Here is a 142,309-nt window from a genome sequence, read left to right on the forward strand (position 1 = left end):
ACAGGCCCCAATAGTTGGTTCCTGTGTAGCTACTGTTAAGGCATGGTTTTATGTGGAATAGCTGAGCTCACTTGAGGTATTTTGACTTTGTACATTTCAAATTCACAACTATAACTGCATTGATCAGTCTTTTTGTGTTTGAATTGTCTTCTCTTCAGAAAGTGAGAGCATTTGGTGGTTTTCAACATGAAATTCAGTTAAAGGTGCCCTTGTACTTACTTGAGTGGGTAGCCATTAGATCGTGGGGTCTTATCAGATTGTGTGCTCTGGGGTTTATACATCCCAGAGTGAAGTCATGCACACAATAATGGAATCAATGAGTAAGCCTCTTTGTACTCAAGTTAAAGCCCACTGGCTGACTTGCAGGTTCAGTTTCAAGTGCACACCCAACATTAACTGGTCCAGCCATCAACTTAAGGAGCTCTTAACTCTTCTGGAGTGCCGTGGGGTAAGGTGAGCCTCAGATCTGGTGTGGGGCAAGCTTGCCCATGAGCGTGGTGTTCTCAGCATGGCAGTCATCTCTGGATTCTCTTCTGCAACCACTGTTCTCAGTGGTACCAGATGACAGAACGAGGAGTAATGGTCTCAAGTTGCAGTGGGGGAGGTTTAGGTTGGCTATTAAGAAAAACTTTTTCACTAGGAGGGTGGTGAAGCACTGGAATGGATTACCTAGGGAGGTGGTGGAATCTCCTTCCTTAGAGATTTTTAAGGTCAGGCTTGACAAAGCCCTGGCTGGGATGATTTAGTTGGGGATTGGTCCTGCTTTGAGCAGGGGGTTGGACTAGATGACCTCCTGAGGTCCCTTCCAACCCTGATAGTCTATGATTCTCTTCTGGTCTCAATACTTTGTCGCTCAAGAAGAGAGGTAGCCAAGACCGACAGGAAAACACTAGGAATAGACCCTGTCAAGTGTAACCAGGGTCTTCTGTGCTTTTCTGATATGGTTACAGCTAACATGAGGCTCAGTTTGTCCACACAGTAGCTCTTTTCTTAGCGTGGCCATATTGGCGTCTCATGCTTTACAGTTATGGCTAGCTTGGTAGCATCCCATTTTGCCTCAGGTGCTGGTGCCAGAGGCAGAGAATTGTGGGTTCATTTCACATGGTGCAGTACCACTCCTTTATCATCCATCCTGTATCTGGACATGAACTCCGTGGAATCAACTATGTTAATGCTCAACACAAATCAATAGCATGGCTAGAGTCTTAAAGGGGCAGCATGCTTCTCTGCTCTCCTTGCGAGATCTGCAGGCTTTCCGTTGTGCGCGATCTGAGATGCATTGAGCAGGTGCAGGAGAGAGACAACTTACTCTTAATGCTCTGGTGACTCAAATGGCTGAACTAACTCTTGCCACATTTTATTAAAAAAAACAAACAAAACAGGCAAAATAATCCACCCTCATGTTGCTTGAAAATAAGAAGGGAACCGTTTCAGTTTGGAAAGAGTGGTTTCAAATGAAATGTCCTCTCCAGTCATAACTATAGTGGAACTACAACAGCACTAGAACATACACCGAACCCCTCTGTTTTCACCGAGAGTTTGACAAAACTGGAAACCACAGAACTGAGGCTAGAGTGGTTAGTAAATTCGCAGCCCTATTATTATGCACACTTTGAGTAAAGGGTACGTAGCCCAAAGGATATATGCAACTCTCAATCAAAAACGCTTCCTGTGGATGTTCCCCATGTAATTGTAGGCGGAGTGCAGCTGTAAGCTGGAGGTTTTCCTTCCTGGTGAATCCAGACAAGCCCTCTCTTTTCATATACCAAGGCAGATACATGAGTAAGTCAATATTGTGGCTGCTTCTACCATTTCAAAACTGTGTGTCCATTAAAAACTGATATTTTCCCAATGAGATGCAGCCTTTGGTCTCCTGGGGAGTTGTGAAAGTGGCCTTTGCTGTTTCACAGGCTAAAAGCTCCTCTGAACTAGTAAAGCTTGCCATGGGCCCAGTGCTGTATTCAAAAGTAGATGAAAGCTGATGAAGAGGTTGATTGTCTCTGACAGCCCCTCTCTGTTTCACTTAGTCTGGCTGAAAACAAAATAATACAGTTAGTTATAGACTGGATAGGAATAGCAGATTCTCACCCTAACTGATGATACAGGCAGACTTGTACATTCTTAAGGCACAAGCTACACTTGCTTTGCAGCGTGGAATCCCCCGGTGTTTCATACACAGGCTAGAAAGCCTGTTAGCCTGGGTCCAGCACTTCCCCCAGTTCAGTCTTCGTTCCTCAGGTGTTTCCAGGAGTCGTCTTGTGTGGGGAGTGAAGAACCCCAATGATGTCACTCCCTGACTTGTATAGCTTTAGCATATGGCGGGAACCCTTTGTTCCCAGACCGGATTGTGGAAAAATACTGACATCCCAAGATGGAGTCCAGAGACATGTGGTCTGGTCACATGTCATTATAGAGTCATAACAGCCATTACTTACAGGCTGTCTGTAGTGTTCTCCAGACGGCTCACCAAGTGGGGGATAAGCTTCTCCTAAGGCCTATTGTTTTTACTAATGACCCATTGCCCTGAATAGGCCCTTCCCCACCCACTATCTAGACCGAAAGCATCTTGTCTAGTGGGCGATACCCAGGTGTAACTACATTTGAAGTACAGATGGTCAATATTCATAACTTCAGATACAAAAATGATACATGCACACAAATCATAGTCAGCAAATCATAACTTTTCCAATGACATTTCACATGACCCATCTTGCATAAAATGTGTTATTATTATGCTATAACCATATCAGAATAATCTCACTATGAAGAATCAGGTGCAGTGTCACAATTACCTCATGGTTTATGCATCCTATGAAGTGGGCTGTAGCCCACAAAAGCTTATGCTCTAATAAATTTGTTAGTCTCTAAGGTGCCACAAGGACTCCTGTTCTTTTTGCGGATACAGACTAACACGGCTGCTACTCTGAAACCTCATGGCTTATGTAGAAAAAAGAGGGTGTAATTGGACAGATGTGCCGAGGTCTGTCATGCCGTCTATTCGATGTTTCCTCCTGGGGTGGGTCTTGGTAACTTTGGCTTTCTTTGAACTAGGATTTAAAGTTGTATTGTTTGTGTTAGGTAGCTCCCTCTAACATCTTCAAAAATGCTAGTCAAGTGAAGGCAAATTGTACGTTAGTGTGTGCTAAACACTAGGCCCCTGTAGGCTTTAACTTGACCAGTTTAGCACACACTGAAGTACAGCTTGCCTTGGCTTGACTAGCATTTTGGAAGGTTTTAATTAGAACAAGCTAGCAAACATGATCTAACATCTCATCTTTAACTCCCAGTCTAGGGGCTTGTCTACATGGGGAAATTGACCAGCATAGCTATTCTGGAATAGCACCCTATGTGTGGATACTCCTATTCCGCAATAGCTCTAGCACTTTGAATTCACACCTGACCTTACTCCTGAATAACTTGCCCGTGTAGACCAGGCCTAGACAAAGCCTTTGGCAGCATTGTCTGGTTCAGTCTCATAAGTCACAAATGTGATGTCACACCCATGAATTACACATCAACCCACGTACTGACGTCTTATAAACAGGCAGCAATAGATGTATTGTATATAAAATGCTTCCATGATACTTGGTGCTGTGATATGATTAGGCCAGACTATACACTAAACGGGGCAGGCTAGGTCAGTGATTTGATGTGGGACCTAACAGAAACAGGTAGGTGCTACAGGAAGTAATGTGGTATCTTACTAGGTGATGTTCTTCCTTTTGAATTGTGCACCAGTGATGCCAGGGGTCTGTACAGCTGTAGCTGCTATCTTTCAGAGGAGATACAAAATCAAAGGTCTGACCGCTTGTCAATGAAGATCCAGTATCCTGACTAAATTTTGCTTACTTAAAATCCCCCTGAAGTCTGAATTAGAGATGGCATTTCATGTTCACTACCTGTGGTGCTGTTTTATGCTTTTACAGGACTATTTATTCCACTCACCTTAGAGGTAGCAGCAGACTGTGGTGTGATGGGTTTGTAAACCACTTTAAAATTCTCCAAAAGGTGTGGCAAAAGGACAAATTATTATATAGGCAATTGAATATTTAAAATATGGAATTTTAACTTCAAGAAAATTCTTACAAATCTTGTGCTGTTTGACTGAAATCTGCATTGTTTGTGCATGAAAATTGGGTTGTTGTTGTTATTATTAATGGAAAATGACATACAAAAACCAGTATGTTAGCTGGCTGGATAATGATGTTCAGGTTTGAATCTGAAATGTTACAATCTTCATGTTGTGGCTCACCTTTGTAAATAAATGTCTTTAAAAACCCACAAACAACTACTTTCTAGACACAACTGGGTTTTTTGAATTTTCATAGAACAGAAGAATGGGGACAGTTAGTAACTTTTCCCTTGTACCGATTTATGAACGTGAATTGAGTTCTAGGTATTTACTGCTTGTTTGCCATGCTCCTTCATGATTACTATTCCTGCATTAATTAATATATACAAACCATTGTCTGGTGCAGAGCTGGGTTCTTGCCTTTCAGAGGTGGAGCCCAGGTTAAGAAAAATAGCTGTTCATAACTGCACTCCTGAGACTTGCTAACTTAACACGCCATTTCCCAGAGGCACCTCCTAAGCAACAATGATGTGATTTCTGGTTTCAGACTCCCTTGACCTCTAGAGAGGGCTGTGTGAATTCATGCTCTTTGGAAGAGGGGAGGCATGGAAGAGACAACTTAGATTTCAGGAAAATAAGCTTCACTGAAATATTTATTTCCTGGTGTTAGAGTACAACCAGGCAGTCACTGGCAATCAGAAGTGGCTGGTTCATTTCACTGAGTGCCACAGCGCAGAAGAGAGAGGATGACAAGATAACTGGGCTTCTAAATGGAATCATTATGTAAAAACTATACAGTTTCTTTCTCTTTCCCTTCCCTTTGGCATACCATAAGCTTTCAGGATGTACATGAAACCAATGAAATACCTTGCTTCAGAACACTAGAAATGCATCCGACGAAGTGGGCATTCACCCACGAAAGCTTATGCTCCAATACATCTGTTAGTCTTAAAGGTGCCACAGGACTCTCAGTTGCATAATATACTGGGGTAGTAGTTGTTCACGTGTTCTACAAGGCCTAACAGATTAGTTTATTGTGTAGGAGTTTTATGGTCACAGACAGAACTCATCAAATAGTAGACTGCATCTTAAATAAACCTTAATATATTAATTAACCAGGTTTTCTTCTGCTGCTTCAGGCTGCGGCCCAGTTTGGGTTCTTAATCGCTGATCCTTGCTGTCAGGCTACCAGTTTGTTCATTCCAGCTGTTTTATGTTCCTCTAATTTATGGAATTATTTTGCAAAACATTTTGTGGTGTAAAGGGCTTTGTTTGAGTATTGTGGCTTATGTGTTTCCATTGTTCATATAGTTTTAAGCTCTCCGCTGAGGAAGCTAAAATCTAGTCCATTGTGAAATATTTTTCCTTCCTAAAAATTTCTGCTTACTGACCATTTGTCTTCTCACCACTTAAAGTAGTACTTTAAGAATGTGGTCTTAATGCCATCTTTATTCTTGGACATGTAATAACCTGCTAACTGCAGGTACTTCTACAGCAATCTTTTAGGGAAAGCAGTAGGAGGTCAGGTGACTTGAAAATTTGTTTGTGTGGTTGTCCTGAAGTTTCTTGTAGACAATCAGAGAAGGACACCAGAAAACACTTTTCTCCGTGACTTAAATGATCCTTTTACCGCAGGTTAAAAAACAGTTTCAAACATATTGGTTGGAAAGGATGTGTTGGTTCTGGATTGTCAAGGATTTATAAAAGCCTTTCATGTCTACATCACTAGTTCAAATGTAATCCAGGTTGGTGTCTGTCTTTCAAAAGCTACATGTGCAGATCTGCGATGCTGTCCAAATGGATCCCTCACCACTGGCCGCTCTTAGAAGTCTCTGAGACGTGAAGTGGGGTATCAGGCCATTTCTCTTGTGCAGGTGTCTGCATTGTACAATTACCACAGCAATTGGAGACTTATAAGCAGAGAGACAAAGGGGTAAATGAGTTCGGAGACTAAAGTACCTCTTGCTCCTGGACATGGTCGCTCCTAGAAGAGATTTAAATAGCAGCGTGGGTGGAAACTTGCACTATTGTCCATGCTGCATCTGTGTTGTGGGTAAATGCAGGACTTCCACTTCCTGGGTGGTTAGTCTGTCACAGGTCACAGCACCAAATTCTTAAACACACTTCAAAAAGTACTTAAAAACTAACTAACAAAACTCCCAACAGCAGAACTAGCTAAGAGACACAAAACTGCCCATAAATCCTGCAACACTGAAAGCAAAATAAAATAGTCTAGAGTTAAGATTACTTAGTTTGGTGATGAGAAGCTTAAGGTTTAATTCTGTGCCATACTTGCCCTTTGACTGTGTTGACTGCTTTTTATGTTGAGGCTTTGTTAAATATAGCTTGTTCAGTGAACTGGAATACCTGGCCTTTTAAACTACTGCATACTGCAGATGTTTCTTACAAAAAAACACCACATGCAAATCCAAAAGGTCATATTTTTGGCAGGAAGGAGGGGAATCTGATTTTTGTTTGTAATGGAATTGTATGTGAGAATGTGCATGCGGTGTGTATGTGGCTTATTCAGTTAATATACCATCCAGCACTGCTGAGCAACAGTATGTTGAGAGAGAGTCCTGCACAACTTATCTCCTAGTGAAAGGCTGTTAACTAGTTTCTCTAAGGCCTGTCTTGGCTGTATAGTGAAAATAAGGCTTTGTCTACACCTCACTTTTGTCGGTAAAACTTTTGTCGTTCAGGGGTGTGAACCCCCTGTTCCACGGAACGACAAGAGTTTTACGGACAAAAAGTGTCGGTGTGAACAGCGCTTTGTCTGTGGGAGAACTCTCCTTCCAACAAAGCTTCCGCCTCTCGTTGGGGGTGGATTATTTTGTCGGTGGGAGAGCTCTCCCCTGCCGACAAAGAGCGGCTACACTGCGTGCCTTTTAGCACAGGTGAAACCGCACAGCTGTGTCGCTAAAAGGTGCAAAGTGTAGACATAGCCTAAGGCTAACAAAATGCAAACAGTGGCAACAATTTAGATTGTAAACCCCTTCCACTTTATAATCTGTCTTCATTACTTTACTCTTCTGCGCCACACCCACTGGTAGCTATGCTGCTGGTGTAAAGTGATATTTATTATACTATTTGCATGGGGAGCCAATGATCAGAATGTTAAATCTGTATGGAAACTAGTGGCTTAACGTGTATTATATTGGCCTTTCAAGCTATACCCCTCTATACCAATATTCCAGTCGTGAGACTTATCCCACAAAGTGTCTGTGATGCCAATTAAATCATTATTTAGCTTGTGTAGTAATACTTTCAGTTCTTCCTTTTTATTCCCCATACTCCTTGCTTGAAGTATACAAAATAATGAATGATATAGGTAAGGAAGACAGCACATCTGTTTCCCCGTCTCATAACACGACAAGGGACTTCCGATAAAATTGGAAGATGGTGTATTCAGAACTGATAAAAGGAAACTCCTTAAACACAATTCACCTTGTGAAATCCATTGCCCCAGAATGTCATTGAGGCCTGTAACAGGATTCTAAAAAGGCCTTTAACGTTTATGTGGATAACAAGAATATCCAGAGTCCTTCTGAGGGCTACAGATCCTGTGGCAGGTTTCAGAGTGGTGGCCCTGTTAGTCTGTATCAGCAAAAACAACAAGGAGTCCTTATGGCACCTTAGAGACTAACAAATGTATTTGGGCATAAGCTTTCATGGGCTAAAACCCACTTCATCAGATGCATGGAGTGGAAAAAATCCTGTGGCATCAGAGCATAAACCAACCTTCAACTATTGGGGGTAGGATAGGGTGACCAGACAGCAAATGTGAAAAATTGGGATGGGGGTGGGGGGTAATAGGAGCCTGTATAAGAAAAAGACCCAAAAATTGGGACTGTCCCTATAAAATGGGGACATCTGGTCACCCTAGGGTAGGAGGAAACTTTCACGGGGGAGAGGGGAGCAGATTATCCCATGTTTACTTATTGCAGAAGCAAACTGTCTGAAGTAGCTAGTATTGGCCACTGTTGGAAACAGGACACAGAACTAGCTGGACCACTGTTCTGATCCCATTTAGGAACACAAATTGCCACAAGGAAGCATAGATGTGAAAGCCCCGTAGTGTAGTGGTTATCCCGTTCACCTAACACGCGAAACATCCCCGGTTCGAAACCGGGCGGAAACAGGTCACTGTTCCTTTAAATTGGGGGGAGGGATAGCTCAGTGGTTTGAGCATTGGCCTGCTAAACCCAGGGTTGTGAGTTCAATCCTTGAGTGGGCCATTTAGGGATCTGGGGCAAAAATCTGTGTGGGGATTGGTCCTGCTTTGAGCAGGGGGTTGGACTAGATGACCTCCTGAGGTCCCTTCCAACCCTGATATTCTATGATTCTGTGGACCTCTTCCAGCTCATGCAGTTGAGTGACAGAGCCAGGAATAGACTCTAGGAATCCTGACTCCACTGCTTCTTGCTCTTAGATCACATTCCATTTCCCTAATATGACTGTTTTCATTATACCTGTTCTGTAATAACTAGAAGAATTTGGCTTTAGAGCTACACTAGGGAGAATCCCAGTGCTCTGTCAGGCTTTGAGACAGATGTTCTTGGCGCATCCAGCCGGAGCAGGGGACTGAAAGGATTAATATTCCAAGCACAAATATGCACCTTGGAGTAAGCAACGCTCAGTGAGCGCAGCCTGTGGCGAACATCCTTGAAAAGGAAATGAAACTGAAATCCCTGGGTGGTTGGAGGGTTGCTATAATCTGACTGTGCTGTGGTGAAAGTAGCATTGAAGTGTCTGTTTCCATTCCTCTCCTGACTTCCCTTTTCTATAAGGCTTACTGAGACAGCAGGTACGGTGACTTGACCTACAAATGCCTCCACCATCCAGCCCTTGCTAGCTGAAGATTTGCACTCTGAGGTGAAAGTGCTGGATCGGTTTTTTTGGTTAAGGAGTTTGTAAAGCAGCTAAAATGACCTCTGATAGGTAGAAGTGTGTAGCATTCATTCTAGTCCTTGCGGATGGTATTATAGTGAAGCTGTCTTCAGAAGTTCCAGGACAGCCGTATGACATGGAGCTAGGGGTTTGTTATAAATTTTAATGCGAATGGACTCCGTTGGCTGGAAGTGCCTAGAGGTTTTAAACAAAGAAGTTTAATATGGCCTGCTGCACCCGGGGTCTGTGCGTGCTGACTGGTGGGCTTGGGACAGGCACTATCCACACTATGGTGAGAACAGTTTAAACGTGGTTGTGCAAACGAAGTTCTGGCACGGTTTCCCTGGTCATTGTGGACAAGTTTTTTCTTTTTCCTTTTCTTTCCTGTCTAAACAGTGCTGGAATGGAATGCTTTAAGTATTGGTAGCCTAGGGCATGATTCTCTGACCAGAGAGAGTTCTGGCTATATAGTTCAGCCAAGTTTAAAGCTCCGCTAGCAACTGCTTGTTCAAACACAGTTCCAACCCTGCTGTGGGTAAGAGTATAGTCTCCCCTACCTTGGGATAGTAGCACAGACTGAATACACATTCTAAAATTGAGGAATTTGTCAAGGTGGGGAAACTCACAGCGTTCCTGGCCTGGCCAACAGCACTTCTTGGCTGCCAGAGACAAAGGTGAACTGAAGAGTTGTTTCAGGCTGCTAGGTGCTAAGGCATAGATTGAATTGATGAAGTGAGCGTGGGAAGTGGTGATGAGGAGGAGGAGTACTTGTGGCACCTTAGGCCTTGGCTACACTGGCAATTCACAGCGCTGCACTTGCTGCGCTCAGGGGTGTGAAAAAACACCCCCCCCCCCGAGCGCAGCGAGTGCAGTGCTGTAAAGCGCCAGTGTAATCAGCGCTGCACGCTCGCTCGCAGTGCTGCAAGCTATTCCCCTCAGAGAGGTGGAGTACTTACGGCACTGCTAGAGAGCTCTCGCAGCGCTGGCGGCGCGACTACACTCGCGCTTCACAGCGCTGCCGCGGCAGTGCTGTGAATCCGCAAGTGTAGCCAACAAATTTATTTGAGCATAACCTTTCGTGGGCTAAAACCCACTTCGTCGGATGCGTGCAGTGGACAATACAGTAGGAAGATATATATACACAGAGGACATGAAAAATGGGTGTAGCTATACTAACTATAAAGAGAGTAATCAGTTAAGGTGGGATATTATCAGCAGGAGAAAAAAAACATTTGTAGTGATAATCAGGATGGCCCATTTCCAACAGGTGTGAGTAACAGTAGGGGGGAAAATAGCATGGGGAAATAGGTTTTACTTTGTGTAATGACCCATCCAGTCCCAGTCTTTATTCAAGCCTAATTTAATGGTGTCCAGTTTGCAAATTAATTCCAATTCTGCAGTTTCTCCTTGGAGTCTGTTTTTGAAGTGGTGATGCAGCTTGCAAGGTTAAAAAGCTCTGCCTTTAAGAAGTCACTTGTGTAAGTGGAGACCTTAAACTCACCAGGTAACCCTCCAGGCATATATCACTAATAGCATCCTTCCTCAATCCCTCCCTGTTTTCATCAGCTTCTGTTGCGCTTAGCAACTGCAAGCTCTTCTGCACAGGGACTCAGCATTGTTTTAAAACAGCAAGAGAGACAAGGTGGGTGAGGTAATAGTTTTTATTGTACCAACATGGCTACAACAAAACTGCACTAAAGCACCAAGCACATTTATGATTCTGTATAAGTATACTTCAGTGAAGGTGCACTGTTTAGTTCCTCTGCCGTTCAGAACTTAGAGAATCTCGGTAAGAAAGCTGTTTTCCAGCATAGTGCCACTATTTCTTTTAATTCTTAAGACATTTTACCATAAATTCAGACTTGAGAGACAAGGTAGATGAGGTAATATCTTTTATTGGACCAACTTCTCTTGTGAGAGACACAAGTGTTCGAGCTGACACAGAGCTCTTCTTCAGGTCTGGGAAACATACTCAGTGTCACAGCTAAATATACCACCCTGTGGTTTCTAAAAGCTTCCTATGAACATGACCTATTTCCATTCTCTCTAGGTAAGCATTGAAATGTTCTCATTTTTGTAGGCATGGTGGATTGATTTAAGTCAAAGTGATTTAAATTGCTAACTTTAATCGTGACTTAAATCAGCAAGCAGAAAACCTTGATTTAAAGAATCAGTTTTAATTATATTTTGCGCTTGTACTTTTTAGTTTTTTTCCTAAAGAAAGGTTGAGTCTGGTTGGTTGGTAACCACTAAAATATGTTGATTTGCAACTAAAAATTGCCCTTGCACTAAATTTGGTGCTTCTTTCTGATAAACAGGAGGACACGCTGTATCTTTACACAGTTATTTAAACAATTATATAGCTTAATTTACATTTATTTAGATTCTTAATTTTTCCATTTTTATTGTATTAGAAGGTGGTAAATGATGCATTTCTTCTTTACTGGATTACAGTAACTTTTTACTTGTGATTTGTGTCAAGCGCTATTTGGGTGGAAATTCAAATACAATTAAAAATGCAAAAAAATAGGATATTTTTTTTTAATTAAATACAACACCCTTAATTGTGCTGGGTACATAAGAAAAAATTAACAAAGATAATCCCTTGTTTTGCATTTAAATCATTCAAGGTTTTAGAACTTGTAGATCTCATCATCTCATGCCTAGTTTTTATTCCTCGATTAGAAGAGGAAAACAAGCTTTCCTGCTTTTTCAATTCCGTATTTGTTCCTTAACTTTGAATGAACTAGTCATTGAACTGAACTAGTTGAATAAACTGAAATGAAGAAAATATTCTCTCTCCCCCTGCAGAAGAGGCTACTTCTGTCAAAATCTGGTCTAGCACGCCAACAAACTCTGGTTTCAGATGCTTAGCCAGTGCCTTCCACTAGTTCAGTGGTTGACTTTCTTCAAAACTTGGCAGCAAACACATACTGCTTAATATTATTTTTTGTATTTCATTTAAATTATTTTAATAGATTATACTTTTAGGCCTTAACATAAATTGTCAATTTCACATTTAATTTTATAGATTTGTTTAAAAAGGCAGTTTAAATAGATCCAATTTTAATCTTTTACATCATCCGTTTTTATCCATCCTGTTTATAGGTTAAGGCACACGGCCTTGGGGATGCAGCTATGATTTATCCATGGAAGAAGTATTTGACGCTTTGTTAATGAAGTTGTAGTTTTAGATTTGCCTGTCCACGGCATAAGTAGTTTCCATACGCAGAACACACACCACATGCATGGCACTTGGAGGTTAAAGTGGTGTTAATAACTTTCATTTTTATCTTGCAAATATATTCTTGTGTATGGGACGGCTAGTGCTCCAGCATTAGTGCTGAAAGGGGGAGGTTTCCCAGACTTGCGCTCTCCTGGGGGCAGATTTAGAACCTGCCAGTACGGCTGACTCCTCTTTTGACTTGCAATATTTGAGGTGGGTAGCAGAGATGATGCATTTGCATTTGCATGGAACAGCGACAAAAGAGAATGTTCAAACCCAAAGTATTCTGAAATCTGAAGCTCCCTGGAATTAGTTCACCATGATAGGACTTGTCACGCTTTTGTGCTAAGGGGGTGGATATTAGTGTCTTTCCATCTTGTTCCAAAATTGCCAGATAGGATTCCCTAACCTGGAGCTCAGTTACCTGCCTGCTGGTTAAAGACTTGGTTAGCCATTATTGAAATGGAAGCTAAAGTAGACTAAGGCTTTGGTAAAACTCAGGATTTTTCTGCTATCAACTTGCACTTACATTTTGTTTTTTTCTCTCTGCAGGAATTTTTCAGAAAGCTAGCGTACCACAGGAATGGAAGAAAACACTGGTAAGTACTCTCCTGGATCCCCATACCACAGTTTGTTGGTCTTTTTTCCTTCAGCCTTGGTTCTCCTACATTTTCATAACGAAATGGTACTTCCTTAATTTCTGGGTCTTGAATCATAAATGTCCAAATGGTGGATAAAAGACAACCAGAAAGATCAGAACTAATGCCGTATAGCACCTATGCAGCACTTCAAAGACCGGATTCTGATCAGTTAAAATCTTGTACACCTGGACTATCTTTATCAAAGGGTACGTCCAGACTACCCGCCGAATCGGCGGGTAGCAATCGATCTATCGGGGATCGATATATCGCGTCTCGTCTAGACGCGATATATCGATCCCCGAACGCGCTCCCGTCGATTCCTGAACTCCACTGGAGGGAGCGGCGGTAGCGGAGTCGACGGGGAAGCCGTGGCCGTCGATCCCGCTCCGTGAGGACCCGAGGTAAATCGAAATAAGATACGTCGACTTCAGCGACGCTATTCCCATAGCTGAAGTTGCGTATCTTACATCGACCCCACCTTCTCATCCCCCCACCCCGGTGTAGACCAGCCCAAAGATACTCTGGATCTCATAGGTGAGAGGGATCAGAATTGATTCTGCAATCCTCAAAGCACTTTACAGGCAAGTAGCCATTACTGTTTTACAAATGGTGAAACTGAAGCTTGCCCAAAGCCACACTCTGCAGTTCTGTGGAAAGACAGGGCTTAGAAAACAGTAGCTGTAGTTCAAGTTCCATATTTATTCCCCTAGACCGTGCTGCCATGTGAAAGATGTAGGGTTCTTTAATTTAAAAAAGCTGATTTTAGAGTAATTGCCTTAGGCACTGCATGACTTGCTCTGAGGCAAACTGATCAATGTGTTAGTTAAACCTAATCTGTGATGCAAACTGGATTTGGCCTCAGTTCAAGTGGTAGAGATCTGCATAGAATAAGGGCTTTTTCTGAATGGCTACAAATATTGTCAATAGGCAATAGAAAAAGGCAGCCACCTGGCTAGAAACTGCTTTTTTTGCAAACATTTCATCTTCCCTTCATCAGAAGGAGTCGATCTCTTTTTCTCTCTCACACCCACCCACCCACCAATACAAATTTGGGTGCATTTCACCTTACATCCCATTGAAGTATGGTGTTAATTCATTCCATGGCTGCAGGCTTAAGATGAAGTCATAGCAAAGATTATCCTCAGCTTGGCGTTGGATATACAAGGGCCCCTTTTTAAAAAGTCTCTATAATTAAATTACATTTAAATGCCAGCCATTTATTGGATCACTTGCAGTTTGTAATGAGCTGTGACATAAGCGAAGTAATAAAGTTGCGTGACCACAAATCTTGCCCGTGGGGCGTCCTCACAGAGACAAATTATATCACCCTTAACTAGGGAATTGAGCGATGTTCAACAGTGGCATTGTCTTCGTGCAACAATGTCAGCACCTTTGTGTGAAGGCCAAGTTAGGACTTTGTGGAAAACTGATCTCCTGGACCCTAATGGGTCAGCTAGAACAGTTCTTCTTTCTGTGCCAAAGTGAATATGCATAGAAACTGCTCGTGGTGAAATTCCTGGTAACAAGTTACTGCTGTGCACTGTGATAGCCTATAACGTGAATGCTTTTTTCATGCTATTCCCCTTTTCCTCCAAAAAAAAGTTGCTTTGGGACACGTTAAACTAACTTGCAACTGACAACTTTTTAAGTAAATGACTTCAGTGCTGGTAATAGATGCTGGAGCGATGGCCATGGGGATGGAATCTTTCCGTTTATCCACAGAACAGACAACAGCAGCGCAAGTTTCTGTCACCCCTCCAGTATGCCTCAGTTGGCACTGAAGGGACTCTTCTGGGGGTGGCTGCAATGCAGATTGTGTTATCTAGTTAATCCTGAGCCTCTCTGCTGAGACTGCCAGCAACCAGTTTGTGTCCGTGTCACAAAAGCCATCATCTGTCCACTGGCAATTGACTTAGACCTCAAATTCATTTTACAGAGGCCAGCAAGCAGCCATCAGATTACAACCAATCTAGCTCACTCTTGACCTTGACTGCTCTAGTGACCTAGAGGTGGAAAGCTCTAAATCTCATTACCGTTCTCCTGAGCCATGCAGAATCACCCACCTCCCCCCATTTGAACACTCAGCTATACAAGTGCGAGAACGGTTATATTTTGCACTTCTACTCAAAAGGGCCGTGGCTATATTTTATTTCAGCCTGTTGTGACTCTTTAAACCTACTGGTTTATATTGTTAACATGGCTGGAAACAATAAGAGGTAGAATAAACAGATGGGTCATTGAGTATTATTATTATTTTTTTTAAATTACTTTGCTTTTAAGGAGGTTCATTCTCCAAGTGCTACTAAATTCAGGATTCCTGGGTTCTATTCCCGGCACTGACTGGAGAGGAGGTAAGGCTGAGCTTTTAACTGGAGGAGCTGTGTGACTAGCTGAGCTGAGACTGGCTCCCTTTGTTTTTTCAAAACCTAATGACTTGATCGATTCCTGTCCTTAACCAGTTGTATATTAACCACCTTCACAATACTGCATGGCTGGCTTTTGTTTTGACTTTATTGGCACATGTTCAGAGGTGGTGTGCTCTGAATAGCATTGCAATGCACCCAAATGGCCACTGGGACTGTACGATTAATCATCTTTCCTTTCAGTCACCCGGCTTCACTAGCCGCGCATGGGTAGGGACGGAAGCTCCTTTTGGCTGGCTGCCTTGGTTAATCAAAAATGACAGATTTGCTGCTGCCTTCAGATTTTAATTTATGATCATCAGTGAAGGCTAGTGCGAGCATTCCTTGTAGACAATTATAGTGGCGTTTTAGCATAGTATTGAGCTCAGCTCCTCCACTGAGGTCTAGAGGGAAAGGAATATACAGGCCTCCTGGTACTCTTACTAACTGGTGATGTGAAACCCATCAAAGAGGAAGAAAAATCTGCCAAGATGGAAATAACATGGTTTTGGGTAGGTGCTGAGGCACCAACATGACTAGTGTGGTGTTAAATCCTCGTCAGACTCATACTTGCATTCATTTTCCATGTGTCAGAGCTGGGGGAAGCTTGCTAGTTTCCAGGTTTAACTCCATGAGTGAGGCAGGAGAAGGGGTGCTGACAAGTGATGCACCCAGGAAATGGTGGGCCAAGGCTTCTTTGCGAGGCCTTGACGAGATCCCACTTACGCAAGTGATCTGTTGAGGAAAATATTGTTGGAATACTCAGTCAGCTAATTTACTTTTTCCCTTCTCAGGTCTTTCCTGTCAACACATTGGGAGTGAAGTTTTGCTAAAGGCCATATTCTATTTTTAGAGTATATTTCTGCTGTTCCATTCCCAACCCACACTCCATCAGCATCCAAAAAATAACATTGTTTCTTGGATGCTCTTAAAATAGCTGGTCTGGGATCCTGTGTTGTTTTTTTTTTTGAAATGTAGGAATCTTTTCTAGTATTGAGATCTAGCATTTTACCTGGATAGTTCCATGATGTGATCTTAAGAAGCAAATAGTTTAAGCATCTGATTCTCTTTTTGGCAGTAGAAATCTCCCCTTAAGCCCATGGCTATTTGGAAACTCTGCTGTGGCGCTGGGATGAAATAATGCGGAAACAAACCTCTAGTTCGCTTTCCAGTAGCACTTGAACGAACCATTTTTGAACACTTGCACCGAGCTTATTTGCTCTTTTTTTCACGGGGAAGTGTTTGTGGGCGGCATCATCGTATCCTTTCAGCTGCCTGTGAAAACCTTTGGTTTTCTGATGTCAGAATTTTTGCTTCTTTCTGAGTCTAGGAATCTATTTGGCAATTATTGGGAGGACCTTTTTGTAGCTCTCCTGTCTTGAGAGCAGAGGACGCTGATGGAATTACTGTGCTTGGAAATTTTACTAGAACTCGATTTAGGATTTTATTGCTACCAGCCATCCAGGCTATAATCTTGTGTTCGGGATCGGTGAGGCATGCTAGGAACCTGTCATGTTGTGCTGTTAGTCAAGCAGAAATTCATGCTGGGGTAGGGTAGACTCTTCTATACCCACAAGCTTCTTCCAAGAAGTCTTCTTGCTTTCTCAGAGGTGGCACTGAAGATATTGCTGAGGAAACTTCTGTCCTATTTCTTTAATCAGGATTGACATCCCCCCCACTTCAGTTCCTGCCATGCCACTCTTTCCAACTGCTCCCATCTTTTAAGATGTGCTTGGAACAGCCACAATATTCAATGGCCCTCACTCTCCTCCGTGAAAGCCAGTGGGTCATTTGTTTGAGACTCCATTGTAGCTGCTGGGCTAAATGTCTATTGCTTTTCAGAGTTTAAACTCTCTGGGAGGCACTATAATCTGGTGAGAGGAGGAAGCTAGTAGTCAGGATACCCACATCTAGTTCCTAGTTCTGCCACTGGTTTCCTTTGTGGCGTTGGGCAAGTTACTTCATTCCTGTTGTCGGATCTCTGCTTCCACACTGTCTTCACCTGCACAAATGGGGATAATACTTTGAAGTGCCTTGAGAGCTTCATGTAAAAAGCAGCATGTAAGTAAGGTATATAATTATTCCATATATATGGATGATGGTATTTTTAAATCATCTGTTTAAGGTGTGTTTGGAGAAGCTATACTCCTCTAAATACACAACCACTGGTCCCTGCTGTCTAATAACTGTCCTATCTGCAGGGAAGCCGAGATCAAAGGAGTATTTTGAGGTTTTTCAGTACTAGATTGCCAGGAGGACTGTTTTTAGTCACTGTTTTTATCCAGAGATTATTTAGCTGAAAGACAGGGTGGGTGCTGTAACAAAGAGACTGTGGTGGCCAGAATGATGTGACTCCATGCTTCAGTCGTGTTCCAGCGGCCTCTGCTGCAGATAGCTAAAAATAACATTTACTTCAATATGCTCTAGTCCCTGGTTGCGAGGTGGGGTGTATGTGTATGGATTTTATCTTCCCGCTGGGATTTCTCACTGCTTCTTATTTTAAACATCACCTGCCAGGCTTGATGTTTCCAGGTAAGGCAGGTGGTTGGTAGGATAGAACAGAACACTCTGGACAGGTAAAGTCTGTTATGAAAAAAACAAAACCGGTTAACATAGCAAATAGGAATATGTTTTCTGCCCCCACTTTAAATGGAGCTGCCAATGTTTTTCTTGCTGTTCCTTTGTGTATATACCTTCACATAACAAAGGAAAATTCAGATGGGTTTATAAAGCCATTTGAGTTAGCAGCTGTTAAAAAAAAAAAAAAAAAAAAAAAAAAAGAGGAAGTGGTTTATAGGATATAGCACTTGAATGATAGTTTGCCAGTGTGAATCCAGCCCAGGTCAGTAGTGACTACAGGTTACTACCTGGTGACTGAGGTCTTCTGTGAAATGAGGTGGACATGTCAATCCAGTATTTGGCAGGGAGAGGAGTCCACAAGAATCACAGAGAAAAGTGGCACTCACTGGTACCTTCTTGGGCAGAAGGTCTAAGGATTTAATTGGGCATGTAGACGGTATTCTCCTCTGCTCTAGTGATGGTCTCTGCAGGTTCAGGGTTGAAGCACTTCGAGCAGGACATTGTGCTAGGGATATACTTGCCCTTCTGCTGCTTGTTGTCACCTGATCTCCAGAAAAATTGAGGACCTCCATCTCCAGGGCTATCCATCTGGCTCCTTTCACCACCCACGCTTATTTTCACATGAACATATTACGCTTTAAAATGGAAAGAAATGGTGGGGAGGGGGAAGCATTGTGCATCGATCTCCACCCTCTGCGTTTGCCGGGGGACTCGGATGAATGGACTGCTTCTGATTTGGAAACCAAAGGTTTCTTGAACTTGCTTTAGTGTTACTACTGTATTAGACAACATCCAAGTGGGGAATCCCCTTCTGATGATTAAAAGTCTAACTAGAAGTCAGCTTGCCTATAGGTTGATGTAAGAATAGACCTTTACTAATTGTGCATGGACATCTAGAGGAAACCTGTCTGAAAGCTTTTGCATGCTTCTGTGCGAAAGAGCTGAAGATGCACTTCTGAGTTTGAGACTAAAGCTCTGGAGATGTCCTGCCACTGTTGTGAATGATCTCCTGTTTTGATCTGTAAAGCAAATTAACTGACAAACCATGAGAATGCTGGAATACTTCAGTGGTAAGGCTCACAGCTGTTACCCACTTTCCCCACCGATCCCCTTAAGAATGTGTTATGCAGACAAAACTACACAGGATCGTTTTAGGGGGCAAGACAAAGATGCCACATTTATTATGATAACACAATTTGATTTATGACCAATAACTAATACCTATGTATATACATACACACACAGAGACACACATCAAATGTTCTGCAGCTGCTAGATAGTTACCAGTCCTGAATGTAGCTTGAGTTTGTGGCTTGGGTTCGTAGCTTGTGGCGGCTAACTGGCCAGGAAAGCCGGGCACAAGGAAGGGCTGGGTCTCTTTTGGGCATGCACCCATGCCCTTCCATGTTGGCAGCAAAATGTTACCCTCCAAAGTCTTCCATCTCACCCATCCTTTTTATAAGCTTTAGTTTGAATCCAGAGTCTATAGGTCTTGCTGTGTCGCACTGCCTCTGGGTTTGGTGATTGATCACCCGTCAATTGCAGACCTAACTTTCAGCCTGGGACCTGGCTTTGATCTTCCTTCTATTGTACCTTTTGTTTTTTTCTTTTTAGGATGGACTTTTCTTACTTTGTTAGGGCTGTTGTCTGCATCTTCAGCTGTTGGTGTTTGAACTCTGTTTTATCAGGACTGGCTGGCGCTGGAGGTTGATTCAGTCATCCATACATACCTCATTCACACATCTAAACTAAACTAATAAGATTACAGCAGGGTTTGCAAAGGCAGCAAGCTTTTACAAAATGGAGTAAGCGTTTTAAAATGGGGTTTGAATTACAATATGGCAAACAGTGAACAGAAGTGACAATATAGACAAGTGTCGTGGATGGCAAACAGTGAACAGAAGTGACAATGTTGAAATAGTGCAAGTCTCAGTGATTTAAGCAGGAAAAGGATTGACAGTGAAACTTACAAGAGCAACTGGCTGAACAGCTATGGCTCTTAACAAGCATCTTAATTGTCAATTAGCCAGTTATTGGGGTAACCGGTTTCATGAATGAATGTTGTTTCATTCATAAAACTTTACTCATGAAGTTACATTAATAGAGTGAACAATTAAAAACAATTTCATTCATCAGTTCTACAAATGGCAAGCAGCCAATGAGAAGAATATCATTGTAATCTATTCCACAATGCAAAGGATGGGTTCCTCCCCCTCCCCCCAAGTCATACCACGTGATTCCATCATGGCGTTATGGGGCTTTGTAAATTGCGAGTAATGTAAACGGTGTATATGATACAAGAGCTAGCTAAGTGCCTGAGATTAAGCATATTTTAATTTCAGTGGAAGTTTGCTAATTTACAGGCACACTCAAAAAGGCAGGATTTCATCATTAGTAAAACTTACAGGAAATTGAAGTGATTTCATAATACCTCACGACCTTTTAACAAAATACAGTACAGAACACTTGGAAGCGTTATCATAAATAATTAAATTGACTACACTTGTCAAGTTAACAAAGTACCATGGGATGTATTAACCTGGTGGCTTTTTGTTTGTATTCTTAAATTTGCAATGGATATTCCAGTTCTTAGTGAAATTGTTTACTGAGTGTTGGCTGTGTGCTCCGGGCAGCTAGATGAGAAACAGTAAAGGCATCACTACTTGCCACATTTGCAAATATATCAGATCAGTCGTGCAACAGTCAGTTGATCCGGCAATAAAAGGAATCCCAAGCTGCTGTATGGACTCTGACTTCTTTTCTTTCCAGGTCTGGAATTGCAAAGTTATGTGTCGAGTCTTTAGAGACTTGGTAACTTTGCAGTACCCCCTGTCCAGTGACTGATAAAGTGGTTAGAGCACATAGCCAAGTCTGCAAATAGCAGTGTGTACAGATGGTTCTGTGTTGGAGAAAGTGCAAGTTAAACTTGCTATTTCATGGTTTAGAGGCTAAGCTGTGGACATACTGGCACTGACCTTTAGTTTTGCTTGAACAAGGTATACGGTAGCAAAGGTCATTGTGGGTGTCAGAAGATTTGGATTCTATTTTGAAGTCTGCCTTTTTCCTTGGATGGCTTCCAGTTCTACTGCCTCCCTGTCTGGAGGGTTTAGATGGGGGAAGTTAACTAGGTTAGGCGAGTCATATGTGGGGGAGTAACCTCTGTTTGGATGCAGCCAGGGTAAGTGGGAGCTTTGGATAAGTGGAATTGTCTTGTACCCCATTTTAAAAAAAATAGTCTTCTTCCCTGATTTCCTAAAGGCTGTTTTGCACAACAACTCTGTGCTTAAATGGCCCACAACAGTGGCTGCGGCGAAACTCATGCAGACCTAGTTGTTTTCTTTTTAAGTAAACTGAACTTTGTGTCTCCTTAGTGTTACTGCCCTGGTGCTTTGTGAAGAGCATTGGCTGAACAAGGCTGCATTATGGGCGCCAGCATGCTGCGGAGTTAGTGCCGATTCAGAGTGAGGAACTCCGCTTGGTTTCTAACTGTTCTTAGTTATATCCAGGGCCGTCCTTACCCAGACGCAAAGTACGCAGCTGCGTAGGGCACCAGGAAATTTCGGGCACCAAATTTCCTGCTGCCCTGCGCAGCTGCGTGCTGCTCCAGCCCCTGTTCCGGCTCTTCCCCGTCCCGACTCCCCTGAGGACTCCAGAAGTGGTCGGGCCTGCACTCACCAGTAAGTAGAGCAACCTGGCCCCAGCCTGCTCTGCTCCCCTGGCTGCCAGCGAGTGCTAGGGGGCGGTTCCCTCCAAGCCTGGGAGCCAGGGGAGCAGAGCAGGCTGGGGCCAGGTCATTCCACTTCCTGCAGGAAGTGGCCAGACCCCTCCCCCCGCCCCCACAGAGGCCTGGGGCAGGGCCCCCCACAGCTCCCCTGCGGTGGCCTGGGGCGGGGCTGCGTAGGGCACCAAAATAGCTAGGGATGGCCCTGGTTGTTTCACCCCTGTTGTCATCTCCTTATCACCGATTCTTGAGAGCACGTTAAAATATAACCCTGGTCCTGACTTCTGAAGCTGGTTTGAGCCCCCTAAAGGCTTTTCAGCGTAACAAGAAACCTGCAGAAGGCACCTGGCACTCTCCTTGGAGCTGTAAAACTCTTGCTGGTCTGTCTGTGCCTACAGAAGAATAATCAATGTTCATGACACTGACAGATTTTAAAATCATTGATCGCCGCTCGGGGTAGGGAGTACTTTTGTCTGCCTTGCTTCAGAAAGCAGGTCCTCTAAGCTACCTTGGAAATGGGAGGCGACACTTTTGTTGCTGAACTACAATAAAGGGTTTCTTATTGATCTCTCTCTAAAAAGCAATTATATACTATTTTGAGTGATTAAATTCAACTTTATTAAATGACCTTTTGGCCTGGCTCAAGACTGAAGCTTCAGATATTAGGCTTCAAAGTCTATTACAAAAGAGGGTCCTGGATCTCTTGTGGTCTCCTATCTAGGTATTTATCTGACCCTCCTCCATAGAGGGCCTTTGTCATGAATAGATTTCATCCTTGCAACACTCCTGTGAGATACTGAAAATTACAGAAAGGGAGCTGAGGTATAAGGTAGGTTAATGATTACTGAGGCTTTTACATTCCTCTCATCTAAACTCGAGGGCTGCGATTTGTGTGTTGTCTTAGCTGAGGACTGCACAGGGCTCCCCTTAGAGGGTATCTTTAGTTGATTGGGTTTGTTCACTTCTCCCCTCTCCCTGAATCTGAATGCGCTATCTTGGCAGCATTTCACGTTTACCCTGGAAGTTGTCCTGTCTTGTGTGGGTATGTCTTCACTGCAGCGAGGACCCTAAGTGATCAGCACCACGGTTAGCCTAGCTCGGTTGTAAGTGGACACGGGAAAACAAGACTCAAGTCACTCTGTCCTCACTGGTGCTGCTCTCTCCAGTGTGTTGCTAGAACTTCTTGGGTCAGATCTCATGGTTCTTAGTGATACAGGTAAGCGGAATCCCTCTGATTCTTTCCCAATGAATTGTGGGAGGACTTGTATGTCCTTTTAGGTACGTGGGAGATTGTGGGAAGGCATTGGAGGACTATCAGCACTCAAGTGGTATAGGCCGTGTCCTCTCTGCAAAGGGGGCTGTAATCTATACCTCAGCTGGTCTGGATTGAAAGCACCACCATGTTTGGGTGAGAGGGTTTTAAGTTTGAACGGGAGCCGGGATAGGGGCAACACCCAAGTAAGAGCCTGAGTTAGCGCTGCAGTGGAGACGAGCCCTGTGTCACGATGAAGAGCACTGTTCTGTAAGTCTGGGATTGTCAAACTTTCTTGGGAGCACTTGCTGGTGGTTGGCCCATGCAAAGTGAGCCAGTCCTGTGGGGCTGGCTTTGACGCTTCAGACAGCCGAGCTGCCTCTCTGAGGAGACGCTACGAGCTACTCTGTGATCAGCGCAGCCTCATCCTTCTGCTTCCTACCCTGCTCTTTGTTATCGCCTCCTGTTTGGTCTGGATTGTTACCTTAGACTGCTAGGTCTCTAGCTGCACTGTAAAGCATTCATGCACATTCATAGCGCTAGCTGAATAGTAAACAGTGTCCCAGAGGAGCAGGAGACCAGACAGCCTGTGCAAGGGGGTAGGGGGAGGACAAATAGGAACCTGGACAGCATGTTCCAGGGGAGAAGGGAATTCAGCAGCTGGGCTGCATGTGCAGGAAAGAGGACAAGTTGGGGGGAAGCGGGGAAGGGACCAGCAACAGGCATTATTCGACATACCTGCTTTTCCATGGCACTCCTCACAGTAATAGCAGCACATCTGAAGCATTACTGAATGGATTCTTGCAGTACCCCATGAGGTAAATCATTACTGCTATCCTCATCTTGTAGAGGAGAAACCGAGGCACGGAGATTAAGTGACTTGCCCAGGGGAGTCTGATAGAGCTAGGAACAGAATTCAGATGTCCTAAGTCCTAGGCCAGTGCCTTAATCACAAGACCTTCCCCATCCACTCCAGGGAAGGGTGAATTACAAGAAGGAGGGAGAAATGAACTGAAGAGCAAAAGGAGACTGATCAGTCCTTTCTGAAATAGCGCTTCCCAAACTTTGCCTGCATGATCCCATTTTCAGACTTACTGATCCCCTCAACCTCCTTATTATATCACTACACTCGCTGCTGGAGGCAGTGCTGTGCGAGCCCTAACAGGAATACGTGCCGGACAAAACGGCACCCTCCCTGCGACATGACCTTGCGTGCATTGTGTGCCAGGTTGCACATACAGAGGATGCCATAGTGTAGAGCAAGTCCTGACGTGTTTGTAGTTGGTTTGTATCTTCAGTCAGGTTTGTGACCCCATCTGTTGATGGCATGATCACACTTGCGGTCATAACCCATAGTATGGGAACTGCTGAGTTAAACACTTACCTCATTCACAAATACTCTTTTCTACCTAAGCGATTGCTGTCACTGCCACGTAGTGGTCGTGTTCCTGTGAGTGGGAGAGGAAGTGGCTAACTGGACTCAAGATGTAATCTACACTATGAAAGAATTTAAGAATCCTTGTTTCTGGTCACCTGGCCATCCCCTTAATACTTACACCGCTGCGCTATTAAGTGTGACACATTATGATCTAGTTTACTTGAGCATCTTGTGTTGCCTGTTTGCTTTCCTTTCATTCTTGTAATCTAGTTTTCGTACATGACTTGGCTCTGACGTGTGTGTAATGACATCTGTGCAGTTACAGTAAAGCCTGCAACATCCATTCAGCGGTTGTCTCTACAAATATGCTCAAGGCTAACTTGCTAGGTGTACAGAAATTTTCTGTTGTGTATTTGAGTGCATTTTATAGCCTACTATTGGACCACTAGAGGGCAGACATTACTTAGTTTGCAGTTTGTAGGCTGTAGAAATGGCATGGTTATATTTAATTGGGGGGGAACACTGATTTCTTGCCTGATTTTTTTCTTATGAGCTCTCCAGTTGTAATGAAAGGTTTTACTTTTACCCTTAGTGGCCTATCAGTGAGTCAGACTCGTCTCTTTGCTTTGTAAAATAGCTGCTGAATGAGGTGAAGGTTTGCCTAATATCTGCCTCCGAAATCTGTTTTTCTGATTGTGTTCCTTGTCATGAGAAGTAAAGTCACGGACAGTCTCTGTTTACCAAAAGACTATAGCAATTCCTGCAAAACCAGGGATTTAGTATAGAAAAGCTGGTAACTTTGGCCCCAGTTCTGGAGTTTGATCCATGCAGGTATACCCTGACCCTGCATAGCATCCACTGATTTCATTGGAATGATGCATTTATCTGCCTGTATGGACCAGACTACAGGATCAGGGCCCTTACTTGTAGATCTGCCTGTTTGCATCTTCCATGAACAAGTAGTTTAGCTGAAACTGGAGCATGATTTAAAAAAATAAATCCAAACCAACAAAACCTGCAGTCAAGTTGTAGCCAAACAATGGTGGCAACGGATGCTGAATTTTACCGGCTACAAGCCAGTTTTATATCTTGAGTCTGGCTTGAAAGCAGGTTATAATTGCTTGAGGATAGGGACGAAAGAGCAAGGGAGGCATAATCCATGTTGTGCTCCACAACAAAAGCCTTCTCCCCCTGCACTTTGAAATGCGGAATTTAATAATTTCTGCACATTCTGAAAGGAATCTTACAGAAAGAAAACAAGGCTTAGTCCTTTATATTTCTACTGTGGTTACCCCCCTCTGACTAGGAAACAGCCCCATGAACTGTTTGCTTTGTTTGTTGTTTTTTTTCCCCTCTCCTTCTATGGCGTGGCTGCAATAAGGGATTAATTTACAAGGCTCGCCTTCCAGTGAGTCATCAACTGGCAAGGAGAATGGGTTTGGAAGCTTAGGGAGTGATTCCCATTAGATGAGTTTGCAGTAATCTGATTCACAAAGGGCAGGTTACTTTCCACCGAGGGAGCTTGGGATGTGTTTATTATTTTCTCTGAAGGATACTCTACTTTGATAAATGTTTTAATAGCAGCAATAAACGTTACCTTGTGTGTTTATTTCAAGGTGTTCATATAAAAGTGAAAGAGACTTCCTCCATGCCATCTGCCTTAGGAGTGGCTTAAAGGAAGAGTAAACACAAAAGAGTAAATCCTTTTTTTTGACTACTTGTTGAACAAGACAGTGGGATCAGAACTGAGAGCTTGTCTGCTGTACAATGCTGCATGCTGTTGCACTTTAGTGAAGACGCTACTTCACCGACAGGAAAGTTCCTCCCATCTGCATAGTTAAGTACCTCTCACGGAGGGGTATTATGTTGACAGGGCAGTCTAATGGAAACCTCAGCCAATGCAGTGTCTGATTTTCAGACACGTCAATAACAAGGGCTCGTTCTACAGTGCGTTTCTAAGAATTTTAAAGTGCAAGAAGATAAACCTTACTTTATGGGCATTAGAAGCATGGAAATGAGCTCTTTGTTCCATTTGCTTTGTGCTAGGGCAGAGTGTTTCCTGTCATTCACTGTTTTTTCTTTCCAGATGCATTAATACACGAAGCAAGGTTAGTGGAATCATAGAAGTTACAGATGGATAAGACCCAATTAGATCAGCTACTACCTGCAAATGTGGGATCGTTCTTATTCGTGGGTTGTCCAATTTAGGTTTTAAATTCCAAGCAATGGGGTGGGTTCAGCTCCCCTTGAGAGTCTGTTTCAGGGATGTCAGGAAGCTTTTCTTGATATTCAGGTTCTGAGACTAAATTTGAATTCCAGGGGGCTTCTTCAGATTTGCAAAGTTTGTCCTTTTAAATCCTTCAGAAACTGCATAGCTGGGGGAGGTTACCGGGTAACTTTGCTTGTGGCAAGCCTTTTCCCCCTTCTGGGGGTATCCATAAAGATCCAATGAAGCCACAATTATTGACATTCAGTGAACCCCATAACTGCATTCCTCTGGAAACTGTGTAAAATCAGTTTGAAGACATAACTTTTGTCAGTCTTCTCTCTCCTCCTTCTGTCCATACCATGGTACCAAATACAAAATGAAGAAACTCACTAAAATCTTACCTATAAAGGACTCTACTTTCCACTACTTTTAATGATCTAGTTAGAATTTTTTTTTAATTATGTGGACCTGATCCTTCATTGCCCTGCACCTGTGCAGAATGCACAGAATGTTCTTCTCTCTGCGCTTATCTAAATAGCTGCTTATCTAAGGTGCTGGGCAGTGGAAAAATCACAGTATGGGAAGTGATTGTTCTTCCCTTCTAACTGAGGGAATGCTAAAGTATGGGGGGATTTAGACTCCCATTAGTGCTAATTAAGCAAGTAGATACTCAGTCCCTTGGTGCAGGAAATACAGACACTATATTGGGTTGAAGTACTAGTGCATTGCAGGGACTAGGTAATATTTTGCTTTGGGGAGGAAAGGAAAATATCTCTCTGAATTTAATTAAGTGGAAAATGCTGACACTAATTAATTACACAAGCTTCATGTTGGGTGGGGGGAATCTCCCGCCGAATCAATGACATGAGGGCTTTGGGAGTGAAATTCTGCAATTAGCAGGATCAAATGATGCTGACCATGAAGTTAATCCCATTATCTCTCTGAAATATTGAGCAATCTGCTTGTGCCCTCTGTAATGGGATTGTTCCACCGAGTCTGGTGCGTGCGCTGGTCTCCATTTGTATTTTCTTATCTCTACTACCCCCCCGAGCCTGACGTTAAGTTTGTCTAATCCTCACAGAGAGGCTTATTCTCCCAATGGGTTGTATAGCCTAGTTCTTCACTGATTTTTGAATTGAGAAAATGTATCTGCTGGAAATGGACATGCTGCTGTCAGGAACAGGGAAGACCCAAGGAGCTATGTTATGTTCACAACATGCAAACCAAAATTAGATAAATACTCTTTCTGGAAGATTGCAATGGAACACGACTTTATTTCTTAAAATCCAGAGCCCTAACATACCAGAACCAAAAACACACACACAGAGAAAACAGACTCTGTAAGGCAGAGAGGCATAACTCATCCCACCTTGCTCTAGGCTGGCTCTTGCAGACTGACTGACTGAAGACCCAGATCATAGACTTTCTTAGGGCTTGGCTACACTCAAAACTCCAAAGCGCTGCTGCGGGAGCGCTCTCGCGGCAGCGCTTTGAAGAGCGCTCTCCCAGCGCCGCAGGTACTCCACCTCCCCGAGGGGATTAGCTTACAGCGCTGGGGCAATGTTTACACTGGCGCTTTACAGCACTGTAACTTCTGCGCTCAGGGGGGTGTTTTTTCACACCCCTGAGCGAGAAAGTTGCAGCGCTGGAAAGCGCCAGTGTAGCCAAGGGCTTAAATTCCTTACCCTTAAAGTGAGAGCTCGAAATTTTAACACCGCTTTGCAATAGTCCACAAACTCAAATTGCAATTCTACCCTAATGAATGACTAAAAATACCCCCTTCTTATGCAACATCCTCCCTGGGTCTCTTCACGTATTTCCTTTGGCACTAAATGCATTACTTATAATTACTTAATGGAATTCTAGATTCATGGCCAAATTATGCCCTCCATTAGGACAACCCCAACTGACTTTCTGGTTCTGGTCTTAGTTACAAAGATGTAACTGTAGACAGAACTTGGTCAGCAAAATATCTTACAGGCAGTGAAGAAGCAGAATTCAGAAAGAACCAGACCCTAGATTGACTTTGGAAGTTGGGGGGGGGGGGGAAGACAACCTTTTTTTCCTTCTTCTAAATTGAGCTGGTTCTCTTGTGATGCAATAAAATGGAACCCCCCGTGCAAGGCTATTTTTTAGTGACGTTCGAGTAGAATGGCACTGTCACGCTGTCTGGAGTGGCTAATGACTGTGCGGGCCTTCTTCAGGGCAGACACCCCTAACTGGTGGTGTGTTCTATAATTAGATTTCACCATGCCAGTGACAAATGTGAACTCCTGGATCACACTATACCAGTCTCATCATGGAGTCACAGACTGTCCCCACTAGACCCTCCAGACTATTTTGCCATCCAGACAAACTGGACTTTGTGATAAAAGGTCACTTATACCAGTAATCACATCACGTTGACGTTGCTTCCAGTCCCAAGAGACCAGTCACTTGCCTCCGCAATTCATACTCTAGATCTTACATCAAAGATGCTGTAGCCAATTCTATAGTAAACTAATGAAAGGTTTATTAGCTAAGAAAAGGAAATGAGAGTTATTGAGAAGTTAAAGCAGGTAAAATCTATGTACAGGTGAGTCATTATTTTAATTCCAAATGGTGGCAGTGATGTAATAAACTGCCAGTTTCCCAAAAGTCTTTCCAGGGTTCCCAGAATCTCTGGGGATCTCCGCTTTGCATCTGGTACACTTCCCTGTAAGAGTCCAAACAGTTCAGAGATGCAGGATCTTTTCTTGAATCCCTCTTTCTAGCTTCTTCTCACAGAAAACAAGCTGACAGTGTCACGACCCACGTGGGCTTTTCCTTTGATGACAGAGTGAGGAATGCATTTTGAGTCTTGACCTCTGATCATCACACACAATGACCATTTTTGCTTTGAAATTAGCTTTTTTTCTGTTCTTCATTGGCATTCCACCAGGCTTCTTTCTTGTTTGATGGGTTATTTAGTTACAGGGGTATACACAATACAAATATTTGCTACTACATTATAATGCAGTATACTACATTATTATACTACAGATAAATGAGAACAATGCAAATAACATCCCGCTAGTTTTCACGACGGTTAAACACCAAATACACTCTTATACACTTAACAGTGACTTTGATCTATACTCATACACAGGTGAATTGGCCTGGGGCTCTGGCGTGAGCTGGCACCTGGTCTGCCAGCGTCATGGGCACTTTACATGAATACCCAGTAAGTGAGCACATATTTTCTGTGGCAACCAAAAATATCCCCAAATGCAGGAAAGTCCTTATAAAGGGCTGCTTGCTTTTAGTGCCAACGTTTTTGATTTTACAATAGAGATTTTATAAACATTTCAGTGAAAATGATTTTTTGTTTCAAGTACGGCTGTACCCTGCCTTTCCCCAGGCTCTGTAAGAACACGAGGGCCAGCATCAATAACTGCCCAGCGTGTGCTCAGCTGCCGATGCCCTGGGACATATGGACTCCTGGCAACAGTTTATGCTTGAGGAACATTGGAGCTGCACCTCTGCTCCTCCTAGCTTCACCAAGAGAGCACCCTCAGCTGATGTAACAAGGGGTGCGGCCTGTTTAATTGGGAACCTAATAAGACTAAACTCTAGCATACCAAATGTAAACCGCATTAGAGACCTGGCCGATTCCTGTGTGTATGTACCCCTATTAAATACATTCTGTGCCGCAGATGAAATATAACACAGCCATAGCAAACAAATGACCTTAAGAGTAAGCCTGTTTGACTGTGCCAAAGTTATATTCCTCTATCAATTTATCGTGGATCTCCAATACAGAAATTCCTTGGGGGAGGGGGGGAGCAGCGGCAGCAGAGCGAGGAGCATAATGTTGCTTTATACAATATATATTAGCGTGGAACATATTGACCTCTTCCTGTCCTCCCTCGCCAAGCAAGTCCATTGTGGACCTATCTGAAGGTGGGGAACCTATCTGCAGTACAGTCAAATGTATTTCATATTAAAGTGTCATGCGAAGCTCCCCAGGAGATTAATCACTACATGCAAATGCAAGTGATCTCTGTGTGAGTTGCGGTATCACACAGACATGTAGCAGCAAAGTGTAAAATCTACAAAGGGTGCATTGGGCAGAGACAAAGGGATTCAAACACCACTGCTTTGACCAGTCCAGTGTCTTAGAAGTATGTTCACAGCCGGAAGACTAGCACTGCCGTTTCTGTGTTTCAAATCTTTTCTTCTGTTGGCCAGCAGGATCTGTGAGCAGCCCTGAAATTGTCCTCAGCCTCATGCAACCTTTGCCAAGTCTGCTCTCTTCAGGAGTGACTCTTGATTGTGACTGGAAGGATTGCACTATTCCCATTAATCCTTTTTGGCTAATATTTTGGTCTGATGCCATTGGTACCCAATATTGTGGTGGTTGGTGCTAGTTTCCACTGTGAGGGGGCAAGGAAAGGCTTATGTGGAAGGAAGGGAAGGATACTGGACGGTACTGGGAAAACCTGTATGGTGACATCTGGAGAATGGGCAACTTTGTAGCCCGCTGTTACTTTCGCAAGGATCTCCTGATCTCAGTCAGTGTTATCTCATCTCTTGACTGTTTCCTTTAATTATGTAGAATGGCCTTGACAGTGTAAACAATTGCCATTGCATTGTCTCAGAAGCGATATGAGTCAAACACAATGCATAAGCAATACTGGCTGTGGAAGCCAGGCCTGCATCATATTTGGCATTTGTAGTGTTCTTCCATCTCCGAGGTGCTTGACACACGTTGATCCTCCTCACTCTGAGATAGGTACATTTTCTCCCAGGGGTAACCTTAGGCTACGTGACTTGTCAAAGGACATAGAAGATTTGGTGTCAGGTGGTGTTGAACTCAGCAGCTGTTGACTTCCACTGCTGTGTGCAGGTCACTAAACACTGCCTCTGTCAGTTTAAAATCCATGGGGAAGTTCTGAGCCGAAGCCAGGAAATGATGGCAATAGTATTATTTGTTATCCTTGACAGTTGTCTCCATTGGTCAGAATTCAGCCCACTCTGAAACCAAATGTAATGTCCTGGAATAAATAACCTGTCTGGTTATAACTCCCATGTTGTCTAGATCTGCCTTGGGACAGAGTTAGATGGTGGCATCCACCAGCGCCTTGTTTACACTAAAGGTTTGTCTTCACGTACAGTGTGACAGCGGCGTCGCTGTAGCGCTTTAGTGAAGATGTTACTATGCCAACGGGAGTGTGTCTCCTGTTGGCGTAGTTAATCCGCCTCCCCGAGAGGCGGTAGTTAGGTCTTTGGGAGAAGCTCTCCCAGTGACATAGCACTGTCTACACTGGGGGTTAGGTCGGGATAACTACGTTGCTCAGGGGGGTGGATTTTTCAGGGACTGATCAGTTATACTGATATAGGCCGGTAGTGTAGACCTGGCCTAAGGCTCCCACTGTTACTGCCAGCAGTAGGAAATTGTAAGAGACGTGTATTGTGGACAGAGGCTGTGATTTTCAAGGGGACTGAAGGGGGTCAGGCACCCAACTCACATAAGACTTTCACTCTTTTAGGTCTATTTGGAAATCCCAACCCCAGGGGATATAGAGAGTGGGGATATCAGAAGCTGTGAGATTAAGCAGCGAGATTAAGCAGCACTTTAATCAAATTAGTGAGGCATTTGGCTGCACGCTTATCCCTCACACTACTGGGCAGGAGTGACTGGTGGCTGTGCAGCAGTGTTCTCAGTGAGGGTCCCTCGTGCTCTCTTACTAATCACTCTTACGCTTGTATGTGTGGTGCTCTGGACACTCATCATCCAAGTTAGTCCTTAATCGTTTCATAAACTGTATTAATTTGAGTGGCTAGATCATCTCCTTAAGTGTTATCTAGTTCCTCAGGTAAATATAGAGTGGGACCTGTATTAACTTGAACCACAAAGTTGATAAACTGGAATGGTTCCTTTTGGAGCCGTGTCCATATTAGTCAAATATTTATTCATGAATTGTTTCAGAAGGCATATTTGTGCAATAGACAGGGGGATCAAACCTGTAATTATGTGCTAGCTTCTTGCTGATGGAGATTGCTAGTAAAACATACTTCACTTACAGAAGGAAGCTTTTAAACATGTTTGTGGATCTAAAATACTATGCTGTAGTTGCGAAATTTCAATGTTTAGAGACGTTTTGAGTTACATGGGTGAAAAAGTATCTTCCTCCCTGAATTTCTGACTCTCTTACAAGTGATGGAGTTTAGCCAAGTCTATTTGCAGTTCCTTTTAAGAGTGAAACTGTGGTGGGGAATATTGGTTTCTCTTCCAAATGTGTGTGCCCCAAATAATCAGAAGCAGACCCTGTTTATGCCTAACTTGTCTTGCATTTTAACGAGGGGTTCCTAGTCTAGTCAATTAAAATAGAGCAGGTGCCATGTGGAAGTTGGTTGTATCCCAGAAGTTTAAACTAAAGCGCTTTTATCCATTTCCCTAGTCAGAGCCAAGTAAGTGAAGGATGGTAAGATTCCCTTGCATTGTCTGGTTCTGTTTCTCCATGTTTTATTAACTTACAAAAAGAGTGTAATTTCAGTATATCAAATTCTCGGTAACTTTAGGAATCAGGGATAGCAGAGCTTCCTTCTCTGAGGTATATATATAACAAAGGCACTTAAAGTTAGCAGAATAAATGCTGTAATGTTTCATGGGGTGACCCTTTCTAGGGCATTGCAGCAAAAGGGGAACCTAGGAAATAAGATTTTAGTTTGTGTAGAAAGCTCTTCCCACCACTCTTCTCTTCTCTTTTACCATAGGCAGTGGGGGGAGGCATTCAACTCAAGTTGATAGTTTGCCACCTTGATGCTCCAGACTAGAGTAAAGTTAGTTGGGATGGTATCTTAAGTACTTCAGAACGATATGCAAGAGCAGGCCACAAGCTGTATTTATGCTGACTAACTTCTAGGGGTAAAACTACCTTTTTACTATGTTCAGAAGTTTACAAAGGATTGTAGCCATAAACATTACTAGTAATAATTAGCTTTTATAACGTCTGCCTATCTAGTGCCTGGCCATACTAGTCCCTTTACTATCCTAAAGGTTGCAAGAAAGGTCATGCAGCTTTGCTAAAGGAGTCCTTTTTTAGTTTTGCTATTTTTCTGCATTCGACTCTAAGCTCTTCAGGACAGGGCTTGTGCTCCGTAAAGTGCCTACCATAAACTGGTGATCTAACCCTATCTGGTTAGCATGTTCACGCTATTTTGCAGCAATTATTCCTGTATTTTGCCAGCCGAGTGTTGGTATATGAATATATTTTGGTCTTAAAAGGAAAGAGAATGTATTTTAGATACATGCTACAACTGTTTCTCATACTATTCCCCCTTCATCCCAGTGGTTTGCATTAGGAGGAACTAGATGACCTCCTGGTTTCACTCTGCATATCTTGCTTCTGACAGCTTTTGCTCTTTGAGAGAGGAGATGGTGGTTTTAAATGAGTAAAACGGGGATGGAGGCGGGCAGGGGAGGGTTAGAAGTTGTGTATAATTTTCAAAGAATGGAATACTTAAAGGTAACACGTTTCCATATTCCAGTTTGTTGTGCCCTCCAGCAATGCAACTCGAATGTGACAGATGGGCCCCCTGCACCGAGTGTTAGTAGAACATGCTGTCACTTCGCTGTTTGTGTGGGGCTTTGTTGGAACGTATCTGCTGCTGCTGTTTCGTCAGCTTTTGATCACTATTTACTTTAACCCTATTTCAGAATGCTCTGAGGAGCGGTTGGAATCTGCCTAGGAGAGTCCGTGGCCTAGAGACCGTATAGTCGTGAATCCTTGAAATTATCATGACTTAGCCAAGCTGCGGCTGGATCTCAAAATTCGAGGAAGGCGTGCTCTATTGTCCATCAGAAATATTTAGTACATTTTAACTAGGATGGCTGGAGAAGAATGGAAGAAGACGTGAGAATCACGCCACATAACATCTGCTCTTATTTTGAGTGGCGTTTAATAAGTAGAAACAGGCTTATGGCCATAGAACCACGGACTTGGCACCCAGGCATCTATGCACAGAAGTGTCATGTAAGCATTTTAGCTGGGATTGTGACAGGGATTTGCAAGCATCCTTGGTGTCTAGCCACCTGATCAACATCATTCTCAGATGCATGGCCTACCTAGCACTGGTATCCAGTATGTGTTAAGCAGAAAGCAACAGGACTGTGGTTATCCTCAACTTGTTGGATCACAACGCCTCCTCCCTTTCACTTTGAGATCAGGAAGAAGCTGGAATTTTTGCGTAATCACAGGATACAAGGCCAGCAAACTGCTCGAGGAAATAGGAGTTTCCCAGCTGGTAACTGAATAGGAAGTTCACAAGGAAAGCAGGTGACCAGTAACTGGCTTACCGCACTGACCTCCTAGTGTGCTTCCAGCACAGAAAAGTATGATCAAAGTATCCAAAATCTAAACGGGATGCCAGTTGACTTGTGAATAAACCCTGTCTGTTTCCACAGAGGGTAATGGGCTGAGCTTTCTCATGATCTGGGAGAAGAGGAGGAGGTCACATGCTGCATTAACTGTTGTGACCTTTTCGATTTACTACCCACCTTTCCAACCACTCACTTTACATTGGTCGGTCAGTCATAGCGAATACCTTTTCCAAATGTTTGTGCAAAGTGTAATGGGAAATCAAGTCAAATGGCTTTCATAGCACATTCGAGGAAGCTGGAGGTTGAGCCTGAGACTCCCAGAGACCATGGCAACTTTTACAGGTACTCAGCACTCTGGGAGTCTTTTAGTTAATTCATTTCTATGGATTCTCCTAGCTATATACAAAACCCTGCAGACTGTCTAGCATGCAGTGACAAATTTGTCCTTCAGTTGAAGTGAACAATGATTGGGGGGGGAAGGCGGGGTGTGTGTGCATGCACGTGTGTGTGTGTGAGAATTAAACAGAGAAACTTCGTTAAAATATGTTCAGTGTGTTATCACTTCCCCCTCTTTTCCCCCTACTGATCTTTCCCCTAAAAGGATGTTTATAAATCCAGTATTGTTGCCTTATCTTTTTAAAAATTAGTACCTTTACCTTGGGGTAAGATCCCTGTTTTTTACCTAATCTCCCTGTAAGGTATGTTGTTGCTGACAAGCTCTGAAGGAAAACACCCAGTATCGTTCGTTGGTTTTGAATGGACAGCTCAAGCGTGTGTGGAGTGAGTAATGCAATCCTCTCTTCTTTAACTCTGCTAGGGCTGAATCATGGAGCAGAACTTTCTGAGTCACATGACAGTCAGAATCTAGAGTGTGAACGCCTGTGTCCACATAGAGTAGCTAGTGCTTGTGATCATGATGAGATTCAAGCTGTAAAGGTAACTCTGTGTGACCTGTCTCAAAGTAGAGATACGTAACAACCAAGTTCTCAAGTGGTTTCCTTTATATAACGCCAAATAGGCGGCTTTCTGTGGAGGATGTCCCCAGTACCTCTCTGCAGTCCACACCTAGCCGTAGTTTGCAGCTCTTTGCTGGGTAATCAATATACTCCTATGTTTGAGAGCAGGTGTCAACACTGCCGCTCTGGGAAGCATTACTATGAGCAGTGTTGTCATCCTCCTTGATTATGATTCAGAAGAGCTAGTCTACGCACAATTTTTGTACTATTTTAACTAGATTGGCTTAGAAACTATATGGAAAAAGCTGTGTCAATAGAGGTACCTTTATATTGTTCTCTCTGCCACCTACACCAGGGAATTGCACAAATGTAGCTAGATCTCTCTTCTTCCCCCTCCCCACCCCCACTTTGCTGGAGGCTCCAGGGAAGTTTCATTAGACTCAGTTTTGTTTATAAAAGGGCTTGAAGGTTGAATGTGGCTGCACAATAGCTACTTTTGCTGTCCTGTCACTTGAGACTTCATTGGATTGAATTCAGTCCTGCGACTCCCACTCACTCACCAGGAGTAATTATAATGTAGGCCATGTCTAAACTGCAAACTTTTGCTGATGGAAGTGACGTCCGCGTGACGCCGTCGCAGTTAGCACGTCGCTCAGATGCGTGCGTACTTGGCTTCTTGTGTTGATGCTGCACATACTCACCAGGAGTGCTTGTGTCGATGTGCAGTGTCGTTATCCCGGTGTGCAACCTGCCATTGTCCAGCACACTCTCTTTTGGGGAGTTTTGGCAATACATGGTAGGGCAGAAATGAGTCTCTCGGGATGACTGGGAATAAGGGGTCAGCTTCCCAGCATGCAACAGTCTCCATCCCATAATGTCATCTATAGCCCATAATTTGTATGTCTTTTTTTTAAAAATCCCACTAACCCGTGCAGCCCTTCTAGCTGTCCTCCATCTCTTACAGAAGCATGGGGCCTGCACAGCTCTCTGCTATTGTCATAAGTGTTGCAAGCACAGGGGTGCACGAAGGTTGATTGTGTGGAGGGCAGATTGCCGTGGGACATAGCGAGAACAAATTAAAGATTGTTTTGTGGCGTTCGTTGAGCAGCTGCAAATGGTGAAATTGCCGCATCTGGGCCGGAGAGATTAGCATTGACTAGTGGGATTGCATCATAATGCAGGCTTGGGATACTGAGCGGTGGCTGCAGAACTTTCAGATGCACAAGCCCACGTTCCTGGGGTGTGTGTGGCGCTTGCTCCATCCCTTGAATGAGAGCGGCGCTGACAGTGGAGAAGCGAGTGGTGATCGCACGGTGGAAGCTTGCAATGCCAGATTGCTACCAGTCAGTGGGAAATCATTTTGGAGTTTGGAAAACTCACTGCGGGAAAGGAATGGAACATAACATAGGAAAAGAACATTCTTGTCCGTTTCAGGTACACATGTAGCAACCATGGCTTTCACAGGTCAGGGTGTGTGACGCTGTGGTTATCCTTAATGTCCCCCAGGGTGGAGTGGTCGGGGTAGGGATGTGGTCCTGTGCCTCATGGAATGTTGGTGTGGGTGTAGGGAGGTGCTGTAATGGAGTTCTCCATGGCTCGCAAAGGGAGATGAGCCTGTGATTGAACCTGAAGTCCATAAGAGTCTGCAGCATCTGTGTTTGCTGCCGGAGAAACCCCATTATGTCCTGCGCTTTTCTTCTGTCTGCTCTGCCCTTCATGCAGTCTGCAATATCCCCCTCCAGGCCCTCTGTTCGTGATCTGATGCAGCACTGGCTTGCATGATCTCGCTGAACATTTCATCCTGTGTCCTCTTCTTTCTCCTTCTTATCTGGTCCAGGCGATTCCACGAGTGTGGAGGGAGAGCCCCTCAGAAGTGCCATGGTAGCAGCTACAGATAAAACACAGAGGTACCATTGTCAGGATAGTCACAACAGAAAGGAAAAACTAAGATTCAGAGCTCGCTTCCCTTGCTCCCCTAAAGTTTGACACAAGATCTGCTTACTGCTGCTTCTGCTTTGGAGTGCTTGTGCATGGTTCCACTCACCGCTCCAGCCATGGTGTGTGTGGCTCACCATGGGCAAGGGAAATGAGGAGGGAATCGCTCGGTTGCATGAAACTGAGTACAGTATAGGGCAATGGCAGTACAGTACATCACTGTAATGGAAAATACATGGACACACTTACCCAAGGTTCCTTCCCCTGCATTGGGCTTGCTTGTGCTTGACTTCCAGGACTAACTGTTGTGTGGGGGAGTCTCAAACAGGTCCTGGCTTGTGGTATATCTGGACACCAGCCAGGTTTGGTCAGCTGGGCAGTTGCACCGCAACAATGGAGAGAGCATCTAGATGCGCTCGCCAAGCGGGGCAATCGGGGGGGGGGGGGGGGGAGAAAGCATTTCAAAAATTCATGGCTCTTTAAAGGGGCTTCCAGTCTCCATGACCCCAGGCAGTGGATTTCACAGTTGTGACCAGAGTGGTCAATGTCAGGCATTGTGGGACAGCTGCTGGAGGACTGTTAGGGTCGACATAAGTAACATGGAATCAACACTCTCACTGCATGAACCTCAGTACATGGACCGTGGCTCAGTGCCACTTGGGGGAGGTGGTGTAAAGGGGCGCTTACATAGGTGGGAGACACACTTAAGTGTAGACACGTGCACAATTAGGTCAACGCAAGGTGGCTTACATTGGCCTAACTTTGTGTTGTAGACCAAGGCTGAAGCTATGCCCTGAATATGGCCTGTCCTTTGTCTTCAGTGTGCAGGCTTTTCTTATTTTACTTCGAATGGGAAGGGAGCATTGGTTCTTGAATCCTGCCACAGACCCTACCCCACAGCTTGCTAAAGTGAGACTAGATCAGTGTTTGGTTCCTGTTGCATTTTTTTCCATGGCTGTGGGGATATTCCTCCCAGTCCTTTCTCCAAGCCAGACAACTCTCATCTGCTGATTCAGAGAGAATATGCAGCCCTGTTACCTCTGGACTTTGTTTCCTTCACATAGCTGTGTATTTAAAAGGCTTTCTGCATGTTTCAAAGTAAACAGCTCTTGCGAGAAGTGGAGCATCTGTAATTCAGAGGACTTTAATTGCTCATAATATGGATTCAAAGTTCTGTAAAGACACAGTACTTTTGATCCTGTCTGACTCAGCAGCAAGAATAACCATGATACATTTAATTAGAGTATGAAGATGCTTTGTGGGGGATGAAGATAAGAACAGCGCTTTCAAGATTTTGAAGCAATTCTGTGGCGGGGGGACGTTTAGACGTGTGTCTGCAAATCCATTACTCCATTTGGTTTTGTTGCTGCCTTGAAACTGGCCATGGAAACAAGAACCATTTGTTCAGCAGGGACAGTTTAATGCAAAGCACGTTACGTCTACAGGTAGAGCAGAGGGTGAGCACTTTGCTTTGTGCATGTTTTACAGATGTGCTTAAAGGTGGAGGAGTGAATCTAAAGGTCGCATGATTTCACAGGTAACTTGTCAGCATAGGCACCAGAGATGCTACCACCTTTTCCCACGTGCATTAATATAACTTGGTGACTTTTTATTATAAAGCATGTCTCAAACTATATACAGGCCATCCAGTCATTGTACAGTACACTGGCTCAATATACCCTCAAGGGTAGCAGAGCAAACACCTGCTCTTAGCTAATGCACTAATTTGATCTGTAATATCCATTACGTACCTAGCTACTGATTTGACGGACTGAGCCCTCGCTTGGAAAATGGCTATGTCCTTCGGCCACCCGAATCGGCTGCCTGTGACCAGTTCGTGCATTAGGAAATGTGATCGTTTTGTCAAGCAGAGCGCTGTGGAGGGCGATTTTCTGTTCCGTGAAATAGAAGAGCTGTGATGCCGTGGGCTGTGCATAGTGGACGTTAGTGGTGGTCAGAGCTAGATTTGGAGCAGAATGTTACATTGCAAGACGATGCTGCAGCAGACTTTGTTAGAGACACTGTCTGATTAGGTGCTTTAAAACCAATTCCCTCACCTATGTTACAGGTGTCATTTTGGATTATTAAAACAGAATTTTTAAAATAGCATTCTCTACTGCTTGGTTTCAGCATTTCGCTCCCTTTGACCATGGAGAATTTCAGGTCGTTTTCATTTTTTGCTTTCCACTCGCTATCGTGATGCTGCAATATGGGAATTTTTGTGGGTTTTACAAAAATTGTTTCCATTTCTATTAATCATAGCTTTTTCTGCAAAGAAAATCTAGATGTGGAGATTCTTCTGAGTGAGAGCCGATTCCTTTCAAGGGGCCCTGTCACATTAGGCAGGCCCCACATTTTAGGTGTTGGTTACAAAACAAACAACCCAATTATAAAAAGCAACAGAGGGTCCTGTGTCACCTTTAAGACTAACAGAAGTATTGGGAGCATAAGCTTTTGTGGCTAAGAACCTCACTTCTTCAGATGCAAGTGAATGCAACCCAATTATATTTATTATAATATAAATGAATTTAAACTCCAGATGAAAGATTGTTTTGTTGCAATGCAAATATCCCCTTGCAGCGTTTGCAACATAAACATCACAGCATTGTTCTAGTACATGAGAACCAGAATAGAGACTCATTTTGTTTTACTGCCCCAAACAGAAGTTACAAAAAGTAACCAAACAGCGTAAGTAATGAAAAGGAAACTCAGCTTTTTACAATCCATTATTTCTGGACATTTGTAACACAAATGTATAGGGTTTTTTTTTTTTTTTAAATATGGTCTTAACCTTCTGATGCTCCTTTAATTTGATCACAAACCAGGCTTTTGTACAAATATCAGTTGTCTGTATTGTTGTAGCAAAAGGGACTTGATGGGTCCAAACAGCTTATTTTGGTTCATATTTTTTAGGCCCAGGTATACTGTAGTATCTAGTTGGTTTTGATTGGGAAGTGAAATGGCTGCAAATACTGTTTGCAATCTGTTCTCTGGTAAAATCTCCCTCTCCCCTCCTTCCTGTTTCTCAGCCTCTTGGTGCGTTCCTGCTAAACTTGATGTAAGGAGCAAAGGGTGTTGATTATTTGGACTACGCAGCTAAGCGGCTAGAGTGTGGTTGGCAGTCTCCTCCCCTGCCTGACTAGTGTGCACTCTGGAATGACAGGCATTCCTGCTTGAAGGGAGCTGGCATGGACGCTTATTTATGAGAATCACAAGTGCCTGGGCCTGGGATACAGGAAGAACAGGAGCTGCGGTGGATTGGCTGACACCCAGGCCATTTCCTGAGTTCTGGCAGTCCCCCGGTCGCAAGGCTCTGGATTTTCCCCCACCCTCCAGTGTGGATTTATCTCTTTTAAAAAAGGCTATCGTACTCTCCCAGGGTAGTGGTGTGTGGTCCCCCCGACCCCCGCGCCGCCTTCAGAGAGCTACTTTGAAGAGAGTCTAAGCATGGGGCAGACACTGTTCTCGAGACCGGTGAATCCAGCTGCATTCGGTGAGTAATGGAGGGCAGGAAAAGTCTAACAATCTCTGGCTGGGGCTGAGGCAGGGATTGCAGGTGAAGCTGTGAAGTACATAGAAATGGAATGCTAGGATTGTGAAACCTGCATAGATCGCATTAGACTTGGGGAAATGTCTGACTCTGAGAAGAGTAACTAGAGGGGAATTACTTTGTCTCTCTCCTTTCTCTCTTTGCTGTGTTTAAACTTATTTACTATGCAACACGTTGTCCTTGCTGATCACTGTAGTCTGGTTCTGTGCTGCATTCATTAAGGAACGATCTCTGATCTTGCTCGCTGCTGCCTGTCAGGTGCAGGGACGCTGGTTTACAGAGCCCAGTAAAATTCCCCAGATTTGACTGCAATTAAACGTTTTATACAGCCGCAGTGTGGAAATGATGCAGAATGGTCAACTTGTGTATGGCATCACGGAGCTGTTGGGGGCACCTTTAATATTTTGAAAAATGGGGTCGGCAGTCTTCTTTCTGCTTGATTCTCTCTCTGACATTTCTTCCCTGCTTTATACAGAGGGACGTCTGTGGTCTTGAATTCTGGGGTACTGATGCTCCAACTACATGGAGTGGACAAGTCCTGATGTATTAATGGATATCTGGCAATTAATCACAAGTGCCAGCCCAGTACTTCACATTTTGAAAGCAGAATTTGATTACTTTGCTGTAGACTAATGAATTTAGCATGGCATTGGGACTCTGTCTTGGGTTTGATTCCTGGCTCTGGGAAAGTGCTGTGTGACTTAGGACAAGTCATTTCAGCTCTGTGCCTTTATTTTCCCTTGTGTGAGAGAGAAGGCGAATGCACTTGCCACATTTCACAAAAAGCACTTTGATATTTGGAGGTGGAAAGCACTTACATAAGTGTAAATTATTCATCCCCTTTCCATTAAATCAGTTTCTCAGTCTTATAACTTTGAATGTTTCTGGTGCTTTTTAGGGGAATAATTCGCTTTAGGTTAAGATAGTGATTTTTTTTTTCTTCTTACCGGACTTGTTCAAGAGCTGCTAAAAATAAGTGGTGTGGGGGGCAGTAAAACTTCAATCTTCTCTGCTGTCAGTGGAGATTAATAGTGCCTTCCCCTTGGATTTATGAGGTGTTGGAAGGCAGATCTATTCAGTCTTGGCTGGGCTGCCCGGGCGCCGGAAACTTTTGTAGTTTTTAGTGAGAAAGAAGGGTGACGCTGTCCTCCCCTGCCCTCAAAGTCTGTCTTCTCCACCTGATTATGTGCCATCTATAGCTTCCTCTTATTGCACAGCTTGAGTAAAGGTACCAACCCATTGAATAGATCCTGAATTTTTATGGGACAGCTCTCGCGGGCTCTCTTATATTAACACAGACAAGATGGTCTTTCAAATAAAAATCCTGTTAAGATGGTATTGGACAGAGATGTGCTTACTTTGCCCTGTTATGGTGGAAGAGGTTGGGGAAATGCAGTATGTGTTGTGACCGGAGTCTATTGTTACTTTCAAGGTGAAAATTGCTTTTAAGGTCTAGTCATCTTATAGATATAGATAGATATGTATCTATATACACCCCCCCCTTCTCCCCCTCGCTCGCTCTCTCTCTTCCCCTCCCTCCCAATTCTTATATAGTTTTAATTTAATAGGAAGGTAGAAACACCAAAGTGGTCATCAAAATGGCATCCCCATAGTTAACAGATGGCTACTAATTTTTTTTTTTTTTGAGTCATATTTGCTTACTTTCCTGAAAGACTTAGTTTTGCTACTTTCAGAGACAGCACATCTAGGACAGAGGGAGATAGGTACTACTCTGGCTTGTACATCTCTAGCTGATTTTAACAGTTAAGCGTTAACAGAACTGTTAACTGAAGTCCTAGCTGCAAATTTTCTAAGTGATGGCGTTATGATAGACAGGACTCCTAGATTCCAGGGTGGCTTTGCAAGGCTGGCATATTTCTACTTGTAAACTAAGTGGTCTTAGGTCTGTTCTACACAACGAACTTTTGCTGGAATAGCTGTGTTTGTCTGGGGCATGAAGAAGTGTAATCTTGACCCTGACTGACATCAGTGTACCAGCAAAAAGCCCCTAGAAGAGATGAAGTTGTACCAGCAGTTTTGCTGGTATAGCTTATTTTTCTTGGGGAGTGAGGGGGTGGGAGTGGAATAAGCGATACCAGAGAAGCAGTTTTGCCCATGTAAATGGCATCCACACTAGAAGTGCTTTGTCAGTGTAGTAAGCCACTATAGCCTGGCAGGTGTATACCTGGCCCCGCTCTGGAGTCATTGAGGGATGATAAATGGGGGACCCGTCTTCTAAGGGGTTTTTTGGCTGGGATGTTTTGTGTATGGTGGCCTGACTTTCTGGAGTGTGAATATAGGGAATGGGCTAAAATGCTATCAGAATGTATTTTTCCTTTGTCGTTTCTTTTTCCTGCATAATGGAAATGTTTATAACTGGTCCTAACGTGTGACATCGGACCAATCTGGTGGCAGTGCTTTATGGTCACGTGGGAGTTCATCTTTGGAAGGTTATCCCATCAATCTGACGTGCTCAAGTGTGTTGGGGGTGATGTTAACTTAGAGGGTGGTGCGACTGACTGACTTTCCTTGCATGATCTGAAGAAGAGCTCAAAAGCTTTTCTCTCTCACTAACAGAAGTTGGTCCAATATTCCAGATATTACCTCCGCCACCGTGACTTTCCTTGGGGATTTCAAAGGTGCAGAAGACCTCTTGATAGAGTCAAAAAGCTTCCCACTCCTGGAACAAATGTACTTAATATTCTGTCAATATGTGGGGCTATTTAATGTTCCAGTAGAACTATGCATATCGTTGATGGTTGTAAGGAAGTTACTGCATAAGTGCTGTAACCAGTTTTCAAACACTTTTATTAAGATGACAAAGGCCTTAGCTTACAGCATGAATACATATGTCCCTCGAATTTAAGGCTTTTTTAAAGTCTTTCTAGTCCCATATAAAAAAATTAGAGCATCTGAGGTTAAGTGCACCGACAGTAGTGCTGGAGCCACATCCAGGAAAATTAAGGGCAAGATGCATTGGTTTCTATAAAGAAATGTGACATGAAAAAGATCAAAATGCCATAAAATTAGGCCTGGTTTACATATAAACTTGAACCAGTTTAGGTAAAGCAGTGCAAATCTTCATGTAGACACTTATTTTGAATTTTAGTTTAAATATGTTCTACTTAAGCTAAACTGAAATATATCTGGTTTAACCTGAAATAAATATCCACACGTGGGCAACACATATAGGAGGCTAAGACTCCCCAAAATAAAGAAGGCTGCCCATGCAGGGGGCAAATGCTGGATGTGGGTCGCCTCCCTTTGGAGGTATGCTGGCCTGCCGCCTTTGTACCTTGGGAGCAGGAGTGCTGGAAGCTCCCTAGAAGTGTGTGTGTGGGGGGGGCACCTGGACCCAGCCCCTAGCCCTCCCCTCCAAGACCTGCCCCCACTCCACCCCTCCCCCTGTGGTCCTGCCCCGACTCTGCAGCGAGGCCCCGCTCCTGCTCTGCCTCTTCCCCCAAGGCCCTGCCCTCTGCTCTTTCCTCTCTGCCCCTTCCCCCTGTTGCTCACCCTTAAGGCAGGAAAAAAGGTGGGAGGGGATAGCCCTCCCACTTTTAAAAGTGATGGCACCAAGGCTCCCTGGCCTCCCCTGTTCTGTCACCCCTGGCCATGGCCACATCCTTTCTTTCCTGCCGTAAGGGTGAGCGACGGGGTAGAGAGGAGTGAGCAGCAGGGCCTTGGGGGAAGAGGCAGAGCAGGGGGAGGCGGAATGAGGGCGGGGCCTCGGGGGAAGAGCCCGAGAGGGGGCAGGGCCTTGGGGTGCAGCGAGGGCATGTCCTTGGGGTGGTGCAGGGGTGGGCCAGAGCGGGAGAGGGACCACCATCCGGTCGCTGGTGGCCCCACAATTCTAGAGAGCTTCTGGCACTCCTGGGAATGGCCTCCCCAAACAAAAAACTCATGTGCTGCCTACGTATCCACAAAGCCTTTTGCATAGGTTTAAAATACCTCCTTAAATTGAATTTTTGCAACTCTGCATGTAGACAAGCTCTGAGGCTCACAAACAGAGGACTAATCTATAGAATTATCTGGGGGAGTTCTCTAAGAGCAGAAACTCATCTGGTGATTGGTACATTGCTTGCAGTAACTCCCATAAATAAAAAGAAATTGAACCACTTTTATGTGAAAGGTAATCCTTTAGCATGAAGTGGTACAGATCAGCAACAAATCCATGAAAGGCTAAATGCAATGCCAGCTTCCAACAAACCATCGGTGTTGCGAATTAAAACCCTGATATCCTGGGTTTGAGGTTATTTCTTAACAAAAGCAAGATTCTAACACATTCCATCCACCCTGGTTCTTCTTATGACTCTCATCACTGGTGCATCATCCACCCTGTCACTCAGTGTGATCATCTCGAGTGTGTGTGCTCACTAAGTTCCCGTCTAACACTAGTGTCATAAGAAAATACGGGTAGCATTAACATTTCAGCAGGAGGACCGGGAGAGCCTCCTTCAGTCAGGCAGTGTCTGAGACACCTGCCTTGTTCCTCTTTCACACACTACTCTGCAGAATGGGTGGGGGAAGGAGCATGTCCTCTGTATTTAATCTAAAACGGGTTCTCAAACTGGGGGTCGGGACCCCCCAGGGGGTCGCAAGGTTATTACATGGGGCGTCGCGAGCTGTCAGCCTTCACCCCAAACCCCGCTTTGCCTCCAGCATTTATAATGGTGTTAAATATATTAAAAAGTGGTTTTAATTTATAAGGGGGGGTCGCACTGAGAGGCTTGCTATGCGAAAGGGGGCACCAGTACAAAAGTTTGAGAGCCACTGATCTAAAATACGGTAGGAGAAAACAGTATACAATCTGTTCTGACTCTGAATGTCTATGAAAAGTTTCCATTTTTCTTCAGTGGAATCTGGAAATACCTGTAACCTCCCTCAGCTTCATCAAACTTCCTGAACATTTAATAGTCTAGTGTGACTCCTACACATCTGGGATGAAATTCCTTGAGAAGATTTCCTTATGTTCTTCAACCTTGTACACTGGCAATGAGCTCTAAGTTGGGTTTGGACTGTGTGGAGACTAAATTAAACTGCCTTTAAAAAAAATCACTAAAAACTATGCTAGCCTAACATCTCTACCTAGCTTAGAGCTCTTTTCTACCTCACCTTGGCTTGTGATTTTTGGTGTTTCTTGATCCTATATATCAGAGGCCCCGGTGTTCTAAAAGATTATCCGGGTACCTATTGCCATTTTAAAGAGGGATGGGAGGGGTCTATGAATGTCAGCTAACAAAATAAAAGATTCTGTTATTGAGGTTTTTGCCTGAAGACTCTCCTATTCCTTTTTTTAAGGTGGGTGCATAGTGCAATACAAAAGTGTGTTGCAATGGGCATGACCAGATTACACCATTTGAGGGATGATGCCTATTTTTAATAAAACCCAGAGATCCTTGCTCTGCTGCAGGATTTCATCCATCAGGATATCTGACTCTCCTTGGGAACTTGAGGCAAAAACGTTGCCATGAAATTTCCCAGAAATTCCATCACCAAGCTTCTTGGGAATCAATGACACATCTACAGGAAAACATTAAGCACTAGTTGACTGTGCTGCAGGCAATCAGCTTGGAGTGTGTCAGGAAATCGAGGCCTTGAATATATAAGAAGCTAGCTCCTGTCAGTGACATGGTCTCTGTTGGATGAAAAGTACTGTAGGCAGCTTAAGGGCATGTTCATCTTTTAGCAGAGCTCTTCTGCATCTAAACAAAATGCAGGAGGAGAAAACAAGGTTGAATCAATTTTAAAATGCCAAGAATAAAAGAGAACTGTAGGACTTCAGTGCAGACAAAAGTGTGATCTCGTCTGTGCATCACAAGTGCCCTCGACAAAATTGCTTTTAACTTTAGAGAATCTCATTCATGTGTTTTTACTTTTCTTTAAACGTGCTTCAGATTGGAATGTCCTAAATTTCAGCAGGAAATGGTTGTGTGTTGCAGAGAGAGAGGCTTAGGATGCTTTTGCAAGTGCAGTTTAAGTGCACCAGGAGGGACCAACGTGTGTGTTAAACATGTTAGCAAATTGTTAGAGCTTTTGACCTTAACAGAATTCTATCAAGTGGTTAAAATATACTTTGTGCCCATCAGGCAAGACTGGCCCACGTTTTAACATGGGCATTGGGATTGCTGTTATGCTAAAACATGATTCTCCTAAGCACCGTCACAGCTGTGCGTTCGACAACAGTGAATGTGGACTTGAAGGGCCAGCTGCCTAAAATGTGTGACTGAAATGGGACACTAGTTTTTTAATGGAGGTGCAGCACGAACGCTTGGGTGGGAGAACATGCTGGTTTGAAGTTGTAGCTTTCTTCAGAGTTGTGGCGTGAAAGAACAGCTTTGCTATCATGAGGCAGTCTTACCCAGACAGCGTATTAACCTGTCGTGAAGCATTTGATAGAAAGTGCGGCAACCCTTTTACGCTAGATCTATACAGTTATTCTTTTCATTAAAATTGATTAAACAAGGTTCTTCCTAAGGGTGTGGATGAGTATGCGTGTGTGTCAGAGGTTCTTATTTGAAATGGTCTTGACTGGCTAGTGATGATACTTAGAGCCCTGCACGGATACAAAATTTGTATCCGCATCTAATCCGCTATCTGCAAAAATGGTCTGCGGATATCCGCATCCAAGTCTCGCACCTGCCCCCATCTGTATGGCTTGAGCTTGCCACACAGGTGGGTGGGAACTGTGCTCTGGGGAGAATTTTGGAGGAGCTGCTAGAAATTCACACCCCTAATTTCACTAATTTCCTGTTCCTATTTCCCCCAATCTCTTTTCCGAAGCACTAAATTGCAGCTCTTTAGCACAGTTCCCCAGCGGTATGACTCAGATAAGGAGGGGTGTGTTCTCTTGGACTCATCATTGTAAAACAGCCTACAGACCTCCTACACTTCATTATGCAGCAGAATAAGGAGAGGCTGTGAGAAAAACCACCTTGTCCAGACAACTGTGGTGGAAGACTCAGTGGGTGCCAAAATCTACTCCCCTTGTGCCATTTTCAGAAATTTGTTCACTGGTCCCGACTGGAACTGTGCTGAAACTGAACCCTCGCACGAGTCCAGATTCTTTCCTTGGTCTTCCAGGGGATTACCCACTGATAGAACAGTCACTGGGTAAGCGAGGCTACTTGGAATACATGTCACTCTAAGCATGTCTGCAGCAGCTGATCCACCCTGTAATTAAGAATGCAAAGTCAATATAGCTTATAGACGGCTGTTTTAAATGGCTGTGTGCACAGGCTCTTCCTTTCACAGTCATTAATAATTAGCGCTATTGGGGAGCATGGCACTTTACAAACCCAAGTGTAAGTGGTCATTTCCCGGTGATGCTTGCAATCTAGCTTTGAGCCTGTAGGATGAGTCATGTTTCAGACAAAGGAGGAAGGGAGCTGCTCTCCTGACAGACAAGAATTCTCAGTGAGAGGTTGCTCAGTACAATGCAAGGAGCTGACACTGATGGGAGAAGTAGTGTAGAGTTTGGCTGAAGGTATTTGGGATAGCCAGAACTGAATGACGTGACAGAATTAAATAGTGGATAACTTCTACCTCCATGCTTAAGCCTGTTTGGATTTGTGCTGATTTAACTTGGTTTTGGTTGCTCAGTGTCAAGTTTGGAATCTTGTTGGCATCTAGGATTTTGGTCCATCTGCTTGCTTCACCATGCCCTCCCTCTGAGCCCCCCAAGATGGTTGTAGAAGAAGAGCAGATATGGTCCTCCTGCTAATTGGAAGTGGAGAAATTGCAGTTTTTTGAGCTATGGTCTCAGTTCATTAATCTCTGGACCTGACAGCTTATTAAAAGAGAACTGAGTCCATGTTGCTTAGTGCAACACTCTGAAACCTCAGGGGGCAGAAAGCGCTTGAGCTTACATTTCTTATACCGGTCCTGACTGGAGATGTATTTGAAATGAGTTTGACACCGGTCTTCCGTTATGCAGGTATTGCATCGTCAGTATAGTGATGGTCACCCACCATAGGCTCAAATGCCTTCATGGCACGTCAGTTCCAAATTCAATTCACAGTTTGTTCCTGGCAAGAATGTCTGCTTGCCCTGTGAACTTTCAAAACGCTCTGCTGAGCAAAGTGAATGCAGCTCTTTAAAACTACACTCACGGCTCCAGGACTAATGCTTCGGTCTCTGAAGAAACTGCCTCGAAACATCCCGGCAATCTATCTTTGGTGTTAAGTTTAAAAGTCCAGTCTGATTTTCCTGTGACTAACCCAGGTGAACATGAATTAAACTAAAATGGGTATCTTGTGTGCTTGCTTTTCATACAGGTGTGGGACTACCCTAGTCTGTTTACATACTTGCAATCATTCATCAGCTTTGTTTGTAACTGACTCAAGTTTTGAACTTACCTACCTTTCTGAAATGGCTCCTAGCTGTGGCGATGGCCTCAGCTCTTCATGGAGGCTGAGTGTATCAAACTTTTCTAACTGAGGCCTTGGCTACACTCGCAGATTCACAGCACTGCCACAAAGCGCGAGTGTAGTCGCGCCGCCAGCGCTGTGAGAGCTCTCTCGCAGCGCTGTATGTACTCCACCTCTCTGAGGGGAATAGCTTGCAGCGCTGCGAGCGAGCGTGCAGCGCTGCAGACGCTGATTACACTGGCGCTTTGCAGCGCTGCGCTCGCTGCGCTCGGGGGGGGGGTGTTTTTTCACACCCCTGAGCGCAGCAAGTGCAGCGCTGTGAATAGCCAGTGTAGCCAAGGCCTGAGAAGGTAGATCATTACTGCAGCGAAGCTGGACTCTAGTGAGTCAGGAGGAAGAAATCTGTATAGAGCCGGAAGAAACATGTCTTCTAGGTAAAATCAAATTGACCCATGTTTGGGCCTAGGATGTCAGGTTCTAAAATACGTTCCAACTAGTTCAGGCAATGAAATGTTGGAAAATGCCTTTATGTTGGTTGATTTTCCCTTTTCTATCGCTGCCACCTCAGATCTTCGTGAAATTGACTCCTGTGCAAAACTCTTCCTGTTCTATCGTTTCATATCAGACTGTTTTTGTCAGTTTGGTTTCTGATCATTTATCCCACTATTAGCAGCCATTAAAGAGCATCCTGTCTTTACATAGAGTCCTGCATGTCCCTGTAGGATTCAGTGAAATACTCTTCCTGTTCCCTCTGCGTTATTAAAACACGTTCTGTTGTTCCCTTCTCCCATTGGGGAGGCCTGGTTTGGCATCCTATCACTTCTTCACCCAAGAAGTGGCCACCAGGGGCCCTTCAGCACTGCTCTTTATGAACAATATTGCATCACGTAGTAGTAACTTTGCCTGTAGCTGCCTGGGGAGCAAAAGATTCGGACTGTTGCTCTTGCATATCTAATCTTTTTCTATGAGTGTGTCTACACTGCAGGTGGATAAGTGGAGCGGAGAGTGATTTGCAGTCCATGTACACTAACCGGTGCTAGCTTTAATCTAATTAGCTCACTAAAAATAGCAGTGGGCATGCGGTGCCACAGGTTACATAGGAAAGTATGTAACCAGGGGGTCACGGAAGCTTATGCAGTCCTTGGTGCCATGGCATTACTGCTATTTTTAGCGAGCTAGCTAGATTAAAGCTAGCACAGGTCTGGGTACATGAACTGTAAATCACACCCCCCGGCTGCAGTGCAGACATACCTGATGGACAGTGTCATGGCATGAAGATCCAAGTATCTGTCAGTGAAACCCTGGTGAAATACAACACGTCGGCTTTCCTATTTTCTTCTCTCTTTCTCTGCAAATTTGATCTCCCACATATTGTTAAAACATGGCAAGTTCTGACATCTGGTACTACGTCTTCTGGCCGATGTTACATAAATGTTATGATTAAATGTAGGATACTGTATTTGGGGTGTGCTGGACTTAGAAGTTGGCTCTTTCCAAAACCCTATAGCCCTGGGTGATGGAATTCTCGGTTTGAACTTCCTCTATGTGAATAGCAAATGAGTGAGTTGTCATTGTGGGTCAGGGGTGCTGCCTTTTCTGGAGACATGTCATGGAGCCTAGTTTGAGATTGTATAGCTCAAGGACTTCACGAGTCCAAAAAGTTTGCATCAAACTCCAAAAAGTGTTTTTATTTACAGTTGCTTAGAAAATAAGGCCCACAAGTGTGATTTATAGCCTAGTGCATACACAATAGAGTCCCCAGTGTATTAGGGTATGCGGTTCGTTCTAGTATTACAAGAAGCTTTAGGCCTGGTCTACACTAGTAAATTAGGTCTGCATAACTACATTGCACGGGGGGGTGAAAACTCCACACCACTGAGGGCAGGTCTTCACTATGGGGGGGGGGTTCGATTTAAGATACACAAATTCAACTACGCGAATAGCGTAGCTGAATTCGACCTATCTGAGCCGGCTTACCCTGCTGTGAGGACGGCGGCAAAATCGGCCTCCGCGGCTCCCCGTCGACGGCGCTTACTTCCACCTCTGCTGGTGGAGTAAGAGCGTCGATTCGGGGATCGATTGTCACGTCCCGACGAGACGCGATAATTCGATCCCCGAGAGATCGATTTCTACCCGCCGATTCAGGCGGGTAGTGTAGACCTAGCCTGAGCGGTGTAGTTAAACCAGTCTAAGTCCCCATGGAGACAGCGCCATGTTGACAGAAGAATTCTTCCCTTGACCGAACTACTGCCCCTTGGTAGGTGGATTCTGTAGGCTGATGGGAGAACCCCTCCTGTCAGCGTAGGTAGGTCTATGCTATAGTGTTTTAAGTGTAGACAAGCCCTTAGTAAGGCTCTCTCTTCCCAATACTGGGTACCATCCCGGTGTCCTGCAGAGCGACTTGGGTGCTCCCAAGTCACATATAGCTAGAGGCCAGGGATTCTCAGCCTATAAATTATGACCATGAAGTAGGTCACTAGCGATCTTCAATAGGAAGCAAGGCTGCTAAAAGTCCCAGTGGCTTTTGTGGATTGTGAATTCTCCCTTCCCCTAGTAAGTTTCAGCAAAATTGCAAACTCCAGGCAAGCAAGAAAGGTGACTAGCATATCTTGATGTTTTATGTTCAAATCACTCTTCCCAACTTGCCTCATAAGGAGGCTTTTTCGATACAGAACTATGTTCCATAAGTATATCCTCTCCTGCTGCGTTCTCCTGGGAATTCCAGTACACTAGGTGGAGTGCAAGGTTTCATTGTGTTGCTTTCCTGAGTTTTTGTTACTCTTGGCCCGGTACTGTTAGCTTGTTATGGGGGTGGGGAGTGGAAATCAGTTCTATTGTATACAGCCGTTGAGATGGGCTGATAACTTCAGTAGGTTCTGTCTAAATACAGTCATGGAAGTCTGCCATGCTATAGTACAGAAGGTATTTTATTCATGTAACTACTTGTGTCCGGACCAGTTGCTTCCAGCTGAGATCAAGAGACTGCAATAAAGCTTTTTGTTTGTGCTCCTAGTGCTAAATTATAGCACTGTACAAATATTAACTAAGTCACAGTTAGACTTGCATCCGACGAAGTGGGCTGTAGCCCACGAAAGCTTATGCTCAAATAAATTTGTTAGTCTCAAAGGTGCCACAAGAACTCCTGTTCTTTTTGCAGTTACACTTGAGGGATTTTTAACACATCGCAGTATGTCTTTAGCCTGTTAGCACTGAAAACTTCACTCAATTGCTTCCCTACTCCACTTCAATACTGACTGATTATGTGAAGGCATGGAGTCTTGCTATCTCCTCTGCATGAATTTGCATCACTCACTGCTTATCGCTTTCCCGGTATCCACAGGTGGGTTGGCAGGGACCGGCTGGGTGGGAAAGGAGGGACCTCACGACTGTTTCACTGGAATAGACCCGTGACTTTGCTTTTTCTTTCTGTGTAGCTGAGGAAGTGGATCATCCACCATCTGACATGGGGATGGGGGCTGATGTTCTGGAATCTGGAGACACCACACCCCCCACCAAGAGGAAAAGCAAGTTCTCCGGCTTTGGCAAGATTTTCAAACCTTGGAAGTGGAGGAAAAAGAAAAGCAGTGACAAATTCAAGGAGACTTCAGAAGGTAACGCATCAGGCTTGGTGCTGGTCTTGAAGTTTGGTTTACACACTTTTCCCCACTGGGGAAGCACATGCCAAGTTGTTTCATCCTTTGCAATTAGCCATCAGAGCAGTAGCAGCTATGGGTGAGCTGCAGAGGCTGGCTGAAGCCTTGCGTCCCAGTGCTGGCGTGTTTGGGATCAAAGCTTAATTCTTTGCCAGTGATGGGACAACAAATTCACTGATCAGAGGCTTCAGCCACTGGCTTCTTAAAACCTCAGCTTAAACATCTTTTAACTGTAGAAAACAATATTCGGAAGAGTTTTAAAGATGCAAGATTCCTTAGTTGAAAGGAACTGCTCCAACGAGGCTTGTGTGTGAATATAGGTTATTTTTAATTCCCTCCCTCCCTCTTCTTCCTCCATGCAAAATGCAGCAACTTCAGCCAGTTTTATTTCATCCACAGAGCCAATACATTTAAAACCCATTCTTTGGAAACCCTCCTCTTGCCCTGTTTTCTGAGTGCTTTTTTTTCAATTTAATATCAGTTTTAGAACGAAAGATTTCTATGCGAAAGCCAAGAGAGGAGCTGGTTAAAAGAGGGGTTCTGTTGGAAGACCCTGAGCAGGGTGAGTTTGCAAATGAACCTGTCATCCGCCTATCTGTGTTCTGTGTAGCTGGTCTGCCGCTGACATAAACCCATCCTTGTTGTTGCACCTTTAAAAAATAAAATACAGTAAGTTAAAGGCTGTTTGCTAAACGTGCCATCCCGTCCCTTGTCTGTCCTTTGCACACGCTCCCTGTCTGACTCCAGCACCTAGCTAGGAAAGCCGTGTAATGAGGAAGAAATTCCTAAGACAAGCATTCCGTGTTCTTATGCATCTTCCTGTCTGCTGCCGGCAGGGGAATTCTGTGTCGCTTCCTGTCGTGTCTCTGTCATATCTGTATCTCTGCGCAGCCGTTGGTACCATCCCTCCATGCTCCTCTCCTTCACATTCATGCTCATTATAATCTCCAGGTTGTTCTGATCATGTTTCAGTTTATATCCTAGCCCCAGTGAGAAATAGGCTATCTATAATGTTGAATTTGATTTGTTTCTAGGGCTGCAAGGCCAAATGAAAGGAAACAAAAATTCAATGCTGCTTGTGTAGAGGCATTCCATCAGGGAGGTGATAGGTGTCTTTCACATGCCTCTGAGACAGGCCTGTAATGATGCATTCATTTCTGGGGTCCTCCTTATCAGAAAATTGTAGCCAAACTGTAGGAAAAGCAGCAAAAAATGATTAAAACAACCCATGAGGAAAGATTCTAGTGAAATAGGGTGAAATATGACCGAAGTAGTCCACAAGTATTTGAACCTTGTGAACACCAAGTTAAGGGAGGAATTTTGTGTGTTCAAAGGTGTGTAATGAGAGGTCATGGGATGAAACTGAGGAAGCGAAAACGTAGGCTGGATATAAATTTCCCGAGAGAGATGGCAGACGGGGAAACTGTTCCGAGGTATAACAAGGGGGTGGCATGCGGAGGGTAGGTAAGAGGTGGAATTTTGTGTTTTGGCTGCAGTCACATGACCTGGGTTAGGAAGTGGAGAAGACAGTTACAATAAGATTAAAGAGTAGAAGCCGTGTTAGTCTGTATGCATCCGAAGAAGTGGGCTGTAGTCCACGAAAGCTTATGCTCTAATAAATTTGTTAGTCTCTAAGGTGCCACAAGTACTCCTGTTCTTTTTAATAAGATTAAACAAAATGCTAGAGATAAAATGTGGGACCAGGCAAGCCCTGTCAGGTGGACAGATTTTAAATCACAGAAATTGGAGATTGACTCGCTGATATTTTTGTTGTAAGTCAGTGGGAGGTTTCTACAGTTGGTCGCGTTTTAAATCCTGCACTGAGAAGATCAGTGTATTTTCTGAAAGATAAGTGTTCTGGAGAGAGCAGAAAAAGTTTTTACCCACTTGTATACGCTCTGCTGGCTTGTGGGTTTTGACATTTAGGTCTCAGTGGCTCATTTTAATAAACTTCTTTGCTGTCCTTAATTCAGTTCTACACAGCTGCATTGGGTCTAGTATTCACCTTACAAATTGCAAACAGGGCAGGCTAAACTCTAAATTGTAACAGAAATAAAGGAGAGCAGCTGGCCGGGACGTGAAAATAGCTGGAGTTATGGCAGATAAAGGAGGGCTGTGTGGGGAAGAGGTGTAGAGAAGATGGTTTATCCACAGTGGGGAGTGAGTACCAGATGAGCAAGGAGAGCAGACAAATTCCTTGAGGCAGGCTGGCTCAAGCTCATGGAGGGCTTTAAAAGCAAAGACGACCATTTTGAACTAGATTATGGAAAGCCACTGGAATTGAAATGGCTGGGGGTGAGAATGAGAGAGCCAGCCACAGCATCCTATACATGCCAGAACCTGGAGAATATGAGAAGGCATAAGGAGAGAGTTTGAATAGGTGAGGCGGGGCAGGGGGGTGTAATATCTAGGGAACTGTCCAAGGGAGATGATAGGCAGATTTTAGGACAGCGTTTCCCTGTGTGAGGGAACTCGTACAGAGGGCACGAAGGACTAGTCAGATGCCATCCGGATTGTCCTCCAGAGTCCTGGTTTCAGTTTTAAAATTAGTCTCATGTTTGCGAAGAAAACCATAAAAACACTAAGGCCATGTCTACACTACTGGCGCAACAGTGGCACAGCTATGCTGCTGGAGTGCCATGCTGCAGACCCTTCCTACAACGACAGTAGAGGTTTTGCCATCAGCATAGGTCATCCACCTCTGAGCAGTGGTGGCTAGGTTGACCGAAGAATTCTTCCATTGATTTAGCCAGGCCTATGCTGGGGGTTAGGTTGTTCAGGGGTGTGAAGAACTGTAGCTATGTCAACCTAACTTTTAAGGGTAGACCAAGCTTAAACAAATTTAACCAACACAGCAACATCTGCCTGAGTTCTCCGAGAGCTTGAAACAATAGCTGAGAGTGAAAAAACGTGTCCCATCAATCAAATGGGTGACAGCTAAGGTTAGGTCTACACTACAGCTTATGTCAGCAAAACTTATGTCACTTGGGTGTGAATAAATCACCCCCTGGAGTGACATAAATTACACCGACATAAGCACTTGTGTGCACAGCGTTATGGTGGGGAGAGCTTCTGTAATACTATATGGCAGGGCTGAGAGGGTGTGCGGCTGGCTTTGTTTTCCTGAAGAAATGCTCAACTTTCAGAGTTTAGGGAACACTGCTCTAGAAGACGTGGTAAGAAGTAGTGAGGATTAAGGTTGACGAAGGGTATGAAAACGCGTGCTGGACCTAAATCAAAAAGGAAGGTAGGAGAGACGGGACTTCATTTAAGGAAACTCCTCTTCTCCATTGTTCAAATGTTTGGGGGCTGCTCATCGTTCTCCAGGGCAAATGCTGCAGGAATGCCGTGTACAAACCAGTATGGAAGGTATCAGTTCCCTGGGAACACTGAATGAATCTTGTCTTCAGAACAAATCTATTGTACATACGGTGGGACCCTGGCCAGCATTTTGAGTTCTGTAACGTAGCAGAGTACAGGGATTCATTAGAAAGCCCTTCAAGTAAGCTGATGCAGAAGGCTACAAGAACTTGATTGCAACTGCTGCTGGATTTCTGATCATGGGATAGTGCTGGCCTTGAAGGCCATCCTATCTTTGAACCTTGTAAATATGTTCCTTTGTAAGTGAGCCAGTTGTATGGGAGACTGATGTGTGTGTGTGTGTGGGGGGGGGAATAAACAGATGGTTGGAATAAACCAGAGTTACAGGAGATCAGGCCCTATACTGTCTTTAGCACATTGTTGTTGAAATCAAGAGCTCCAAACTAACTTGGTGCTGATGTTACCATGTGCCATTTTATGCAGAAAGTAATTCTAGGACCAGATAGTCCAGAAGTAAAAGGAGTGTTGTGGATACTTGCAGGTTTTTAAATAGACAATCGTTGGCAATCTGTTTCCAGTTCACTGCCTACCGATAGGTGTGTTTCATCAGACTTTAGATCATGGAAGTGGAAGGGACCTTGAGAGGTCATCTAGTCCAGCCCCCTGCTCTCATGGCAGGACTAAGTATTCAGTATCTTTTGCCTTTTCTGACGGTTTTCTGTTCATTCCTCACCCCCGTCCCCTCACAGATGGAGAGGAACCAGACAAACTCAGCCATACTGCGTTGAAGAATGGGCATACAGTCCCCATTGGTGGTTCTGGGATGTCAAACCTGGCCCACCTGGAGGAAGAGGCTGGGAAGAAATCAAGTCTTAGAAAGTCTGTTCCAGTTGAGGAACCAAAGAAAAGACCAGGTAGGAAACCAGGCTTGCTTCAGTTTCTCACAAAGAAATACCTGTTTTGAAATCTCGTCTCCTGGGTCCCCTCATTCCCCAATCTCTATAAGCACTTGTTTTGTGTTTCGTTTTGCAGGCTCGTCCAGTAGCAATCCCAGTTCAGAAATGGAGCCTCTTCCTGAGCCACATGCACCCAAACAGCCTTTGCTTCCTCCGAAAAGACCCTTATCCTCTTCTCAGGAGGCAAGTGATGTGCAGGCGAGGGATCCTGTCCCTGCCAGCCGCACTACAAGGACTGCATCCTCCTCTACTGTTACTGCCGCCACCAGCGTAGCAAAGACGGTCAATTCCACAGTCGCCCCTTGCCCAGCCCCCAGGACTGTGCTCCCTGCTCTTGCCAGCACTAACACTACTGCTACCACAAGTACAACCAGCGTGGTGCCTGCCAAACAGCCCCCCATCCCGCCCCCGAAGCCGGTGAACAGAAATAGCAACCCTTTAATAGGTAAGTGTCTGCCTCTTTGCAAGTGGCTGTCAGTCAAACCTAGGAGGCTCTTTCGTTCGTTTTTTGAGATTGCAAACTCTGTTTGGAAGGGAAGATTTGTGTTGCTGTGTTAATACAGTAACATGTCTTGAAGGCCTGTGAGCTAATCAAGGATCTTCAAAGCTTGACCACTGGACAGGCGTGGAAACTGGGTGAGCTCTGTTGGTGCTGGTCCCATCGGCACAGGGCAAATGTTCATTACTGTTCAGTGGCCCTACAAACTGAACAATCTGCCTAGCGCAGATGTATCCAGCCGCTGATCAAGAGAGGCAGTCTCTAGTTTTTCTGTTAAGGGTAGTGATTGAGATTAAAAATCACAGTTGTAAGAAAGTATCTTTTAATCTTCGACCAATGTGGAAACGTATCAGCTGTACTGGACTGGAAGGCTTGGGATTGTTAGTGGGTCTTAGAAGACTTTCACCTGTAAATCACCAGTTGATATGATCAATGGAAGTTTTTGGTTCCAGACGTTTGGTGTCCTCATGAACTGGTAAGTCCCAGTGGGAAATACCCCCATGACAAATCACTGTGGTATTTGGCACGGATCGGTGCCATTGTTGCCAGTTGCAGCAGCGAGGCAAAGGACTCGGAGTGGACTGTGGAGTCTGAACTGCCCCCTTACTTCTTGAGGTGCTTCCTCAAAGTGCATTGGCAAGGCAGGGATGTTGGGGAAGCATGCCCCCCTTGCTGCTGTGGATAAACGGAGAAATTCAGGGTGCAGGGCTGCTCATCTGGCAAACCCTAGAGCACTAAAACGTAAATTAAGAGCCGATTCTTCCCAGTGCTGGTTAAATAAAGAATTCAATGCATCTGTTTTCAACCTGTTTTAACAGAACATGTTGGGGGGAGTTTCTTGCCATGCAGTTAGCCCAATATTAAGTGTTGGTCTCAGATGCCTTGGTTAAATCTTGAATAAGTCACAAGTGAAATGTGTTAAGTGGACTGAATGAAGCTGTTAAAGGACAATCCCCATCTCATAATCACTGCACAGCTCTGTCACTAGTCTTTGGACAGGAGCAGCAGGGAGTGCCACAGATCAGCACGGAGATGGATGGGCAGAGCTGTGGAATGAATCCATCTCTAGAATAGTGGTGGCTGGGCTTATGCAGGTCTTGTTTGGGAGGCATTGGCAGAGCTGTATAGAGAAAGCCAGCGCAGGATTATCTGCAGTAGGCTTAGGTCAGTGCTTTCGTTTCCACGAGCAAATAACACGACTTCTCCAGGCTAAAAAATAAATACGAACCAAATAATTCAGTTTTTTCTGCTCTGGAATGCTCTCTGCTCTAGCAGGTTTTACAGTTGAACTTTGCATGGTATTAAACTGCTGTTTGCCGGATGACAAAACTAGTCTGACTGTTCCTGTTGTGCATGCAAGGAAATACCTTCTTTGCTTGCTTAAGCTGCTTGCACACAACATGGGTGGTATTTGAAATGCCCCAGCACTAACTGCAGATAGCGCTGAGAAAAAAATGTAATGAAAGACAGCAAAGTGTCATCCTGCTGCTATCCCCAGGGTAGGGCCTCAGACACCTATGGCAGAGGGTGTGGAGGGAGTGAGAGGAGTTGTAAGTAGAGCTGAAGAGCTCGCACCTGTTTTGCTTGCTTTGCCTGTTGAGAATCCACATCCAAACAGCAACCGATTTCACAACTGTACTCTGTACAGACCTACATTTCAATGCTCAACACGATGCTGTGGGTTCTGATACAAAAGGATTGAAAGCAGGATTGGAGTTAGCCATTCTGCAGTATCAAGCCTGCATCGTTTCACTAAAGGGTGAAATTGAAGGGACGTGTGTTTGGATGGTGTGAACACCAAGGAGGGGAAGAAAATATTTAACACCTAGTAAAGGTATAACTAGGAACAATGGATTTGAATTAGGCAAAGGAACATACAGCTGGAATGTCAAGAAGTGTTATCCAATGGTGAGATTGGGGAATAGGCTCCCAAAGGAATTGATGAAAGCCCCAGTGATTGACAGAATAAAAACTAGGTGACAGAGCACAAAATGGAAGGGAACAGCCCCGCACTGGAAAGAGGTGAATGTGGCTAACGTAACCGGTCTCTTCCATCTCTGCTTTCTCATTCCGTACGTTAGGCTCCTATGCCGCTGGCCTCTTAAACGACACTTGGCGGCAGGGTAGGGCTCAGGAAATGCATAACGAACTTTTACCCAACAGCAGTTCGCAGTGTATGCATGGATTCTGTCAAGGCCATGCCAGGCAGGGGCAGCTGTGTCGTTCACAGCAAAGTGGCTAATTTAGCCTTTTCTAGAGTAATACGTTGGCTTCTATGTTGGGTCAGAGGAGTTTGTACTGTCCTGGGTGCAGCTAAACTAATTTTTAGCCCAGTGAGAGAGACCCCTTTGCCTTTCTCGTGAAGGGAGACAGATTGGATTCACAGCACCCTTGCAGTAGGGCCTGGTCCTGTGGGTGCTCTGCTGTTCTAACTCCCATTTATGGGAGGTGCTGCTACTTGGCTCCTCTCCGAATGAGGCTCTTAGTACCCAAACCTGATCTCCTAGGGCTGATCCTGTGTGGCTTTGAGCAGCACTGAAAGCAGAAGTCAGTGGGAGCCGAGGACATTCAGCACTAGATAGAATCCTGGCCTTAATCTGTAAGGGAAAAGTCTGTAAATTCTAAACATCTGGAAAACGTGTCCACCTCTGTATTACTGTAGTCTTCCCAAAAAGCACAATCTCCTCATCCCTTGCTGCCTTTTGTGGTTCTGCAGCACCACTGGACTAGTAGCTCGTGTTCCAGATCTGGGGAATTCGTTGATACAGAATGTGACTGTGGTGGTGAAAACAAGCAGACACAGATGAAAACTGATGTTTTCCAAGCAGTTTGGTAGGAGGGAAATTAACCTTTCGACCCTAAGAAGCTGCTACTGCATAAATATTAAAGGCCAAAAAGCCATTGCCGAAGAGCCTGGTGCATGACTTTATTAATCCCACTCCCACCTGCTCCTGTGGGACCCACGGGATCCCAGTCCCACTGCAGGGCTCTGCACTGCAGCAAGAGTCCAATGTCCTTTTTAAACACTGGGTGTTCTCCTGTAGGACGGAAGTGACATACCAAGTGTGAGGTTGCCAATTTTGGGAACCACTACTGAAGACTATATTTTCTGGATGGGGTACATTACATTTGGGCCCCAGCCCTCTTCCCCTAGTCACATTGTTCTTGTCATTCTCTCCTTGATCAACATCAAACAGCACAGACCCCTGCGTTAAGTTCAGGCCTGCCCCACAAATTGGGGAGGGACTTCCCCAGCTGTAGATTTCATGGGTCCTATAAATCCTTCTGGACGCATGAGGATTCATGACATCAGCTCTGCCTTAGATACTAGTGACCACAGTAGAACCATAGATGAGGGGTAATCTGGTAACCGGATTTATGGTGACCCACGTGGCGTAGGGAAAGCACTTTCATGCTGGCGAGGAGTTGGCAGTAATGTTCTCTGTGGCTAGCTCTGACCGCTAAACTGAGTGTGAGCATGTTAGCGTTTCAGTCCCACTGACTTTTGTCTTCAAATAGCAATACCCTAAAAGTGGTGTATGAAAGGAAAAGCTGTGTAAGTCCAGGGTTTTGCTGGGGATGTTGTATCAGATTCCGTTGTTGGGTGATGGCTGTAAGTGCAGACACACAGTGCCCTGGTTGCATTCGTTCCTTTGCTAAGTGAGCAGCATACTGATCTGCATGTCCTGCACCTGCCCAAGAAATGCTGCCGTTCCTCTCACCGCGCCAACCTTCCCTGCAAAGCAGCGAGACGAGCCGGAGCTCTTCCAGCCTGCTCACTCTTGGCTGCTGTCCTGACTTCTTACCTTAGTAGCTAGAAGAGCAAGTGAGAAGCTTTGCCACCCAGTTACCTCTGGCATCTGGCTTTAGGGAGCGAGCAGCTGAGACTGCAGGAGGTCATGCAATCTGATCACGGTCTCAGTGAGTCAGAATCTGCCTGCTTCTAACCACTGGGCCCTGTAGCCTCCTGAGTGCTTTCTGGGCTCAGCTAGTGGATGAGTGAGGGGTCTGGGGCTATGGCAAAGCCCTAATAAAATGTGGGATCTCTCTTCCAGCTGAATTGTCTCAAGCAGTGAACAGTGGTATGGGTTCATCAAAGCCTTCCCCGCCCCTACCACCTAAGAGAGGCATTCCATCGAACATGGCACCCTCGCTGGAGTCAACTGCTGCCTCGAAACCACCAAGCGATAGGGTAGTGACAGCTACTCGTCCCGCATCGATACCAGTGCATATCACCGTGTCTCACCCACCACCGTCGCCTTCTCCGCCGTTGCCCAGCCACGTACCTCCCGAGCCCCCGCGCACGCCCCTGCCTGCCTCCAGCCCTGCGATGGAACCCCAGCTCTCCCTGGAACTGCCCAAGGAGACCCCTCCACAGGAAGATCTCAGGTCACTGGAAGTGCCCAAGCGGGCGACAGAGCAGGGGTTCGGAGAACCTCACGTGCCAACGCGGCTGCCCCAGATCCCACTGCACATCCGGATCCAGCAGGCGCTGACGAGCCCCCTGCCCGTTACCCCACCTGCAGAGGGGTCGCACAGGGCTCACTCGCTGCTCTTCGAAAACGACAGCCTCTACGAGGACAACGGCACCCTGGGCCGGGCCAGGTCGCTGCCAGTCACCATTGAGATGCTGAAAGTGTGAGTACAGACTCTGTGCGTGCAGGAGCACTGACGGATAGGGGGGCAGTCAGGCACACAGTAGCCTGCACTGTGGAGTGGGAACGCTGCGCTCCACGTCCTAGGGCAAGACCCATGATTGTGGAAAGTGCCCCGGGAATTGAGTGTTCGGAGAAGTGGTGATCACCTTGGTACCCTAGGCAGGAAAAGCAAAAACAGTTCAGAGGAATCTAGGTATTTAATTGCACTGCCAAGACAAAGTGAGATCCTCGGTTTCTTCATTCATCTATGACCTGCTTCTGATGACCTAGAGAGACTGCTTGGGATTTGATGTGGTAGTCCCCCACCCCACCCCACCCCACCTCACACTCACACATACTCTCTCTGCTTGGGTTCGGCAGCAGGTTTGAGCCCTGAAACCCCATATGGGGTTGGCTGGGGATGGGGGAGAAAGGGGTTAGCCCCAGGTGCCTCAGACAACCCATCTCCTTGAATTGGTGCTTGCCGAGCCAGGCGTCTTTCCGACTCTTCAGGAAGGAGGGATGAGGCAGGGATTATGGCACGGACCTGCGAGCAGAGCTCGTTCAACCTGCCACTGTTTTGGACTAGCCATGAAGCACCCCAGGAAGCTTCTTGACTTGGGCTCCCCTAACTCCCTTAAGTGCATTTGAAAATCCCACCCGTAATCTCTGTCTCAGTTGCTGCAGTTCATGAACGTTAAAAGCACGTTGACATCCCTGGAGGGAAGGGAGTCTGAATACTCTTGCTCGTAGCTCAGCAGGGCTTCCACGAAAGAGTGTGGGGTAAAAGGGGGGCAGCAGCCCCAGGCAAACAGCCATTGGCTAGGAAAGGGTTACAGCGCTAGACACCTACCTTCCCTAGATAGGCTTCCATTGAAATTGTCACTGGGGCTGGGGATGGAACAAATCCCTGACCTCAAAGTGAATCTTTGTCACTGTTAAAAGAAATAATAATTGTGTGCGTTTTGTTAGTCCAGATGATGTTGAAGAGGAGGAGGAAGCAGACCAGGAGGGCGAACGGAGTTCAGGTCCTCACGTTTACATTGGAGATGCACCATCTGTCACGATTATTCCTAGGCTAATGCCACAGCCCCTGCAGGAGGAAGAGGAGGAAGAAGAGGGGATGAGTGATTCGGACTCGGAGGGACCCATCCTGTATAAGGATGAGGAGGATGAAGAGGAAGATGAAAGCCATAACAGTAAGGTTTCACCGTTGGGAGGCCAGCTTTACTCCTACACACACAACCGCACTTAGACACATCAAGAGCCAAACCAAAAGTCTGGTCAGTACAGTGTCCCACAGTACAGTGTTGGCCTCTTGGCTTCCTGACAGGCTACATATCCACAAAGTGCGAAGCAACGCACGCTGGCAAACATAGTCCCAACTGTACATACAAAACGATGGGGACTGTTACCACTCAAGAAAGAGTTCTTGGCGTCATCGCGACTAGTTCTCTGAAAACCTCTGCTCAGTGCGCAGCAGCAGTCAAAAAAGCGAACAGAACGCTAGGAACCGTTACTAAAGGGATATATAGCAAGACAGAAAATACCATAATGCTGCTATATTCATTTATGGTACGCCCACACCTGGAATACTGTGTGCAGTTCTGGTCGCCCCTTCTCAAAAAAGGTACAATTTGGAATTGGAAAAGGTACAGAGAGAGGCAACAAAAATGATTAAGAGTATGGAACACCTTCCATATGACAAGAGATTAAAAAAGACTGGAGCTGGCCACCTTAGAAAAGAGACAACTAAAGGAGGTCGGGGGTGATATGAGAGTGGTCTATAAAATCACCAGTGGTTTGGAGAAAGTGAATAGGGAAGTGGTGTTTAGCCCATCACTTAACACGAGAACCAGGGGTCACCCAATGAAATTAATAGGCAGCAGGTATAAAACAAACAGTCCTCTTCACACAAAGCACAGTCAACCTGTGGAACTTGTTGCCAGGGCGTATAGTGAAGGCCAAAAGAATAACTGGCTTAAAAAAAAAAAAAGGTTAGATATGTTCATGGAAGATAGGTCCACCAAGATGGTCAGAGATGCAACGCCATGCTCTGGGTGTCCATAAACCTCTGTTTGCCAGAAGCTGGGACTGGACAACAGAGGATGTATCACTTGATAATTGCCCTGTTCTGTTAATTCTTTCTGAAGCATCTGGTACCAGCCATTGTCGGAACACAGGGTACTGGGCTAGATGGACCATTGGTCTGACCCAGTTTGGCCGTTCTTGTGTTATGCTCCCCCTTCCCACACTCCCTCAAATGCCCCAACTACCAACCAGCCCGTGTAGATCCCTGCCTGATGGGGAAAATTCCAACAGGAGATGCCACCAAAATAGGAACCACACACTCTTCCAGCTCCCTCTCTCTAGCCAGGATGGCGGTACTCCTTTTACCATCCTGCAGGCTGTGCTGTAGCTGCATTACCTTAGTGACACTGAGCTCCTGCCAACAGGGGAGCTGTGGTACTTGACCATTGTGTGTGAGAGATGCCAGGCTGGCCTGTGGGTCTCACCGCTTTTTTACAGCTTGGGGGCACAGCTGTCTTTACTCATGCAAGGATCCCTTCTTCCCTTTCCCACAGGCGCTCTAGCTAACAAGGTGAAGAGGAAAGATACGCTGGCCATGAAACTGGGCACCACGGCCACCCAGGAGGAGCTGGAGGAAAAGAACGCTTTCCCTCGGAAGAGCAAGGAGGAGTGGAATGAAATTCGGCAGCAGATTGGGACAGCGCTGATCAGGTATAAAATGCAGAGGAAAAGAGAAATCCTCTCAAATCTTTGGCAGAACTAAGGGTGAGCCAAAAAAACTGCTTGCCTGAAATGCGGCAACAAAGAGGCTTTTTCTCTGCTGCCTTGGGGCTGGGGTGCTAGGCTTGCGTATCATTTCCCTCTGAAATAATGTAAAGACAAGCAGCTTACATGTCACACAGGGCAGTTTCCACTGTTTGGGAGGGAAGCCATTTGAGCTGGAAGAGCCAACTCTTCCTACCCCCATAGCCTGTCAGACTTCTCATTTCCTGGATTGAAGTGTGCTGGTAAAAAGAAAGTTCCAGGGGCCACATTGAGCCGTGATGTGAGCAACTTGGCAGATGTAATTTGGAAAACAGGTGCAAGTGGCAAGATCGTCTAGCTCGCTGTACGTCGGCATTCTGTGGGTGGCGCTGGTACTGCACTTCCTGAAGTTAGAGGGTACGACTCCCTTACCCAAGGGCTGAATTTGGCCTGGGGAGGAGTGGGAGTTCTGTGGGGGTAAACTAAAAGCAGGGCTGCAACGTGTCTTGCCCTGGAGGGACACACCGGGAACCCCTCTCGTGCTGCCCACAGTTGAGTTGGATTCCCTCACATCCAGTTGGGATTCCCGTGCATTGATGTTTCTGGGCTGCTTCAGCCCTTGCTGTGCTGGCAGTTGCTGTCAATATCATGGTACCTGTCTGGCAGCAGCCAATACCAAATGCTTCAGAGGCTTCTTTGCTTCCACTCACTGCTCCCTGTTCCTCCTCCTCACCTCAGCCCCTGGGGAGAGAAAGGAGGCAGCCAGATACTTGACCAACCAAACTAGCCCACTTCAGCGGCTTCTCACCTCCCTCCGCTCCAGACTGCAGTTGTGCACTCGTCACCAGCGTGGGTGCTCTGCTGCGTTCAGACAGCACGAGGGGGCAGGCTCCTGGTTACCAGTGTGCTAGGTGTGGGGTCAGCGTGTGCCACCCAGTTGTGCCCCCGCTCCTTGGGGTGGAGAAGGAAGAACCATGTGACACACATTGCAGAGTGGCAGCTGTGCCTTGCTTTATCTGACATCCTCACGCGGGCTGTCTTCCTGCTCCGCCCCAGCCCTCCCATACGTGAAAGTTAACATGTTTGAAGCGCCTGACAAATACAGGTGCATTAGAAGTTACACTGTGAGACCATTTACACCCAACTTCTGACCAGCTTGTCCCTCCTGTGTTACTTACACCACTGCTGTCTGGCCCAGACAGCTCCATGGGAGCAGGTCCCAGTTAGGCCAAGTTCGGTCTAGTGGATTCTGCTGTCTGGGTGAAAAGCTGTGTTAGCGGGTGGAGGGCAGAGTCAGTAATGAAAAAGGGGAGCAAAACAATTAAAGTGAGTATCGTATTGACTCTATTCCCTGCTGCCTCCAAATGAGAGTTTGCGTCCGTGTGTCCTATGGGAATACGGCTGGGCAAGTGTAATGGTTTTTACCTCCTCTTGTTTAGGCGACTAAGTCAGAGACCAACAGCAGAAGAGCTGGAGCAAAGGAACATACTTCAGCGTGAGTAACAGCAGCTCTAAAGCTCCCAAACACTTAAACGCATTACTGGCTTTTTCTTTGTTTCATTAATTTCCTCTTAATGCTTCACTTTACTCCAGATGCACTGAGATCTCTTGGGCAAATTGGCTAAATACAGAAGGGCCTCTGCTTGGCACTGTGGTGACAGGGCATTCTGTGGCCTGGCTACACCATTGTATAAAAACAGTTTCATGAGATTTCCCAGTTACACTGTTACCCAGTAGAAATGGTTTGAATTATGATTAATAAATGGGACTCCATAAAATCCAGAAGCCTGCAATAGAAAGCCCTGCTTCTCAGTTGTAGCATCACGGGGGTGCAGGGGCCGAATGTATGCCTTCAGCAGTTTTCGAACAGAGTTTTGGGCCTGTTTACAAACTGTACTGAGCTAGGGTTAATACACTGTTTTGTATCCCTTCTGTGGGGTACCAGCAAACACTGCCCTGTCTGAAGCTTCCTGGACAAGAGTATGAACACTCAAGTAATTTACCCCTGAAGGATTGTGAAATAACACGCACAATTTCTTCCCATGAATTTATTAAAGAAAAAGTGTTTTGCTTGGGTGTAAACATTCGACTGCAATATGTGCAGCCCACAGATCACTGCATCATGCTATGGCATAAAACCCAGCAGGTGACAATGGTCTGGCTAGCTTTGTTGCCCATGATGAAGGCAATTAGAGTTAACAGTGTAAACGGTGAAAAGAGACAAGACTTAAAAAATCAACTCTGGAAAATAAAATGTCAGCTTAGAGATGAATTTAAACAGAAATTTCCTTGTCTGTATTGCTCTTTAACTGTTAGCATAATAGATTTAGGAGAGGGGGGAGGGAATTTTCAAACACCCATTTTAAAATGTGACTTAGGCCCACAGGAGCCAAAGTCGCTCAGGTGCTTTAGAAAATTTTACCCAGAGTCCTCTGCTAGCCTGGAGAGGGCTCTGGTTAGCTACTGAACCATCCTGAGTTAAGGCCCATTCTGCCATTCATAGTCTATGGACTGTTTGAGTAAGGATGTCTGATTCAGACCCTAGCGCTCTCAGCATGCCTGCAGTTACTGTGGACAGACGGTAGGAGATGCAGATATTCCACTGATATGAAAAGCTGGTTTTCTGTGTTCAGGTCTTGACCGTGGTTTTCAACGAGTGGTGGTGACACTGCTTTAAATGAAACATTTTTTTTCCCTCTTGCCAGAAAAAAACGAGGCTGACCGGCAGGCTGAGAAGCGGGAGATTAAACGCCGCCTCACCAGAAAGGTACTGCAGTGCTCCATGTGGTGTTTCCCGTCTCTCTGATCTGCTGTGGATGGTGGCGGTAGTAAGCACCCAAGAGAACATAGAGGGATGCGGGGAGTCATAAGACTGCTCTGTGGTTATCCTGAGCGCTCTGACTGTAGCAAGCTGGGAATTGGTCTGGTCAGTCGAGGTATTCCTACTGCACCTTTCACTGGGGTGTCGGAGTTCCATATTAAAACAGCAGCGGCCAGGGGTTTTAAACTGGTGGCCTGAAATCAAGTTCCTAAATAAATGCCTGGGAGAAACTGATGGGAGCTGCAACTGATTAGCCATTGTCTTCAGTGGGATTTGTGCCCAGCACCTTGGGAAAAACAGGCCACTTCTATTTGGGTCCTTAGACATGGACTTAGGAATCTAACTTTAGGCAGCCAGGTTCGAGAATTGTGGACACTATTTCCAGAATGGGGTGTGAAATGGACAGACTATCCCAGATTCTAACGCTGTGTCTCCCATATACCAATGGGATTAGCTGTTGATCCCAGATGGGTCTAGCCCACGGGGACAGGGTTAAACTCGTCCCATACTTGTGGCTGGGAGGGAATTTTTACAGAGCATATTGATACGGAACTTGAGTGAATGTTGCCATTCACTGGAGCAGTAGGGGGGAATCGCACATTAGAATCAGGTTAGGGGTGTATCCTACACAGTCAGTTTCCTGCAATTGCTGTATATTGCTGTATCGAGGTCCTCCCTTCCATCTGTTCCTGTAGCTCTCATTTGAAATGCCATCCTGGCCCTGTGCACCTTTTACACTACAAATCCTACCATAGACTCACGTCACTGATGAGGCGATTATTAACTCTTCATTCAGGACAATACTGAGGTGCTTTGTTGCATTCCACATCACAAGCAATGATCTGTGGCTAGTGATCTCTCTTATATGCACGATAAAGATCAAGTGGTGGGGTCTTTGGCTAGAATGCACACTGGTGACAAGTACGGTTGATGCTGATTTGTCTTCTGTTGCTTTCAGCTTAGTCAAAGGCCTACAGTGGCTGAACTGCAAGCTAGGAAGATCCTGAGGTTTCATGAATATGTGGAAGTGACAGATGCTCAGGACTATGACCGGAGAGCAGATAAGCCATGGACAAAACTCACACCTGCTGACAAGGTAATGGGGAGAACACTCTTCCCAACCCTTGGAGCCTCAGGTTTGATACTCTAGGCTCAGGGATGTGAGCAAAGTAAACTTGCTCTTCTTCCTTTTGCTTCAACTCTTCCATGTGGTGGGACCCTGGTCTCCCTCCCCTCTCCTGAATGACTCATCCCAGCTCCCTAGCTCCATCGTGTTGAGCACCCCCCGCTACCAGCACGCCAACAGTTTCCTGTTCTCTACACACAAGGCCCGTTTGGGCTCCATGCCGCTTCCTCCCCATTCCCAGCCCAATCTCCCTCTTTTTGCTCTGGCCTCTGATCTGAAGGAGTGGACAGGAGCCAATAGCAGGAGGAAGCAGGATACAGATGCTGGGAAGACCCAAGTAAGAGGGGGATGTTCTTGGCAGGCTATGGCTGGCCTGATCAGGATCACTGCAGGAAAGTCTCAGTCCAGTTCCATGTACCATCATCCCTTAGGAACTGGGCAGGCCTCAGGGTATCAAGCATCGGGATTAGCCAGTATTTTCGGGTTAACCTGAGTCTTGAGTGGGGTTGCTGAAGAAGAAATGGGGGAGCTGCTGAGTTTGATCTCGAGTACCTCACTTGGGTTACAGCTGTCTGCAAGCTCCCTCTTCAACGCCGAGGAAATGGAGGCTGTGGGTAGTTCTGTCCATTTCAAAACTACATGTGCCCTTCATTTTATTCATTAAAAGTAATTGAGATGGTGCGGACCAGCCACAAGCAGATTTGTACATGCAGCACGTCCTGGGTCTATGTAAATCGTCGGTGGGGGGGGGAAATATACAGTGCGGGTGAGCTGAAAGGATTTCTTTCCCCCTCCGTGCAGGCTGCCATCCGAAAGGAACTGAATGAGTTTAAAAGCTCTGAAATGCAAGTCCATGAAGACAGCAAACACTTCACACGGTGAGTGAGACGAGACCTCAGGCCTCCACACAGGCCATAGCTGCTTCTGGCCTTGCTCATAAAGCTGTGCTCCGAGCCTCTTAGTCCAAGAGCAGGTCTGAGCGTTAATATTGAGTAATGAGCTTTAATCCCGTCTGGGAGAAATAACCAGAGGCAGCTTTCACAGACTTTTATCTTCACTTTCTCCAGTGCGGGGGAGCTGCTTGGGTGCACCTGCCTGTAAATGGTGGGCCTGGAAACTGGGTAATGGGTTATTGAGCTTTTCACCTGTACCTTGTGGGTTCAAATCCCAGTAAATCAATAGTGAGCAAAAGCTGATACACCACTAACCGGCTGTTAACTAGTATGTGAAACAAGTAGCCAGGTGCCCACGTTACAGCAAACACCATCACAATTCCCTCCAACTCGCTCCACAGTCTCTGCGTAGAAGTGAATGGAGAATGAAAAGCTGCTCCCTCCCAGCCTAGAGCTGGGAGTGTTTTGGCTTGGCAGTGCAGGAGAAGTTCTTTCTCTCAGGCCCCACTGGGGTGGATTGGCATGCAGGGACGTGAAGTGCCTCTAAAATTATCACTGAGAGCCCAGTGATTTCACACCGTCAGTGCGGGGACACTACCAATTTATTAAAGACAGCCTGATATTTTAACATCCATAACACTTCCTTCCAAATTCCAGGTGTGACACTGGTTTTACAATTGTATTTTAGGTTCCATCGGCCATGATCCTCCAAAAGAGGGAGTGAGCGAGACCAGAGGAGAGAGAATTGAAAGCGCATGCTATCTCCATCTCCTGGACAATATAGTGGGAGAGAACCTTGGGGCTCATCCAAGCTTTGCCTTGAAAACATACCCAGAAAAGGGCTCTGAGCTGGGGCACAGGGAGATCCTATCTGAATGTAGCATTTCACTGGAACAAACGCATTTCGAGTGCCATCAGGCTGGAACCGAACACTATACCTCGCATGATACAGCAATACTCCCCATGGCATCCAGCATCTCGGCTCGCCTTCCTGGGGACCACACCCGCATTGGAACTGAGCTCTTCCACCACTCCCCCAGCTCCCTTTATTGCTCCCGCGGGATGGGCCCTGTTCTCCACTGTAAATAGTCCTTATGAAGTGGTTGGAACTTTTTCTTTTTCCCTTTTTGGTAAGGGGGGAAAAAATAATCTAAGCTCTGATATTCCAGAGAGCTGGGAAGCATGTGTGTATATTTGCTGTGTACAAAGGAAACCTTTTTAAAAAAAATGCTGTCCTGGCAGGAAACTGACATGTGACTATTTTTGGTTTGGCTTGTTTCTTTTTAATGTACTTAATATTCTGAATCACTACTGACCAATGGTATGTTGCCCTGGAAGGGAAATGTATAGATCTTAACAACATATGCTGCATCTTGTAAACTTAATTTTTTATTTTACAAAAACCAAACCCACGAACCTGCTCCTGTGCTAACAGACCTTGTCTTGAGACAATTAAGTCTTGTTTAACAGGAGCTACAGACGCAGGAAATGACGGTTGCCTTTTAAAGTTTTGTTTTTAATTTCAGGAAGTTGTGGCATGTAATAAGTTTTCTTTGATTGTGATTTCCTCTATTTTTTTTTTTTTTTTTTACTCTCCCAAATCAGGGTGAAACTTGCCTTTTCCTATTCTCATAGCGAAACCTACTGGAAATTCTGAGAATTACACTGTGGAGGGGAAGAGGTTTTAAAAAGTGACCTTAAAACCAGTCAGTCTTCTGAGAATGTTCTCTTATCAGTTCTTACTGAATGTTTTTAATGCTGACATAAGCTACTGCTGTAGTGATGTGCACAGCACTTGTCCCGTGGGGGTGAAGTGACACTTGGAATGAGGCAGGGGAGATGTTACTCAAGAATATGGGGGATTGGGGATTTTACGGGGGGGTGGAGGGTTCTGTATTGTTGGATCACTGGTGTGTTTTGTTTGTGGCTTGTTCACTCTCTTTGCTGGAGGTCACTCTCAGCTTGTGCCGACTAGCAATCGGCATTAGTGTGCTTGAGGTCTGCACTCATGAATCCTATGTATGCCTGCCTAGTGTGGAGGCCTTGTCATGTTCTTGGTACTGCCCTTCTTCCATGATGTGCCAAGTATCTGCTGGGCCAGTCCTACGGGGTGTAATGTGGCACCCTCATCTGATGCCTTCACACCCCAGGAGATCCAGTTAATCCTTGTTTCATCTCAGTCATCATACTCTTAGTGCAAGGAGTCACTGGGGATAATTTCTTGTTTCTTCGGGGTTCCCTCACTGTCCCCCAAAACAGTGATTCACAAGCAAGAGGCAAAGATTGAAGTTCCCTTTATAGAAAACAATATTGAACTGGTGCATTGTACTTCCAGATAGCTTCCCTGATGTACAAAATCTCTGTAGAGTAAATGATTGCATTGTATATCTGTCTTCCTGTTGACAAATTTTAATTATTAAATAAAAGTATTTTAGGACTTTTTTGTAAACAAAACAACTTGTCTTTCATTTTGTGCCACTAGCAGGAAGGTGAGACATAATGGGGACCACTTCAAATCCCAGCCGAGGCAACACAGCCTTTATCCTCTTGTGGAGGAGCAGTTAAGTTCTGAGCGGTTTTATTCTTTGCAGGTCTGTCAGATGAGACCATGACTAAGGTCCTGTTCACCTTAGACTGAAGATCTTCAGGATGTTGTTTGTAAGGACAGGGAATGTTGTTGTCCTAGTGCCTCTGACCAAAATTTCCTCTCACCTGCATTGTACAGCAGACTGTGTGCTAGCTGGCTGCTGCCCTCGAGAGCAATAGTATTTCTGCCATGTTGCTATATAGTAGGTTAAGGCCTTTTGAATCTTAAAAGATGAAATACTATATAAATATGATATTACGGTAGCTTATGTGCTGGAGTACATTTGCTTCTGTGGATTTGTATATGAATGGGCCTGGGGAGAACCATTAGGTTAGTGAGGTCCATCTACTCACAGGATTTAGGGACCTGTTCGAAGTTCTGTGGGATGAAATAGAGACTGATTTCTGCCAGTGCGCTCTTACTGAGGCCTGCTGACGTCTTGCTCTTTGGTATCCACTGCTGACTTTGTCTCCAAACCTTTAGGCCTGGTCTACGCTACCCAGTTTTACCCAGGGCTGGCCCTAGACAGGGGTGGCCAACCGGTGGCTCCGGAGCCACATGCGGCTCTTCAGAAGTTAATATGCGGCTCCTTTTCTAGGCCCCAACTCCGGGGCTGGAGCTACAGGCGCCAACTTTCCAATGTGCCGGGGGGGGGGGGTGCTCACTGCTCAACCGCTGGCTCTGCCCCACTCCACTCCTCGCCTGAGCCTGCTGTGCCCTCCCTGCTCCTCCCCACAGCCTCCTGCTCCCCAGGAAACAGCTGATTGAAACAGCTGATCAGGAGGTGCAGGGAGGGAGTGGGAGGCGCTGATTGGCTGCTGCTGGGTGGGAGGCGCTGGGAGCGGGGTGGGGGAGCTGATGGGGGGGCTGCTGATGTATTACTGTGGCTCTTTGGCAATGTACAATGGTAAATTCTGGCTCCTTCTCAGGCTCAGGTTGGCCACCTCTGCTCTAGACCAGATGAGGAGTGGTGCTCCAGGTGAGGAGTGTCTTCAATGCCCCTCCCCCTCACCCATTTGTTAAACTTTTGAATAAATTATTTTTAGCGCATTTGTAGCCCATTTCACGACTTTGATGCACAATTTGCATGCATGATTTTTTCCTGTCATAAAAGACGATACATTTGCATGCTAGAATCTGTAAACCTGTATTTATTCATGCCATATATAACCAAATAAAAGTAGTTTCCTCTAAAAAAGTGGTTCTCAACCTATTTACCATTGTGGGACGCATCCGATACTACCTGTATGGTTCTGAGGATGTCACATGGGCTGCAGCTCTGTGCTGATTGGGCCGCGGGCCACAGGTTGAGAACCACTGCTCTAAGGATATAGAAACTTTTTAATTTTAAGGATAACTGAAATGTACTAACATCAAGAAGTTGAACTGTGCATCAACATCAGGTGGACCAGTATTAAACAGTGTTACAGGAAATGACAGCCTTAGCATAGGAGAACCTGTGGCACCTTAGAGACTAACACATTTATTTCAGCATAAGCTTTCATGGGCTACAGCCCACTTCTTCAGCTCACTTCTTCATGCCTTAGCATGTTAACCCTGGTTAACCCACCCCTTATATAGCTGCTGGGGCACCACTGACAACGTTCTAGGCGGTTCAAGGAAAATGTTGTTCTCCGTCCTCAAAGTCTGGAAGGTTCCATGAGATTCTACAAAGGTCCAGAATGTTCCAGGAGGTCAGTGAAAAATGAATCCGCAGATGGAATACCTGAAACATGTTACTTCATTCTATTTCCCCTTTCGTGGTTAACACCAAAAACAGCCCCCCAAGCCCGGTGCCCCAGGCAGTTGCCAGGGTCGGTGATATTAACAAATGTGCAAATTTCACTTTTCACAGCATTATTTTTATTACCCAGTCCACACAAAAAGGAACTCCCCCCTCCCCCGCACACTAATTGCAATGATTTGGCTGGGTAGAGGTGCATGTTTGTCCTAAAGTTAATTTATTTTAGGGGAAAGTCTGTGGGGCTACCAGCAAGAGTTGGTGGCCATACATTGTGGCCATGCGAGGGTGACCAGATGGCCCAGTCTTATAGGGACAGTCCTGATTTTTGTGTGTGTGTGGGGGTTATATATAGGCTGCTATTACCCCATCCTGATTTTTCACACTTGCTGTCTGGTCACCCTAATACCTAAAAGTTAGTTGCAGGAGCCCCTGGCTGAGGCAAAGGGTGACCCCTCCCCCCCTCTGTGTGGGCCTGCTGTCCCCTCCCCCAGTGCTGGCCTTGGGCAGAGACAGGGCCCCCCTGCAGGGGGCGCTGCCTGACTTTCCCGCCTGCCGCCCTGGGGAGTACGCATGCGCTTCAGGGAGCCCCTACCCCCGACCAGAGAGCTGTGGCGCAGCGCACGCGCCGCAGGCTGTCGCTCACCCACGAGGCGCTCTGCGCCTGTGCCCGCCCCGAGCGACGCAAGCCCCCCCCCCCCCCCGCCGTTTCCGGCTCACCGCTGCAGCGCATGCGCTCTGGACCAGCTCTTCCCGTCGTGCCCCGGGCGCTATAAATGCTCGTTGCCCCGCCTCCTTCGCTCTTTTCCCTCGGAGCGAGGTGGGCGGCAGGAGCGGAGCCGGCCTGGCTGGGTGAGCGGTGCGCGTGCGTAAGCAGCAGAGATGGGCGCGTGGCGGGAGGGAGAGAAGGGGATGGCGGCCGAGCGGGGTCATGATTCCTTTCCCGCCCATGGCGAAGGGGAGGCCGGGCTTGGGGCCAGGGGGGTTTAGTGCCGCTCTCGGGGACGGCGGCCGGCGGGGATCATGATTGCTCGCGGGCCCGCTTCGCTGATGGGGGGGGATTTGCGCCTCTGCCGCAGCCTCGGGACACCCCCGCATGCAGAGCAGGAGCGGCAAGGCCGCAGCCCGGGCCCGCCCCCTGACTGGAGCCTCGGGCTCAAGCTCGGCTCGGCCCGGCCCTGGGCGGGGGGAGGCCGCGGGCCGGGCCGTTCAGCTTCCGACGTGGGCACCGGGGAAGCTGCTCTCTCCTGGCTCGGCCCCGTGGCGCACGGGCGCGCAGGGCTCCGGGCTCCGTGACGCGCGGCCCCTGCCACCGCGTTGGAGAACGAGCCGGGCCTCTGGTCTGCAGCCTGCACAGTCCCGCTGCGTCTCGGAGTCCCCGGGCTGGGGCCAGGAGACAAACCGCGCGGGAGACACTGCAGGACCAGGGGCGTCTGCTCGGGGGGCGCCACGTTCCGCCGCCCCGTCAAACTGCCTTGGCTCCCCGCTAACAGCCTCTGTCCTTGTTCTCTTCCAGCGGCTTCGCAGGCAGCGCTCCTGGCCCACGAGGTGAGGACTTGGGTCACTTATGATTTTGTGTCAGAGGGGGAGCCCTGTTAGTCTCCAGCTGTAAAAAGCAACAGAGGGTCCTGTGGCACCTTTAAGACTAAGTCTTAAAGGTGCCACAGGACCCTCTGTTACTTACGATTTTGTATCAGAGGGGTAGCCGTGTTAGTCTCCAGCTGTAAAAAGCAACAGAGAAGTGGGCCTTCACCCCCGATAGCTTATGCGCCAATACATCTGTTAGTCTTAAAGGTGCCACAGGACTCTCTGTTGCTTTTTATGACTTTGTGTGTGTTCATGAAGGTACCCTTCCACTCCCTAGGATTGTTTTCTTGCACACTTGGGCTGGGTCTGCATGGTAACCCAGTTGACCCAAAATAACATGGAATCCTGGAGATGTAGCAGGCTCGGCAAGGGTAGCAATGTTTAACTAAACCTGAACCACCCTGATAGAAAGCCGTAGGTGGTGATCCTACTTTCTCACAATAGAGGAGCACTCTGTTGTGTGTCTGCAGGATCAGGCTTTTGGGGGAGCATGGAGTGGTATATTTGAAATCTTGTGTCAATAACAGTGTTCTCAATTTAGTTGGTGTTGGTCCTGCTTTGAGCAGGGGGTTGGACTAAAATGACGACCTGAGGTCCCTTCCAACCCTAATATTCTATGGTTCAATGCATATATGATTTTGTATAATAACACTGCTATACAGCCAAAATGCTTCTGAAATAAATGTAGTCAAACTTTACTAATTCTGGATCACTGAGAACGAAAATGATGCTTAAAATTGTTGATTGGCTCTAATTTTCAAGATATGCTATTGGGTCAGTATATATGACCCTTGACTTGGGAATGGCGGAGGATAAGTGAGTTATAAAGGGAAGGGATCTCAATTTAAACCAGAAATGACTAAAATTACATCTTTGACTGGATCTATGAATAAATCTATGACTGGGTTTGGACAGTACTTGCTTTTTAAGCAAAACAATGAATGATGCAATCTGAAGCTGGTATTGTGTCATACATGATATGATTTGCATCATGTTATTCCTAGGAGTCATGGATGATGCAATCATAACGAAGCTTACATCACTCTGCTGAACAAATTGCCCTATATCAGCTCTAGAAATCATACAGTGTTGTGCTCTCTTATTTGTCAGTGTTTGATTTTGCAAGGGGACACATTTCTGTTTAGCCAAAGTGAGCAGAGATGCCTCATGCTTGTGTGAACAGTGCAGATAACTTCTGCTATGTTTGTGGTGAAGTGACTTTTGCATCACAAAAGCGCAGTATAACCACTATGGTTAAGAAAGCCTATCACCTTTATTTTGGCTGCAAAATTGGAGATCAGGACAAGAGGTGGGTCCCACACATATGCTGCAACACTTGTGCAACAAATCTTCGCCAGTGGTTGAACAGGAAAAGGAAATGTATGCCTTTTGCAGTGCCAATGATTTGGAGAGAGCCAACAGATCATACCAGCAATTGTTACTTCTGCATGTTGCCTCCAGTTGGGAAAGGTGTGTCAAAGAAGAAAAAGTGGACTGTGCTTTATCCAAACATTCCATCAGCTATACGCCCAGTACCCCACGGAGAAGGACTGCCGGTTCCTGATGCACCAGAGTCATTCTCACTTGAGTCAGACGAGGAAGAGGATGAAACTTCTGGTCTTGAACCATCAATGTCACAGGACCCACATTTTCTCCCATCCTCCTCTGAACCACACCTCATAACACAAGGTGACCTGAATGACCTTGTCAGGGATTTGGAACTACCCAAGAGTAAGGCAGAACAGTTGGGCTCCAGACTACAGCAGTGGAATCTCCTGGCAGGTGATTTTATTTATATAATCCTTTTGCTGATTTTTAAAGTGTTACATAAACAGGACAGGTGAAATATTATCATGTAAAGCAACCATAAACACATGAAAAGGCCTAGGTTTACAATTTATGATTAAAACTCCACTGTCTACGCAATATACATAGACATAAAATGTAAAAACTTAAATATCTTAGAAACTTAGAAACATACTTAGTAGCCAAAAGTATGTTGTAGCTTTGCCTTTTCAGTGACTGACGATAGATGTTTGTTTTGGTCCATACAAATTTCCATTTTGATATAGATCAAATATGAATTCTAGTTCACCTACATCATCCCATTTCAGTGTTTATAAAACAGCCTTTGTGTGGTCCATTTGGTCAAAGGTCTGTCTAGCACATTTGTGTAACTGATGCATGGTATATACCCATGCTTTGCATTGTGGGGTTTGGGCGACTGCATTGATGGGGTCAGAATTCAGTCAAATTTAGCATCTGGGAGGCTAAGTGGGTGGGTGGTTCTATTGTGTATGGACTAGAATACGTTATTTCAATCCAACGTGGGCATCCGGAGAAGTTGCTCTCTCTTGGCTCTGCCCGCGTGGCGTACGGGAGCGTAGGCTTTCGAGCTCCATGACGTATAGTCCCATTCCACGACGTTGGAGAATAAGCTTGGGCCTCTGGTCTGCAGCCTGCATATTCCTACTGCTTCTCTGAGTCTTCGGACTGTGACTGAGGAGATAAACCATGCAGGAGACATTACATTACCCAGATGGCTTCTTCACTCTGGAAAGCCATGTTCTGTAACCCCATCAAATTCCATTAGGCAGACTGAGCAAGGATTCACTCAGTTGTTCTAACATGTTGTTTGCTTGTTCTATTTCAGCAGCTTTGCACGCAGCGCATGCCTGCCCACAAGGTGAGGACTTGTGTCACTTACAATTTTGTGTGTGTTTATAAAAGTACCCTTCCACTCCCTAGTATTGTTTTCTTGTACGCTTGGGCTAGGTCTGCATGGTAGCCTAGTTGACCCAAAATAACATGGAATCCTGGAGATGTAGAAGGCTCAGCAAGGATAGCAAAGTTCAACTTACTTGTAACTAAACATGAACTACCCCTTGTTAGAAAGCATAGGCAGTGATCCTACTTTCTCACAGTAAAAGGAGTACTCTGTTGTGTGTCTGCAGGATCAGGCTTTTGGGGGCGCATGGAGTGGTATATTTGAAATCTTGTGTCAACAACAGTGTTCTCAGTTTAGTTGGTGTTGGCCCTGCTTTGAGCAGGGGGTTGGACTAGATGACCTCCTGAGGTCCCTTCCAACCCTAATATTCTATGGTTCAATGCATATATGATTTTGTATAATAATTTTATTAGAGCATAAGCTTTCGTGGACTACAGCCCACTTCTTCGGATGCATATAGAATGGAACATATATTGAGGAGATATATATACACACATACAGAGAGCATGAACAGATGGGAGTTGTCTTACCAACTCTGAGAGACCAATTAAGTACTCCTGTTCTTTTTGCGGATATAGACTAACACGGCTGCTACTCTGAAACCTGTATAATAATTGAAATTTAGAAGCTATGTTGTAGCTTTGTCTTTTCAGTGACTGACGATAGATGTTTGTTTTGGTCCATACAAATTTCCATTTTGACATAGATCAAATATGAATTCTAGTTCATCTACATCATCCCATTTCAGAGTTTATAAAACAGCCTTTGTGTGGTCCATTTCTTCAAAGTTCAGTTTTCACAGCATTACCCATAGTCTGTCTAGCACATTTGTGTAACTGATGCATGGTGTATACCCATGCCTTGCATTGTGGGTTTTGGGCGACTGCATTGAGCGGGTCAGAATTCAGTCAAGTTTAGCATCTGGGAGGCTAAGTGGGTAGTGGTTCTATTGTGTATGGACTAGAGTACGTTATTTCAATCCAACGTGGGCATCCGGAGAAGTTGCTCTCTCTTGGCTCTGCCCGTGTGGCGTACGGGAGCGTAGGCTTTCGAGCTCCATGACGTATAGTCCCATTCCACGACGTTGGAGAATAAGCTTGGGCCTCTGGTCTGCAGCCTGCATATTCCTACTGCTTCTCTGAGTCTTCGGACTGTGACTGAGGAGATAAACCATGCAGGAGACAGAACCATTCATCCGAAGAAGTGAGGTTTTTACTCACGAAAGCTCATGCCCAAATAAATCTGTTAGTCTTTAAGGTGCCACCAGACTCCTTGTTGTTTTCATGCAGGAGACATTGCATTACCCAGATGGCTTCTTCACTCTGGGAAGCCATGTTCTGTAACTGCATCAAATTCCATTAGGCAGACTGAGCAGGGATTCACTTAATTGTTCTAACATGTTGTTTGCTTGTTCTATTTCAGCAGCTCTGCAAGCAGCGCACGCCTGCCCACAAGGTGAGGACTTGTCACTTACAATTTTGTGTGTTTATAAAAGTACCCTTCCACTCCCTAGTATTGTTTTCTTGTACGCTTGGGCTGGGTCTGCATGGTAGCCCAGTTTACCCAAAATAACATGGAATCCTGGAGATGTAGAAGGCTCAGCAAGGATAGCAAAGTTCAACTTACTTGTAACTAAACATGAACTACCCCCTGTTAGAAAGCATAGGTGGTGATCCTACTTTCTCACAGTAAAGGAGTACTCTGTTGTGTGTCTGCAGGATCAGGCTTTTGAGGGAGCGTGGGGTGGTATATTTGAAATCTTGTGTCAACAACAGTGTTCTCAATGCATATATGGTTTTGTATAATTGAAATCTAGAAGCTATGTTGTCGTCCCTTTGCCTTTTCAGTGACTGACTATAAATGTTTGTTTTGGTCCATACAAATTTCCATTTTGAGATAGATCAAATATGAATTCTAGTTCGCCTACATCATTCCATTTCAGTGTTTATAAAACAGCCTTTGTGTGGTCCATTTGGTCAAAGGTCTGTCTAGCACATTTGTGTAACTGATGTATGGCGTATACCCGTGCTTTGCATTGTGGGTTTTGGGCCACTGCATTGATGGAATTCAGTCAAGTTTAGCATCTGGGAAGCTAAGTAGGTGGTAGTTCAGTTGTGTATGGACTAGTGTAAAACAGTGCTAGAGTACGTTATTTCAATCCAACGTGGGCATCCGGAGAAGTTGCTGTCTCTTGGCTCTGCCCGTGTGGCGTACGGGAGCGTAGGCTTTCGAGCTCCATGACGTATAGTCCCATTCCACGACGTTGGAGAATAAGCTTGGGCCTCTGGTCTGCAGCCTGCATATTCCTACTGCTTCTCTGAGTCTTCGGACTGTGACTGAGGAGATAAACCATGCAGGAGACATTGCATCAGTTAGATAGCGTCTTTATTGCCAGGCTTGTGGATATGAGTTTTAAAACACACTTCAGTAAACTGTAAGGAAATCTGATGTAAATAGGGATGAATCGTCAACTCATCTGCAAACTTTTTGTTTTCTTCTAGCTTCAGATGCCGTGTTGCATCAGTTGAAAAGGTGAGTAGTGTACAGTCCATTACTTGTTCATAGACATGTAGATTTTCTTTTAGTGTTCTGCTATCAAGAGCTGCATGGAATCAGATGTAAAATACCTTAGTTCAGCATAGAAGTTTCATGTCACTGTAGCTATCTGGAGAAATTACTCTGTTTGGCCCACAGAAGGTAGCCTTCAAGACTTGTAGCTTCTAAGGCATTTGGGACCGACTGGACCTGAACTTGTGTGACTATGGTGTGGTTGTCAACTGTAGATCATAACCTGCTATGAGGAAATTGAAACTACAAAAAACTTGCCTTGCTGAAAAGCATGAGAATCTGGGGCTTGCATAAATCTCTACTGTGGGGCATTGATTACACCCTGGAATATATATGCTCAGTTTGTTTCCATGGTGTTTAAATTCATTGAGGATGGATTAAGGTGGCCTAAAAAGTAATCTCTCATTTTTGGGACTGTCTTCTCTACTGGAAGTTTTGGGAGATTGAGGCTGGCTAGTTTTGGGTACTGGAGCAGAAGACAGGAATCCTGAAGCAGAAAGGATCTTGACACCTATGAAATAGTCTCCCATAGCTGTGGGGTTGGGGGCCATGATTTAATCTGCATATTATGGCAAGGTGAGAGGGAATGGAATCCCTACAATACGGTCTTAGCTTTTTGGAAATCATTTGTACTTCCATGTGTGCATTTGTATCAGGATATGCAGTTATTCTTGAATTCAACTTGCTACGTTCCCTGTGAAAAATCAACATTAGCCTGATACTACTGATGGGAAGGGGTGGGGGGAAATACGGCACAGGAAGTCCTTCAAAACTGGGAATAGAATCCTGGTCTTTTGATTAGTCATAGGCTTTAACCATGACCCTGTCCCGTCTCTCCCTAACACTGATATTTTGTTTAAAATACCTAGGAAAATCCAGTAAAACAAAACCACTGACCCCAAGCTTTATTCTTTCTCCAGGTAAAATGAAGAAGCCGCTGGATAACAGGGTTCACTCTTTCAGGTTCCATATTTGAGTTCTCTTTTGGATCCATTTTCCAACAGGATCCCTGCAGTTCCTCTTCACATTCCTGCCTGGGTCTCCTATTCTTTTGACTGGATAGTATCTTAGTAGTATATTTTATTCCCTTTCGTTGATGTTTAGTTATTCTAATGACTTGGTATGCTAACTCCTAAACACCAGGATGTGATCTAATGGTTAAATTATAGAAGAAAAGTCAGTGAAAAGGTTTAACACGGGTATGCAAAGGAAAAAATGTAGATCTGGTCATATGTTTTGCATGGATAGAAGAGTTCTGGTTTTACTTATACTCCTTGATAGGCTACCTGGAGACTACACAAAGCACTAACAAATGGAGTAGGGCTGCATTTACTTTGGCAAAAATGGGATTCATAATTCATCACAGGGTGGATTAAAATGTTTTATTTATTTATTTATTTATTTATTTTATTTCAATTGTAATTTCTCAATCTGTTCAATGAAATCTGAGTTTAATACAAAATATGTTAAGGCCTAAATTTAAAATAATCTCAAACATTTTAATAAATATACTGAATCCATAAGTCTTTATCAAAAGTTTTAAAGGCTGCTTTCCTATGTAAAGAAAGGAACGGGAAAATCTTGTTTCTGACATCAAGCTTTATAGATTGGCACAATAGGTCGTGTACTGTATTAAGGGCTTGTTTTTTTAATAAAAAATAAAATTTATATGTTGTTTTGTGTGTTTGTTAAAATAACTTCAGTTACCATTTAAAGCAGTTTGACACAAATCCTGAATACTTAATTAGTAAATACGCAATTTATGAATGTCACCCACCATTTGCTATACTAAAAATTGACTATAAATTCCTAAAAATCTGAAAATATTAAGCTATATAATTGCTTAAATACGTGTTTACTTAGTGTACTGTTCTAGTTAGGGAAAATGATGCGCCATATCTGCCGTAAAGGCTTTTCTATTTAGTTTAAATCAACATGTTTTAATGGTTACATCAACTTTCTTTAGAAAATAACTGAAATACAAATGGAAAGATTGATTAAAATCAGTGATTTAAACAGGCTTTCCACTGGGTGATTTAAATCATGCTTTAAATTGCCTTGATTTAAATCAGTCCACCCTGCCACAGATACCCCCAGGTGTAGATCCCACTGGTGGCATTAGTGGTGGAAATTGATATACAGAGGACTCAAATATGTGTAAAATTTCATCTCACCCTGTTCTGTAACCTGTTCTCACTACATTTTCCACAATTGCTGCTACTTGTGGTGAGTCGCATGTCTTATTTTTGTCAGTAGACTTAACTCAGGTTTGCCTAGACCAGGATTATTCTGGTGTCATGTTACGACGTGGTTCTTAACCAGGGGTCTGTACCTCCTGGGCGTTCGTGAGTAGGTTTCAGAGGGGCCACCAAGCAGTGCCAGAGTTACTCACTGGGGTGGGGCTGAAATCAAAGCCTGAGAAACATAGTTTTGTAGGGGCCCTAGGCAATTGCCCTACTTGCTACCCCTTAATACTTGCCCTGGCTTTTTAGTGCAGAAAACCAATTGTTGTGGCACTGCAAATATGTTAAACTGCACTAATTACAGCCTAGGCTTCAGCTTAGTACATTCCTTTTAGGTGTGTGTCAATTCTACAGCGTGGGCCATATTTGTGCAGTTTAATGTACTCCCCCACATCCTGTATCACTTGAAACCTTATATTTAGATGTGGAGCTGTCAAGCGGTGCTGTTCGCCTGTAGGTGAGGTGAAACAATGGTACCTAAGCGAGTGTCATTTTTGAGACAAGGTAGATGAGCTCTTTGTCTTGAAAAGAGGTCTGTGTAGCTCAAAAACTTATTTTTCACTAACAAGTTGGTCCAAGAAAAATTACCTCCTCCACTTTGTTTCAGTATCCTGGGACTAACACAGCTACAACACTTAAATTTTTGCACGGTTCCAGAAACACTTCCAACAGGCCTGACTACGGTTTTTACTGTTCGTTGCAACATCTTAGTGTGGTATAATCCACCCAATAACGTATTAAGACTTTTATTGGGTTTGCATAGGCGAATATTTTCATCAGGAATGATGACGCTGATTAATATCTAGTGAAATGGTGAATATCTCTGATTTTTCTATATTTTTCAAATGAAATTGGCTGACCAGATCAGTCCCCCCGTGAAGATTGTGCATGAGTAGTAGATAGATTCTTTTAAGTACAGAAGCAGGAAGCCTGAAGTGCTAAGAGTACTCAAGGAAGACAAGACCATTGCAGAGAAGCTAAATACATTTAGTTGGTTTTCACTGCAGAAGATTTGGGGGGAGATCCCTGCACCCCAGCCATTCCTTTTTAGATAACAGATCTGAGGAATTGTCCTAGATTGCAGAGTCAGTAGGGGAGGATCATTAAATTCAGCCTTTGTACCGCATGACTGGAGGATAGTTAATGTAAAGTCTATTTTTAAAAAATGCTCTAGAGGCGGTGCTGGCGATTACAGGCCAGCAAGCCTAACTTCAGTACCAGGCAGATTGTTCTTAATCACACTTTCATCCAAATTTGTCAAAACATACACACACACACGTGGGGGAAGTCTCAACAGGTCTTTTGTAAAGGGAAATCATGCCTCACCACTCTATTACAATTCTTTGAAGGAGAAAGGTGATCCAATGGATATAGTGTGCTTGGACTTTCAGAAAGCCTTTGACAAGGTCCCTCACCAAAGACTCTTAAGCAAAGTAAGGAGGCATAGCGTAGATGGAGCTACTATAAGGTGGGTGCATATGGTGGTTGGAAAACTGTTCCCAGAGAGTAGTTCTCAGTCCAGCTGGAAGGCCATATTGAGTGGAGTCCCACAGGGATTGCTCCTGGATCCAGTTCTGTTCAATATCTTCATAAATGATTAGATAATGGTGCAGAGAGTACACTTATAAAGTTTGCGGATGATACCGAGCTGGGAAGGGTTGTAAGTGCTTTGGATCGAAATGGTCTGAAGTAAATAGGATGAAATGCAATAAGGAGAAAAGCAAAGTACTCCACTTAGGAAGGAACAATCAATTGCACACATGTGAAATGATGGCCTAGGAAGGAGGACCGTGGGAAGGTACCTGGGTGTTGTATAGCTTGGGAAGGTATCTGAGCGCTATATAGTAGATGACAAGCTAAATGAGAGTCAACAATATAACAGTGTTACAAAAAAAGCAAACATTGTTCTGGGATAAATCAGCAGGAGTGGTGTAAGCAAGACACGAAGTAATTTTTCTGCTCTACTCTGTACTGATAAGGCCTCAACTGGAGTATTGTGTCAAACTCTGCACCATAGTTCAAGAAAGATGTGGACAAATTGGAGAAAGTCCAGAGCAGCAACACTGATTAATGGCCTAGAAAACGACCTGTGAGGAAAGATAGAAAAAATGGGGTTTGTTTAGGCCTGGTCTACAGTGGGGGGGCAGGGGATCGACCTAAGTTACGCAACTTCAGCTATGAGAATAGCGTAGCTGAAGTCGACGTATCTTAGTTCGACTTACCTCACGTCCTCACAGGGCGGGGTTGTTTGCCGCGGCTCCCCCGTCGACTTTGCTTCCGCCTCTCGCCGAGCTGGAGTTCAGCAGTTGACGGGAGAGTGATTGGGGATTGATTTGTTGCATCTACACTACACACGATAAATCGATCCCTGATTGATCGATTGCTACCCGCTGATCCGGCAGGTAGTGTAGACGTACCCTTAGTCTTGAGAGAAGACTGAGGTGGGACATAACAGTTCAAGTATGTTAAAGGTTACAAGGAGGAAGGTAAAAAATTGTTCTTAACTTCTGAGGCTAGGACAAGAAGCAATGGGCTTAAATTGCAGTAAGGGGGGTATAGGTTGGGAAAGTCCTGTCGGGGTGGTTAAGCACTGGAACAAAATGCCTAGGGAGGTTGTGGAGTCTCCATTATTGGAGGTTTTTAAGAACAGGTGAGACAAACACCTGTCAGGAATGGTCTAGCTATATGTAATCCTGCCTTCAGTGCAGGGGACTGGACTAGATGACCTTTTGAGGCCCCTTCCAGTCCCACACTTCTACAATTCTATAGGATAAGTGAGAAGGACCTCTCATGGGTCAGTAACTGATTAAAAGAAAACAAAGGGGAGGAATAAATGATCAGTGTTCAGGAGTGAGACATAAATAGTGGGGATCTGTACTGGGACCTGTGCTGTTTAGTATCTTGGTAAATGATTTGGAACAGGGAGGTGGCAAAAGTTGTAGATGACACAAAATTACTCAACATAGTGAAGTCCAAAGCAGACTGCGAAGAATTTCAAAAGAATCTCTCAAAATGGAGTGACAAAATGGCAGATGCAATACAGTGTTGATAAATGCAAAGTAATGTACATAGGAAAAAAAATAATCCCAACTATACATATAAAATGATAGGGTCTAAATTAGCTGTTACTACTCAAGAAAGAGATCTTGGATAGTTCCTTGAAAACATTTGTTGTGCAGTGATGGTCAAAAAAGCAAACAGAATGTTGGGAATCATTAGGAAAGGGATAGATAATAAAACAGAAAATACCATAATGCCACTGTATCAATCCATTGGTTCTCCCACATCTTGAATATTGCATGTAGTTCTGGTCACATCATCACTAAAAAGATACTAGAATTGGAAAACAGAGGAGGGCAACAAAAATGATAAGGGGTAGGGAACAGTTTCTTTAGGAGGAGAGATTAAAAAGACAGACTGTTCAGGTTTTAAAAGAGATGTTTAAGGGGGCGATATGATAGAGGTCTATAAAAGCATGAATGGTGTGGAGAAAGCGAATAGGAAAGTGTTACTTACCCCTTCACATAACACAAGAGCTAGGACTCACCCAATGAAATTACTTCTTTACACACATACAGTTAACCTGTGGAACTCATTGCCATGGGATGTTGTAAAGGCCAAAAGTATAACAGGGTTCAAAAAAGAATTAGATGAGTTAATGGGGGATAGACCCATTAATAGCTATTATCCAAGATGGTCAGGGACACCACCTTGGGCTTCAGATGTCCCTAAACCCCAAACTGCCAGAAGCTGAGACTGGATGACGGGATGATGGATCACTCGAAATTACCCTATTCTGTTCATTCCCTCTGAAGCATCTGGCACTGGCTGCTGCCAGAGACAGGATACTGGGATAGATGGACCATTGGCCAATCTTATATAAATGTATGTGAATTCATAATTTAATGCTTCTTCATTTGTATGCCTGTGTAATACAATGTAGCATCTAGTCTGCACGGCAGAAGGTTTTAATCTGTAATTGCACATGCATGCAGTACTAGTCTTTGAAATATTCTAGAAATGAGTTTTTTAATTCAGTGACACTTATGCACAGGTCAATATTCGTATTAGAGATGCCAATCCACAGCTTCAGCGGGGCTTCAGTCAAAGTGCTCACTAAGCAAAAATGGCAATTTTTGTATTAACGTAGATCCAAGTTAGCACAAGTCTATATACTAGTAAAAAATGAAAAATAGTGGTAGTGGTGAGAGCAATGCTAACAATATACTTTGGGAATTTTACCTGCACAGGGCAGTTGTGGTATGTGAAGACATGGAGGATACAAGCCCCTTAAAGCTTAGATCAAAGAAAAAAAGACTGTCCACAAACTTTGAAAAATGTGTTGTTTGTCAAGAAAATCAAAAGAATGCAAAACTGTCACAAGCCACCAGTGCTGGCCAGAACTCTGTGATGCTGGCAGCAGAAGCCAGGAGAGATGAATTGTATTGGCGGCTACTGGGTGAGTTTTCCAGTTTAGACGCTGTGCCGCCAATACTCTATCATAGGGGTTGCTTTCAGAAATACACAAGCAAGTCGAATTTGGCACATGTCAGAGTTATGTCGAACCCAGGGAGGAAAACTGACTCTGATCAGAGAGCATCATGCTCACCTGAGTCTATAGCCACCGGTTTAAGCACATCCTCCAGCGATGGGGCCTGTTGCATTGTTTGCCTGCGAAAAACACGTAAGAAAGACAAGAAACTTCATAGAATAGAAACATTTGAAAGAGCAGCCAATCTGAGGGAGGCGGCCCTTCAAAGGGGAGATGCTGACATGTTGCGCAGAGCATCGGTGGAAGACTTGATTGCTAAGGAGGCCATTTATCACGCAACATGCATTTCTTCCTACTTGAGTAAAACCAATCTTAAAGCAAAACAATCAACAATACAGTCACCTTATGACATTGCATTTTATCGGCTGATTGAAGAGATAGACAATGATCTTATGGACAACAAGAAAGCTCTTCTCCTATCCAAACTGCTTCAAAGATACAAAGCCCTACTTCCCTCAGAGATAGAAACTGCAAGCTATTCCAGTAGCAAATTACAGGCAAGATTAGTAAAACACTATGGGTCTGCAATTTCATTCCATGCGCAGCACGGACAAGGCAAGTCTACCATTGTTCTGTGCAGCGCGATAACATTAGCTGACGCTGTCCAAGCTAATAACCCGAAGCAGGCCCTTAAATCATCCAAGTGGTTTTTGGGTGGGCTTCCGGCGAGTGAACCTGATGATCGGCTTTCAAACGAACAAGTGGTTTTGTATAACGCTGCTTCAATCCTTCGGTCTGAAATAGCCAAAATGAAAGCCTTGGAATATTATCCCAAGACAGGTGATTGTAATTCACAGAAACCAGCTACATTTGTGCCCCAGTTGGTGCAGGAATTTGTCCTTCGGCTGATAGATAAAGAGGCACATAATTCAGTCAGCAGTGAGTATCAGCCTTCAAAAGACATTCAGAGAAGGTGCCGCTCAATCGCCGAGTGCATAGTATTTAACAGTAACCCATGCACCCGCCACAGAGATCATAATGGTGAACAAGATAGTGATGTTGACTAGAAATGTCATCAGCACTATTAAATGTCAATGAGACCTGTACAAATGTATTATTAGAGTTTATTTCACCCTTTAAATTGTTGTTGAGATGCTTTAAGGTCACAAATCCAATGTTATGTCTTGAAATAATGCATAGAGTCATTCAACTAACAGAAACATGCAAATATTTCAGAGTGATCATTTTAGTGTGTTATTTCTGTAGTAATGGCACCGCTTGGCAGCTCCATGTCGTACCTCATCTTAAAATAGATATAAAAAGCTTTCAAATGATTTATTGTGTGTGTGCGCGTGCGCTCGCTGGCCGCTCACCCATGTCTACACTAGACTTCTAGATCACTAGCTAATGTGTTTGAACAGCATACCCATACTCCTAGTCTAGACAAAGCTTTAGTAAAACAGGAAAAATGTCAGAGATGTTACCTGGAAAGAAATAGAAATGTTCCAGTGGGCTCCCCAATCCAGGTCATACTGCGTTTTAGGTATTAGGAGAGGGTGGGAGGTTGGGAGCTAAGGCCCCATGTGTACTGTATTAAGGAAAGTCTGTAATATTTCTTCATAAAGAATCTTATAGACGCTGAGGGGTTCAGTGGTATAACTAATAAAGGAATTGCTTTTAAACAGGGGTGCTTGGATCTTGATATGTCCTTCAGTGATGTGACTGGTTAAATGTTCCATTCACTCAGAGTGAGACTCAGGAACACCTGATGACTTCTCGTGTTTCATGCAAATAGCTGTATGCACTTGAGTTCTCCCTGTGTCCTTGGATGTCTGGGGATTAACTCTTTCATCTCCAGTGGTATCAACTCTTCAGGACTAAATAGACCAATCTGAGGCTTCATTGATACCAAACTGGCTGATGAAAATTCCAGCAGATGTGGTGATTGGACTTATGAAGCATCCTTATCTGTCAACTTCCTTAATAGGGCTCCTAGCCACCAGGTTGCCCAAGGTGAGCTTTTAAGAGGTCATTATCAGACCCCAAGTGTTGGGTTTACCAACTTTTTGTTGCAAAACGTAGCATTAGTAATACCTTAATGAAAATATTTCTGCTAATACTGTGACGGAGACCTACATTTTAATTTCTCTTTAAAATGCCATGAATACCTGAAGAAGAGCTCTGTGTTGATCAAACACTTGTCCCTCTCACCAACAGAAGTTGGTCCCAAAAAATATATTACCTCACCCACCTTATCTCTCATGAATACCTATGGCATTATATGACTTGAATGAACTAGTTTTTGGTGAGGGTTTGACCATCCCCCTGCTGTATGAGTAACCAAATTGTTGAAGCATGATATGATCAATGGAAACTAATTTCCATCCTCCTCATATGCAACAGGAGGAGTTATGACATGAAACTTGTGCAAAACTAGATCTTTAAAGTAACTTTTAATAGCTTGAGATTTTAGTGCTGTGGATAAGAAAAAATAGGGTTTTTGTCATGATAGTGACTACATGGGGACCTGAACTGTTAGGAGAAACCTGAAACAGTTGAAGACCACTTCAGTGCAGCAGGCTTTACATGGTTCGTTGCGTTCTTGTTTAAATTGCTCTCTCAAACCTGCTTCCTTCCATGCAGATGATTTTCTATTTGCAGCACCATACCTCCTAGATGCCCTAGTTATGGATCAGGCCCCCATGGCGCTAGGTGCTGTACAAACACAGACCAAAAAGATGATTTCTGCCCCCAAAGGCTTACAATTTATGCTGGTTTTCTCTGCCTAGGTTAGGAAACATTTCTCACGATATTTCCTCCACACTGCCATGTAGCTGTCTTTAGATGACGTAGGGTAAAGTGGTTTTCAACCGTGCTGACAATTCATCCACATTACAAAATCTGTGTTTAAACAGGCAGGCGTCTGATCATGTCATAACCAAGCTCTCGCCCTAGATTGTGCTTCCTTAACACAATTTGACATGCTGCTCTTATTTGCCTAGAAGATGTGAAGATTGTAGCTTCAATATTTGCAGAGCAGCCGGAGTATTAAAATGGCTTCCCTTTAAGTAAGCAAGGCATTTTGCAACAGACCTGCGAACACGGCCCTAAAGTGAAGCATGACTCCGCTCTGCAGTGCAGTGTGTGTAATAGATTATGGAGCCATGTTGCCTGAACACCTGTTTGGACAATCCTTGCTACAGCCTCTGTGCTGCGTTTTAGAACATACTGAGTTTCTGTTGAATTATGACTAATATGACTTTGGGCTGTTCTATTGCTTACCAAAGGCCTCAAGGCATTTTACCAGAGTTAGTTAATCCTCACAACACTCCTGTGAGACTGGCGTGTAGTTCCCGTGTTTTTGGAACTAGGGGGAAGTGAGACATAGAAATGACTTGCCGATGCCGCAGTGATCAACAGGGGGTAGGAATTTTGACTCAGGAACATGGGACTGGAAGGAATCTCCTGGGTCACTGAGTTCAGTCCTTGTCCTGTCATCATCCCTTTAATAACTTTATCAAGATCTATTTTAAAAGTAGTTAGGCTGTTTGCCCCACTTCTGTTAGAAGGCTGCTGCAGAACCTCTGATGATTGGACATCTTAATTTCCAGCCTAGATTTATTCATGGCCAGTTTAGACCTAGTGGTTTTCAACTCTGAGCACTAGGCATCCATACAAAATCTGTTGGTGCGGCTCTACATTTTAGTCTTAAGGGAACTCGACGGGCAATTGCAATGCCTGCTGCGTGGAGTGTGAGGCTGTGGCACAAAAACTGGTGAATAGTTTCCCCCAACACTCGTGAAATAAATGCTTACACTGATTGTTTCACATCTTTCCTCTTCCCCCTCCTGACAGGAAAATATTGTTATACAGGATTAGGAGAGACATGGGCTATTGCAAGCCAAATTACTGTGATTTCCTCAAAGATGCCATTTTTATGCGGTAAGATCTCAGCGCGGGGATAGGGTTATAGTTTGTCTTGCACCAGAACAGTAAAGGAGATGACTTTTTAATGTGGATGACTGTCACAAGAAAATGTGAGATAGGGCACCCGCTATGCTAGGAAAGTTACATGTGTGACTTCCTGAGCTACCAAGGAGAAGTGTGTGCTCTGCATAAGGTGTGGAGTGGGAAGGAAAGTTGCTGTGCTGCTTGTGTCATCCCAAAGCAACACATGAACAGGAACTTGTCCTAAAAAAAGCAACTGAGTCAATCCTAAAGCCTCCAGATTATGATGGCTGTTCTTGGCCCACCTAAAGCGTAGTCCCAAGCATTGCAAAACGAGTGTAAACAACGCAGTAGTGTAGTAAGGCATTATGGCCTCACAGGAAGCAGTAGGGTCCAGTGGACAAAACACGAGTTAGGAAACAGGAATTGCTTCCTGGATCTGCCATGAACAGTGGCGTTGGGACATCTAGGCCCTGTAGAAGGCAGTTGTGGAGACTAGTTCATATTTCTACAGCACTATGAACGATAAAAATAATATGTTTCCAAATTCCAGTGGGAGCATTTAAAAAAAAAAAGAAGCGTTCCTTTTCAGGGTTCGGGCCCTGGGGACGGCAGCATGGGCGTTGGGGAAATGACATTGATTAGAAGTTACCAAGTGGTAAAGAGCTGACAAGCCAAACAAGCGAGCACACTTGTCACTCTTAAAGTCTATCCCTTGGAAGGGGGTAAGGTCTTTGCAGTACAGGTCTGGTTCTTGGTTACATGCACAGTGCAGCCTGGAAGCACTTGGGCCCGCGCTTGGTGTCGTGTGGGTGATGAGTCCCATGGAGTTCAGGTACCGGAGGCTAAAGTTAAGCGTGTGCGCAGAATTCTCTCTCCCGCTCCTACAATTGCATCTGCACAAAGCAGACCCTGCCTTCGGGTCTGCCTGCGGCTCTCCAGCGAGGTCTGTCTGCCGGGCCAGTTGCAGAATTGGGGGCGCACAGAACCAGCTCCTGCAAAGCTGCCCACGCCGAGTCCCACTGACATTGCTTCTGACCCCCAACGCTGCACCCGGGGGCCGGGCACCGTGCACCACGCCCCCCCCCGCCCTGGCCACAATTCACCACGACTTCTCCGCCGCCCGGGGTTTATAGCGCCCTCCCCGGGGCATTTCCGCGCAGTGGCCAGCAGGGGTCGCTAACACCATTTTCTGTCGCTCGCCGGGGCTCTCCTCGCGCATGCTCCGGCGGCAGGGGGGTGGGGGGGGCAGAGAGCACCGAGCGGGCCAGCCGGGGTGGCGGAGCAGCAGGGAGGTGAGAGCCCCGGTGCTGCTTCCCATTCCCCCTCCCCCCGCCCCGGGGTGGAAGCGGGGCTCCGGGCGGGGAGGGGGGAATGCACCGATCCCCGCCCCCGGGCTCTGAGGCGCCCCCCTCCCCGGTGGGGGGGGGCCCGAGGCCTGGGCCGGCCCCACGTGGCCGCCGCCGCGCGGCTGTGTCCGAAGGTTCCACGCGTGGAACGCCGAGTGTCAATCCGCGCCGCCCCCCCCCCCCCGCGCTCCGAACGTTCGCCGGGAGCCGCTCGCGCAGCCCCCTCCCCCCTTCCTCCAGCGCGGCGCTGCGGCAGGGCCCGGGCCAGCGCGGGAATTTCAAATCCCGGGATGGGGGGGGCAGCTCGCGCTCCTTGCTAGCGTGCAGCGCCGCGCGCGGGGAATCGTGCAAGGGGGGGGGGGGGGGGGATGATAAACCCCTTAACGGGGGGGCGGCTAGTGGGTGCCGACCTGTCCTGACTCCCTGCAGAGGGGAGCATGTGGTGGGGGAGGAGCGGCGATCAGGCCCTTGATTCCTGGGAGGGGTTTGCAGGTTGGGAGGGGGCGTGTGTAATTCTCTGGGTGTCTCCCGAAAGGAGTCTGCGGGGTGGCGCTGTCAGGGCTGGATGCGGGGGGCGTTGTGGCCTTGCTGATCCCAGGATATTCGCGAGACAAGGTGTGTGAGGTGCAGTAAAAGACGCTGCCTCGCCCGCCTAGTCCTGAGGGTGTCCTCCAGCAATGACTCCGCATGTGGGCAAAGGTGGGAGGGGTTGCACATGGCATTGCACTTGCTTGTTGCATCGTTGAAGCTTGGATTACTCGTGCACTTCTCCACATGTCATCTGAACCGCTTTCGTTTTGCACCATTTTTCTCAAATAATGGGCACTGTGGAGAAAGCATTATGGCCCCGTTCCACCCCAGATATAGCTGCATTTCCGCAGTGGGTGGCATGATTTTTGTGGTGTATGGAACTCGCATGGCCAGGTTAGTAAAATTGAGAACAGATTTTACATGGAAGATGCCAAGTAAGCTAAAATGGTGCTGTATTGGATTGCGGTGCAAGTGTCTTGGAGTATCTCACTTTGCATATATAACCTTATACTTGAGGTCTCAAAACACTTTACAAACATGAAAGGGGATGCACCATAAAATGATTACATTATTGAAACCTGTTTTTCACCTGTGTTGCTAATAACATCTTACTTTGTGAAAACTGAGAATACTTGAAAAACTGAATCTCCTTTTCACCCTTTATTCCTTGTTTACATTCTGCCTTTTGCTTAGCCGGGACAATGAAAACGGACTAACCAATCTCACTTGAATTTCTAGTCAGTTTCACCTTGTCTCTTACAGCTAGCACAATATTGCAGTGTTTGAGTTGTCAGCTCTGCCTGGGCCTCTTTAAACAACAAATATTTTTTGGAAATTTTAAAATACAGTTTTGGAAAACTCTTCAAATGCACCCTAAACGTTGGGGCTAAAATCCCGAAGTGTCACTTTAAGCTTTTTGTGACGGTGTTAAAGTCCAGTGATTCCCTCTTACAGCCCTTGCTTGTGTGTGTGTTATCGCACTCAGGGGTTCTCAACCTTGTTTGTTCTGAGGCCCCTCCCCAACATGATGCAAAAACTCCACGGCCTACCTGTGCCATAACTGTTTTTCTGCATATCCAGTAGATTAAAAACCAGGCCCAGCGTTAAGGGGTAAAGCAAGTAGGGCAATTGCCTAGGGCCCCATGCCACAGGAGGCCCCATGAAGCTAAGTTGCTCAGGCTTTGGCTTCAGCCCGGGTGGTGGGGCTTGGACTTTGGCTTTCTGTCCTAGGCCCCAGTGAATCTAATGCCGGTCATGCTCTCTGATTTATTTTGGTGGCCCCCCCAAAACCTGCTCGTGGCCCCCCAGGACCTCCGGACCCCAGTTGAGAACCACTGATTGCGCTTATTTTAGATAGGGTTGTAGGATCAGGCCATATAATTATAACAAAAAAATATGATTCTAGAAAGCAGAAGTAGATTCTTGAAGTAGTGAGCTGTTTGTTTCTTTAACATCACCTTCCTCCCGAATCTTCCTCTTACGCTTTCAGATGTCGACTTTCACATCTCATGGACTGTTGTAATGGGCTAATGGGTATTTTTAGGACTAAGGACTATTTGTGTCTCTGACCTCTCCTGTAGCGAGGGACCGGAAAGCAGTGTTTCTGGGGAATAGAGCCATGAAACAGTTGGGGGCTTTGATTTTCTAATAGTTTTTGATTATCCTCTGAAAACATATTTAACACTCTGCTGAAAGCTGAGAGAGCAGGGAATTGGGATTTCGGAGTGACCATTTGAATTGATCTCATCTACCAGCAGAGACCTTGACGTGAAGATGAACGATTGGGAATTCACAATTGCATCCGAGGTGGATTAGTGGGTAGAATGGAGAAAAGTAAATTAGAGTCTAAAAATTCCAGGTGGTTTTAGTGTAACAGTGGGATTTTAACAGAGGGCTAAGGTAGTTAGACACCCAACTCCCACTTCACTTTAATCTCCTAGAGGCCTCTTGCAAAACCGCAGTGTCAGTGATAGGATTGGGGAGAACTTGACACTGTCACTTCCAAAGCCTTGTGCTTTGCAAATTTCCTGCTTTTCTCCCAGACTCTGGGTTGGTGAATGTCTTAACGTGGAGTGTTTTCAATTGTTTAGCTCTGTAGCAATATGCCGGGAAAGCGCGCTGCAAAGAAGAGCCCGACGCCAGAAGAAGGGTCTCCCGAGAGGAAGAAGATTAAAGGTAACGTGGCTTTTTTTCAAGGTTTTGCACCTTCCTCTGAAACGTTGAGGCCAGCTGGTGTGAGAGACGGAGGACTGGACTAGTTGGACCACAGGTCTGATCCAGTCTGACAATTCTTGGCCTTGTCTACAATGAGGATTTGCCCAGATTTCAGCCGTCGGTGCGTCCACACTGGTGCAACCCCTAGGTAGACAGCTTCAAGCTACAATATGCGCCAGTATAGTTTATCCTTGCTTGGAACCAGGATCGCTGCTCCATGGATGTAGATTGTGGCTTTGTCTGTCTACACTAGAGTTTGAACAGCTGCAGCTGTGTCATTTTGCTGAACACCAATGGCTGCAACTGGGACAAATCCCATTGGGAACAAGGCCAACGGGACTTTTCCTCTCCCTGTTCTGCAGTTTTTCTGGTTCTGATTGCTCCCTATCATTCAATGGGTGTTCGCTGCTGGTCAGCATCAGAAATGGCATCTCCCAGAAGTGTTCAGTACTTTTCCCGGAGCTTGACTCCCCGCACCCTGTGGGTTGCCTTCTGCTTTGTACTGTGCGTGAGGTTAACAGGGGCGGATGGCGAGGGTGCAGTTTGCACTTTGCAATTCTGCTTTACGTCGGGAGACTTTTAAATTTTTTTTTTTTTTAAGGTCCTGTTTTCAATTCATGCTTGGGAGGTTTCTGTGGATGAGAAGCGTCATCTGGCTGTGCCTTGGGACGCTGCGATTAGAGGTTCTGTTGCTTTCTAGTTGGTTAGTTCAGTTTGTGTGGCGGACACTGAGGACCACAGAGAACGCTGGTGATGCTGCCCCAAAGCGACAGATTTCTTTACTCTTCACTCTAGCTTTTATTTTTTTATTGTATTCAGGCATGCGATAGACTAAATTACAATCTAAAGTAAAGCTAATTTCACTCCCCACGCAGCCTTACTCTTCAACGTCAAGTATTCTCTGTCAACACCTCCGTCACACGCCAAGAAATGATAGAGGCTTAACATTGCTAGGGTTTTTTTTTTTGACTCTGGCTTTAATAGTAGATGTAAGCAGGGGGGAGAGTTGTGAAAAATGTTGATGTAGGATAAAGCTGTTGCCAGCCCGAAAAGGGTGAGAAACCCTGGACTAAATAATAAAGAGGCCAAACACATCTAGAGCATCTGCCCTCAAGGATCTGAAAGCAGTTTGCTCTGAATCCTTCCACCCTTCTTTGAGGAGGGGGAGTTGTATTCCCATTGTCCGGATGGTGGCTCTGAATCAAGGCAGGACGTGGGCTGACTTTCCCGAGGTCTTTCAGCGAGTCAGATGCAGGAGAACCACAGGAGTCCAGACTTGCTGCTGCTTAAATATGACCCCTCCCGTGGGGTTCGGGCGAGGGGCTGGGCTCGCCTTCCCCATGCGCAGCTCTGCTTCTGACCTGCTGCCGTGCCTGGGAATTGTAGGTGGAGCCCCACGGAGGGCGGATTGGGACTGTCGGTCTCATCAGCTCAGCGCAGGTTGCAATGGAAAGGCCAACGTGATAGCTGTCTGCTGCCGAGCCAGCCCCTGGTTCTGGGAGCTTTGGGAAAGACGTCTTGACTGCCGTGATATTGCATGAGCGTGAATCTGGCCTCTCGCTTATCAAGAGTTTTCCCCCCTCTGTCTCCTGTGCTCCAGTCTACCATTCATCACACCGGACGGCGCCTGGACTGGTGCTGACGCTGGGTCAGGGGGACGTCGGACAGCTGGGCCTGGGAGAGGATGTGATGGAAAGGAAGAGGCCGGCCCTGGTGCAGCTGCCCGAGAAGATCGTCCAGGCAGAAGCAGGAGGGATGCACACCGTCTGCCTTAGCGAGACGGGCAAAGTGAGTATGTGAGTCTGATCGCCGGACATGAAATCGAATGGGGGGAAGGGGCTTATTTGGGTGACTTGTTGAGCAAATTGACTCCGATGTTGGACTGTAAGCGCCGTCTTAATGACTCTTGTTACGCAGAGGCAGCTGGCCGTGGGTCAAAACCCTTCGGGACCTCCCCCCAAACAGGTTCCTTGCTCCAGAGCCTCTCTGATTAAAGAGGCAGCACGTTACCGTGATCTCGCTCTGCAGCCTTCTGACCTCCCATAGCTTCTGGTCAGAGCCTGGATGCTTAGAGTGTCGGGCGGGGGCTGCCCTGGGGTCGCTCGCTCTGAGCCGCGTGCAGCGAAGGAACTGTGAGTTGGTAAAATTCCTGGGTTCGATATGAGCCATGCAGGGGGAACCTGTCTCTGTACAGCTCCAGCTGTTAACGTCGTATTGCATCTGGCCCGGTGGTAAGCAGCGCCACGGGACAGCCCTGTGATAGCACGGTACTGCTTCGTCATGGGACCCCTCCGACTGGTTCCATTGCCGCCGTCCTTGTGACTGACCAAATCTAATGAATTCTTGCAAGGCAGAAAAGTGGGCTGGGTGGGGCTCTCTTCCCCCTCGTTTGGCGCACGTGCCATGAAGGCAGCGATTAGACTTCTCTGCTGACTAGCCCGTCCGTGTGACTTCTGCCGTGGGTCGATGGCAAACTGGTCTGCTCTGTGCCAGAGAGCGAGGCGGCTCCGTAACCGAAGCCTGGGGTTCAGAGAGCATCAAGGGGGAGTTGTCTCAGTGCTCCCCAGGCAGATCCTCTTGTGTGAGAGCTTGGAAAGCACACGGCCTTTTCTGCCCTGCAGCGACATTAAAGGTCTCCTAATACCTTCCAGGAGAGGCAAGCGCCCCCTTCCTCGCCCGTACGCTGCGGCGTGTCGGCTTCCCCGCCCCCAGCAGTGACTGTTTCCTTGGCTTTGTAAGCCTGTATCTTTTAACGGGCACTGTCCATCTGCAGCTTCTGAGAATAATGCAGCCGTCCCCCTTGCCAGCTGCTTTACGCGCGGGGTCATCAGAGCCAGGCGGGTTCTCTCGCACCAGCTTTGTTGTCCTTGTGCTGGGCCCCTTTCCCACCGTGAGATGTTTCCGTTTCCAGATCTACTCTTTCGGCTGCAACGACGAAGGCGCCCTGGGACGCGATACCTCCGAGGAGGGCTCGGAGACCACCCCGGGGCTGGTGGAGCTGCAGGAGAAGGTGGTGCAGGTGGCTGCCGGCGATAGTCACACAGCAGCGCTGACGGAGGACGGCAGGGTCTTCCTCTGGGGCTCTTTCCGGGTACGCGGGCTGCGCTGGCTCGGGGAGCTTTGCTGCGTCTTCCCGGGCTTTGCCACTCAACGTCTCTCTCCCCGTCCAGGATAACAATGGAGTCATTGGTTTGCTGGAACCCATGAAGAAGAGTGCCCTTCCGGTGCCACTGCCGCTAGAGGTGCCTGTCCTTAAAATAGTCTCAGGTGAGTGAGGGCTCAGTGCACAGGTGACTCAGGCTGACGGACAAGCCACTAACCCAGCTACGGCCGCTGGGACAGAATCCGGCCCAGAATAAACCGGATGAGTTGATCTTTTTCTACCAGCTGCAGAAGGGTGTTCCCTCCCCTCCACCAGCCCAGCGCTTGCCTCCTGTCTCACCCCCCCAACTGGCCGTTAATAATAATAGTTCTCGGTGCAGTCTCTCTGCAAGTACTTTGCAAATGTGAACTAATGAATCCTTGCGGAGTAGGAGTATTATCCCTCTCGTGGGTGGGGAAACCAAGGCAGGGCAGGTAAGGGACTTTTCCATGGCATCGATGGGGAGTCATCAGTGACTCTAGTCTTAATGTTTCCGGTGCCACTGTTTTGGGGGTGGTTAGAACTCCGCTGATGTCAGTGTTTGGGTTGGGATCAGATGGGAGAGGTGGCTTAGTGCCCATGGTTGGTAATGTAGCAAATAACACAGGGAGTTAGCATTAGATGCCAATAGAAACTCCCAGAGATCGTGCAGGGCGTAAAACTCCTGGGGCTCTTACCAAGTAAACGCTTTAGCGTGAGACTTTACGTGCCAGGCTTGTTCTCCGGCTGTCTCCCAGCGTTACCCAGCCGTGCTCCTGACCCGGGGCAGGGGTACCAGCGGTGGGCACGCCGCAAGGGGATCGGCGTCCCAAGGCTGGTGCTAGCCCTCTCTCCGTCCCCACAGGGAACGATCACTTGGTGCTGCTGACCGTGGACGGGGACCTGTACACGTGTGGCTGTGGCGAGCAGGGCCAGCTGGGAAGGGTGCCGGAGCTCTTTGCCAACCGGGGAGGAAGGAAAGGTTTACGTGAGTCGCGCTTGACGCTGCGAGGGGGATACGCGCTGGTGGGGCCCCTTGAGCCGGTGCTGGCTAAGGCACTACGGGCTGGGGAGGGGTTATAGACACTGATGGCCTCCCCGAGCCAGACTGGGGCATGGGCTCGCTGAGCAGGGAGGCGCAGAAGCTGGCTGGGCTGCAGTCTCCAGGGTCCTTTCACCTGGCTCGTGAACGTGCTGCGCAGCATGATTTTAAAACAGACACTGCTGATGGGAGCTGCGCCCCCACCACGTCACAGGGGGGCGCGCTCGGTCCCGAGCCGGGGAGATGAGCTGGTTGGACAGCAGCCCTGTCCTGCCGGGGGCTGGCGAGTGACTCTTTGCCAGCGGTGGCAATGAAACAGGATCAATCAAAGGCGGGGGGTGGGTTTGCAGTGCCGCCGGAAGGCGGGCCACGTGGGCAAGTCTCCCTCATACAAGCTGACGCCTCTGACGGCGAGGAGAGGGTATGGGGCAGCCCCTCGCTGGCTCTGCGAGGGCTACCAAGTTTCTTTTTAGACAAGCGGCTTGAGTTGCTTAGTCTCTGGGTCTGGTGTAGGGCAGGGGAGGGCTGGGTGCTGCTTCTGTCCCACAGAGCGCCAGGAGAATGAGGCCCCAAGAGGGGGTGCTGGCCAGCTCGGAGTGACGCTGTGCTTGACTGAGCGAAGCACTTGAAAGGCCAGCCAGGCTTGTCCCCCCGCCCCCAGATGTGCCTGTGGGGAGGGCACCTCTCCCTGGCTCTCCTCGCTGCAGCCTGATCTCTCGTCTCCCGTGTAGAACGACTGCTCGTGCCTCAGCGCGTCCCTCTCAAGGGGAGAGGCGGCAAGGGCCGGGTGCGCTTCCAGGACGCCTTCTGCGGGGCGTACTTCACCTTCGCCGTCACCCAGGAGGGCTACGTCTATGGCTTCGGCCTCTCGAACTACCACCAGCTGGGTGAGGAGTTGTCTGTGCTCCCGCGCTAGGCGCTGTACGTGCGCACAGTGAGACAGTCTCCACGCAGACGCCTTGGCGGAGGGGAGAAAGGGTGTGCTAGGCCCGTCTCACCGAGGGGGAAGTGGGAGTGCAGGGAGACGAAGCGACTTGCCCAAGGTCACGCGTGGGAAGTGTGGAGCAGAGCTGGGGAAAGAATCCAGGTCTCCTAAGCCTCATCAAGGACCTTGACCATGGACAAGCCTTCCTCTCGGCCCCTTGCGCCTGCTGGGCGAGGGTTCAAGCATTGAGTCGAGCGTAATTGGCTAATGAAGGAAAACTCCAAACTAACTAGCCGGACCCCAGCAGGCTGGGTGCGCCCGCTGCTCTGGCTTTGTTTAACGCTTTCTAAAAGTGGCCGGGCTGCCGGGATCTTTAATAGCTCCCCTGTGGGCTGTGTCCCTGCCCCTGATGGCGCAGAGGGGCCGGGCGGTCTTTCGCCTTGCAGGGCCCTGTGCGCTGAGAAAGTGCTGAATTTTCTGGCCGTTCTACAGCTCCCATTGAATTCAATGCGAGACGGTGTCTGTGGCCGGGTCCTCCCGTGGAGTCGGTAGGTCCTGTGCCCTGCTAAACGCTCTGTCCCGTCTGGGCGTGGTCGGTCCTGGTGGCAGAAGAAAGGTGCCGTTAAGGCAAGGGGCCTGCTCGCATCCTGCTCCCTGACGTGCTAGGAAGCCGGGCTTCGTGGCACTGTCAGGATAGATGAGAAGACTCCTAAGCAGCAGTTGGGTTGTTGCCTCCGGCGCTGCCTGGAAGCTCTCAGCCCACTGGTTTTAGCAGCAGGTTTGCATGGCACAGGTCTGTGCATTTAATAACGGCTGCAAGACACAGAACAGGTGGGACATTCTTGGATTGTCTCTTCATGGTCCTGGTCCAGGCTAAGCAGCGTCGATTAAGTCTCGTGACGTAGTGCGTTCGTTCTCCTGCAGCGGGCTTGGGGGTAACTTGCAGGCTGGGGGGAGGGGAGGGGAGGGTCTGCTCACCTGTCTCTGACTTCCTTGGCTTTCGTTGTCCCCCCTGCAGGGACGCAGGACACCGAGCCCTGCTTCGCTCCCCAGAACCTGACGTCGTTCAAGAATTCCACCAAGTCCTGGGTGGGGTTTTCGGGCGGGCAGCACCACACGGTGTGCCTGGACTCGGAGGGTGAGTGGGGCAGCTGCTTGTGAACCAAACGGAGGAGGAGGGCAGGAGTCTGCAGTCTTTTGGTTTTGGTTTTGGGCTGCTGTCACCCAGTGCCAGGGCACTGGGATTGGGGTGATGGTTGAGCCCCAGATCCTTGGCATTCTTGAGGTCACGGGCAGCTCTCTACCCTGAGCTGGCACGTGGGTTGTGGCTGCCGTTGGGGATGTTCAGTACAGTCCATGGGTGGGAATGTGAAGGGGACTTTTCGGTCCCTTGCCTAGCAGAGTCATGGGAATCACACCTGGTTTTTCACCCACAGATCTCACGTGCTTTACAAAGGAGGTCAGTGTCCTTATCCCCATTGTACAGGTGGGGAAACTGAGGCCCAGAGGGGGAGTGACTTGCCCAGGGCACCCAGCAGGCAGGGGCAGAGGGTCTCCAGAGTGCCAGTCCAGTGCACTATCCACTAGACCACGCCACCTCTCTGGTAAATGAGAGGACGCCATGCTGCAGCCCCAACATTGTCTCCATTAAATACAGAATCACAAAAGGCTCCTGGATGCTGCTAATAACCAGAAAGCCAAGGATGCAGCTCGTCTCTCCCTAGCTGGCAGTGGGGGTGGGACGGGGCTGAGCAAATACCGGAATCAGGAGCAACTTCTTGGCTTTGGCCCCTGGCATCTAAGTGGGTGTTGGTCTCCATCATGTGTACTCCCACCCTGGTGCAGTTTGCACGCTCCTGGTCTGGAGCGGTCTGCAGGCTGCCGGGTTCCACACAGGGCAATACGGGGAAGGAATAATGCCTGAGATTAGCCAGATCTGACTGTCAGGGGGCCGAATGTACATGGGGTGACTGAGGTAGGTACCCGAGTGATGTAAATTCTATGCATCCGGGGTGGTCTCTGCTCCCAAGGAGTAATGTGTCTCTTGCATGTCCCACCTGTGCCAGGGAAAGCCTACAGCCTGGGCAGAGCAGAGTACGGCCGGTTAGGGCTTGGAGAAGGGGCGGAAGAGAAGAGCATGCCCACCCCCATCCCGGAGCTGCCAAGCGTCTCCTCCATCGCCTGCGGGGCGTCTGTTGGCTATGCTGTTACCCAGGAAGGTAAGTGGAGAGGGCCGGGGGGAATGGCTCTGTGAGTAATGGGCGACTTTGGGGCCTGGTCAGTTAGTGCCTCCGTTCGGATGCCAGGAATGCAGCTAATACCTGTCCCTACCTGGCTGTGACGGCCCCCAGACTAAAATCCTCTAGCCAGGGAAGCTATGGGCTTTCCCACCCGCCCGCTGTGCCCCAGCCTTGATCTGCAGAGACCCCAGGAGAAGAGCGGGGGGGAGATCCACACAATCCCGACCCATCGTGCTGAGGATGGACAAGGCAAATCTTTGCAGGATAGACACCAGTACGCGGGGAGCCGAGGCTGAGACAGTCGAATTGCTACGTACCCCCTGCTCCCCAGCCGTCAGCCAACGAGGTTAATAACAACCCCGTCGCTGCCTGGCCTGGATTAGAACCACCGACCTAGAGGGGAAAGACTCCATATCTGTTACTAATCCAGTCCCTCTGCAGAACATCCCCTGGTGGTGGGTGGCAATCTCCAGAGGGCGAGCACCTTGGCACCGCATGCTGTTTGCACGCGGGTCGAGCTAGGCAAACGCTGCAAAAATCTCTTTCTCCGAAGGGGCTGTTTATAAAGGGTCAGTGGGGGAACTGGACATGCGCACTGGGTGTTAGAAGTGTCTCTAAGCCGCCTATTGGATCCCCCAACAATTGATTAACGACGTACAGTATTAAACCACCTCTGGTTCACTTATTTACCCTGTATAAATGGAGTGAACCAGAAGAAAAGCCAGTATTAATCTGGAGTCTCGGCCTCGCCGTTCCCTGGAGCTTCCGCAGCGCTGTCCTGGCAACACGAGTGCTCGTAGGAAGCTAACACTCTGCCCGCCCAAGTGCTGGGTTCGAAAACCACTTCCCCTCCTCGCCCCAGGGACCCGCTCGGGTCTGTCTGTGCTACAGGCACGCGGCACGGCCTCCAGTGTCGGGTGGGCCATCAGCGTCTGCCCCTGTCTGCTTTCAGGGCGAGCGTTTGCTTGGGGCATGGGTACCAACTACCAGCTGGGCACAGGAGAAGAGGAGGACGTCTGGAGCCCCGTGGAGATGACTGGCAAGCAGCTGGAGAATCGCGTCGTCCTGTCTGTGTCCAGTGGGGGGCAGCACACCGTCTTGCTGGTCAGGGACAAGGAGCAGAGTTGATGACGCAGCATGTTGCAGCAGTAACGCAGGGGACGCCCCCCGAGCGGCTCAGGGGTGGGGCTTGGGAGACTGGTTGTTTCCTGAGACCTTCTGATTTATCTGCAGAGTTATGGGGGGAACCCCCTCTCCCCCCAGCTGACACTAGCTGCCTCTTACTGGAATCCCAGGGGCAGAGTCTGCATGGCTGGAGGGTGGCTTTTCAGAGACACCTTTCCCCTCTGGAAGCGTGCGGCTTTGCTGGCGTATTCAGGGCTCACTGCCTCCTCTTCCTCTTCCTCCTCCCCGCTTGGTCGCCCCCAAAGCTGATTTTCCAGCGTGATAGCAAAGTGGGTTCCCCACCGTTTTAAACGATTCCATGCCCAGCCACGCTGGCATTCCCCTTGATATGCAACAGGACTTGGGTGTCTCAAACTTTTCAAGGCCACAGCACCCGAAAGCCAAATCCCCCAGCCTCTGTCTTCCCCTCGTCCCATTTCCTTAGAGCTCTCCCACGGGCCTCGTGTGATTGGAGTCACTTTTATGTATCTGTTGGCCAAGTCTCTTTTTATTGTAGATATCTGAGGCTGGCCCTCCCTCTCCCAGCTCCTCCCCGCCACTTCTTGCGTGAATTGCTAGCTGGTGTGATCTCAGTGCAGCGTAAGGTCCGGAGACAGAGGATCTAACCTGGGGAGGGGTGTAGGGCAGACAGAGGTGGGAGGAAGCGTTCTGGTCTCTCCTGGGAAGTTTTCTAAGGTCACCTGAGCTGTGACTCAGGTCAGACTCCTCAACTGGGAGTCTCTGAAGTCAGTCTCCGAACTTGTTTAAGTTCCTAAGTAGCCGGCCTTGTTTAGAGCTGCAAAGATGCTGAGCGATCCCGAGTTCCCTCGGGAGCTGGGAACGCTCAAGACCTTTGCCAATCAGGCCACTTTCGAAGAGTAACCCCATACTCTCGCATTTGAATACGTTGGCCTTAGACTAAACCCTGCAGGTGGGTGAAGTTTTGAGCAAATCATTTGTCTAGTCAAATCGTTCCATTTCCCTATCGGATGCAGCCAAGAGCTAGGAAGAGGCGTATTTTCACATCGCTTAACTCCTTCTTATGTCCCCCTGCTTTTAGAATTGCAGCCAGCCGGTCTTCACTCTCTGTATCCATCCCTGGAGACTTGCAGCAAGAGAACACTTTTGATGATGGCTTTTTGTTTGTACTCTTCTGTGTCTCCCCCACCCTCCCCGGTTAGGTTTTAATTTGCTACATAGGCCTTGAAGAGGAGGAAGAGAATCCAATTCCAACTGTGCATTAGATCACTCAAAGTAACCAGCCTGATTTAGTACCCTGGATGATTGTGTGTGTGTGTGTCTAATTAGCCAGGCCATCCACACCGCTCCCACTCTGTCTTCTCCTGCCGCTGCATTCCAAACACCTCGAATAAGAACCGCGGTTCTGCAAAGGCCTGTTTTATATGTTAAGTTATAGCAATATCAGGGAGGGAACAGGGAAATTGTACAGTGGCTCATATAATAGTTTTGGGTTTTTTTTGTTTTTTTTTAAAGAAAAAAAGAATTTAAAAATATTTTGCGGGGTGAGTGGGGAAGAGAGGCAGGAAACTAAACTTTTAACATTTGGAATAAATCGAGTTTTGATAACCCCTCGTGTGGCTCGTCACTGAAGAGGAGAGAGGTCTTTGGGCCCTGTGAAATGCTGTGGGACTAACCCAGAGCAGTTGGCTTTGTTTTACTACTATGGGCAGCTGCTTTTCACATACAAATTTGAAAATTGTAGCACAGTATAATACATCTAACAATATTGTCTCTTCTTTGGGTATCTTTAGGGGGCCCATCAGGGCGCTGTCTGGGTACCAGGGCTCCTCTGACTTGGCCGTGCAATTTGCACTCATGCAGCTGAGACCCAGACCCGGTTCCAGTTCCTTCAGCCACAAACCGAGCCTTCTGCAGCGCCTTTCGTCTTTCCTAGCTGGCCTGAACGAAATGTTCCTATCCAAACTAACGCCCCGCCCCTGGGTTGTGCGCTAGAGGTGAGGGCGGGGCTTGGGAGTCGGGACTCCTGGTATGGCAGAAAGGTCATTGTGGGCCCTGTGTGTTTTGAGGTTGGTTGTGTATTGCAGTAATGTCTAGGAGCCTCAGTGAAACCTTTGTTTCGGTTTTCACCAAGAAGATTGGTGGCGATTGGACGTTTAACATAATGAATGCCAGTGAAAATGAGGTAGGACCAGAATCTAAACTAGGGAAGAACAAGTCAAAAATTACTTAGACAAGTTAGAGGTCTTCAAATCACCAGGGCCTGATGAAATGCATCCTAGAATACTCAAGGAGCTGCCTGAGGAGGTATCTGACCATTAGCGATTATCTCTGAAAAGTCATGGAAGATGGGAGAGATTCCGGAAGACTGGAAAAAAATATGGTGCCCATCTATGAAAAGGGAAATGAGGACAATCCAGGAAATTACAGACCAGTCAGCTTAACTTCTGTACCCGGAAAGATAATGGAGCAAATAATTAAGCAACCAATTTGCTTGCAACCAATCTAGAAAATAATAAGGTGATAAATAAGAGCATGGATTTGTCAAGAACAAATCGTGTCAAACTAACCCGATAGCTTTCTGACAGGGTAACAAGCCTTGTGGATGGGGGGAAGCGTGGACGTGGTATATCTTGACTTTAGTAAGGCTTTTGATACGGTCTTGCGTGACCTCAAACACAAACTAGGGAAATACAACCTAGATGGAACTACTATAAGGTAGATGAAGAACTGGTTGGAAAATCATTCCCAGAGAGTAGTTATCAGTGGTTCACAGTCATGCTGGAAGGACATAATGAGTGGGGTCCCACAGGGATCGGTTCTGGGTCCGGTTCTGTTCAATATCTTCATCAGTGATTTAGATTATAAGTGTACTCTCTATGCCATTAAGTTTGCGGCCGATACCAACCTGGGAGGAGTTGCAAGTGCTTTGGAGGATAGGATTAAAATTCAAAATGATCTGGACAAACTGGAGAAATAGTCTGAAGTAAATAGGATGAAATTCAATAAGGACAAATGCAAAGTACTCCACTTAAGAAGGGACAATCAGTTGCACACATACAAAATGGGAAATGACTGTCTAGGAAGGAGTACTGCAGAAAGGGATCTGGGGGTCATAGTGGATCACAAGCTAAATAAGAGTTAACAGTGTAACGCTGTTGCAAAAAAACAAACATCATTCTGGGATGTATTAGCAGGAGACATGAGAAGTAATTCTTCTGCTCTACTCCAAGCTGATTAGGTCTCAACTCCAGTTCTGGGCGCCACATTTCAGGAAGGATGTGGACAAATTGGAGAAAGTCCAGAGAAGAGCAACAACGATTAAAGGTCTAGAAAACATGACCTATGAGGGAAGATTGAAAAAATTGGGTTTGTTTAGTCTGGAGAAGAGAAGACTGAGAGGGGACATAACAGTTTTCAAGTACATAAAAGATTGTTATAAGGAGGAGGGAGAAAAATTGTTCTTAACATCTGAGAGGACAAGAAGCAATGGGCTTAAATTGCAGCAAGGGCGGTTTAGGTTGGACATAAGAAAAAACTTCCTAACTGTCAGGGTGGTTAAACACGAATAAATTGCCTAGGGAGGTTGTGGAATCTCCATCATTGGAGATTTTTTTTTAAGAGCAGGTTAGACAAACACCTGTCAGGGATGGTCTAGATAATACTTAATCCTGCCACGAGTGCAGGGGACTGGACTAGATGACCTCTTGAGGTCCATTACAGTCCTATGATTCTATCGGGACTTCATTGCGCTTGGCGCTGTACAGACCCAGAACAAAGATGGTCCCTCCCTTGGAGTTTGCAGTCTGGGTCTGACAGTGTCAGCACCTAGTCGGATAATGCTCGCTGCCCTGCGCTTTAACCCAATAGATGCCACTTCCTCCCCAACCCATGAGCTTTTCCAACGCTCGTGAGCGAGGGCACCCAGTCCTGCTTTGACGGGCGCTTTGCTTTCAATCTGACCCACGGCTGATTCGAATGCTGGTGCCGCAGCCCCCGCCCATCAATGGGCTTAAGAAATGCACTTCTCGCTGCAGGGCAGGTGGGAAGCTGGGGCGTCATTTCTTTTTAAACAGGTGTCAAAAAAATACCTGGCCACTTAGAGGGGTGAACCCTCCCCTTCTCCCCCCTTGGCCGTGGTGTCTTTCTGCCTTCGAGTGATGGATTAATGATGTTTCCTAAAGCCCCCGGGGTGCCTGGTCTCTGTACACGTTTCTGGGGCTGCTTCTCTGAAAGGGTAAACTTGTTGCAGGTGGAAGGAAAAACGTATTTGTAATACCCCCCCTCCCCCAACTCTCCATGCTCAACCCCAGCTTGTGAACCGGAGACTAGACTGCCTGGTGTCTCAAGCCAGCTGCGCCGCGGCCCCCAGGCCTACCAGGCTTGTGGCTGCTGGGCTGGGGCGGCCGTGATCTCTGCTCCCCGAATCACCGTTCTATAAGCTCCAGTCGGCCTCCTTCAGTCACCCCCACCCCAAACTTCTCGGCTAGCTCCCCGCAGCCCCTCCGGATCCATTTCCTCCCTCTTGTTTTTAAAACCCTCCTGAAACTTGCACCAGCCCACCCCCTTGGCCACATCCCTCTCTGATCACCGAGCAGGAGCCTCCTTTCTCTGCTAGATGCAAGAGCCTTCCCCTCTGCAGCTCTGCCATGTGGGACAGCCTTCCTCTGTCTCCGGGCCTTGCTGTCTGCTGTGGCCGGGCTCTCCTTTGTGTTTCAAACCTCGAGGGCTAGAAGCTTAATTCCCCTGGAGCACAGATTAACGGGACGTGGGGGCAAGGGTGTGTGTGTGTTCCCTAGCTGAGGAATTGCGGCCTACACGGGGCCTTGTCTGTCTTAGGCTGTGGATCTGACTGGTTGCTAAGGCCGAGGCCCTGTTAGCTCCTTTCCATTCTCCAGCCCTCAGCTCTGCTTCCAAAATAGGGGGAGCTTAGAAAAGCCCGGCAGGAAAGCCAAGAGCGTCGACCAAAAGGGGGGGGGGGGGGGGGGGGGTGAGCCTCCCGGACCCTATTCCTGGCCCAGGTTCTGTGGCTTTGGCTTGTCTGTTTAACCTGGGCATAAGTGGGGCTAGGGCCAACCTCCCGGGGGTGGCTGGGGGTTAGAAGGTTCACCAAGGACATCGCTCTGCCTGGATGGAGTTAGTGGCGAAGGATCGAGCCCCACCGCCCTCGGGGCTTATGGGAACTGCGGTTCCCTCTTGATGCGTGAGGCACTTTCACTCCTCTGCTCCGGGGCTCCTCTGTTCGCTTTGTGGAGTGTGAGGCCAGAAGGGACCACTGTGATCGGTAGTTACCTGCCCTCTTCATCATTCCCCGCTCCCCCCACTGGCCTGTCCGCTGCAAACTGGATCAGTGATGATTTTAATTTTAATTCCAGGTCGTTGATAAAGATGGTAAGTAGCCGTAGGGCCAAGCCCCGAGGGGCCCCACAGGAAGCAAACCCGCTGGAAGACAATTCCCCGGTTCCATTTTGAGGCCTATCATTCAGCCAGTTAATGCCTGCCACGTTAATGTATTGTCCCTCCCCTGGCAGCCTGGTGAGGCTCGGCTTGTCTCTCCAGGCTGGGCTGGGCTGGGCGCTTTCCAAGGAGGGCAGGGCCCCAGGCTGAGGGAGCTGCGGGGCGAATCACCCCGTGGCCGAAAGCCAAGCTGTGCGGCGGATGTGATTTGCTTCAGCTTGCGCGGTGCTGGCCCGGGGGCGGCTGGGGCCGGGTGCTGGGGAAGCCGTTTACATGGGTCTGAACGGTGTGAGGCTGGTTCGCCCGGCAAAACGCAGGTGGCTGGGGAGCCCAGCTCCACGTCTGTCATTGGGGATCTCAAAGCACTAAAGGAGCGGCAGAGCCCCACTTCTCATGTTGCACAATCTTCAAGCGATTGGGCCGAATGGAGCCATCTCCTTGCCACAGGCAGCTGCTGTGGAACGCAGCGGGGGAGAGCAATGGCCATGGGGGTCACGGCCTGCCTTTGTCCCCCGTTGAAAGGCAGAGAACGTGGGCTTGCAGCTTATCTGAAAGGCTTCTGCCCTGGGGGAATTGGTCTAGAACTGACTCCCAGGGAGGCATCCAAGCTACCGAATTGCCAGCAAACCTGTCAGCAGCAGGCTGGGTTCTCGTGCCGCCTGTCCCAGGCCTGCTAAACTCCAGTCTCGCTTTGCTTAGCAGTGGATGGAGCAAGGAGTCGAACGTTGGAGATACTGATGAAAAGGGGCAGGTACTTAATCTTGGAAGTTATGGGGCTAGATTTGCAGCCGGTGTAAATCAGCGTGGCTTCTTTGAAGTCAACGGCCCTGCACTGGTTTGCACCAGCTGAGGGTCTGGCCCCAGAGTTTTCTCTCCTTCGTAGACCAGCCAGAATCAGAATTTTCAGGCCAGCAGAAGCTGTTGAATCTGTCTGGGCTTTTACAGGGCTGACTCAACCCTCTTCCCGCTCAGCAGCAGCTCAGTCTGTCACCTCAGCGCCTGCTGCCTCAAACCCTCCATCCCCGCTGTCTAACCTTACCAAAAATCACAGCTGTGGGGTCAAAAACGCTGGAGTTCCCCTGGGGGGACTTTTTCCCCCTGCAGTTCTGGGATGTGGCCACACGGTGGCAGCAACAAGACAGGAGTGGGGAGTCCCAGCTCCAGCAGCTGAAATCAAAGTCCTGGCCCACAGGAGCTCCTCAGGGTTGGCCAAGGGGCTCACCCCCAGGGCCCCCAGGAGCTCACAGGGCTTTACAAAGGGGGGGAATATTTCCAGCCAGGGCGACTCACTATAGAGAGGTGCAGAACCAGGCATAGAACCCCGATTTCATGGCTCCCCGATCCTGCCACGGGTGCAAATTCCCACTGGGCCAGCCAGGGTCTCCCCAGTAGCTGTGGCCTCTTTTCCAGCAGGGCGGGAATCGCTCTGGGGCTCCCCCTGCTGAGGACCTGTTTGAAAGGCGGCCTGACCTGTCGCTTGGCCTTCCCCTAGCTGCTAGGGTCATGGTCAGCAAACCCTCTCCCTGCCTCTTAGCCCTGCACTCGAGGTGTCTCTGTCGAGAACAAGGGCAGGATTCTCTGAGGCTTGCCTGTAGGTTTGGGAGATGGGTCATGGTGGGGGGCCCGGCCCGGCCCAGGAGGCTACCTGCTGCTTGCACTGTCTGCCCCCCCCCCCCCCCCCGGTCTATTTCCCCTGCGCTCTGATGTCCAGCAGTCCTGGTGATATGTCACTGAAATGAACAGAGCGCAGCATCCCGGGCATTACAGGACCTGCTCACAGCTGTTGCGTTTGGCTGTTGTCAGCCGCACGCTCACCCCACCTGCCGGGATTGGGGATCCCGTGGAGATTTGGAGAGAGGCTCAGGCAGACGCCGGTCTGGGTCTGACGCCTCAGCTGGCCAATCTGCACGTCTCCGGATGCAGCCTGGTCCTGGGGGTGCACACGCAGCTGGGTTCGCGGAGGCAAGGGCCAGAGCTGTGAGGAATTACTCCTATGGGCGACGCTGGGATGGGTTGGCAATTCTGCACGGCCTTGGCTTTAGGAGCAGGGACTCCCCTAGCGCTCCTGCGATCCCAGTGGAGGCCGTGCAGAGCGATGTGTCCAGGGGTGGCAAGAGCTGGCTGTGGATTCTTAGGCTCTACTCCCAGGATGCTGAGTCTGGCTTCGCTTGTTCCCGCGAGAGTTTAGCCCAATGTTGGGGCATGGGTTTGCCCCAGGTGCTCCTGTCCTTGAAGGGTACCACCCCTCCTCCCCCCACATTGGGCGCAGCACGTGGAGAGTCTGGAGACCTCCCTCGCCGCTCTCACCCTAGGAGCCAGAGACCTCCCAGCTGGGCTGGTGAGTGCGGCCAGGGAAGGGGGCAGGGTGTGATGGTGAGTGTCTGGGAGGTGTAGTGTGGGGCGCTGGGCTGTGAGGGTGTGGAGGGCGCTGGGCAGTGGGGGAGATCTGTGTGTGTCAGGGCACTGGGCAGTGCGGGTCTGTGTGGGGCATTGTGTAGTTGTGGTGGTGGGGCTGTTGGGAAGAGCACTGGGAGGGAGGGGAAATCTGTGTGTATTGGGAAACTAGCGAGTGGGGGGGTTCTGTGTGGGGTGCTGGGCAGCTGTGGTGGGGCTGTGGCAGGGGGGCGCTGGGTGAGGTGTGTGTGCACAGCACTGTGCATTTGTGGTGGAAGGGTTGTAGGAGGGCTCTGGGCATAGTGGATCCAGGGGGCACTGGGCAGGGGAGCTGTGTGGCGCAGCATGGGCCCACCCCCAACAGGAAGGGGCACGCTGGTAGCACACTGTGCCTCTGTCTCCAGTCGGGGCTGTGCACCTGTGTCTGTCTGTCCGTCCCGCAACTCACCCAATGTGTCCTGATATTTCACTCTTGCGATCTGGTCACCCTAGATGGTTAACACTGAAGTTATACTCACCAACTATTCACAAACTGTGCTCCTGATCCCCCCCCACTTCTTGGTTATCAAGAAGCAAAAAAGAAGAAGAAAAGATATCACACAACCCTCTTTATTACATTCCAGGTCTCTGGCTCCCAATCGGCACCGACTCCTGTAAAAAATGTTCTTCCAACCCCAAAGGGTCAGCCACGGTACCAGGTCAATATTCATTTGGATCTTACCCAGCCAGTCCTTTAGTGTCTGAAACGAAAGGTTTATTATAAAGGGAAAAAAAAGCAAGCACCAGACGAGCGTTGTTAAATGGTAAAGCAATCAGACACACACATCAGATTTCAGTCCATAGATCAGGTTTGCGGCAGTGTTGGTGAGTTTGAAAGTCCCTCAGGAACGTGTCCACAGCTTGGATGGGTTGTTCACTCCTTTGCTCACAGCTCTGTTTTTAGAAAAGTTACTCCAGAGATAAGAATATGGGCGGCAGGTGAACCCCGACTTTGGGGAAGGTAGCCCATTGGCTGCACTCCTTCCGCCCAAGGCCCCGCCCCCGTGCATGGCAGACCCCCGACCCCCCCCGTAACAGGAGGAGCCCCACAGCCTGCCCACCCCAGCCACGCCAGGCTGCCCCCCAAGCCACCGGGCCAGCCCCAGCCAGCCTCCTCCCCGGCTTGGCCAGCTTCCGGCCAGTCCCAGCGCATGGCCCAGCGAGCCATCTCACTCCCCTGCCAGACCTTCCCGCCCACCCCTGCCTTGCCGCGTTCCCTCCTCACTCCCCCGCCAGACCTTCCCACCCACCCTTGCCTTGCCGCGTTCCCTCCTCGCTCCCCCGCCAGACCTTCCCGCCCACCCCTGCCTTGCCGCGTTCCCTCCTCACTCCCCCGCCAGACCTTCCCACCCACCCCTGCCTTGCCGCGTTCCCTCCTCACTCCCCTGCCAGACCTCCCCGCCCACCCCTGCCTTGCCGCGTTCCCTCCTCACTCCCCCACCAGACCTCCCCGCCCACCTCTGCCTTGCTGCGTTCCCTCCTCACTCCCCCACCAGACCTTCCCGCCCCCCCCTGCCTTGCTGCGTTCCCTCCTCACTCCCCCCCCCAAGGAGAAGGGACACGGTGAGCAGCGGCCGGCAGCAGCAGAGGGTGGGGGCCTCGAGGAAGGGGAAGGGGCAGGGCCACCACGACCCAGGTGTCCGGCGGTGGGTCAACGGCAGCTGCACCGGGGAAGGCTTAGCTTTCCCTGGCCTATCATACCCACCACCCATGGGCAAGAAGCAGGAATGAAGACAAAACGGACATGATGCAGTTGCCTTTTATATTCTTCTGGCCACATGGCTGGTACTTCCTGTGTCTAGGATGATCAGACAGCAAGTGTGAAAAATCGGGACAGGAGGTGGGGGGTAATAGGAGCCTATATAAGAAAAAGTCCCCAAAATCGGGACAGTCCTGATAAAATCGGGAGATCTGGTCACCCTACTTGTGTCCCAAACACAAGCTTCCCAGCACATGGCCTGGAAAAGCCTTAGAGTTCTGCGCACAGGCCTGCCCCTGCATGTCTTGCTGACTCATATTCCCTGGTTCCTTTCCATGGGTTCTCGTACCGCTGATGCCCGTTGAAAGGCCATCAAACAAGCTAGGCAGGGCCGAGGCCAGTCTGTCTGGGGGTGTCTCCCAGAACTACGGATAAACCCTACATATCTATAACTCATCACACAAAGGTGATACAAACATATACACAAGATTATCAGACCTGGCAAACGGGAATGTTTTCACAGCTACCTCACGTGGCGTATCTGGTCTGATTCCCTGCAATTTTATAATGTTGGTATCGCCAATGTCATAAAGTGACTCCCATGTTCCATCCAGTGTCCCACCCACCCCGTGGCCCGTGGGTGTCTCAGCCCCGGTCCCAGAGCCCCAGAGGAGTCTCAGCACGCGAGCGCCTGGATGCCCTGAGAGCGTCTGTCTGTCTGTCTGAGCTTTCACGGACGCCCTCCCCTTTCCTAGGCCCGAGACCCTGCAATGTTTTCGTAGCCTTGGCAAGAGCAAACGCTTCTCGCCTGGATTCCGGGACTGCGAGGGAGCCGGCTGTAGGAGTCCTGACCATGGCTGGGCTGGGTGGGCGTCGGTGCCGCATGCCGTCCCTGCCGGCAGAGAAGGGCTTCCAGCCACCCGGGGTGTGTGGGGCTGGAAAGGGGGCAGGTGGAGGAAGACGACTACGGAGAGGAGAGCAGGCACTAGTGTTGGGTGGGAAGAGGCTGCGTTAGCGTCAGATGGGGCAAGGGCTCCCTTGGCCCGGGAAAGACAGACTGAGCGGCTCTGCCAGCGTCTGCCTGGGGCTGCTAACGCACAAAGCCGGGGGTGGGTTGGAATGGATTCCAGCCCCAATTCTCGAGGGGAAGCACTGGGACTCAGTGCCTCATCCCCCCTCCCCCTGCTAGACCACATGAGCAATATTTCTATCCCCCCCCCACGCTGTTCTGGGCTAGCAACCCCCGCCTGCCGTGGGGGTGTGAAATCTCGGCTATGTTAGGCAGCGTTCCCACTCAGCACCTGGGAACTGGCGGGCGCGGCTGGCGCAATGTGTTAACGGCAGCGTCTGCCTCTCGTTTTGTAACATTGTGCGGGGTGTAAAAATATTGTAATTCACTTTCCGGGCCAACCCCCTACCCCACTTCAGTGGGGTTTACGCCGGGGATGGCTCTGGGCCTTGATGTCTGTCTCCCTGGGCTCTGTCTGAGTTCGGGACACTGCCCCCCCCCCCCCGCATTCCAGACACGGGGGCTGGTAGCTGGGCTCCATTGAGTCTTGCTTTGGTGCGGGGAGGCAGGTGGGTTTCCTGTTTAGATTGCAGAGCTGTCGCCCAGGAGCTGGGGAACTCCACTCCACTGAGAGAGGGCAGGCGGCAGCCAGACGCGCTGGGTCGAAGTTCAGTTCTGCTTTCCCTAGGCCACAGGAAGCACTTACCCTGGCTTGGGTGGATTAAACAGGATTTGCCACGCTGACCCTGATTGCGGCTCCCTTTACATTGGGCTTCCTGAGCAAGCGTCTCAGTGAGACGCTCTAGGGGTTCCTCTCGGTGACGGGGGAGCTGGCCCTTTAAGAGGGTTGGGGGCTTAGGTGTAGCCTGCTTCCCCAGGTGAGGGCAATGAGCCCTGGGGGGCGAGGGCAGCATGTGACTCAGAGCCAGGCCTGCTGGGAGATATAAATGGCACCCTGGGCTGGGGGGGAGATTCCCAGGAGCAGAAGGGCTGGGTGAGCTGCTCTGAACGGGGAGATGCCTGGAGGCGGGAAGCCACAGCCGGGCCAGGGCTAAGAACGCCGCCCCTGGCGTGTGAACCAGCAACATATCAGTCGTGTGGGTGGTGCTCAGCGACACGGTGACCAATTAGGACCTGCAGAGACCAGAGGAGGAGAGCTGGGGACAGTTCTTCTGTTAATAAACCCAACCCCCAAAGGGGTGTCCTGTGGCACATGAAGTTCTTGGGGAGCCCAACAGGGTGAACAATGGGGCAGTGGACAGGCCCCAAAGCTAAGCTGGGTGAGTCTCTGACCACACCGCTCTCCCTCCTTGCGATTTCACCACAGTGCTTCAGTGCGAGAGCCTTCTCCTCTGCAGTTCCTGCTGCCTGGAATGATCTTCCTCTGTGTCTCTCTGCCTCATCGGCTCTCCATCTCCTTTCCAACAGTACCTGACTCCAGCTCTCTCCTCGCTGGTCTGTCTCTCCCTCTTTCTCTGTGTGTTCGGTTCTTTAACATCTAGAGCGTTTGGGGGTGAGCGTTGGCATGAAAGATGCTCCGCAGACTCGTGCTGTAGTGTCCGATAGTCTCGCTGGAAGTCGGATCAAACACGCGCTGGTTCAAACGGCACCGCAAAGCAGTTTGAAAAAGAGCTTGACGCTTCTGTTGCTCTCCTTTGTGTGACGCTTTCTCTGAAGCTTAAACCAGTGGCTCTCAAACGTTTGTACTGGTGGCCCCTTTCACACAGCAAGTTGCTGAGTATGAACCCCCCTTATAAATTAAAAACACTTTTTTAATATATATATTGGAGGCAAAGCGGGGTTTGGGGTGGAGGCTGACAGCTCGCGACCCCCCATGTAATAACCTTGCGACCCCCTGAGGGGTCCCGACCCCCAGTTTGAGAACCCCTGGCTTATACCGAACTTGTGCTCAGGGGAATATTGCAGGCTGTAATATTGTGATGTCCTGGATTTTGTATAGTGCATAGCATATGGGGTCTCAATCCACGACAGGGGCTTCTAGGAGCCACTCAATCTTACTAATAATTAACTAAGTTTCCATAAATACTTGCTCCCATGATTTAAGGAACTTGCTTTGGCTTTCCATGGCCAACTCACACTAGTATTCTGTTGAGCAAGTTTACTAGCAGGAATAGTTCACTGAAGCAGGAAATAGCAAAGGTCTTTCAGGAAGGCTGGCTTTGTGTCTACACGGCATTGTAAACCTGGGCTCAGACTCATGTTTGAGCCCAACCTCTCCCCACTATCGTCCGCACACACACACCCGTCTGGCTCAGGTCTAGAAGCACTCAGGACCTGGGTCCTAGGACCCACTGGGAGAAGGAAGGGTGTCTGAGTCCAAGTCCCACTTCGGCTCGGGCCCAAGCCCTGTCATTTTGCAGTGTGGATGCAGTTCAAGCCGCAGACCCGAGTCAGCAGGTCTGCATGGTGCAAGCTTAGCCACGTTCGCGCAGCTATGAGACCCGGGCGCCTATGAACCACTGTATGGTCCTTCCACAGTACCACTCTCCATAGGTACATGGCCAGTGCAGAGGCCGAGCACTGGTACAATAACCCCAATGGCGCAAATATCCTCTACTCCCGTCCCACAGAGCGCTCATCGGCTTGCCTGCCTGCTGTTTTCTGTATTCGGCTTAGGGTAACCAGATGTCCCAATTTTATAGGGACAGTCCCGATATTTGGGGCTTTGTCTTATATAGGCGCCTATTACCCCCCATCCCCGTCCTGATTTTTCACACTTGCTATCTGGTCAGGCTGGCCTAGAGTCAGGGCTGCAAGAAGCCACTAACCTGGTCAAACCGTGCGGCGTGGCCCGTAGAGCTCACTGCCTGTTCTTTTCCAGCTGTGGACAGTAAAGGAGTTGTGTGTTGGTTTTTTATAAATATTGTTCTGCCTGAATGCATGGAGTCAAATCAAGGAAGCTGTAAGGGGGACACCCAGAGGCAGGGGTAGTCAATAGGCAGTCTGCGGGCCAAATCCAGACAGCCAGGTGCTTTAGAACGGACCCCAAATCTTTTTATTTACTTATTACTTTTAAAATTTTCTCTGGCATTTGGACCACATCTTGCCCAAGAGATTTGGACCTTGACACAAAACAGACTACCCCGAGGAAATAAAGCAATGCAAAGATACAACACCTAGGCTAACAGGCTCCAAAGGGGTTAAGGTAACAATGGCTCCTGGGCGGTCAGTTGCGAAGCAGCTACTTACCCGACTCCATCCAGGTTCAAAGAGTTGATTCTTGCCAAGGATACGAAAGCATTGCAGAATCTCGGGCCTAGGAAAGGGGAGGGGGTCGGCCGTGAAAGCTGAGACAGACAGATAGACGTTGCAGCAGGGCACTCTGCTTGGGCCAACTAAGCGATGGAGGTCACTGGGCCAGATCATGGGCAGCAGGTGAACCCCGGACTCGGGGAAGCTAGTCCCTGGCCTGGTCTGCCCCTTCTTCCCGAGGCCCTGCCTCTCCCGCCGGGGCCCAGAGTGCCCCAGCACACAGCTGCTGCCCTTCCCCCACGGGCCGCCCGAGCGCCCCCATCCTGGCCCCCATTAGCCCCAGCCCCAGTGTGGGCAGGACCACACAAGGCTGTTTGGGGACGCTCAGCCTTCCCTGGCCTTGGATACCCACCACCCATGGGCTGGATGAAATGTACTGAAGCCTGCAAGGGAAGTTTGGGGATTTTGCGTATTAGACCGTAAACGGTTTTACCTCCTTTCTCCGCTTGCCTTGGACCTTTGGATGAATGAAGAACGAGCGCTTTGTTTCTGAGCTACTCTGATCAGCTCACTGGTCACAGATCCCCAGAGTGAAGCCAAACCTGGTCGGGGCTGGTTGAGAAATGGGAGGAGTGTTTGGGGGGGACCCAGTCCCAGGGTGGTAGAACTGCACGGCTCTCAGAAAGGGGTGATGGTAGCGAGGTCTATCCCCAAAGGGGTGCACTCAAGAGGGGTTCTAAAGCACACTGTGCCCTGGAACCATGACGTTGTTGCCCTGGATTTGTGGGGTGTGTATACCCCAGAATGTGCTCAAGTTATTTGCAACTGTAGTATGTGCACTCAGCCACTAGGAATGAATGAAATAGAGCCCCACATAGTTAAGGGTTAATTTGGAGACAGGCTTTCAGAAGCAAGGTCATAATTACTGGCAGTTTTGCTAATCCATATGGGAAGAGGGGGAGAAAAAGTAAACCACTGAGAATGGAAGATGTGCGGCTGGACAGCCTTGAATCTAGACACCTCTGAGAGTAACAATGTATTGGAAGTTAGGAAAAGTGATTTAGTAGGGGTCATTATGACCACGTGTTTTATAGAAGTTAGTTATAAAAAGTTTAGATAATAGAGTGTACTTTGGGGAGGTATTCTGGGAGAGACGTTTTCCTGGCATCTTTACTCCCCGACAGGGAGGCGTTTGGCAGAGGGTTGGGAATACCCCCGCATGTTGACTTGCATTACGCCTTGATCAGACAGAATTGCTGAGTTCCTGTTGATTTATTCCTTACACTGCCTGGAGTGAAAGTTACCTTGGGGGTAACAACATCAGTGACCGAAGTTGTCTTCAGCATCGTGGTTATCCTGCAATCATGCCCTCTTAGCAGCAAGGCTCTTGAAAGGTGAAATCTCCCACAAGCCACTGCTTCAGGGAGTAGTGCCAGGAACTCCAGGGTAGGTACCCAGAGGGCAGGGTACCCAGAGGGGAAGCAGGTACTCAGAGGGGAAGCAAAGCATTATGGCTGGCGTCATGGCTGTACAGCAAGATCAGTGCTATCCTGCTACCTCCAACCTCCAGTGCAGACCTGGCCTTGAAGTGGGCTGGATGAAAGTGCAGCTTGAAAATCAAATGACACACCCAGCCGCTGTCTTCCTATTACTACAGTATATTCCTATTGGAACTCACGTAGGGCCTGATCCAAGTCCTTCCATTCACCTGCATGGGTTTTGGATCAGGCGCTTAGCTACCAATGCTGGACCAAATCAAAAGAACATAAGAACGGCCCAACTGCGTCAGACCAAGGGTCCATCTAGCCCACTATCCTGTCTTCCGACAGTGGCCAATGCCAGGTGCCCCAGAGGGAATGAATGGAACAGGGAATCATCAAGTGATCCATCCCCTGTTGCCCATTCCCAGCTTCTGGCAAACAGAGACTAGGGACACCATCCCTGCCCATCCTGGCTAATAGCTATTGATGGACCTACCCTCCATGAATTTATCTAGTTCTTTTTTGAACCCTGTTATGGTCTTGGCCTCACAACATCCTCTGGCAAGGAGTTCCACAGGTTGACTGTGTGTTGTGTGAAGAAATACTTCCTTTTATTTGTTTTAAACCTGCTGCCTATTAATTTCATTTGGTGACCGCTAGTTCTTGTGTTATGAGAAGTAGTAAACAACACTTCCTTATCTATTTTCTCTACACCAGTCATGATTTTATAGACCTCAATCATATCTCCCCTTAGCTGTCTCTTTTCCAAGCTGAAAAGTCCCAGTCTTATTAATCTCTCCTCATACGGAAGCCGTTCCATACCCCTAATCATTTTTGTTGCTCTTTTCTGAACCTTTTCAATGCCAATAGATCTTTTTTGAGATGGGGTGACCACATCGGCACACAGTATTCAACACAAATCATGTCTTTAACCAGCCCTGACTCCCACTGAAGTCCATGGGAGTTCTACCTGAATAAAGAACTGAAGATTTGGTCATTAGTGATCATGAAATTGTCTTTTTAAAACCTCAGCTACAGAATTTGACTTCTGGACCTCCTGCAGCAGTGAGTTCCACAGCCTAACCACATGTTGCAGGAAGCAACATTGTCTTCTGATTTGCTGTAAACCAATTCCTTTGGCCCCCTCTTTTGTGGGTCAATGCAAAAGGGAGAGAGTAATCGGTTTGTGCTCTGTGCTCCTAAAACACAGGAGCTGGTGTCAGTGGTTTTAAAGGGGATGTTGGCTGATCAGGCGAGTGCTGTGAGATGACATGTATGAGGAGAACATAATGTTACGACTGCAATTATACCAACCAGCTGGCGCGCCCCTGCCTTTGCTTCCAACCTGTGTTGCATTCATCGTCATGGAAATGGAGAGATCAGAACTTCGGTGCTTCCTGTGCTCTGTCAATCACAGCTCCATGCTGGCGCGGACCCTGGTCTGACCGTTATGCGGTCGTGAGCAGTGATTGGCTGCTCTCTGCTCAGAGGTTGATGGAAAGTGCGGAGCTGGCTGACAATGAAACTCGAGCAGGGTTCTGTTCCGGGCGCCGTTTGGCCTGCAAGAAAAGCGTCGGCATAGAGCTCCAACCGTGAGCTGTCCTGAGGCACTGTATAAAAGGAATGAAAGGAGGGGGAAAAAGCCAAGGGAAACAGTGTTGCCTAGTGGATAGTGCACCGCACTGGGAGTCAGGAGATCTGGATTCTATCCCTCTATGTACCTCTTTTCCCCTCTCCCGCCCTTTGCCTTGATCTAGGCTATAAACTCTCCGGGACAGGGTCTCATACTACATGCGGTGGGGTACTATTTTGAGCCTGATGCTGCAATGGAGGGATATCACTTGGCAACTGGAAAATTTAGATTGTCCACATCAGTGTCGTCTTCCCCTCCCTCTGGCTGGAAATGGCTCATCACTCGAAGGCATCAAACCTTTGCAAAATTCCCCTTGTGCTATGAGGGACCAGATCAGAGCAACCTTGAGACACAGAACCCTCTTGCAGGCTTTGAGCAGGCCTGTGTCCCATTAAGGGTGGGGGAATTTAAAAAGGAATATACAATATTTGGGTTGGGCACAGACAAAAGGGGGGGAGGGATAGCTCAGTGGTTTGAGCATTGGCCTGCTAAACCCAGGGTTGTGAGTTCAATCCTTGAGGGGGCCACTTAGGGGCCTGGGGCAAAAAATCAGTACTTGGTCCTGCTAGTGAAGGCAGGGGGCTGGACTTGATGACCTTTCAAGGTCCCTTCCAGTTCTAGGAGATAGGATATCTCCATTAATTATAAAAAAAAAATTATAATTATATCCTCCGCTGAAAGCCACGACAGAGGCTTCTCGAGCTGAAAGAGACGAACGGTATCAAAGGGCTGCATAAACTTTCATTAAAGTGCCACTCTGCTCTGAAAAGCGACTCTGTGGGGAAGAAAACGAGGCCTCCTGGGCTTCCGTCTTTATTAATCCAGAGCAAATCTACTCCGCTGAAAAGGGAAGAGGAAGAAAAACTTTCCCCCTCCCAGCCCTGCTGAGCTGCCAGATGCTCGGAGAGCCAAACTGGGTTCTCCGACTCATGCATTGTATCAATCCATCCTGATGCTTGTGCTGCCCCATTTGAAGGCCTGGGGTCCAGATCCGGTGTATAGCTTGTGGGAGCAGAGAAGATCCCAGAGGCTGGCTGGCTGCAGTGAGGACTGCTGCAGGCCCAGCCCGGCTTGCACTGGTGACACAAACCCAGCGATATTAACATAGAAACAATAGCAGGCTGCCCCCTTGCTTTCACTCCCCATTGTTAACTGGGGCTGTAGCTAGACTGTGTGTGAAGCTTCCACGTGGCTTCTCCTTCTGCCGCCCCCAGCCCCTCGCTCCGTTCCTACCAGCCCACTCGGCGTGCGCACACAGGGCCTCATGTTGCCAAATAAAGAACAACATATGGCAAGCCGGCGTGTGCCTCCACCCCAAGGCCTGCCAGGGAGAGCATTCTTGCTGTGTTGAGGGGTGGTTGTAGGGGCTCGGCTGCTGAGATGGGAGAGGACCCGGCAGCCGAGACCCATCCCTGTGCCATGGGACGAGCACACAGCTGGCTGGAGGACAAGTGGGCCTGGATCTGCTGGCCCCTCGATAGCCCCTCTGTCAAGCATGTTGTCATCCCCATTTTATGGACAAGGGAAGTGACTCGTCCAAGGTCACCCCGTAAGTCAGCGACTAGAGCCCAGGTCACCAGAGACCCAATCCAGTGCTCTATCCAGTAGATCTCATGTGGTGGTTGCAAGTGACGTGACCCCAGCCCTGCATCAGTCATCTTCTGGGCTGGAACCAGGGACCTTCAGCAGCACAGATCTCTCCCATTTGAGTCAATTCATTGACTGATGGTAGTAATAGTAGTAGGCTGTTATCCTCTAGGTGGAAACCAGCTGCTAGAGCAGGGATGTGACACGCTCTGCCAGTGCATTACATGAGGATCGACTACTCAAGATTTAATGAATCATAGACTTCAAGGTCAGAAGGGACCATTATGATTATCCAGTCTGACCTCCTGCACAACGCAGGCCACAGAATCTCACCCACCCACTCCTGTATCAAACCTATGTCTGAGCCATTGAAGTCCTCAAATCGTGGTTTAAAGACTTCAAGGTGCAGAGAATCCTCCAGCAAGTGACCCGTGCCCCACACTGCAGAGGAAGGCGAAACCCGCCCAGGGCTTCTGCCAATCTGCCCTGGAGGAAAATTCCTTCCTGACCCCAAATATGGTGATCAGCTAAACCCTGAGCATGTGGGCAAGACTCACCAGCCAGACACCAAGGAAAGAAATCTGTAGTAACTCAGATCCCACCCCATCTAACATCTAATGCCTGATCAAGGTCTCTTCCAAGCCCTATTCTGCAGGGCTTGAATGGCTCCGTCTCCCCCTGCAGCTCCCTTCCCTTCCATCACCCCTCAGAGCAATTTGGAGGAAAAATCCAGAGCTTAACTTGAGGCCAGGTGTTCAGGCAAGCGCTGCCCTCCTGCAGGGAACCGCCAGAGCAGAATTACCTCGCAAGGTAGCTTTGGAGACCTCCCGCGGAGGCTGTCAGCGCAGTCGCAGCCGGAAGCCAACCTTTCTTTGTAAATCTCAGGCTGCATATGCCAGATCTTCTGTGCAGAGTAAAAAAAAAAATATATAGCGTCCTGACATTAGATTTCCCTGTGGGCAGCTCCCCGCGTTAACACGGTAATTAAAGAAAAATAACAGCCGCTGATATTTTAATTGCACTAAGAATTCCCACAGCCTGGCCTAACCTGGAATGTGTGTGAGGGAATGAATATTACAGGGCAGCTTCTCAACCTTTTTGATACCAGGGACCGGCGTGCTGCCACCCTAAACTGTATCCGGGAGATCTCAGGGACGGGTACTGGTTATAGGAGAGAACTTGGTGACCTTTTCAACTCACTCTGCCCACTGGCAAGGACGAATTCGCCCAAGAAGAGAGAAATTAATAGGCTGAATTCTTCCTCTTATCTACAGAGCAGATAGATTCAGGGGGAGAAGAGAAAGCAAAACCTCGTCTCCCTCTCCCTGATTTTTTGTTGTTGCTGGCATGGAGTGGAAGAAATTAACCAAAGCTTGGTTGTCTGTGACGAGGATTTGCTAAAATCTGTTGACTAAAAAAAGCCACCTCCCTCCCACCCACCCCGCCCTAAGATTAATCATTTTGTTTAAGCACAAAGGAAACGCTAAGTTCTAGGCATCTTTATCTCCCCAATTAGATCCTGCCTCATTCATTTTGATGTGTGTGCCTATCCACCACTTTTGTGTGCGTGTGCCTATCCATCACTAATTAAGCCAGAACGGAGGCAGGAAGGGATGGGAGGGAATCTGAAGCTGTTCGTTCATCTAAAATAGCCTGTCGTTCTTGCCTGTGATTTTAGATAAGGAGATCATTTTAATTTGCTATAAAAGGATTGGCTTGGTAGCTTTTTGGTGGGGATAGTGGATAGCGCACTGGATTGGGACTCCAGAGACCCAAGTTTTATTCCTAGCTCTGCCACTGACTTGCTGGGTGACCTTGGGCAAGTCACTGCCCCTCTCTGCCTCAGTTTCCCCATCTGTAAAATGGGGACGGTGATACTGACCTTCTTTTGCAAAGCGCTTCTCATCAGTAGGTCTCAAAGCGCCTTACAAAAGAGCTAGGGTTCTTATATTTTTCTATTATTTTGCTGAGGAGCCTAATTGCTTCAAGAGGTGAATGGAAATGGAGAAAGCTTTAGCTGTGTTGACTTTCCTGACCTTGCTGTTGGTTGATAGTGGTCCCATCTGGCCTTAATATCTTTAGGAGAAATCCTGGGCCATTGAAACCAATGGAGTCTTACCTCTGGCCTCAGTGGAGCCAGGGTTTTGCCTTAGGAGTCTGACTCCTCCGCTGCCTGGTCTGATGATAAAGGGGTGGTGATGCGTGGTTTTTTGGTCCGTCGGGCTAACCAAACCAGTGACCGGCCTGGCCTTGGCTCTGCTGGGGGAGAAGTCAGGCTGCTGCTTGGCATCTGTAAGTTGCTTCCACCTCAGCTCTACCCTTCCCTCCAGAAGGGACGTCAGGGCCACACCGCTCTTCATCAGCGCGGGGAAGTTCGGAGGACCTGATGTGGTGGAAATGAATTCCCTCCCGCTCCAGCCTTGCTGCTGGAAAGCAGCGGAGGGGATCTGCAGGCTGCCAGGTGAGCTGCTGGAAGCTGGGACTGGATGACACGGGATGGCTCACTTGATAAATTGCTCTGTTCCCTTCGCTCCTTCTGAAGCATCTGGCACCGGCCAGTGTCAGAGACGGGATACTGGCTTAGATGGACCAGGATGGCCGTTCTTATGAGTTGTTGACCTACGGCCAGATCCAAGTCCCAGGCTGACTCCCTCTGACGTCAGCGGGCAGCATGGGATCAGGTCCTTCGTGCAGGACTATAGTGGGTCGGCAGGGGCAACGCACGAGGCTCCTAAAAGGCACTCAAGCTGAACGTGAAGGGATGACGGAGCGCCTAGCCCTGTCCCAGCTGTGACTGGCCAGGCCTTGTTGTCACTGAGGTGGCCGCTGAGGAGGCCCCTTGCCTGGCATAGCCATAGGCACTAGAACAGTGAAAACCGGGGGCTGAATCCATCCCTGGTGTAGACTCACTCAGCGGCCCGAATGTGTTACGTCGGGGCTGAACTTGGCTCTTCTGTGAAACAGCCCCACTATCGAAACTGCTGCCCAGGGGCCTTGCGCAGGGCAGAGTGCCATGCACAGCTTCGAGCTGAACTGCAGATCACAGGAGTCTCATTAAACGTGATCTCACTGTCCTCGTCTCCTCTCAGAAATGGTAACCAGCAGGCGCGCTTCCCTTAGCGTTCCTTGCTCCTGTACTTCCACAGCGGGTCAGTTATTGCTCCGCCGCTTATCATTTCTTGCATGTTCTGCTGTGTCCGTCTAACAGGCCCCTGGTTGTAATACTGCTTTGCCTATGGAGTTCTTCTGGCATTGCTTGTTCAAGGCTGATGGACAATAAACACGCTTCAAGCATCCGAACGACGGGGATCGACGCGTGGGGAATTAACCTGCACCAGGCGGCGTTTCCATTTTAAATGGACACCCCTGAAGCATGTCCTAGGAAGACTTTCCACTTGTTCTTACAGTTGCACCGAGAGGCCCCAACTGAGATCAGGGCCCCGCTGTGCTCGGTGCTGTACATACAAATGGCCAGAAACTGTTCCTGCCCCATTGTACAGATGGGGAATAGGGAGTCGGTGGAAAATTCCCAGTCCCTTTCTCTCACCAAGCCATGTCACTCCTTGGAAAGGAGTTTGCTTCCCATCAAGATAGACCAAGATACTATTATTGCTAAATACAGGCAGCGTGGCCTAATGGGTAGGGCACTGTAATAGAAGTCGGGAGATCTAGCTTCTCTTCCCAGCTCTGCCACTGACTGCTGTGTGACTGGGCAAGTCACTGCAGTGCTCTGCCTCAGTTTCCCCTCCCACTCCTTGTCTGTCTTGTGTGTTTAGACTCTTTGGGGGCAGGGACTGTCTCACTGTGTGTCCATATCTGCCCAGCACAAGGAGATCTCAGCTGAAATAGAAGGTCCTGAGTCACAACTGTAATGTCACTAGTAAACATGTAACCAAAAATTTCCCCTTGAACGAATGCTCGTTTGGGACAGAATTTTAACTTGATACGCTCCTGGCCCCTTAAAAACAGTGCACACCTCTGCTGAGTGAACTCCATTGAATATCCTCATGTTCCTGTCCACAAAGGTCCTTTCTGCACGAGAGGAGGAAATCTTAAAGGGCCGGGACTGCGTGTGGGTTATGGTGCCTGGAGTATGTGAAGCTTGTGGCATCTCCCAGAGCTCCAGGTGTTGGGCCTGTCCTCAAAGGGGTTTAGGAACCAAACTCTCATTGGTTTCAATGAGCGGTGGGAGTTAGGCACTGTAGCGGTGCAGTAACCCTGCTCCTGGGGAAGCAGGAAAAGCCACCCCTTGGAGAGGGCTGGGGCTGAAAGCTGAGAAGAAAAGGCTGATTGGGGAAGCAGCCACAGCTGGGGCCATGCCCCAATCAGGCCACAGCTGGCCCTATAAAAGGGCTGTGAGTCAGGGGCTGAGACTCTCTCTCCAGCCTTGGAGGGAGAAGGACTGGGCTGCCTGGGAGCTCAGGGTACAGGGACCGGAGCAGGACTGGGGAAAGGCAAGAGGAGCTGGGGAGCTCCAGCCTGGTAACTCCCCAGGCTGTGGGCCTGGTTAAAGGCCCAAACAGGTACTGGGGTTGCCGAGGCAGCTGGGCCGAACCCCTTGCTAATGATGAGTGGCCATGACAGACGGCCGTCTGCCCCAGTGAGCGGGGGCTAGATGGTGACTGGCAGTAGCCACTGAGGCAAGGTGGGTGAGAGGGTTGGGGGTTCCCCTGGGAGGGGAGACCCAGAGTGTGGTGGGGTACTGCTGGGGCAGAACCCCAAGGTAAAGGGCACCGGGGTCTGGGAGGGATACAGGGGGCCTGCGGCAAGCGAGACATCGGCCAGCAGAGGGCGGTCCGAGTGCTGGACGAGCTAATTCCCAAGAAGACCAGCAGGAGGCGCCGCGGCGGTGAGTCTCACTTCGCGACTGGCACCTAAATACCTTTGCGCCTCTGGGCCTGGGTGCCGTTTCTGGGGGAAAGCAATTATCACCGGGCTCTATTAACTGCTGCTGTGAATCCCCTCTTTCTCTGCGTTCATTCTGTAATCGTCCCAGAGTCCGCCAACAGGGAAACACACCGATGCTATTTAGATCTGTCGTGGCCTTTTCAAAGCGCTGCCCTTTCCGAACGTGCAGCGATTCCTGGCTGGTTGCTGACGCTGTCTGACAGCTGCGAAACGAAACATGTTGCCTGAGCTGGTACCTGCCTTTGCATAAGGTGACCCTGCCTGCCAGAAGGGAGGCTGCAGCTTCTCTGAGAGCTGGCTTGGCCTGTCTCCTAGTTATCCGGCTGGTAGGAGCTTGTGGAAGTGATTGGAGGAGAACAGAAGTGGGAGCAGGCACCAGTAACTTGAAAGGAATGGGGAACATGATGCATTTCCACCAACTCCAATTGCAGAGGTTCCCGTTGATTGCATGGATCTCCGCTCAGGCTTTTCAGCCATAGGGACTGATATTCAGCATGTTGTGGTCGGTTGCAAGTCTTTGACTTCAGTGGGCTTTGGATCAGGACCATAGGGCAGGGTAGGGTGGGGTAGGGAGGGGACTGTTACTTCATGGTCTTCCTCTGTGCAGCAGCAACATAGTTTTATGTGAGACTGCTGCAGTCTTTGTGCAGTGAGGGGGCCATTGGGTTCGTTGTAAGGGAAGTCCATGGGGACTCTGAAAAATCAAATGCATGAATTCACACAAGGAGCAACCAGTGGATCACTCACTTGGGGAACTGTCTCCCCTCCGTTGTCCGTACCCTGGTCTCCATTAATGTCAGGGCAGGTTTTGACCCCGCAGGTCTAATCTCTAGTCTAGAGTGATCGATCTGCTATTTGGACGGTGTGTGTCTGTCTGCAGGGCTCCTGGGAGGATACATATTGCAGAACGCATAGTGCAAGTAGGCGCTGAAGTCAGTGGCGCTGTCAGGATCTAACCCATATCGTTTATATGCGGGCAGTGCATGCTGTGCCCTGTAATGCCCATGTGAAGTGAGGTGGTCATAAGTGGCATAATGCCACGTGCTGTGAACATATCTGCCCTCAAAGGCTGCAGGTGGCTTTGCACTAGTGCCTCAGTCGTGACCCATGAGGCTAATGAGCTTAATGTGCCTGGTTCTCCGGATGAGTAACGATGGCCAAGCATGCATGTTGAGTGCCTGTCTGGGGATCTGTCAAGACGCTGAGAAATTGTAATCAGGTTGTTATGGTTTCGACTGAACCTCACTGAAACAACTGTGACAGCTGCTCCTCCATTAATAAATGCAAGAAACAATTAAGCTCCTGCATGGAACCAGGTAGCCGGAACAATAGTAGCCTCCCCTGAAAGCACGGGCATGTAACGGCAGGGATTTTGGGGATTGCTTGGAGGAGGTGTATCTGCCTCTATGAAAATAACGGGAACACAGCAGAGAAACAGAGAGAATCGGCCGAAAGCCAAGGATGCAGCCAGAACAAGCACTTTGGGGTGGGGGCGGCGGGAGCATGGCCCTGAGGGAAGCCTAGAGGGAGCTTTTGGGCCAAGTGCTGGCTGAAATGGGGCTTGGACATGTGAGCAAAGACATTGTCCCTTGCTGCGTTTAGGGAAATGGGATTTGAACGTTCTTTGTCAATAAACAGGATGGCACAAAAGAAATCGCTAATGCATAGCCCTAAATGGGGGTGGCTTATGAGAGGCAGGATGGCTAAGCGGCTAGAACAAGGAAACCGGCATCAGGGGACCTTTTCTCTGCTGTTGTCCTGCATGAAGTCCCACAGTAAGACACTTCAGGCAGTGATAGATAAAGGACCATCCGGTCTTTTCACTTCATTAACTCCTCAGCAGGGCTTCTTGCTACTAACTCTTCCCTGGATCATCAAGAGAACAAAGTTAGGATGGGGGCGAATTTCTCTGCTGATGGTGATATTTAGACCAATCTGGAGCGGGTGAGGGGACCATCTCGTTTCAGGGACGTATTGTGCCCTATGTCACTGATGACCAGGCTCGTGCCTGTTCGTTAGGCTGCTGATGTCGTCCGTGACCAAGGACACGTGTGTGTGACGTTCTGTTATAACACAGATGATTGGATATTTGGCTCTTAACTTCATGGCCTACATGCAATACTGGGGATGACATGCAGTGACACATCCTGCTACAAGCTGGGCTGGTTAGAGATACTGAATCATCAAGGGGTGAGAGAGCTCAATCCACTTGGGGATCTGTTTCTAATTTGGGTTTGTTTCCCGGTCCCAAACCCTGAAGTCTTCCCTCCAGCTCTCAAGGACCCCAGTCCCCAATGACTCCCAGAGCTGCAAGAGGGACAATTCTATTGGAATACGAGGCCCATAAGAGGAGCCTCATCCGGTAGTGGCTGACCCATGCTTTGAAGGGGACGGTTGTATTATATAATTTAAAAATCCTTTCTCTCGTTCTCTTCATGAATATAATGGCAAGCATCGGGATCCAGCAGCCAACACGCTCCCTAATATTGGACTTGCTTTTCTGACCTCTGCTGCGTGTTGCAAAGATGTGGTCCTTGAGCAGTTGTCTTGGAAAATCAAGCCTCTTTCCTGAGCGGTTCGGAGCCTATTTAAAACCTAAGGGTGGGTGGGGAGGGTTCCAGCTCTTCCTGGCATTTTTAAATGAGCATCAGAAAGACTTTTTTAATTGTTCAGCTCTTTCTCTCTCCTCTGGTGTCTCCTCCTTTTCTTTAGCTCATCAAAGAGCGAAAGGGTTGATATTTCTTCCGCTCATTGACGGCCTTAGTTGCACCCAACCAGTGTCCTGGTGCTGAGGGATACACGGTCAGTTGGACCCGTTCCATTTGTTGCAGCTCCTATCTACTTGGGGTATTTAGATGGCACCATCTCAGCACTTCATCGTCGTAAATTCTCCTCTTGTATTCCCAACCTCCCGGTGAGGCACCGCATTGCTATTATCCCCACTGTGCAGAGAGGGACGTTTTGGGCTTAGCATCCGTCCTGCCGCCCGCGTTGTATGAGCACAGCTTCACCAATGTTGGGTCAATGGGAGAGCGTCTCCCGCCATCTCTCCTCTTCATGCTTTAAGTCTCGGTGCTGGCTGAGCTCTGCCATTTACCGCTAGTAATTGGAACGCGGCCACGCTGGGTCCCTTGGCAGCGTAATCAGCGGGCCGAGGAGCTCTGCTTGGCTTGTGGAATCAGCTGGGGGCACAGCAGAGGCTGCAATCATGATGTCTTTACTCTGTCCCTCAACACACTTATAAGTGGCTTCATCTCCACATTCCCTGCTAATGGATTCCGCGCCTCAGTTTCACTCCATAATAGCCTGTGTTAGCCACTGGGGAGCTGGGCTGAGACTCCCTCCTCAAACTCGCTTCACGTGGGCCCAATCCTGGCCAGCACATGGGACGGCTGGGCTGTCCCTACTGACCTGGGCTGGCTTAGAAGCTGGCACCCCGGAGATGAAAGAAGCCTCTAACTCCATTACCACTCCCTTCCAGGTAGTCCAGGTCAGGAATTGGGGTTGTTATGGGAGAACTGGATTTGATACAATTCTCGGCCCTCTTGTGCACTTAGCCCCCATAAGCTTGGAAGCAAGGATGCCCCAAGCATCAGGAAAATGGCTTCATTTAGACAGGCAAAAACAGCTGCAGTGTGTTACTAACAAGGAGAGATCCACGGGAGGGAAGTAGAAAAGTGACTTGAGTCTGGGTACCTTTGTTTGTAAGTGCTTGGAAATTGATTTGCTGATAAGTAGAAACTATGAGTTTCTTGCTATGGCTAGGGGAAACCCCAGCCTATTAGAAGTTACTATGAAGGCTTTGTTTTGAGATGCATATAAGAGTTTTGTCAGTGTGTGCTTTGAAGTTTGGATTTTCTACAAGCAAGGAGAGCGGCACCACATTCCCCAGTGGCTGAGAGCAAGGCTGGCCACCGGAACCCTGCTGCTATCCCTCAATACCACCTCAGACTTTGGGTAACTATTTTTGGGGTGCTTCTAGGCTATTGCTAGTTTTGATGTGTGCTTTGCTCTCAATAAAAACGAGGATTTTTTTTTTTTTTTTGAGCAGGAGCACTCGTGTAGCAAGCGTTTAGCAGACGGAGGTGCTATGTCCCCCCACTGACTTATTTCCTGACACTGCCTGGAAAACAGAGCTTTGGGTTCAGATCACCCTGGGTAACAGGATAACCATGTGTGGGGATGCTAAGCAATGGGGGAAATATCAACCCTTTCGCTCTTTGATGAGCAATAGACAAAGAGAAAGACAGGCTCTGCCTGCGTCCATGAGCCTCACTAAAGAATCCCGGTACGGCCACGGCATCGCTGTCTCCTACCTCGCCCGGGAGATGCTTGTATTTTGTTGGCGATCTGACACGCTCATGATCTTGGCTGCAGCATGAATCTCAAACTGATGACCTCTGCAGCCAAAGCTATTAGAATATGAATGCTGGGATCCAGGTACTGAGGGGGTTAGACTGGGGCACACTCAAGAACAGCCCCAACTCAGCCAAATTGAGCTAACCTGAAGTGATCTATCAGTGCCCACCCTTGTATGCCCTGGTATTCATGTAGGGCAGGGGTGGGCAACTATGGCCCAGAGGCCGCATCCGGCCCTCCAGACGTTTTTAATCCATCCCTCGAGCTCCTGCCGGTGGCTCCACCCACTGCCCCTGCAGCTCCCATTGGCCGGGAATCGTGACCAATGGGAACTGCACGGGTGGTGCCTGCGGATGGGGCAGGGCGCAGAGTCGACTGGCTGCACCTCCATGTAGGAGCTGGACATGCCACTGCTTCTGGGAGCTGCTTGAGGTCAGTCTTCACCCCCTCTTTTTTTTTTTTTACACTTTGGGGATCAGCAGTGAGTGTCACGTTAGCACCGGCTGCGTCAGGCTCTTCCAAGGTGTAGACGTTGCCTTAGGAAAGTGCCAGCAGGCCAGGGATTGGAGGCATGCAGAGAGGGGCCAGGTCCCCTCTTGGCTGTTTGTGGGCTGCGCAGACAAAAGGATCGGCTGTAGGCCCTGCACCGTCTCCTCCGCTCCCTTGAGCCTGAGCTGGGGGGCGAGGGGGAGGGAGGAAGAAAGGCTGTATCATGTCTCTGTGGCCAAGGCCAGAATTGCAGTACAGGGATATCATGAATCGTGGGTAATTTGCTCAGCCCCTTTGTAGATGTTGCAATTTAGTGGGAGAGCCGGGCTGGGCCAAGGCTTCCAAACACTGGTCAATATCAAAGGGACAAATATGGCACATGCCCTCATGAAGTGCAAGGTGCTGTCCCCCTCCCCTTCATCTAAAAAGTGCCCTGACCCCAGGAAGGGAAGAGAAGGAAAGTTCTCCCCACCCAAGGTGCAAATATTTTGTGTTGGAAGGAGTTGGCCAAAGTGATGCCTCACCAAACAGCTTTTTGCCCCCTTGCCCTCTGGGAGCCGTCGAATAGCATTTTGTAATGGAAATGGAGCTGAACCGGAGACATTTACTCACCCCGGTGTACGGGAAACAAGGCATTACAGGGAGCAAATTCATTCTGACGCGTTAGAAAGCTGTCGTGCCTGTGTGATGTCTTTCATTTCTGTTTGGTCTGAATGATTAGGGGGAGCGGACTTTGTAACGTGGCGAGGGGAGACGTGTGGTTTTTTTTTTTTTTTTTTTTTTTTTTTTGGGAAAGAAAATAATTTAACATATTTAGGGGCAGATTTTAATGGCGGCGGAAGGAGCCAGATCCTTAAATTTTTAAGGTTGGACGGGGGGTGTTCCAATCATCTAGTTTGGCCACCTGTAGAATGCAACCAGAGACCCTCATCCAGTGGTTCTTGCCTCAAGCCCGTAACGTCTGTCTGAGTTGTAGCCCCTCAGGGCTGTCGATCATCTAGGGACTGACGGTCTCTGATAATCCACAGGGCAGGGGTGGCCGGGCAAGTATAATGACCCCCATGCCTGGCTTGTTAGCAGGGTCTGCTAACCTTGGATCTCTAGCTCCACAGTATAGACGTCCTCCCTTTTAAGGTAAAGGAGTAACTCCATTAGCTGGTTGCAGCAGTAGGCTGCTATCCTTCACATGGATCAGCTACTAAAGGGGGCACATACTGTTCCTCGAGCTTCCCCTGCATGTTCCATCTGAGCCATCCCTGGACCCCATCTCCAATTCTAATGATCACAGTGGCTTCTCCTAGTAAGGAGACTAAAATGGACAGGACTACGTCACCCGGCAGTGGGTTGAGAGGGATTATGACAAGGGCGGTGTGACAGTCATGTGGGTGCCGCTGTTGACCCTGCCTCAATGATGCAAAATGAAGAGGGCACTCAGAGCAGATTTAGGACAGAACAAAGAAAACGAGTGCTTGAAAACGCAGCACAGTTAACACGTGGAACTCACTTATGCAGGATTATGGAACAAAATACTATTGTTGGGAAGGTCCAAAAACGGGGTTGGTGTAAAAAGTGCCCCCACCGCTCACCATAAGTTGTCAGTGGGATTTGAAGCTGAACCTTCAAGTGGGAGAGGCCTATGCTGTTGGGGCTGAACTAAAGGAAGGCTTCTTAACCTCGCAGCAGCAATAGGTATTTATCTTCAGTGGGCCAGGTACAGGAAAAGTAGGCCTGACACACTTAGGCAGTGCATCATGCACTGCCGAGTCAGGAGAAGCTCATAAAGTCCAGAGCCCATGGAAACCTGATGCCCCCGACATGACTTCTCAGCTGGACTAGAACCTGGTGCCTTCAAGCCCCAGAAACAGCGCGTGAGGCAAAGGAGTAACTCCATCAGCTGGTAGCAGTAGCCAATTTATGTATTTACAATAGTAACTGCAGTGACACCGAGCAAGGATAAAAATGAGTGATTCCCAATCCTCATGCTTCAGGGCACGAACTGGCTGACCTGCTAAGATCAGGAAGCCCTTTTCTCCTTTACGATATGGAACCACAGGGTTTGTCAGCCGTGTTATTGTTTGGCTTTCCTCTTACGTAGTCAGTGTAGGGCAATGCTGGACCTAGTGGTCTGTTTCCACTGTGTTTCCTCCCCTAGCATGTTACTCTCTGGCGTTGCTTTGCAACAAGACGCATGGAGGGTAGCTGTACTCCTGCCTAGGACCTCTGGCATCCTAATAGCCTATGCCAAAATGTGTGGCCATATTGAGTTCTCCCACCAGTCCCCAAGGAGCACCGTGACTCCCAGTCTAGTCAACTGCACCACTTCCTACCTCCCTGTTCTTGCTGTTCCATTTCAGTAGCTTTGCACAGGTCTGACCCTTCTCTTCCCGACAACTGCTTTTACACTCTGACAGCGGCCAGGTCATGCCTAATAAAACGATCCCGTAGCCTCAACAGCTCCAGGCCCTTTCTGCTTCTGCAAGTGCTCTGACGTAAAACTGGCACCTCCTGATGGGCAAATACGTTATCGCTCTGCGGCTGTGGGCGAGGCAGGCAGTGGTGGCAGCTGCCCGGCTGCAAGCAGAGAATTGATCTCTTTGCAGAGGGACTTCAAAACCCTCCTGTAGTGTCCTGATAAGCTGTGGAGAGGATCTTGGCGCTTTCCCCCTTAGGTGATATTTCTCTGCCCTACAAATGTGATGAAAGCTCAAATCATGGAACACAAAAGGCTCAGCAAGGTCACCTGAAACCTCAGTCCTGCTGGCTTCTGCATCAACGCTGCCTGCCCTCCCTCGAGTTGAATCCACAACTCTGGTCTAGGTGGCACCTCCCCACTGTCACTTGAGTGGATGCAGCCCCCTGGGTTTTCCCCTTGGTCCTGTCCCTTTATGGAGAAGTGCTGTAGAATGTGTAATGGGCAGGACCCCAGAAGAATTCTATAGACATTACTATTCAAAACCTCTGGGGAATGAGACCCAGATTATTATTTTTTAGGAGTATCTAGTGATTTTAGAACATGGGACATCTTAAAGGGCCTGATTTTCAGAGGGTGAGTGCTCAACCTCTTCTGAAAAAATCCCTCTAAGGAGTCAAGTTGGGCACCCAAAATCCCGAGCCACTTTCAAAAAAACACCTAACTCTTGCTCTAAGATTTTTAATTAGCAACATCTAGTTCCAGAGCAGGGAGAGAATTCTCTACTGCCGTCTACAGGGTGGTTCCAAACCACTAGAGAAAGGGTACCGTATTCTAGTCAATCCCATGGGACTTTTCCAGAAAGGGCAAGGCTCTGCTGACTGTTTAAAGTGACGGACTTGTTTGTTTCTCAGAAGTAAGTCCTGGTTTCCCTGCCGACGCTGGGATCTGGTCCCTGGAATAAACGTTTTAGTCACGCTGGCTGGACAGCGAAGCTAGTCACAAAAGTTGCAGAGAATATTGTTTCCACCTGGACTGTAGCCATCAATTTGGCACCCCCGCTCCTAGTGGACATGCCCCCTCCCCACCACCCAACTTTGTATATCTTGTAGGGAAATTGTCCATTTCTCAGGGACTTGGCCCGCAGTCTTGTTCCCAAGAGTCACTTGGTTATTTTTATTCCCTTCCCAAAAAAGCCAGCCTTGCTTTGTAGTGCTCTAAACTTTTTCAAAGGCAAACCTGGAACTCAGTAGTAGTAGTCCTGCAGAATAGCACCACAGCCGGCTCTGCAAAGTCCTGTCAGACAGGCACCGTTGACGAGACAAAGGCTGGGAGGGGAAGCGGACTTAGAGAGGGGAAGTGATGTGCCTAAGGTTAGCCAGCAGGGCAGAGACAGAGCTGTTATTTTTGGTCTCTCTTTATTTGTAGGTGGGTGACGTTGATCCTTTACGCTGAGGGACCGGGTCCTTCAGAACGTGAATGGTGTCCCATCATCAGACTTGCATGGTATGTAATACCATGACAGGCTGCTGGAAGCTAGGTGACGGGGCTTTAAAAAGCCAGGGGCCACCAGCACCTGGGCTGTACCCCATGGTGATCATGACGGTGGGAATGATTGGGGCTAAAAGGCTAGTTTAGATCTTGACCGTGCATGCAATGGAACCTAAAGCAGACATCTTTTGTCCGGACTTAAATTTCTTTGGTGGCTGGCATGAGGTGAGATGAGGTGGGGGGTGGGCTCAGTCCAGGTCTTAGAAGAAAGGACTAAGTAGGCCCTGGGGAATGACACCCCCTTGAGGGTGAGACACATGGGCAAGGGAAGCGGATTCTTCTGCCCATGCTGTCACAGAATAAACAGGAGACGCTGTGCTCCAGGGCTGTCCTGTCAAGCTGGCCTGCACGCACACTGGACTAGCTTGAAGAAATTACAAGACAAGGCTGTGGGAGGGAGCAGCTGCCCCCAGCTCCAGGGCTGCTGGGCTCAAATGGAGCCTACTCTGGGGGCTCATTACACTGCATCCTACACCAGATAGCGTAGAGGCCGCGGGGATGTGGGGCAGGGGAAGAGAGTGGGGCTCCTGGAACAGAACTTGCCCCCCCAGAAGGTCACAGCAGGTCTGTATCTACAAAAACAACAAGGAGTCTGGTGGCACCTTAAAGACCAACAGATAAAGACTATCTGTTAGTCTTTAAGGTGTCACCAGACTCCTTGTTGTTTTTGTAGAATATGCTAGGGGACCCTGTGCAGGGGTGTCAACAATAGGGTGACCAGATGTCCCGATTTTATAGGGACAGTCCCGATATTTGGAGCTTTTTTTTTTATATGAGCTCCTATTACCCCCCCTAACCTCTGTCTGATTTTTCACACTTGCTACCTGGTCGACAATGATGTTCTGGGATGGGTCAATGGAGTAACTGTTTCGTTTAGGACACCTTGGTTAAAAGCATTAGCCTGATTGGCAGGGGCGTGGCTTAAAGAGCGGGGGTGTGGGGCAGGGGAAGAGAGTGGGGCTCCTGGAACAGAACTTGCCCCCCCAGAAGGTCACAGCAGAGGTGCCGCGGAGACCTTTGTTTGCTGACAGGGCTCTGTACTGTTCCCTCCGGCTCTGGGAACTTGTCCCTCACCTTCTGGACACCAATCTTCCTTGGGGGCTCAAAGTCTGCCCCAGTGCCTGGCTGCTTGGAGGCATTTATGGGAGTGAAGGAATGAATGACAGGAGGAGAAGGCAAGGCAGTGGGTGGGCGCTGGCGGGGAGGAACAGGAGTGGATGGTCCTCCTTGGGGATTCTTTTCAAAATAAAAAGAACAGGAGTACTTGTAGCACCTTAGAGACTAACACATTTATTTGAGCATAAGCTTTCGTGGGCAAGAGCCCACTACATCAGAAGGATAGAATGGAACATATAGTAAGGAGATATATATACATACAGAACATGAAAAGGTGGGAGTTGCCCTACCAACTCTAAGAGGATAATTAATTAAGATGAGCTATTATCAGCAGGAGGAAAAACTTTTGTAGTGATGATCAAGATGACCCATTTCCGACAGTTTGACAAGAAGGTGTGAGGATACTTAACATGGGGAAATAGATTCAATGTGTGTAATGGCTCAGCCATTCCCAGTCTCTATTTAAGCCTAAATTGATGGTATCTAGTTTGCATATTAATTCAAGTTCAGCAATTTCTCATTGGAGTCTGTTTTTGAAGCTTTTCTGTTGCAAAATTGCTACCTTTAAGTCTGTTACTGAGTGACCAGAGAGATTGAAGTGTTCTCCTACTGGTTTTTGAATGTTATGATTCCTGATGTCAGATTTGTGTCCATTTATTTTTTTGCGTAGAGACTGTCCGGTTTCCATTACATGTGTGTATATATATGTCCTCACTATATGTTCCATTCTATGCATCCGAAGAAGTGGGCTGTAGCCCACGAAAGCTTATGCTCAAATAAATGTGTTAGTCTCTAAGGTGCCACAAGTCCTCCTGTTCTTTTTGCGGATACAGACGAACACGGCTGCGACTCTGAAACTTTTCAAAATAAGCCACAACTTGTCTATCCTGAAAAATTCAGCAGCAGCTGATCCCCGGCCCGGGCTGAGCTGACCCTGGGCCATCTCAGTACAATGGGTTCATATTGCATTAAAGCCAAGCGACCGGCAGCTGCATCAGGCCAGGCCCAAGTGTTGCCCGCACCTCCAGTCTGGCTGCAGCGTGGGCAGGAGCTAACAGAATCTCTTGTCAATCCTTCGCTGCTGTCAGAGCACACGTCACCCCCCTCTGGGATGCGGCGGGGCAGCCAGCTGGAGCACAGCTGCTAAAATGACGCTGGTGTGTCACGTCGGCTCTTTCACATCCCCATTGTGTAGGAACAAGTTCGGGGTGTTAAAGATCTCGCCCTCCCCCACTCCCAGTAACCGCCATCTACATGTAATAATGTTAAGCTGTAAGAGATGTAGGCTCGGAAGAAATCGATTTGTATCGATAAATGTTGATATTTGTACACATTTCATCGTCCACTCCCAAACCAGTGCCAACAATATTTCCAGCTACGAGGATCGAAATTCGCAGAGAGGCAAAGTGAGAAAAAGGCTGCTTGGGAACGTACCAGAGTGTTTGATTTCAGCACGTTGACTTTGTGTATTTGGACAATTTGGGGTTTGAATGGTTACAAAGCTTTAACATTTGGAATCTCAACATCTACTGTCATTAAATTAGTATTGTCTGATGCCCCCAAACTTCCCCCAAATCATGAAAGTTGAAATGGGTAAAAATAGAAAAAAATGCTTTAATAAATATTGATATTATCGGTAAAATTTATTTAAAAATAAAAATATAATTGCGCTGAGCCTAGATATATTGTTCAGCCACTAGGTGTCCTCATGTGCAGTGTAGAATACCAGGGTGAACCAGGGAGACAATGCAGGGATTTGAGCTGCGTGTAAGCCTGTAGCTATGGCTGTTGTATTTAATAAGTGCTTCCTGTTTTAAGAAGGACTGGGATACTCTGATACAGGGATCAGCAACCTTTGGCACGTGGCCTGTCAGGGAAAGCCGCTAGTGGGCCAGGACGGTTTGTTTACCTGCAGTGTCTGCAGGTTCGGCTGATCACCGCTCTCCCTGGCCGCGGTTCGCTGTGCCAGGCCAACAGGGGACGCGGGAAGCGGCGCGGGACGAGGGATGTGCTGGACGCCGCTTCCCGCAGCACCCATGCCTGGAACGGCAAACCACAGCCAGTGGGAGCTGCGATCGGCCAAACCTGCGGACGCTGCAGGTAAACAAACCGTCCCAGTCCACCGGCGGCTTTCCCTGATGGGCCACATGCCAACGGTTTCCGATCCCTGCTCTGTTACATGATGCTACCTACCTCAGAAGGCTGGAGGGCTGAGTCAGTGCTGCGGTATTTCAAACCTGAGGCTTTAGAGCTCCAAGCCCCTCCGTTTCACTGTGGGGTTGGGGTTGAATTCAGTTTTGCTGGGTGTAACTGACACCTTGTAGTCAAGATAATTGTAAAGAAGTGGCTGTAGCAGCAGCAGCATGCAGAACACAGGCACGTGGAAAAAACGGAACCACGTGGTCCAAATGGTTTCAAATGTACATTCTTTGACTGCATCAGAGGTACCAGACTTGATGACCAATTTCTCCTCCCAGGTGCAGTAGCCTACAAAACCCCAACGCCTGGCTAGCCGCTCCGCTCCAAAGGGGTCACAGAAGCATTGGCCTGGCACTGCAGAGCTCCCAGAGAGAGCAGCTGACCCCTCACAGCTGCACTGCACAACGTGGGGCAGTGAAAGCAGCAGTCTCTGTGTGCGGCCCCGGTTCTCATCCCCCATAATCCTGGGCCCTGCAGTTTGTTCTCCCACCGAATTCCCAAAGACGTCCAGCTGCAGGTCCAGTCTCAGTTAACCACCTGTGATCCTCCCCGTTCCTAGACTGACAGGTTATACCCCAGTTTCAGCCCAGGAGATGAGAATGATCACCAAGCTCTGATTATGTGCTCAGCCTTGTGTGAGAGGCGGAGACAGTCCCTGAGCCAGAGAGTTTATGCTTGAAGCCAGCCAGATGTCTGCATAAGCTGTGAAGCCCAGAGGTGAACCCCAGCTGGTTGGGAGAGGGTTGACCTCCCCAAGCTACGCTGATGTAAAAACGACTTGTGCCTTTGCTCCACTAGGAGAGTGAACTCAATGCAAACCCCTGCCTAGCCGCTATTTCAGCGCTGGGAGGCGAGGCCTGGGGGAAATAAGCTAGCAATGATAGTGCTGCAGGTCGGGATGAAAGTGAGTTAATTAGAGCTGTTGCAGGAATCTAGGACGGACAGAACAGAAGACAATGCCAGCCCAAGTCAGGGTGCATGGGCAGAACTGGAATCAAGCTACCCAAGGGAAGCGGTGGATTCTCTGTTTCTTGATGTCTTCAGCTCAAGTGCGGATGGCTTTCGGGAAGGGACGCAAGTTACTGGGCTCACTACAGAGGTAACTGGGTGAAATTCTCTGGCCTGCGTTATACAGGAGGACAGACTAGAAGATCAAATCATCCCTTTTGGCCTTAACATCTTAAACTGCAGGGGGTGGAGAACGGTTTAACCGTCTTCCTGTCACAAGCATCAAACACCTACATAAAAAAGATATAGGAAGCGAGCAGAATAAAGACTGGGTTGACGTTGAAAGGAAAAGGGGGGGGGGAAGCTCTTTAAGGAAGGAGCGGGAACAAGACTGGGAAGAACAATGGGACAAACAATGTTGTTTAAAATGAATGTGGCTGGTGAATCAGCTTTCATTGTTTCGGGAGCTGGAGAGACACTTCTGTGGGAAGTCGCTGGGTGCAGGAAAAGGATGCGTGGGGGAGGTGTGTGTGTGTGTGTGTGTGTGGGGGGTGAAGTCAAATGGCTTTTAATTGAGAACAGGGAAATGTTCTGTTTGCTGTGGGTCTGTGCCATCGATTCAAGGGCTGGGCGGCAGCTGATGGTATTTGGGAGGGAGGGGAAAGAAGAAGATGAACAGCAAAGCAGGGGAAACTCACCCTGATGCAAAGGCCTGGGCTTGAGGGAGAGCTAGACATTGTGGGAGTTGAGTGACAGCTGGACTCTGCACAGGGGTAAATTTTACACCACGGAAGGAATGACCGGAGAATTAATGGGTGGAAATTGCACTCACTGCCCCACAAGCAACCCCACCATACTCTTCCCCCCAACCCCCAAATGCATCCCTCAACCCCTCAGGAAATTCAATTTCTTTACTGGAAATGCCGTCATCCAGTCGGTCTCACCCCAGCTGAAGAACCTCCGGCTGATTTTGAGTGACTCTGGCATGGTTCATTTCTAACTTCGCATTGCCACGGTGGATGGGGGCCAGGTTCCAACCGTCCCGAGCCTTGGCATGGGCGGGACGTCCCAGCCCAAATTTTAATTTTTCACATGGCCCCCCTCTAATAGAGGGAACCCATCTCCCCGATTCAACTGCTTCTTAGTTCGTCATGG

At 47.8% G+C, this 142,309-nt stretch overlaps 2 protein-coding genes, 1 long non-coding RNA gene and 3 other non-coding genes across 11 annotated transcripts; all 6 read left to right on the forward strand.

Moving 5' to 3' along the window:
• The first annotated feature begins 12,713 nt into the window (after positions 1-12,713).
• PHACTR4 (phosphatase and actin regulator 4) lies at positions 12,714-72,657 on the forward strand. 5 transcript variants are annotated; one of them, XM_034753914.1, is made up of 14 exons: positions 12,738-12,787; positions 15,110-15,180; positions 52,957-53,133; positions 53,657-53,737; positions 57,246-57,410; positions 57,529-57,897; positions 62,007-62,589; positions 63,561-63,787; positions 65,174-65,330; positions 66,803-66,858; positions 68,069-68,130; positions 69,143-69,280; positions 70,112-70,188; positions 70,892-72,657. In XM_034753914.1, the coding sequence occupies exons 3-14, from the start codon at positions 52,986-52,988 to the stop codon at positions 70,905-70,907; spliced, it is 2,079 nt and encodes a 692-aa protein (XP_034609805.1). In that variant the 5' UTR covers positions 12,738-12,787; positions 15,110-15,180; positions 52,957-52,985; the 3' UTR covers positions 70,908-72,657. The 5 variants fall into 5 exon arrangements, with proteins under 5 accessions (XP_034609802.1, XP_034609805.1, XP_034609801.1 ...); XM_034753911.1 differs by lacking the exon at positions 15,110-15,180 and having other exon boundaries at positions 12,714-12,787; XM_034753910.1 differs by lacking the exons at positions 12,738-12,787; positions 15,110-15,180 and adding an exon at positions 22,433-22,748.
• A 2,635-nt stretch (positions 72,658-75,292) lies between these two features.
• On the forward strand, positions 75,293-106,272 carry RCC1 (regulator of chromosome condensation 1). 2 transcript variants are annotated; one of them, XM_034753922.1, is made up of 11 exons: positions 75,293-75,383; positions 76,048-76,079; positions 96,068-96,152; positions 97,792-97,979; positions 99,103-99,282; positions 99,362-99,458; positions 100,178-100,300; positions 101,086-101,241; positions 102,298-102,417; positions 103,346-103,498; positions 104,472-106,272. In XM_034753922.1, the coding sequence occupies exons 1-11, from the start codon at positions 75,308-75,310 to the stop codon at positions 104,645-104,647; spliced, it is 1,386 nt and encodes a 461-aa protein (XP_034609813.1). In that variant the 5' UTR covers positions 75,293-75,307; the 3' UTR covers positions 104,648-106,272. The 2 variants fall into 2 exon arrangements, with proteins under 2 accessions (XP_034609813.1, XP_034609814.1); XM_034753923.1 differs by lacking the exons at positions 75,293-75,383; positions 76,048-76,079 and adding an exon at positions 93,312-93,392.
• Positions 77,845-83,082, forward strand: LOC117868191. Its single transcript, XR_004643580.1, has 5 exons — positions 77,845-77,900; positions 78,772-78,804; positions 80,269-80,301; positions 81,348-81,378; positions 82,335-83,082. It is a non-coding gene; the product is annotated as an uncharacterized LOC117868191 (long non-coding RNA).
• Positions 78,441-78,647, forward strand: LOC117868460. Its single transcript, XR_004643643.1, has one exon. It is a non-coding gene; the product is annotated as a small nucleolar RNA SNORA73 family (small nucleolar RNA).
• On the forward strand, positions 79,827-80,033 carry LOC117868459. The gene has a single exon (XR_004643642.1). It is a non-coding gene; the product is annotated as a small nucleolar RNA SNORA73 family (small nucleolar RNA).
• LOC117868446 lies at positions 81,006-81,212 on the forward strand. The gene has a single exon (XR_004643629.1). It is a non-coding gene; the product is annotated as a small nucleolar RNA SNORA73 family (small nucleolar RNA).
• Positions 106,273-142,309: the final 36,037 nt, after the last annotated feature.

This window comes from Trachemys scripta, chromosome 20 (genome assembly GCF_013100865.1).
Source record: "Trachemys scripta elegans isolate TJP31775 chromosome 20, CAS_Tse_1.0, whole genome shotgun sequence".
In the NCBI taxonomy this organism is placed as follows: Eukaryota; Metazoa; Chordata; order Testudines; family Emydidae; genus Trachemys; species Trachemys scripta.

Coding starts and splice junctions, on each gene's coding strand:
- PHACTR4 (XM_034753909.1), top strand. CDS start 41,054: ATGGGGCAGACACTGTTCTCGAGACCGGTGAATCCAGCTGCATTCG. Junction 53,134..53,656: donor ATTCAAGGAGACTTCAGAAG/GTAACGCATCAG, acceptor ATTTAATATCAG/TTTTAGAACGAAAGATTTCT. Junction 66,859..68,068: donor GCAAAGGAACATACTTCAGC/GTGAGTAACAGC, acceptor CCCTCTTGCCAG/AAAAAAACGAGGCTGACCGG.
- RCC1 (XM_034753922.1), top strand. CDS start 75,308: ATGCTCGTTGCCCCGCCTCCTTCGCTCTTTTCCCTCGGAGCGAGGTGG. Junction 96,153..97,791: donor CGAGAGGAAGAAGATTAAAG/GTAACGTGGCTT, acceptor CCTGTGCTCCAG/TCTACCATTCATCACACCGG. Junction 103,499..104,471: donor CTATGCTGTTACCCAGGAAG/GTAAGTGGAGAG, acceptor GTCTGCTTTCAG/GGCGAGCGTTTGCTTGGGGC.